The 113,475-nt window shown below is 49.5% G+C and overlaps 2 protein-coding genes across 3 annotated transcripts; one reads left to right on the forward strand and one right to left on the reverse strand.

Moving 5' to 3' along the window:
* The first annotated feature begins 9,716 nt into the window (after nucleotides 1-9,716).
* On the forward strand, nucleotides 9,717-69,649 carry CDCP1 (CUB domain containing protein 1). Of its 2 annotated transcripts, none has more exons than XM_021683232.1 (9): nucleotides 9,717-9,890; nucleotides 38,742-38,951; nucleotides 43,278-43,640; nucleotides 44,832-45,200; nucleotides 57,061-57,282; nucleotides 58,283-58,663; nucleotides 61,078-61,443; nucleotides 64,301-64,388; nucleotides 66,402-69,649. In XM_021683232.1, exons 1-9 carry the CDS (start codon nucleotides 9,809-9,811, stop codon nucleotides 66,817-66,819), a joined length of 2,499 nt encoding a protein of 832 aa, XP_021538907.1. In that variant the 5' UTR covers nucleotides 9,717-9,808; the 3' UTR covers nucleotides 66,820-69,649. The 2 variants fall into 2 exon arrangements, with proteins under 2 accessions (XP_021538907.1, XP_044777757.1); XM_044921822.1 differs by having other exon boundaries at nucleotides 66,405-69,649.
* A 26,396-nt stretch (nucleotides 69,650-96,045) lies between these two features.
* On the reverse strand, nucleotides 96,046-104,897 carry CLEC3B (C-type lectin domain family 3 member B). Its single transcript, XM_021683066.2, has 3 exons — nucleotides 104,670-104,897; nucleotides 99,180-99,278; nucleotides 96,046-96,528 (listed from the first exon to the last, which is right to left on the reverse strand). The coding sequence occupies exons 1-3, from the start codon at nucleotides 104,776-104,778 to the stop codon at nucleotides 96,128-96,130; spliced, it is 609 nt and encodes a 202-aa protein (XP_021538741.1). The 5' UTR covers nucleotides 104,779-104,897; the 3' UTR covers nucleotides 96,046-96,127.
* Between the last annotated feature and the right edge of the window lie 8,578 nt (nucleotides 104,898-113,475).

The raw sequence follows: 113,475 nt of genomic DNA on the forward strand, positions 1-113,475 counted from the left end.
TGAGGCTCTGAGGTTCCTGCTGCCCCATCCAGGACTAGTTCAGGAGCGGGGGGGGGGGGGGGGGGGGGGGGGGAGGGGATTGCAGGCAAGGACGTTGACTAATAGCTTCCGTGTTGTTTAGTTAACCCTGTCCTAGCCTGTTGTAGCCCAATTAGCCCAGTCTTAGCCCCTCGCAGCTCCTGAACTAGTCCTGGATGGGGCAGCAGGAACCTCAGAGCCTCAGCCACAACCCTTCCCCACCCCCTCCCCCTTCTGAAACCATCTTCCTATCCCCAGACCTGGCGGGACCAGGCGGAGGGGCTTGGGCCATTCTGGGGAGGAAAGTTTCCGAAGAGCAGTGGGGGGTGGAAGCCAAGCTGGGAGGGGCTGAGTGTCAGGGGCAGGGGGCACCAGGGTGAGCGCAGGCAGAGAGCAGAGGGACGCTGGCCAGCCCCAAGTGCCGGCAGAGCTGGACCAGGATTATTTAGGAAGAACTCATGGGCTCCTGGATGGACATCTGGCTTCTCTGCTGGGAAGGTCACTTGCCGGGTGACTTGTGGCATACCCCTCTCTGAGACTCCAGCCAGCAGGAGGTGAGAACCAGATGAGCTCCAAGGCCTCCAGCTCAGGGATTACATGACTCAGTCCCCTCTCCAAGGGGAAGAAAATCCCGGAAAGCATTTAGAAGGGCCCTTCCCCTCTGAAACTCCAAGCAGAAACGTAGAAAAGAAAGAAGCAAACCTGGCAAGCACAGGCTTGATGGGGGTATGGGTCATATCCGAGGGTGGGGCTCTCCAATGAAGGGCAGGGTGCCTTCTTGGCCCTGCAGGCAAGTGACTTACAAGGAACCACTTGTACAAGCTTGAAGACGGGAGTAGAGGGGAGCACAGGCTCCAGGTCCACACTCCTCTCTTTCTGCCCCCTGACATTCACCTTGACCTCCTAGGTGCTACAATGCGGGGAGGTAATAGAATTATGTATCCCCGGGCTTCAGGTACCTCCAGGGTGAGCGCAACAGTGCTCCTCGCTGCCTACTTGTGAGTCCCTGAGTCACAGCCCCCTGGTCCACAGCCCCGTGACTATCTGCTCCTGCCCCAGGATTTTTCCTTCTTTGTCTTACTCATCCCAGGACTGAAATTGTACCACGTGGTTACCCTCAGGCAAATTACTTGGCTGGCTAAGTCATCTCCCCACCCCCACCCACCCTGCCCACGAAACACCCATCTCGTCCCAAGACCACAGCAGACTCCTCTGTTTCAAGACTCACAAAGGGGCTTCTGCCCAAACTGTGCCTGGACGGTTTTCTCCCTGAAACAGTAGTCGGTGTTGCAATGATAGTTAAGGGTCGTTTGTGCCCCGGAAGAATCTCCACTTTGTTAACTGGCTTCGTCGCCTGGAAAGCAAAGTCTCAGAGAAACTGCCTGATTCAGACAGATGTTCCTCCCACCCTCTGTTCACACCAGATGAAGTCCTGGCACACCAGACCCAGTCCCACAAGGCCAGACACCTGGTGTGAGCCACAGTGGCCTCATTCTGGAAGCCAGGGGCCCTGCCCCTTTTCCGCATGAACGGTGCATTCATCCTTCCAGGGTCCCAGTTTCCAGGAGCTCCCCAGGCTCAGCTGGCTGGGTTCCTGGGGCAATCCACGCATTCATTGGCTTGACGAATCCATTCATTCCTCAGCTATTTGTTGAGCACTGATTAGGTACCAAGCGCTGTTTTGGGGGGGCACCGGGAACATCCAGATGAGTAAAGCAGAGACACCTTCCTGCCTTGGGGAGCTGACACTTTCATGCTTGAATAAGACCGTGAAGATGTTGGTCTCCAGACCTCTCTTTCCAGAACTCTCTCTTCCACCCCCATAGCTTCCACTACCACCAAGCAGAAACTCACTTTCCTGCCAAACCCCAAAGCAAAGGCAATCTCAGCCAGCTTCATTATGCATTTACCACGTGCCAAAGACTGTGCTGGACGCATATTACATGCACTGTCTCACGAATCCTTACAACACCCTAGGAAGGACGCCCCCTCACAGCCCCAGTGTACGGATAAGGAAACTGAGGCACACAGAGAGGGGCACATGCCGGTGAGGAGCAGAGCCTGTATTTGAACCCAGGACACCTGACTGCAGAATCCACACTGGTAGTCGCTGAGTCATTGAACTTCACCGGCTTAGGTCAGATTCTTTTTTGGAGTGAATCACTTGGGTCTGCTCTCCCTTAAACAATGCCACAGCACCAGAAAAATCTGCTATGCTTGCCTTAGGATGAAGTTCAGTTACAAGAGACTGGAAGCCCAAACTCATAGAAACTTTATTTATTTTTTTAAAGATTTTATTTATTTATTTGACAGAGAGAGACACAGCAAGAGAGGGAAGACAAGCGGGGGAGTGGGAGAGGGAGAAGCAGGCTCCCCGCAGAGCAGGGAGCCCGATGCGGGGCTCGAACCCAGGACCCTGGGATCATGACCTGAGCCGAAGGCAGACGCTCAACGACTGAGCCACCCAGGCGCCCCACTCATAGAAACTTTAAAAAGAAAAGTTGATTCCTCTCTTGTGTAAAAACCCTGCTCAGTGTCCAGGGCTGGTGGGTCACTCCGTGGGACTGACTCCTTGTCTCTTGTTGCTCAGTTGTCTGTGGATCGGATGCCCCTGGAAAGCACAGGTACGCCGAGGTGTGAGGTATACGCGTCTCGGCCAAACACCATTAGTATTTGAGGATCTCATCCATTAAAGTAATGCTCCATTTGACTCCATTCTGTCCATCTGTTCCCTTGGGAGGGACCCCCACTATCCTTGGCCATGCATTTTACAACCTGACTCAGTCTGGACTCAACTCTGGGCTCTCTAAGCCTGGGACACATCACCCTATGGATTTCTTGCCTCTCCTTCCCGCTGGATCTTGTGCTTCCTGTATCCACAGGCAAATAGACCACAAAGCGAAGACAGCTCAAAGGTCACTGTGCAGCCCCTTCCAAGGGCCTATGAACCTGGTCAGAGATTTCTTGTACAATTTGCAAAGGCACAGATCTCAACCGCAGAAAAGGTTCTCCCCCACCTCCCCTTCATCACACTTCCCCTGATGCAGTGCAGCACCGAGTAGCTGTGGACATTTGGGGATCTGGCTAAGGAGAAGTTGAATCAGAAATACATTTAACTGGGGCTTGGTGAGATATAATGTAACTGATTCAAAGTTACTTCCCTGTACAGTTAAATCATTACTTACCCTCATGTAGCAGTGACTTCCAGGAATACTCCCACCTACTTGGCTGACTCAACAGGCGAGGTGACCAAAAGGAGTAAGGTCAGAGGTGGTGTCCCATGATGAACCTGGCCTATAGTACCCAACAGGAAGTATGTGGATGGGGAGGAGGAGTCAAGTTTGACAAGTACAGAGCCGGAAGCCCATCTGTGGAAAATTCTTCCAATTATCAAAACCAAAATTTTAAGCAGAATATTCACTTCTCATTATGCCTTATCAAAAAATTAAAAAGGGGGGGCACCTGGGTGGCTCAGTTGGTTAAGCATCTGCCTTTGGCTCAGATCATGATCTCAGGGTCCTGGGATCGAGCCCCACATCGGGATCCCTGCTCCGTCCGCGGGGAATCTGCTTCTCCCTCTCTCTCTGCCCCTGCTCCTGTGCTCTCTCTCTCACTCTCTCAAATAAATAAATAAATAATCTTAAAAAAAATAATGTGGGGGGCACCTGGGTGGCTCAGTCGTTAAGCGCCTGCCTTCGGCTCAGGTCGTGATCCCAGGGTCCTGGGATCGAGCCCCGCATCAGGCTCCCTGCTCGGCGGGAAGCCTGCTTCTCCCTCCTCCCACTCCCCCTGCTTGTGTTCCCTCTCTCGCTGTGTCTCTCTCTGTCAAATAAATAAATAAGATCTTAAAAAAAAAATGAAAAGGTTTTTTTTTTTTCTGTCAAGAAAAAATGGTTTCTGCAGCAGGTAAACTTATAAATGCACGATACTACTTTGTTCTTTATATTTAATGGGAATCACACAAATAGAATTTGTAAGAATTCCTGTATTTGTAGGGCACCACAATGTAGAGTTTCTATGAACAGCAAGCGTTTCTGTGTGAATTCAACACAATACATCAAGATGGTATCTTAGCTTAGCTGATGCATCTTGTCGTGATGAAGTCTGGCAGTTCCAGAAGAAAGAGCACAAGTATGGCATCGAGGAAGCAAAAGGACTTGAAGAAACGAATGATATCAGGCTGTACCTGTGAGTTCATTGTAAAGACACCAGGTTATTTTGCTTGATTTTGTGATGTCGGTGGTATTTTTCCATTTTTTTTTCAAGTTTGTAATTTGTGGTGATTTCTTTCCTCGTTCTAAATAAACAGTCATTTGTCACCCCTGATTTGCTGGTAACTCTGTATTCTCTTTCTTAAGGTGATTAAGCTCAGCCCACAAACCTATATCTACTCATCTATTTTATGCATTTTTCTTTAAAAAAAAAAGATTTTATTTATTTACTTGAGAGAGAGTGAGCAAGAGAGAGCACAAGCGGGGGCAGAGGGAGAGAGAGGGAGAAGCAGACTCCTCTGCTGAGCAGGGCGACCAACAAAGGGCTCAACCCCAGGACCCTGGGATCATGACCTGAGCCAAAGGTAGACGCTTAACCAACTGAGCCACCCAGAGGCACCTGTGTTTCTTCTTTTAATGGAACACAGCCTCCAGTATTCTCCTGACAAAAGGTGTGTGGGAGGGGTACCTGGCTGGCTCAGTCAGGGGAGCGTGTGACTCTTGATCTTGGGGTTGTGAATTCGAGCCCCACATTGGTTGTAGAGATTACTTAAAAATAATAGAATCTTTTATTTTTTTTTTTAAAGGTACATGGGAGTTTGATGTTTGGGGTTGTTTGTTTATTTTGTTTGTCTTAGATCTTGGATATCTAAAAGTGCCCTTTTTCTACCTTATGCTTAATTGGGAGCATAGCTGGGTATAGAATTCTTGACTGGAATTTATTAAACCTTCAGCATTTGGAAGGTATTGCTTCATTATCTTCTAGCTTCCAGGGCTGCTGTTAAGAAATCCAAACCCATTTTGATTTCTGTTCCTTTGCATGAGACCCATATCTTGCCTCTGGAAGCTATAGAATCTTCTCTTTGTTCATAGGTTTCTGTCCCCTGATGTGAGCCTATTTTATCCATTGCACTGGACACTCCATAATCTTTAAATCTAGAAACTCAAGTCATGCAGGCTTGGGGGATTTATTGAATTATATCACTGATGATGTCTTCTCTGTTTCATTTGCTCTCTCTTCTTAGAGCATTATCATTATCGGAGAAATTACTCAGATGTTGGGTCTCCTAAACTGGATCTCTAATTTCTTAATCTTTCTCTTCTATTTTTTTCTTTTTGTCCTTTTGTTTTACTTTCTGGGAAATCTTCCAACCCTTCTATTTATTTGTTAATATCAAATATCATTTGGGGGGGTAATTTCCAAGAACTCTTTTGTGAATCCCTGAATCTTCATGTTTCATAACATCCTGTTACAGCTTCATAGATATAATGTTGTCTGCTATCTCTCTAAGGAAGTTAGTAATTGTTTTTGTTTTGCTTTGTTTTGTTTTCTTCTCCTTATATAGTTCTTTCCTCGAAGTTGCTTCTTTTGTGTTTGGCTAGTTGGTTGACTTTGACTCTATCATATTAGAAGCTTTCCTCAGATGTCTGGAAATCCTAATTGGTCATATTTGAAAGAGAGCTTAAAAAGCTGAGTTGGTGGGGGTTATCAACTGGGAGCCTCATACCTGTGCTCTGGTTATCCTGCTGATGGGGACAAATGTCCCCATATTTAGCTCTCTCCTCTTGGGCTGGTCAGTCTCCAGGAGAAGACTCCATCTCCAGTATGGATGATAAAGCCCTCTATGCTGCATTCTGGGAGGCAAGTTGGGGCCAGGCAGCTGGGGAGTTCAGCATTCAGAATGCATATGCTCCTTTTATCTACCTGTTTTTCAGAATGATTCCTAGGCCTTCAGCTATGCCTGGCACTCTTGACCCAGATCCCTTGGTTTTTAACCTCTCCAGAAAACAGCGCTTCAGACTTCTGCTGGTACAGAGGGGCAGTGGCCCAGCCAGGAGGAATGGAGGGAAGGTTCCAATGGTCAAACTATAGCACTTCTCGGATAGTTTTCCTTGCTTTGGCCCTTCCTTTATAGTCCCATTCCATACCTTGTGCTACCAGTTCCTAAGTTGTTTTTTTTCTAATGGGTTTTTGTGGGTTTTTTAGGTTTTTTGCTTTGTTTTATTTTTTAGTTTTGAGAATTCCATGGTATAAATCATGCTATTTCTCACTCCCCATCCCCCAGCCCCCTGGGTTAGTGTTCTCCTGCCTCCAGGCTCCTAAGGCAGTTAGTGCTTGTCTCGCCTTCCAGCTTCCGAGAGGATCTTGCTGTTGTCTTCTCTCTGTTCTCCCTATCTTTGTGCACTTATGTCTTTTTTTAAAAGCTCTATATCGTAGCTTTTGTAGGGTTTCTGGAGGGTCAAAATTAGATGGAATAGTTTGTTTTAAAATTCACCCTTCCATCTGTCATTTGTCTCCAGCAACAGAGGGTGACTGCCTGCATTTCTTTCCAGCTCAGAAATAACCTTTTAAAACTGACTCCTTCCATTCAGCCACGTTCATAAGACAAAACATATCCATACCTTGACACTGCTTTGCTCACATTCCACTCCAAGAACCAAGACATCACCTCAAGGCATCTTGACTTCAATTATGTAGTTGGGTTGTCACACAGAGGATGGAGGAATGCCTCCCTGCTTTGCTCACCTCTTTCCCTTTGCTGCCCCTGCTGCTGCTATCTGGGACCACTGCCAACTCTTCACATCTGAAAATTACGGACTTGTACATCATTTACAGAAAGTTGGTGTCACTATCCCAGGGAAGGCAGGTAAGCAAACTTCAGAGAAATAAGACCGTAATGAAATAACTTGTTCCTTAGGCTTAAACTTGTCAAGCAGTAATTCTGATATTTTGAATTCAACACACTGCCATTCTATTATTATTATTATCATTATCATTATTATTACTCTTATTATATGTGGGAAACAATGGTGCTATGGATGCTAGGAAAAGATGCTGGGGTATATATCTTCACTTAGAATTAGAAAAACAGACAAAATCTGCTTTTACTCTCTGGGTCAGCATAAACTTTTTTTTTAAGATTTTATTCATTTATTTGACAGAAAGAGAGACACAGCGAGAGAGGGAACACAAGCAGGGGGAGTGGGAGAGGGAGAAGCAGGCTTCCCGCCGAGCAGGGAGCCCGATGTGGAGCTGGATCCCAGGACCCTGGGATCATGACCCGAGCCAAAGGCAGACGCCCAACGACTGAGCCACCCAGGCACCCCCAACATAAACATTTTAAAAGGGTGTTGGGGCACCTGGGTGAATCAGTCGGTTGAGTGTCAGACTCTTGGTTACAGCTCAGGTTATGATCTCACGGTTGTGATATCAAGCCCTCTGTGGGGCTCCACACTCAATACAGAGTCCCCTTCAGATTCTCCCCCCTCGCCCCTCCCTGTTTGTGCCCACATGTGCATGCATGCACTCTCTCTCTCTCTCAAATAAATAAATAAAATCTTTAAAAAACAAACTAGGGCACCTGGGTGGCTCAGTTGGTTAAGTGGCTGCCTTCGGCTCAGGTCATGGTCCCAGGGTCCTGGGATCGAGCCCTGCATTGGGCTTTCTGCTCAGCGGGAAGCCTGCTTCTCCCTCTCCCACTCCCTCTGCTTGTGTTCCCTCTATCGCTGTCTCTCTCTGTCAAATAAATAAATAAAATCTTTTTTAATAAAATAAAATAAAAAACAAACTAAAGTTACGCCTGGGTGGCTCAGTCAGTTAAGCATCTGCCTTCGGCTCAGGTCATGATCCCAGGGTCCTGGGATCGAGCCCCGCATCAGGCTCCTTGCTCAGCAGGGAGCCTGCTTCTCCCTCTCCTTCTGCTGCTCCCCCTGCTTGTGCTCTCTCTCACACACACACACACAAATAAATAAAATCTTTAAAAAAATAAATAAACTAAAAGGGTGTTTAGATTTTTCTCAAGATTTCTTTCTCTTGATGAGCTTGGCCTCAGTTCAGTGGGGAGAACCAAGAGCCTCCCTAATTTTCGCATCTTCCTCCTTCTCTCTAGGCCTCAGTTTCCCCATCTATCTGCCTGATGAGGAAAGTGGAGCAGAAGATGAGCTCACAGTTCAGGTCTTTCTAAGGCCTTCTAGGGAAAGGGTGGGTCCTGCCCTCAGTCTGGACATCTCTGCCTTCCTCGTGGACCGTGGGCTCCCGAGGGCAGAGTTTGCTTTATTCTCATCAGGGAAGACCCAAAGAAGGAAGGGCAGGAAGCTCCTAAGAGATGACTTCTCACCCGGTGCACAAGGAGCGCAGGGGCTGCTGGGAGATGTTCTATGCCCCCCAAGAATTAGACAGAAGTTGGGGCTGGATAGTAGGCTGATGTTTGTGCATGTGCTCCGGTTCCTGTCCCAGCCCTCCTAGGCTGCTCTGGGTGACCCTGGCCCAGCCTCTGGCTGCCCACAGGCACAGGTAGCCCCAGGGGGCCCCATGGAGTCATTCTGGCAGACCCTAGTCTGCCAGCTGAGTCCCTGAGCCATCTACTGCCTTTCCCTGTGGCCCTGTGGCCCTAGGCTTGGTGTGTGGCCTATAGGGTGGAAGGAGAACCCACAGGAGCCCCTAAGCCAGACACACAAAGCACACAGGCAGCTGGGAGGAGGCAAAGAGCCCAGGCCGTGGATTTTTACAGCCCCAGACTGGCTTGGATGCTACATGCCCAGACCACACATACTACTCCACACATAAGGAAGGCGCCCTTGCGGACACGTTTGGATTTCCAAGCTCTTGGTTCATTCACTCATTCATGCAACATTCACTCTTCAAAGCAACTCTGCTGGAGGAAAACCCTTCCTGCGCTGTAAAACCCTGCCTCTGTAAATTCCTAACTGGCCTTGGGCAGTGTGTCTCCTCTGTAATGTGGAAGGGATGCCATGAGCATTAGAAATGTTGCAGGTAGGGGCGCCTGGGTGGCTCAGTCGTTAAGCGTCTGCCTTCGGTTCAGGTCATGATCCCAGGGTCCTGGGATCGAGCCCCGCATCGAGCCCCGCATCGAGCCCCGCATCGAGCCCCGCATCGAGCCCCATATCGAGCCCCATATCGAGCCCCGCATCCGGCTCTCCGCTCGGCAGAAAGCCTGCTTCTCCCTCTCCCACTCCCCCTGCTTGTGTTCCCTCTCTCACTGTCTCTCTCTCTCTCAAATAAATAAATATTTAAAAAAAAAAAAGAAAGAAAGAAAGAAATGCTGCAGGTAAAGTGCCTGAGGCTGCAGACACGCAGTTCCCGCGGCCAAATCAGGTAGGAGACGAGCGAGCCCACGAGAAATCAGGGCTTGGGTGATCCACAAATATGATTCCCTTGCAAAATAGGGCTCACAAGGGCTTTCTTGTCGCCCGGACAGTGAAGAGAAAGCTGATCGGCTTCCCCAAGGGCGACCGTCTTGCCTGTAGGCAAAAAGGTTTGATCACTGTCCGGCTGGAGAGGGAAGACTAGCCCGGGAGAGTGGCGACAAGTCCCAGCACCCTGGGAGGGAGGGACGGGCGCTGCGGCAGGAAAGGAGGTGGAGACAAAGGAGGGGTCAGGCCGGGCCAGCTCGGGCTCCCGGGCGCAGGGCGGAGTCCGGGCCGGTCCTCACGCACGCAGGTGAGCTGGCCGGGGCGGAGCGCAGCGCAGCCGGTGCCAGGCTCGGGCGCCCGCGGCCGCCGCTCGGAGCCACCGGCCACAGCCGATTTCCCCAGCGAGGCCGAGGCGCCCCGGAGCCATGGCCGGCCAGAACTGCGGGGTCACAATCGCGCTGCTCGGGGTCCTGCTGCTGGGTGCCGTGCGCCTGCTGCGCGGAGCGGGTGAGTGCGTTGCGGCGGTAGCGGGTGGCGCGGGGTGGTGTTGGTGGCCCGCGAGCAGGGTCCCGGCGAAGGGTGCGGAGGAGCCGAGGGACGCCGGTGCGGTGAATGCTGAGTCGGGGTGCATCAACGGCGCGGGGTCCCCGGGACCGCCCGGCTCCAGGGCGCGCGGCGTTGGGCGAGGTGGCCGTGCCCTCCTGGGTTCCGAGCGACCTCGTCCTGGGCGCAGGCCGCGGCACCTAGGAGTGTCCCCGGAGCGGGGTGCCCGGCAGTCGGGGGATGAGCCCCGCGCCGACGGCGCAGGAGGAAATAAGAGCGCGCCCCGACCGATTCCCGGGGACCTGCGGCGCCCTGGGGGCCTCCCGCGGGTGCTTGCGGGCGCCGGGGCTGGGTATGGGGAAGGAGCTATGCTATGCCCTCCTGGCCCACCCTCTACCTCGTCGCCTGGGCCAGGGAGAAGGCGCAAGAGTACAGTGGTTTGGCGCCCGACAGCTCACCGGGTCACCCTTGTCCCGGTCCGCACGCTGCATTCTAGCTCTCCCGAAGTTCGGGAACATTAATTTGAAAATGAAAGCGCCGGGCTGGAGAAGGCCGTCAGGTATCCGCGGCGCCGCCAAGCATCCGCGCCGCGGAGGCGCTGCAGTCCCGCTCCTCGCGCCTCTGGCTAGAGTGTGCACTGGGGCCGCCGAAGGGGGTCGGCGAGGGGGCGTTGCAGAGAGGTGTGTGAATTTCCAGTAGTTCCGGTTGTGGGGAGGGACCGCCACCTCCCCGCTGCCTCTGCGCTGCGGGTGCGTGCGGGGAGGTGCCCTGCGGGTCCTGCAACTAGCAAAACACAGAAATAAGCAGGTGTACGAACTTGACTGGAGGCCTTTCCCGAAACTAGCACAGGTTTTGTGATTTTTTAAAGAGCTGTCCCGGAAGCGATTTGGGTCTTTGATTATTCTTTGCTGCAGCTGGAGGGCGGGGGGTTGTATTTGGCAGGTAGGTAGAATGTGTGAATTAAGTTAAGGAATAAAGCCAAGCGGGTGCGTTGAACTTTGGCGTTGTAGCAAACGCCACCATTACAAACCCACAGGAAAGCTTCCTTGTTCCTTCCTCCAACAGTATCCGGTAACGTTGCTGCACGGTTCATAGAACATTTTAAGACTTCATTTAAAACCTTGTACACGTATGCATATTTACTGTAGAACACATTCACTGTCAGCCTGAATTTTCCAGATTTCCTTTGGGGAAGAAAAAAGTTTAAGAATAGAGTGATTTCGTGAGTGAAAATGTGTGTAAATGTGTGAGAAAAATGCGTGTCCAATCACACTTGGGAGCTGTATGGAAATTGGAATTGAGATGTTTTGCATTGTCTGTGATACCCAGAACTCCTCCAGTAAGAATACAGTGTAAATCAAGGCATTAGTCATGACAAGGATGACAGGCTGGCCCGAACTGGCCTCTGGTAATGCATCTGATTTCACCCGGTGGCTGCCATTTTGGTTCCCGGTAGCTCCAGCAGAGTCCCTTCCTTCCCGGAAGTGCCTGACTCTCGGAGCCGTGTCTCATGGTTCAGGTATAAGTATGGGGAAGCCTAGCAACTTCCCATCTCACTTTCTTAAATCCTTCCCCTGTGGTCCTCAGAACTGGCTCTGTCCGGCCACATCTCTGGCCTGAACTGAGGACTGTGTCTCGGAGGTTAGAGCTGTTGCAGAGTACAGCTGCTTTGCCTGAAGTCTTGGGGGTGGCCTAATGGGTATGGGCCATTGAAGAGTTACTGGAGTCTGTCCAGAAAAGATGGAGACACAGTGAACTTGTTTTTTAAATCTCTGAACTCTGGGGCTGGGATGCCCGGGTGGCTCAGTCGTTAAGCATCTGCTTTCGGCTCAGGTCATGATCCCAGGGTCCTGAGATCGAGCCCCACATCGGGCTCCCTGCTCAGCGGGGAGCCAGCTTCTCCCTCTCCCTCTGCCCCTCCCCCTGCTCATGCTCACCCTCTCTCTGTCAAATAAATAAATAAAATCTTTTAAAAAATAAATCTCTGAACTCTGTTAACAAAGACTCCGTAGAGTGAAGGTGAGGTTGGCATCTCTGCAGAACTGAACTGTAAAGGGAAGTTTGTGTCTTAGTGTGGTGTGTTGGGTGGGTTTGATGTAACCACCAGCCCTCCCACTTCCAAGAGTGAGGGACTAGTTAAGTTGGAATCATAACTTTGTTAAAACCTCAACTTGGTGACTTTTTAAGAACTGCTGAAATACCAGAGTCTGGGTCAGTGACCCCGTTCTTGCCGCCATTGTTTTTTGCCAGAACTGTGAGCAGTCATCAAACAATGTGTTCACTCACCCTCGATGAGTATGTGTGTTCATCATTCTTCAGATTCAAATGAGGAGCTGGCGGCTGTTGTCTGGAATGTGTAACTGGCAGGACTGAGGATTCTTCCTCACCCCCACAGATCTTCATGACTTAGGGTCAGAGAGGGGTGCTCTGCTGACTGTAGGGAGGTGCTCTGGTGCTGGCCCATCAGCCTCAGCATTCACCTCAGATGCTGCCATTTTGTCTGTGAAGTCTGTACCCTGCCTACACACATGCTCTTCTGGGGGTTCTCCCAGGCTCTCAAGGTAGGGGAAGGAAGTGGAAAACATCAATTAAAATGTTTCAAGTAATATATAGTTATTGTAGAAAAATTGGTAATAAATATAACCAACATGAAAAAAAATCTGTGAGCAAAGCACCTTGGTCATTTTGGTGCAGTCTATCTTTGTGTGTGTGTGTGTGTGTGTGTGTAAAACCAAATATGGGACCATCCATTGTATGGCTTTCACCAGTCCCATTGGACATTTAAGTTGCTTTCCACTTTCCTGCTAAAAAACAGAACATGTCTGACAATAGGGGACTGCTTATATCAATTCTGATAGGTCCGTTCAGTGAAAAGACATTAAAAATTACATAGCACAGGGACACCTGGGTGGCTTAGTTGGTTAAGCATCTGCCTTTGGCTTGGGTAGTGATCCCAGGGTCCTGGGATCAAGTCCCGAGTCGGGTTCTCTGCTCAGCGGCAAGTCGCTTCTCCCTCTCACTCTCCCTCTGTACTCTCCCTCCCTCTCTCTTTCTCCCTTTCTCTCTCTCAAATAAATAAATAAAATCTTTTAAAAAAATCTTTAAAAATATTACATAGCACAGATTCTATACTGACATACAATGATGTTATCTTTATGTTGTCGAGGTTATAAAATAGTATAAGCTGGATTAGCTTATTTGGATATATCTGAGAATGTGTTCTTGTTCACTGTATTGTTCTGCGCTTTCTTGACGATTCTGTCTGACTAAAACTCTGGAAATAGAATTGCTGGCATGAAGAATAGAGAAAATGTTCAGGCGGTGGATCCATCCTCCCCCGTGGCCCTGTGGAGGGCTCGTCCTGTGGTCCTGGTGTACATTCCAACCAGCATGTGCAAGCAGCTGGTTCCCACACTCGCAGGCTGTCCTCACTGTTTCAGGAACATCTAGGGAAGAAGTTTTTTCCTCCCTCTAGTTCAGCAAGTAGGGTCTGAACAGTGTTCTAAGAATCTTAGGAGCACCCCAGCTAGATAGTACTAATAGTCCAACAATGATTTTTTTTTTGGCCAAAAACCAACCAACCAAAAAAAAAACAACCACCACCACCCAGGGGGCGCCTGGGTGGCTCAGTCAGTTAAGCATCATCCTCAGGTCATGATCTCAGGGTCTGGAATCTAACCCCACAGTAGCGGGCTCCCTGCTCAGTGGGGGTCTGCTTCTCCCTCTCCCTCTGCCCCTCGCCCCAACTTGTGCATGCTCTCTCTCTCTAATAAATAAATAAAATCTTAAAAAAACAAAAACAAAAACCCAGAACTGAATCCCTTTGCTTATAACACAAGCCTCACCTGGGCTTCTGCAAAGCAGTGCTGCCTTGGGTTTGGATAGGGGAGGGGGTGGAGTTTGCTGGTTGGAGGGCTTCATGATTGAGCTCAAGGTGGATGACAAGACCCCTGCTATGGGAGACCCATGGCTAAGGCTCTCCACCTGACTGATTAAGAAAAGTTCATACCCTTTAATTATGATTCTAAATTATAAAAATTATCCCACAATCAAATTATTTCAAACCACTTCCGACAGCCTTGTAATTAGCCCTTCACCTTCTCCCAGGCAGCTGGCAACGTTCTTGATAACCAGGCCAGGAGAGCCAAGTTTCCTACCTCACCCCCTTGTAGCCTTGAATTTGTATTCAGTACATCATTTTTTAAAAACACTAACTACTTCTTGTCATAGCTAACACATACGGAGCATCTGCTCTGGACCAGCCACTCTTCTGAGTATTTTATATGTAAGCATGTCTCACCATCAGTGATTCATTCTTTAAATTTTTTTTAAGATTTTATTTATTTATTCATGAGAGACAGAAAGAGAGAAAGGGAGGCAGAGACAGAGGGAGAAGCAGGCTCCCTGTGGAGCAGGGAGCCTGACGCAGGGCTCGATCCCAGGACTCTGGGATCATGACCTGAGCCAAAGGCAGACGCCTAATGACTGAGCCACCCAGGTGCCCCTAATTCATTCTTTAAAAGCAGACATTCTGCATGAAACAAAAACTGATGCCGTAAGTCTCATTATTTCATATGGGAAAAACTGTAACAACCCAAACCCCCAACTGTTTCCAAAAGCATAAACACAGAAAGACACCCATCTGTAATTAACCGATTCTATTCAGTGTAAAATACGTAAGACGTCACTTCCGGATTGCCAAACCGTTTATGTGGTTCTTGGTGGACAGCTGCTTTGTGTGTAGTAACTTGCTGAACCCCCACTTGTTGACACTCGGGGCATCTCCATCAGATCCTGACACTCCACCTATTTGTATTTGCAATGTAAGTCGAGACCTTCTGAGTATTATTTTGTTTAAAATGTTGTGTTATGTTTGGAGCTGTAAATATTCCTGTTTCCTCTCTTTCCCCCGGAAAGAACTATGATAGATGAAACAAGGTTTGAGTCAAAAAAACTAAGCTAGGGGCGCCTGGGTGGCTCAGTAGTTTGGGCAGCTGCCTTCGGCTCAAGTCATGATCCCAGGGTCCTGGGATTGAGCCCCACATCGGGCTCCCTGCTCAGCGGAGAGCCTGCTTCTCCCTCTCCCTCTGCTGCACCTCCTGCTGTGCTCTCTCTCTCTTTAATCTTTTAAAAAATAAAATAAATAAAAACTAAGCTGCTTTCTCCTAAGAAAATGTAAATTGAGGAGGTGTCCTTGCGGAAACCTGCTAGCCTTTTACCTGTCCATCCTTAAGCAAGTACCCCCATGAAGACCCCTGTGTTGAGGGGCACAGAGAGGTGAAGTCACTTGCCCAGGGTTACCCAGCTGGTAGGGAGTGATGCTAAGATGGTGGCCCAGGTAGCCTGACCACACAGCCCGCTCCTGTCACCAGTGCCCGGTAATAACCCCTGTGCGCAGTGGGACTCCCGAAGACCGCGTTTGCTAGTCCTCTCAGAGACAATGTCTGTGCTCCAAACATGTCCTTTCATTTAAAACAAAACAAGCAACGCTTACTGAGTGCTGTGCTCATATTTGTTCTGGGGATGTGTATGTGCTTTTAATAGTCAAAGTATTTCAAGACTGTGCTTCGAAAACACCTGGACACGGTAACAAAAATTCAAAGAGTAGGAAAGGGTGTGTGGAAGGAAGCGTGCCCCCATCCACCTCTGACCCCAGGTTTTCTCCCAGAGGCAGCCATGGTTTCTTGTGCATTGTTCCTGAGCTGTTCTACACATCTACAAGTTTATAAATGTATGTACCTTCCTTCTTTACATAGCAGGAGCATAACCATAGTATACAGGATAGGATGTTTCTCACACGTGTCTTGATTTTGTTCACTTTTTGTGATTTTATCCATCTTGTGCTCACTCCAGATTGGAACATATGGGGGCTGTCATTCTTTTTGACAGCTGCATAATATTCCTTGCCGTGGGCACAACATGTTACATTTCACCAGCCCCTTACCAGACTGGATTGTTTCCAGTCTTTTGTCTTTATTTATTTTATTTTATTTTTATAAGATTTTACTGATTTATTTGAGAGTGAGAGAGAGAGCATGAGCAGGAGGAGGGGCAGAGGGAGAGGGAGAAGCAAGCTCCCCTCTGAGCAAGGAGCCTGATGCGGGGCTCGATTCCAGGACCCTGAGATCGTGACCTGAGCCAAAGTCAGACCCTTAACCCACTGAGCCAGCCAGGCACCCTGGTCTTTTATTTTTATAAACAGAGCCTCAGTGACCATATTTGCAGTTGACTTCATTAGGCATATGGGCAAGTTTACCTGTGGGTGAAAATTCCTGGAGGAGGGAATTACTGGGTCAAAGGATTTATACAGAAAGTAACAAAGAACAAATGGAGCAAAGTGAGTGACAGAAGTGAGACAACTTGCCCAAGGTCACAGCTAATGAGCGGTGGTGCTTATCTGTGAATCCGGGCAGACCTGTTTCAGAGTGCAGGCTCTGCACCTCTCCACACTGCGGTTTACTCCTTCCTTTCATCTTTCCAGTTGAAACTAACCATACATTTTAGGCGAGAGAAACGTTTCAAATTTCCTTTTAAATATTTACTTTTGGCTAAGTGCTCAGTGTGCCCAGAGTCCTGGGGGTCAGGAAGACTGAGGCCAGGCATGGTTCTGGTAGCACCTCATGTTGACATTGAGGAGTCATTTGTTCTTACTGACTTTTTACATAGGTTAGTCTCATGGTTAAGGTGTAACACACTCTAAGCTGCTATAACACACAGACTCAAATGTGGGTCATGGCTCAAACACAACAGATGCGTATTTCATGCTTATATAAGCTCCCAAACAGGGGATCCCCTCCAAGCAGTGATGAGGACCCAGGCTCCTTCTGCTTTCTTGCTCTGCCATCTTCAATGTATGGTCATCCACATCAAACTGACAGAAGACAGAAGAACACAAAGGGGCTCACATGGGAGGTTTTTATGGCCCGAGCATAGGAGTCATTTCAAATCGTTTGTGCTGCCATTCTCTTGGCTAAAACTCAGTGGCATGGCCCTATCCCACTGAAAGGGAGACTGAAATGTAGTCTAGATGTAACCCTGGAAGAAGTTAGCATTGTCCAGTTGGCAAGGCACTGGGCGTAGTGGGCAGAGCACCAGACTTAACAGTCAAGACACGTGGTGATAACCTCAAGTCTTGTCAACCATGAGCTTTAGGACGTGGGAAAGTTGCCTTGCCTCTCTGGGCCTCGGTTTTTCCAATCTTTAATGTAGGGGCTTGGACCATGCAGAGGAAGCACCAGCCCTCATGTTTTATGAGCTGATTTTAAACCAAAGCTGATCTGCGGGCCTCCTGGAGACCCCTGAGCTAGGGGAACAGCTCAGGCAGATTCATATCCAATGCCCATGAGCTTAGTGGCTGGTGTGCATGTTCAAGTGTGCAGCGTGACTCTTGTCATCTTGCTTTCTGTCTGTATCTCACATGAGCTCAGGAAAAGAGGCTAGAAGGAAGGAAGTCCCACTGCAAGCACCTGGCCTCTCAGGGTGGCTCAGCAGAGTCCCCCTGTGTGGAGGACGGTTTCTTGGTGGCAGGAATGATCATGACAAGGACTCTTTATTGTCCTGCGTGATCTCCCCCATTTGAGCCACATTGCCCCCACAGCATCCTGACCGGGTTGGCATGGTTTGGTTTGGTTTTCTCTAAATAGTGATGCTGAATCTGTGAGAGAACACAATAGAAAATCAGATTTTGCCTTACAGACATTTGCTTTACAACTTGTATGAAATGAAAAGTTCTTTCTTCAACTACTGGACTTAAAAAAATAATTGGCGCTTCTCAAGTCTCTCCTGAGCAGAGGAGCCCAAGACCAGGGCACCAGTGAGAGCCTGGCTGGTCTGACTTTGCTGGGGAGGGGCTGTCCTCTCAGACCAGCCGTCCATGCTGCCCGATGCCAACACAACTCAGCAATATGACTCCAACACCAGTAAACGCCTCACTTCAGAGTGGGAGCATCTTTAAGTAATGAGTTGGGAAATATCTCGAAAGAACGAATTAAAACTGTTCCATAAGCACAGACAATGTAGCTTTCTTTAAGTTTTAAGTGAAATGCCGATACTCCTGACCCTCCATGACAGAAGACCAGAAGATTCTGGGTAAAATGTGCCATTTCTGCAAAAACATATGAAGTACCTATCTGCTGCCTCTGTCTGGGATGATAAAAGTCTCCAGAAATGAGTTTCATCAAAGTCTAATGAGGCCCCAAATTACATGGAGTTTAAGTTAAGCTGTCATTTTGGGGGTGGGGTCCACCATGTGGCCACGCACGATGCCACACAATGCTTGGAGCCCTGAGGAGCCTTCTGTAGCCCTTGACAACGTGTGGTCCAGCTGGGAGCCGGGCAAGGATGGTGTCCGTCCCGGCACACGCCGATCCATCCAAACAGATGCCTTATCTTCCGCTACTGATCTGGGGGCAGGAACATCAGGCTGTTTCAAACAAAAATGTTTGGCTAAAGCAGCGTTGAGCCTAAAAACAACTCGCAGATGTTTGGTGAGAGGTCCGGGGACACCATAAGGGCTGCAGAGAAAAGCCCCTGAGTGTGAAGGGCTCGGGGCATCTCCTGGACCCAGACAGACATCTGGCTCTTACGCAGAGTGGCACGCCACGGTGGGGGAGAGGCCAAGAGCCAGCAGCATGGAGGGAGGCACAGCGGTATGCCTCTGCTCCCACTGGAGGCCTCGGGCAGCTGGGAATACTGTCTTCGGGAAGATTCAGCAGTGGTGATGGGCTATCCTCTCTGCTGAGTGCCAGGGAGGGGGAGCAGAGAAATGGAAGGAGTTGAGCCAGAGGTCTAACTGGGCTCACGGTTACCTGCTAGCTTTTCGGAAGCAATCTCATTCAGACAAGCATTGGGATAGGGCAGAGCTTGGTTCAAATCCTGACTCCCTCACCTCTTAACTAGGCGGCTTGGGCTAGTTACTTAGCCTCCCTAGGACTCAGTGTCCTCAGTTCCAAATGGGGACATGGCAGCACCTCATGGGTAGCTGGAGGTCTGTATGAAATCACGTCTGTAAACCACTCAGCACCCGGTCTGGCCGAGAACAGATTCCTCAGTTAATGAGAATTGCTATTTTTTTGATTATTTGAGTTGAGCCCACGAAGAACTTGGAGATTTTCAAGAGCAGACGGTCTGGATGGAGCTGCCAGGCCATGGTCTGCATAACCAGGTTGCTCGTGGGAGACAGAGGTTGTTCTCTGGCCTCTGCTACCACACACTGTGCTTCAGTTACTGTCCCCGTGCAGGTGACTTTGGGCAGGTGTGAGGACATCTCGTGGGAAGTTCCTAGAAGTGAAGCTGCTGGATTAAAAATGGCAAGAAGTCGGGGTGCCTGGGTGGCTCAGTCGGTTGAGCGTCTGCCTTCAGCTCAGGTCATGATCCCAGGGTCCCGGGATCGAGCCCCGTGTCAGGCTCCCTGCTCAGCGGGGAGTCTGCTTCTCCCTCTACATCCCCCCACCCCACTCGTGCTCTCTCTCTCGCTCTCTCTCAAGTAAATGAATAAAATCTTTTTTAAAAAAGGCAAGAAGTCATTCTCAATGACACTAGAACAAGTTTTTAAAAATTGTTTGCAAGTGAGTACCTACACACACACACACACACACACATACACACACACACACACGTTTTCTGTTAGCCAAGAAACTGACCAGACCAGTTTTATGTAACTTCAATGCCACACCCAATTTCTCTGCAAAATGAATGAGAACACCCCAGTAGGCTTCTGAGGGTTATAGTATTCTTGTGAGCAGGTATCATACACCGACCCTAAGCTGGAATGTGCCAAGCCGTGGAAACAGAGCTGGACCCCTGCCTTTAATCCTACCCCCCCACTCCCCGCCCTGAGAGACAAAGAAGGATTACCCAACCGGCCTAGAAGTTGCTGACAGTCTTATCAGGCACTTCAGCCTTGGGCTAAATCTGTGGCGAGCAAGGTCTCAACTTGTCAGAACACAGAAGACGTTTTTCAAATTATAAACAGTGCTTGGGTCATCTTGCAGAAGCCCATCACCACCCAGTGCAGCCGAACACTGCCATCCAAATCTTCCAGCCTCCCCGGTCTGTGCCTGTGTGGGGAATACAATACAAGTTCTAGCCAGGGACCTGGGGCCCAAGGAAGATGTGTCCCACTGGCACCTGGAAGCTCTAGATAAGCATCTTCTGCTCCTTGTCCTGGTAGTTGGAGACTGGAAACAACCCAAATGTCCTTCATTAGAAGCCTGGTTAAGTAGATGATGATACATCCCAACAGTAGAATGCTACATAGCCATTTAAGGCAATTGGGTGTCTTTCAGTGTACTGATGTGGAGTGACCCCCAAGATATATTACGGACGGGAAAGCGTAAAGTTCAGAACAGTGAGTATAGCGCGTTGCCTGTTGGCAAAAGGAACTGAAATAAAATCAGGGTGGCGTATAGATATATACTTACGTATTCAGAGAGTACCTGTGTGAGGACACACAAGAAGCAGACATCACTGGTTGTCCCTGACAAAAACCCCAGATGCAAGATAAAAGCAAGACTTTTTACTGATCAAACCCCCCCTTTTTTTTTACTTTGTGCTTCATTTATTTATCTAAGTGTAAAATATATTTTTCAGCTCCATTACGCTATAATATACAGAGCACAAGGTTCACCAATCTCAATGGCACTATTCAATGAGTCTTGTCAAATGCATGATTCAACAGTCCCACCACCCTGCAAAGTTCCTCCAGACCCCTTTGCAGTCAATCCCCAGGCAACCGTTGATTTGCCTTTTGCCTTCTAGCACCAAAGTTTTGCCTTAAAAATAGTCTTAAATTAAAAAAAAAAAAAAAATTCAAAGCCAGGTTTAAAGATAGCAATCAATACTTTTGTTAAAAAACAGATTTTGTGAATGTAAATACTGTCTTCAAAAAGTCTACAGTTGCTTCCTGGAAGAATTTGGTTGTGTAGAAGGAACGGAGTAGAAGGATCAAGTCACTAGGAATTGGGGAACTCATGACCAAAGCTGCCTTCTCCACGTGGAGTAACTTTTCTTGAAAAGCAAATTGTTGCATTTCTCCCCCTATCCACCCTTAGAGCCTAGCGCTGAGCAGACCTAGAGAATTTGATTTTTGGCTAGGAAGTCTTTGAAAGATCTAGTGCAGTCTTAAGCCATTAGGTCATAAATCCCATCCATTCCACAGATCTTGGAGGCCCTCTGTGCTAGACGGTCAACATACAGAGGTAGGAAACCCCAGTCCCTTGCTCTCCAGGGACTCACCATCCAGAAGGGATTCAAACATGTACACTGAGGGCTACAAATTAGAGGCACAGAGGCCTTGACCCAGTTCTGTTTGGTGTGTTTTGAAAAAAAAAAAGCTGAATTACAAAGTATTTAGTAAAGCATGCACTTCTGATTCAGCAGATACCCTATGTTGGCCTTTCTCGTTTACATTGCCTGCTTGGGCCCCAAAAGTATGAGTTTGAGACACTGTCCAATGTGATAAATACACTTAAAAGATACATGTATAAAAACTGCAGTAAAGGTTGGGGATGATGGAGACTAGCTTTCGTAGGCAGGAAAAGAGAAGGAGGAGGACAAGGTGTTCTCCTGGTGTCTGATGTCTGGGGGACATCGTAACAAACCATGAGGTTGACTCTGGGGTAGAAATGTGGCTCTGTCATTCATTACCAATAATCCCACAGTGTTGTTCTGATATTTCCAGAGCATTTTCCCACCATCTCTGAAAAGACAACTTGCTAAGTGATCCACTATCTGGAAAAATGTAATTAAGGATGATCCTTCAACTCCAGATGGCCAACACAAAAAGATGCTCAGCATCACTCATCATCAGGGAAATGCAAATCAAAACCACAATGAGATATCACCTCACACCTGTCAGAATGGCTAAAATCAACAACACAAGAAACAAAAGGTGTTGGCAAGGATGTGGAGAAAGGGGAGCCCTGTTGCACTGCTAGGAATGCAAACTGGTGCAGCTGCTTTGGAAAACAGTACGGAGGTTCCTCAAAATGTTAAAAATAGAACTACCCTAGGATCCAGCAATCATACTACTAGGTATTTACCCAAAGAATACAAAAGTACTAATTCAAAGGGATACATGCACCCTGATGTTTATAGCAGCATAATCTACAACAGCCAAATTATGGAAGCAGCTCAAGTATCCATCGATTGATGAATGGGTAAAGAAGATGTGGTTGGTATATACATATACACATATACATATTTATACTACATCTTATTTATCGATATATGATACATAGATATCATACACACACATGCACACGCACACAATGGAATATTACTCAGTCATAAAAATGAATGAAATCTTGCCATTTGCAACAACATTGATGGAGCTAGAGAATACTATGCTGAGTGAAATAAGTCAATCAGAGAAAGACAAATACCATATGATTTCACTCATATGTGGAATTTAAGAAACAAAACAAGCAAGCCAAAGGCGGGGGGAGAGAGAGTTAAACCGAGAGAGAGAATAAACTGCTGGTTACCAGAGGGGAGGTGGATGGGGGATGGGGGAAATAGGTGATGGGGATTAAGGAGCGCACTTGTCGTGATGAGCGCTGGGTGATGTATGGAAGTGTTGAATCACTATATTGTACACCTGAAACTAATATTACACTGTATGTTAACTAACCGGAATTTAAATAAAAATAATGATCCTTCGATATATGATGTATAACTGGAGACCCAGCTATAGGAGCAAAACAGAACATAGTTGAATGAGGATTAAATGCCTCATTGCTCTGGGATTTTCTAGCTGGTTTTGTTCCCATCCTCCTCTTCTTTCCTTGTTAATAGCACTTGGCAGTAGGACCAACTCCTGCAGTAAGGAAGGAAGATGGTTCATGAAAAGGAAAGTGCTCTGAACTACAGTCTCTTCTGTCCCTTTCAGGAATAACCATCTGCTGTTTTCTTCACCTGCCAACACGATGTGCTTTGGGGCGAGGCTCCTCAAAACCCTCATCTCAGCATTCTTGGTCCCTCAACCTTGTTTTTTATCTCCCTGAATTTTTAGCCTAATGACCTTGAGATCACTGGCTAGTCCCAATACTGGCGCCCTCCAGGTGCCAATATGACCATCCTTGTTGATGGAATTTGTTCCAGGATGGTTGAACCCCTATAATATCCATTCTTGTTGATTTAAGACCTTCCATGTCAATATCTTCTGCAACATCCATCCTCATGGACATAACACCTTCCGTAACAACCGTTCTTCTCTAGTGGCCCTCCTCAGTGATGAGACATCTTCCATAACGGTTGATCTTGTTGACATAACACCTCCCATAATCACCATGCTCTAATGTAACGTATTCTATAATGGCCCTCCTCATTGACATAACACCTCTTGGGAACCGTCCCAGCCCCTGTGGGTGAGGAAAGCATGTGTCTGTCTGGCCCCAAAGATATCCTGAAGTGTGCAGCCTTCCTTTGCTGACCTGTTTTACCCTGGGTTTGCCAGAGAAATCACTTTGTTGACCTGGCCTGTGGTCATTTGAGAGAGCTTCATTCGGAGACTTATTGTCCGAGCCAGGCTGTGTGGGTTGACACCCCCCTGCCCTTTAAGAATGCTGGAAACATCGATAACAGCAAGAGGTACTGATCCCTAATCCCTAAAACAAGAGATTCAGACAGTTGGCTGTCTTGGCTCCTGCGAAGGTGATACACCCACCCTCCCCGGTTATGTCCCCCCGAGTAACCAAGAGTTTGGGTCTTTGCAGTTAAGAAACTGGCAGCCCTAAGGCCCCCCAAAGACCCATTTCACCCCTCTCTCGGCTGCCACTTGGTGAAGGCTGATGCCCTGGCTGCAAATGCTGCCGTCTGTCCTTCTGGTTGCGGCAAATCTGGAGTGAGGGGTGAGTCAGCCGGTGGTCATCCTCCAGACAGAGTATCAGGAACGAAGGTAGGGAAGGAGGGCGGGGAGACGTCAGAGATGACAGCAGGAGCGGACATCATCCCTTGCCCAGGACTTGTCGTTCATGAGGAGAGTTGGGATCAGGGCTCTGAGGGGGGCAAGATGACAGGCCAAGAGAGGGGCTCAAACTAGGCAAACAGGCTTGTTTTGGATGGCTAGGCTCCTGCCTCCCTACCAAACATAGTGTACCGTCACAGGGGCCTCTGTCTGCACTAGGGCAAAGGGCAGCATTGATATTCAGAGTGGGTGTTGGAAAAGCAAACAGGATCCTTCTCTCTGCGTTGGTGTTGAGTGCTTACACAGTGAAGCAGGTCCCTCCCTAGCTGCGGTTGGGGCAAACGCTTGGGCCCCAGCTGCCCAGCAGCCTGTGACCTTGAGGGTGGACATCTTGGAGCAGCAACCATGTGTGGGCTTTGGAGTCAGGCAGTCCTGGGTTTGGATCTCAGCCGTGCATCCTCCCAGCTGTGAATGTGAACAGTTTACCTAAAGGATATGTATAGGAAGTACCTGGCAGGTGGCAGATGCCGAACACGTCGGGGTGGTAGGTTATGGCCATCATTCCCAGAGGCCACCTCCCACCAGCCCCCAGCTTTGGCCAGCCCCTACACAGCCTAACACTTCTGGACTCTTGGGGTGTTAAGGCCAGGCTTCCCACTGGCTCTCTCCCTGATGTCTGGTTTTCATCTGAGGACCCTCTTTTTGCTCTTGCTCTGCCCACAGGGCCAGGTGAGATGACCAGCCATGAGCTCTCTCGACCACGGCATGAGCTTCCCTCTGATGCACTCCTCCACCCCTCTCCCCGTCACCTTCCAGCATCTGGACACTCAAGTTTTACAGTAAATACAATGAGGTTAGACATCCTCGTGGATGTACACTTCCAGAAAAGCTGTCCACTTGACATAACACCATAATGGTAACTCAGCTCAGAAGGGAAGGCTCCAGAGCGCCTGGGTGGCTCAGTCAGTTAAGCATCTGGCTCTTGATTTCCACTTAAGTCATGATCTCAGGGTTGTGAGATCAAGCCCCACGTTGGGCTCCGCGCTTAGCAGAGTCTGCTTCTCTCCCTCTGCCCCTCCCCGCACACTGTCTCTCTCTCTCTCTCTCTGTTAAATAAATAAATCTCTAAAAAAGAAGAAGGGAAGGATCCATGTCCTAGACAATACCGTATACTCATCCAAACCCCTTTCCTTGAGCAGCTCAGCAGGTCCTGCCTGGAACCCCATCTGGTTACAAGTTCTATACTAGTTTTCTACTGCTGCATTACAAATCATCACAAATTTAGTGGCTTACAACAGCACCCATTAATTAGCTCATAGTTCTGTAGGTCAGGAGTCCAGATATGATGTGGATGGGTTTCTGCTCAGTCTCCCTAGGCTAAAATCAAGACGTTGGCCAGGCTGTGTTCTTATCTAGAGCTCCGGTCCTCCTCTAAGCTCACATGGTTGTGGCATAATTCAGTTCTTTGTGGCCATACGTCTGGGGTCCCCCTTTCCTCAATAGCTGAAAGCTGAGCCTGCTCACAGCAATTAGCTTCCCGCACCCACACTCCCTGCCACGTGACCCCCTCTATCTTCAAAACCAGCTACAGAGAATCCACCTCTACCAGTCGAATTCCTTTCACACTTCAATTCTCTTTCTCCAGGAAAAGCCCAGACTTTTTTAGATTGCTCAACTGATTAGGTCAGGCCCACCAGGATAGTGTTGACCTGGCCCTACAACACCATCTAATCACGTGAGTGATATCCCATAATATTCAGAGTCCCTCCCACACTCAAGGGGAAGAGAACATACACAGCGCACATCTTTGGGGCCATCTTGAAATTCTGCCCACCAGAGGGTTCAGAGGCTCGGGGGCTTTGTCCCCTCTGGGGGGGGATGGAGGTGATGGCGGCCATCTCTAGATGAGGGCCTACCAACAGCACGGACTTGTTCTTTCCACTTTACACATATGGTGTCACTGCAGTACTTGTAGAAGTCCCGCATAGTCAATGTTTGGGGCCAAATAGTACAGATGAGAACCCTACAGTTTAAAGAAGTGAGATGGCTTTTCCCAAGTAGCGCAGCCAAGCATGGCCCCAGGGATGACTGGAGAGACTTGGCTCATGAGGCAGGGAGTGTTACGCGCCTCAGGCTGAGTGATGGAGGCAAGACTCAAGTGGCCCCCAGCACAGGTCAGGCTTTAATAAAACCTTCTCTCCTGCTGCCCCTCCCTGCTCCCCCAGGAGCGGCTCTTCAAAGCTGCAGGCTGAACTAAATCAAAGGTAGATGTTTAATAATGAAGCATTTCCCCGTTGTCCTCCCAACCTCATCTCTTAACATTAGCTTTGAGGGACGGTGAATAATAAGGTGGAAATGGGCTCATATAACCTTCTGGAAAAGCCCATTTGAAACTACACTTATTTTTAGTTTAACCAATTCATGGTTTATGTTCAGACAAGTAAGAGGGTTTTCTTGTCTATTGCTCCTAATCGCCAAGGAATGCAGGCCTGTTAGAACGCTGGTCATGGTAGCCCATCGTTGGGTCTGCAGCACCGAGAAGGTCAAGGTCGCTGAGCGCTGATGGCTAGCAGGCTGAGTGACGTTCTGACCAGCTGCTCACTTTGCAGAGAAATGCCCCTGCTTCTTTTTCATACCCTTCTGCCATCGTTTGAGTTTTCTAGTTATTGACATCATTTTTCGCTTAAAGAAAAATTTCTCCCCCTTCTCAAAAGCGAATATTGTGTGTATGTATGAATTGGAGCCTATGTGTCATTTTGCTCAATTTTTGGTTGTTATTCAAATCAGTGGTTAGCAATTCTCGGGTTTAGAAGTGAAGCACACCGACGTGATGCTCCGTGAAATAAGCAAGACACAAAAGAACAAATACTGAATGCCTTATATGAGGTCCCCAGAGGAGCCAGATACATAGAGACAGAATGGTGGGCACCAGGGGCTGAGGGAGGGAAACGGGGAGCTGGTGTTTAATGGGGACAGAGTTTGGGAAGATGGGAAAGTTCTGGAGATGGATGATGGCAGTGGTCGCAGAATAACATAATTATACTTAATGTCACTGAACTGTACACTTAAAAATGGTTACTGTGGTAAAGTTTGTTATGTATACTTTACCACAATTTTTAAAATGGGAAAAAAATATTTGTGGGGTTTATTTGTGGGTAGTGGAAGGGTGAGTAGTCTCTTCTCTTTTTTCTTTTTTACCACAATTAAGAAAAAAAAAAATCAGGGGCGCCTGGGCGGCTCAGTCGTTAAGCGTCTGCCTTCGGCTCAGGTCATGATCCCAGGATCGGGCTCCCTGCTCCGCAGGAAGCCTGCTTCTCCCTCTCCCACTCCCCCTGCTTGTGTTCCCTCTCTGGCTGTGTCTCTCTCTGTCAAATAAATAAATAAATAAAATCTTTAAAAAAAAAAAAGAAAAGAAATCAGTGAAGCACCTTTCAAACCCGAGGCTTGCTTTGTAAATGTCCTTACCAGTGGATCTGCTTCTAACCCTATCCTCAGAGGAAGCCTTGCCACACCCCACAGGGTCCCTCTGGCGGGGTCCCACAAGCCTAACTCACCACATGCCTGGTTCAGACCCCTCAGGCTTCAATCCGAGGCCAACAGGCTTTTGTCTGGGCAAACAACAGTTGGTTGTAGCCAGAAGTGTGAGGCTCTGCAAGAGTCTAGGACCTGGAGGGCAGAGATTTTTGAATCGTTTGTGAATGAGACCCCGTGCCCAGCACTCTGCAGGCACAAAATGGGACTCAGGCTGAGTTCGGTACATACCCAGAAGGACAGAGAAGGGGGGTTGAGCCTCTCATCAGGGCAAGTTTCAAATAACCTTTTTTTTTTTTTTGAGTTTTAAAAATTGTTTTATTGAGGCATACAAGAAAATACATAAATGTTAAGTATACAGCTTGATAAATTTTCCATATGTATGTACGTACACATATATACGTGTGCATGTGTGTGTATCTTTCTAGTACCCGGGAGTTGTTCCTCTTACCCCTTCCTAGTTAATACCTGTCTCCCTATCACTGTTCTGACATGTAAGCACAGATTGGTTTTGTCTTCTGGAACCTGATACAAATGGAATCCTACAACATGTAGTCTTTTGTGTATGGATTCTTGTGCAACCATCTCCCTGCTAACTTTGTATCCAAAGGACCTGAACAGCTAATCTCTACTGGCAAGGCCTTGGAACAAAGCGCTCTAGGGCTGAAACAGTGAAGAAATTGGAGATCCAGCAGCTTCTAAACGTGAGCATGCATACAGATGGGTTTTTCGATCTGCTCCTCTGATTCTTCCCCCATCCATCCTTGTGATCTTTAGTGACTTTCACGGCCTGGTAACTCACACTTCAGAGTCTGACAAAATGAATCTTTTTAACATTTCATAAAATGTAAATGAGATTTAAGCCGGCCTTATAGCATGTTAGCATATCATGAATTATTCACAGCGGTCATCAGCTGAGTTATGTTTGTTGTTTAATTCTGCAGTTCCCACGTTCAGTCCGTTATGATGCAACTTTTTGTCCCTCTGTGGCCCTCTTTGAAATCATTCCTTCATCCGGTGCAGTTTGATTCAATCTGAAGTGAAATGTGAAAGTCCACATTTTGGGTTGGCCACAGTCCCAAAGTTTTATACAACAATGTATCCATTTGCTCCAGACTCTGGCCCCCACAGTCGGCAGCCTGGTTGTGGGTCTCTAAAGTGCATCTCTCATAGGGTGTGTTTTATTTGATCATAAAAGGGAAGGATACAGCAGAAAGGTTTGGATTTGCACATGCATCACCACTTTAGAGAAATAATTCAAAACACAAGCCCTGCAGACAGTTGCTTGCTAGTGTCCCCTTCAGAGGATCGTTCAGTTACTTTAGAAAATAAACAACTTGCATCAGTGAGCATCAATTTCTTTCCTAAAGAGTTTGGGGGTTAAGAGTAGGAAGTGAATGGGTGGACCTAACAGTCCCCTGTTTTGATAAACCGTTCCAGCAAATTGGATTGACTAGGAAGACCCACGGGGTTGCTTTGAACATTGCCCTTTGAACTTGAGGTTACCGTGTCCTCTAGGATTGCTCTCAGAGCCATGGAAATGGTAAACTATTTTAAAGAGAACTATGGGTCTCTTTCACCCGGGGGGTGGGAACGTGACATCCTTGGAACCCTGAAATCCCCGGATGTGACTCAGGAAGGCGGGCCCAGCCTTGTTCTTCTTCGTAGGCTGGCACCTGCTGGACAGCAGCTCATCATTACCTTGCGTCCTGTGGCTGGAATCCACTTTCTTCCCTGCCCTGACCTCCCCGGTGCGGTCCTGTGTCACAGTCCCACCCTTTCCCTGGTGGGAAGTGGCAGGTATTCATCCCCAGGCCTTTTATTTTTAACTGCGGTCAATGTCCAAGTAGGCTAGCGGATCACTGCAGTGTTTAGCGCATGAGGTTAAAGTGTGACCCTTACCTTTGGAGAACCCGTAAGCTCTAATGGGAGCATGGTGGGCGAGTTCTTGTGGCCACCCGTGGCCCAGCATCCTCAGCTAGGAGGTGCCCGTGCTATTTGGAGCTGGAGAATGGTCACCTGTCCCGTTACCTACCTCTTCCTCCAGACTTCCCACAGTAGCCTGAAGCATCCCCCCAGCCCGGCCCCGACCACCACCCTTGCCCCAGCGTCTTCGTGGGGCTGCCTGGTGGGCGGCCATCGTTCCACATCCCTTTGTCCTGCAGCAGGCTGCTTTGTCCCAGCCAGGCTGCGGGGGGGAGGCTGGTGGCGTGGAAAAGGAGACGAGGTGGTGGTGGGCGGTGGTGGTGTGCCTTATCAGGTCCTGCTTGATTTCCACACCACTGAAGAATGGGCGAGAGTCTCTACCCAGGAGCATTCATTCCCTGCCACACCAAACTGGAGGCCCGGGTTGAGATTCATCCACTCCAACTAAACGAGAAGGAAATTCAGTAGATGGGGATTTGGGAGCTTCTCCTCAACTGAGGTCTGATTTTTGCCTCTTGAGTCTTGCTGACAGTGGTCTCAGGAAGTGAGCCCACGGGTCGGGACTTCCACAGGTGCTTTCCCTAAAGACCTGGCACTAGCCCTTTACTCCCGGTGCTCTCTACCTGAATCCTGGCCGCTTTTCCTTTGCCACCAGCTTGGCCACATGCCTCCCATCCCACAAGCCCCAGGCAGACCCCCCCAAAGCTGCAGAAGAACCATTAGCACCTAACCATGCCAATTTCCCTTCCTCGCATCCTTGCTCTGGGACCTGTCCAAAAAGATGCACAAAAAAGGAACCACATCCCAAACATTTCAAGTTCCAGGGAACTTGAAATCTTAAGTTTAAATTCAGGCGACAGTTGCCAATTATTTTGACATGACGAATGATTTCAGTTACTGCAGGGTGCCTATTTAGCCATTTTAAATTTTTTTTTTTTTTTTAAGATTTTATTTATTTATTTGAGAGAGAGAGAGAATGAGAGACAGAGAGCATGAGAGGAGGAGGGTCAGAGGGAGAAGCAGACTCCCTGCCAAGCAGGGAGCCCGATGCGGGACTCAATCCCGGGACTCCAGGATCATGACCTGAGCCGAAGGCAGTTGCTTAACCAACTGAGCCACCCAGGCGCCCTATTTAGCCATTTTAAACAAACATCTTTGCCTCTTGATATCCCGGAGATCCCTGGAGAGCCAGCATCTGGGACATGCTTTATTCCGTCCTGACGGACTGGCGGTGAGAACAAACCAGTCTCATCACGAAGTTCCCGGCTGAGTGTGGAACTCCTCGGGCAGGGCCAGCTCTGCGGAGTGGTCACCGTCCGACTGCTCGGACACAGGACCTGGCCCCGCCTCTTACTAACCAATACGCCTGGACAGATGGCTTAAGCTCTCAGCCTCAGCTCCTTCGTTTGCAAAATGGGCATTGATATTAGAACCCACTCTGTGGCGTGGTGCTGGGATTTAGAAATACTTTTACTGAATACAAGCATGGAGGCTGCACATGAGGATCACTCGTTGGGTATTCATTTTAATTATGATGGAGGCATGCCCGGTGCCTAGACTCCAGAGGCTTCTCAGCCAAGGGAGATGGATTAATTCCTGAAACAGCAACTTGTGTCTTGTTCTGTTTTGTGTGAATGTGAGCAATTAATTCTTCCCAGGGAGGCAGATGGGCGACTCCCTGCCATTGTAAGACTTTCCCTTCAGTTCACCAGGATGTAAATAGACCTGGCCAAGTTGATGCCAGATGGACTTAGGGTGTCTAAACCAGGTGTCCCGCCTCTGCCCGCAGGCTTCACTGCCCCAGGCCCACGGGATGAGTAAGACTCTGAATTTGGTGGTGCGACAGTGTTGGTGGTGATGCCCGGGTGTCAGTGTCCTAAAAACATTGGCACTTCCTCCCCACCTGCTGGCTCACTTGACCTTGGCAGCTTCTTAGAGGGCAGCCCAGTGTGGGATTTAGGAGAGTGGGCAGCGCAGGGGTGCTGGGGTCAAACCAGAATGTCCCCTCTGCTTCCTGTGCTCAGCAAACATGGGGAAGTGAGGTCACATCTCTGAGCCACAAAGGGTTGCTGGAGTCCCATGAGTCAACACAAATAGAAAGGCTTTGATAAACAGTGAATAGGGCCGGGCCAGGACAGGGAAGCCGTGGAAGAGCTAAGGAGGCCTTCACGCTTGCACAACCGGAGACTAAATGCCTCCTTCAAGTTTGCCCCAGGGGGAGCCTTACCTGCCTCCCCCTCGTCCCTGCCCAGCCCTGGGCTTTACACGATCAACAATAATAACAGCTAACCTTGATCACTACCTGGCACCGTTCTAAGCAACTTCATAGGTGTTAACTCTTTAGTCCTTACAACAACAATGCCAGTATTATCCCCGTTTGCAGATGAGGAAAGTGAGGCACAGAGAAGCTAAGGAATTTGCCCAAGGAGACATAGCTGGTGAGTGATTCAGCCAGAATTAGTTCCCAAGCAGTCAAGATTCTAGAAACTAAGCTCTTAACCATTATGCAAAGCTGCTAAGTTATGCTGGTTCCCCGGGGAGGGGGGCCAACTCCAGGGCCGCGACCACACCCCTTCCCAGCCGGTCCCCTGCCTCTGTCTCCCCCCCTCTTCTACTGCATGTTCCTTGCCCTCCAGCCAAAACAACTCCATGGAGTGGCTCCGAGGGAGCCATGTTCTTCATACCTCTGTGTCTTTACACTTGCTGTTCCCTCCACCTAACCTTCCTGAAACCCATCTCACTAGCCCTGGCTGGCAAACTCCAATTTATTTTTCGAGACCCATCTTAAGTTAGGCCTCCTACGCGAAGCCTTCCTTGACCACCACCCCTAGACAGTGAATAGCGGACCCTCAGTGTCTTCAGAGTACCTTGACTCTCCTTGGTGCCTTCAAGTTGCTGACTCTCAGGTGGGGTCTGGTGGGGCAGACAGCCAAATGTATACTGAGCTTACATGAATTCAGCAACTGCTTTCTGCAAAGACTAAAAGCAGGGAAGATCATAGAAGCGGCATGAGTGTCCCCCCCAGGGTGGATGTGACTTGGACAGGTGAAGCGCCGTCCCTTCTCATGTCACTTCCTCAGGCTCTCATGGTCTGAGCGTGCCTTGCTCTGAGGGATCACCCCCAATTTAACAAAATGTATTTTGCAAACCTGGCACCTAAAATTGAATCACTGCTTTGTCTGGTGCTCACCCCGAGAAGCAGAGATCCGCTCCACGGATGAGCAAACAACAGCTATAGCCAGTAGACTTGAGAGAGGGATGTTGACGTGCAGTGAGACATCTTCCTAAGAGAGGAAGGGGAGTGTTTTGGCCAGAAGGACTCTTCCCCTTAAAGATGTGCTTTGGAATCTGACTCCCATGCAGGCAGTGACTGATCAGCTACGCTGATTCACGGTTATACCACTTGGCTTCTGCGTTCTGTCTCCCTCGACATCCTGGGCTCTCCTGCAGGGCATCATCCATCTTAATAGGTGTCTCCGGGTGCCCAGGCTGGACCCAGGCCCTGCTGGGAACTGTTTGGTCCATTTTTGGTGGATGGAGAGTGCCTGGAGGCCAAGCCCCCCAGGGAACCACACCCAGAATTGAGGCAGCTGGTTCTGACCCATCTAAAAATGTTTAAATCATGTGTGTCGGTCTTTTAAACTGTACTTGACAAATCTGAGAGCAAATAACTTCCCCAGTGTGTATCTGGTGGAATCCCCTTCTTTGAGTTTCTTTTCCTTGCATGTGCTTCCCTTGCAAAGAAATAGGATGGCAGGGAGAAGAAATAACAGGGCTATTTGTATAATATCCTGTGCTATGGTGATTAATGAATGGTGAATAATGAATGGTGATTAAAACAATTGGAAATTCCCACCTGAGAAGCCACTGGTGAGGCAGAAACTAGCAAATTTGTCCTAATAAGGAGAGGTCGGAAGGCACGAGAGTGAAGAAGAGAGGTGTGATTCATGAGCACCAGCTCGGTGCCTGGGAGCCTGCCCGAACGCTCAGAGCCTGGGAGCCCACACGCTGCTTCCGCAAGGCTTGGCTTGGATTTCTCTCCACTTGGAAGACCTCAAAATCACACCAGAATCTGGAGCTTTGTCTGAGATTCTGGGAACCCGGGTAATAGATCTTCCAAAATACGACACCAGAGAAATACCAAGTTCCTGGGGAGGCAAAAGCAAGAGATGCTAAAGGAGAAAACACCCAACCACTTTCTTTAAATTACAGTGCATTTGTCAAGCACTCACCTGCGCTGACCCGGTGGGGGGTGGCTGTGGTGGGCAACTGAGATTTATTCCAGCGTTGGGATTTCCAGTTTCAAGGTGTGATTAATGATGGTGAGTGTACAAGAGGGAGATGTGCAAGCAACATGTTCGTTCTCAACCTCGGAACATCTGCGATGAGTTACAAGTTATTTTACTCAAGCAGTGAGGGTCTCTCTGCTACTGAGTGGTAGAGCTGGGGGGAGGTGGGGAAGGGGAGTCCAGAATTCAAGCATGTCCATGGTTGGGTCATTAGCCTCTCACCCCCCATCCGCCCGCTCTGCTAGTATATACATCATTGAGGATGAGAGGGGCAGTCCTGTGGGTGATGTGTCCTTGGCTGTGACCCCAGGAAACAGCCCGTCATGTAAATCATCCCCTTCTGCTGCAAAGGTGGGTGGGCTTGGGCTTTACTGCGCATGTGTCTCCTCTGGACGATGAGCCTGGAAGCCGGGTGGGGATTCTCTGGTGCGGGGTACCGAAGGAGAGCTGTGAACCATGGCTGGGCAGTGGAATGTGCTGGGTTGGCTACCTGGGAGCAGAACAAAGGAACATGGTGAGATGATAAAAGTATGCTCACCTGAAGTGAGCCATCGCCCCCTTTCAAACATAAGTTTTCTTGGTTTGCAAAATGAGTTAGAATGAAAATCTGGGTTATTTTGACCCAAAATAAAAAATATAAATAACAGGTAGCATTAGCGATGTGTGGAGGAAGGATTGGTATGTTCAATCACCAGAGTTGGGACAGCTGGCTTTCCATATGGGAAAAAATAGTAAAAGTGAATCCCTACCTCCCACCACAGACGAAACAAAGTGTTTCCAATACAGATTCCCATGTCTCATGGTGGGCGTCCTGGACCTTGGGACCTCATCATTCCTGAAGCCCTCCAGAGACCATTTAGAAACCCCTTGCCTTGGGGCATGTGGGTTGCTCAGTCAGTTGAACATCTGACTCTTGGTTTTGGCTCAGGTCATGATCTCAGGGTCATGGGATCGAGCCCCTATTCGGGCTCCGCGCTCAGCGGAGAATCTGCTTGAGATTCTCTCTCTGTCCCTCTGCCCCTCCCCCTGCTCTCTCTCTCTCTGTCTCTCTCTCTTAAGTAAATAAATAAATCTTTAAAAAACAAAAAAACAAGAAGAAACCCCTCGTCTGGGCTATTAACTCCCTGGGGGCTGGGACTCCAGCGATTTTTGTCGTTAAATCATTTGCACCAGGTATGGTCCCCTAGAACATATGATGAACCCTGACAATGTTTATGAAATGAATACACGATTTCAAAAATTCTAAAAGAAAAAAAAATTCTAAAAAAGGTCATCCATTTTTTCTTTGACTGTCATCAAGAATAGAATAGATTGTCATACACCCAGAATTAGTTGGGGTTACCGACCTGCCTGCAAGCAGGAGGGAAAGCTGAGCAGAGGCATCGTGGTGAGATCAGCCTTGTTCCCGAAATGTAATTTAAAGATATCTGAAAATATTACACACACCATGAGAGAAACAAGGCCCACCCCAAAATATTATTAAACCATATTTTAACTATGGTCCTGACTACTCCTTGTTTCATTTATTAAGTGCCTGCTTTGTGTAGAAACACAATCTTCCTAACACGAGTTCTTCCCTCTTTTTTGTTTATTAAGGCATAACTTACATATAATCAACTTCACCAATTTTAAGTGTACAGTTTGATAAATTGCGGCATCTGTGTACAATGTGTAATCACCTCCACGGTCAAGATACAGAAGGTCCTCTGGTCCTACAAAGGCTCCTCCACACCCCCCGCCCACCCCCTGCCTCCATCCTGCCCCCACCTGCCCCCACAGGCAACTACTGATCTGCTTAGGGTCTAACAATTAAAATAACAATAATGGGGTGCCTGTGTGGCTCAGATGGTTAAGCGGCTGCCTTTGGCTCAGGTCCTGATCCCAGGGTCCTGGGATCGAGTGCCCGCATCTGGCTCCCTGCTCGGCAGGGAGCCTGCTTCTCCCTCTGCCTCTCTCTCTCTCTCTCTCTCTCTCATGAATAAATAAAATCTTTTAAAAAAATAAAATAACAATAATCATTGTAGAGTCAGGAATTTTTTAATTTATTTTTTTATTTTGAGAGAGAGTGAGCGTTTATGCGCACAGGGGAGGATGGGGGGAAGGGGCAGAGGGAGAGGGAGAGAGAGAATCCCAAGCAAAATCCCCGCTCACATGGAGCCCGATGCGGGCTCGACCTCAAGACTCTGAGATCATGACCCGAGCTGAAATCAAGAGTCCGATGCTTAATTGACTGAGCCCACCCAGGTGCCCCCTGAGTCAGGAATTTTGAAAAAATGCTGTGGCCAACGGGTGTAAACACAGAGGAGCAATAAGAATGGGGAAGAAGGGGCACCTGGGTGGCTCAGTTGGTTGAGCGACTGCCTTCGGCTCAGGTCATGATCCTGGAGTCCCTGGATCGAATCCCGCATTGGGCTCCCTGCTCGGCAGGGAGCCCGCTTCTCCCTCTGACCCTCCCCCCTCTCATGTGCTCTCTCTCTCTCTCATTCTCTCTGTCTCAAATAAATAAATAAAATCTTAAAAAAAAGGGGGGGGGAAGAAATTGATAATCTAGCTAGCCGGGCTGCAGCCCTGAGACTGGACGCAGCTTCCCTTGACCATGAATTAGCCCCGCTGGAGCCCCAGGGTTGGAGGCCACAAGGGAGCGTGCCACACTTTCCGAGACTGGGTGTTCCAAGAATTTTTTGCAAATAGCATGCTAAGACATTTTGACGATTGCAGAAAAAAGAACACAAGGTTGACATACACTGCTTGGCTAGCAGTCTGACAACTGGGTTTCTGAACACGGAGCTAGATTCTTTTTAATCTGATGTCTTCAAGAACCCCTGGGCCTCCAGCTCTCTCTCTCTCTCTCTCTCTCAAGATTTTAGATGGCTACACTGCTTGAAGATGAAGCACTGGAATATATAAGCTTCTGCCTCGGAGAGTGTTTTCTCTCTCTGAAGCTATTAATTAAGAAGCTCGGAGCCCCTGGTTCCCACCAAGATTGATTAGCCCAAACTGAAATCCGGGGGTGGTGGTATGTCTGTGAGATATATCCAAAGGCAGCCGAGGCAAGAATATGGAGAGGAGAGTTTTCCCTGGAGCCATTGAGAGGCTTGTAACTTCTGCCTCCACACAGGCACCAGGCACTGTCTAGATCCCGAGGCTACCCCTGAAAAAGGCAAGCAAATTCCTGCTGCCTTACGGTAGGAAGGAGCTCACATTCTGATCATGGGCACCAAGAACAAATGAACAAGGAAGACGGTGCTGTCAGGCAAGGACTAAAGCAGGGAGGGACACAAAGCAGGAAGATTGGGAGTGGGAGGTGAGGGGAGCACTTTAGGGGGCTGCTCAGGGAAGGCCGCTCTGAGGAGATGACCTTTGAGCTGAGACTGGAATGACAAAAAGGACTCAGCTCTTGCTAGAGAAAGAGCGTTTTTAGAATCAGGACCAGCATGTGCAAAGGCCCTGGGGATGGGAAGGAGGTTAGTGTGTTCAAGAAAGAAGGCAAAGGAGGCCTGAGCACAGTGACCAAAGCAGAGAGGGGTACAAGCCGAAGTTGGAGAGATTAGGACATTTTGCTCCGAAAATGCAAACTTAAACCAGCTTGAAAGCCGAATTGGGAAGGCAAGTGAGCAGGTATCCCGGTGGGTCACTGCCGGGCAGTAGTCGGGAATGTTGAGAGTGGCACAGTCACTTCTTCCTCAGTCCGGTACTGATCATAGACTGGGAGCTGGCAGGAAATGTAGAATTCTTCTAGCCCAACCCCCTCATTTTATAAACGATGGAACAGAGGCCCAAAGAGGGTAAAGGTCTCACTGATAAAATGGAGAAAATATTTGCAGTTCATTATCACAGACTGAGGGATCAATTTCCACTACTATATAAAGAGCTGCTGGCTGGTCAGCCTAGAGCAGAGCGAACAAGGGGGGGGAGGGGTTCAAGAAGAAGTTGACAAAAATCCCAACATAGGATCACACACAGCTGCTGGCCCGGGGAACGCAGGTGCGCTCATACCTTCCCATGGGGGCGGGTGGGGGAATGCACAGAACTTTCATGCCAGCTAGCAGTTTTGATAAAATTAAAGCCCATGGCTGGTCAAAAACTAGAAAGCACTCAGATGTCACTCAACAGGTGCATGGATAAATAAACCAGAGTTTATATGGACAATGGAATACTACTTAGCAGTAAAAAGAAACACATTACTAATCTCTGCAGGAACATGGATTAAACTCACAAACATGCTGAGCAAAGAAACCAGGTACAAAAGAGAATATGCCGTAGGATTCTGTTTCTGTGAAGTTCTGGATCAGGCAACGGATAGTTTTCTGGGACCAGAAGCCGAGGTTGACTGTAAAGGGACATTAAAGGAATATTTAGGGGTGATGAAAATTTCTTATATCTTGACTGTTGTGGTGGTCACGTGTATATCTTAAAAGGAGTGGGCCCTTTTTAATGTACATAAATTATCTCCATAAAGTTGATTTTAAAAAATAAATTGTTAGGGGTGCCTGGGTGGCCCAGTCAGTTAAGCGTCTGCCTTCGGCTCAGGTCGTGATCCCAGGGTCCTGGGATCCAGCCCCACATGGGGCTCCCTGCTCAGCGGGAAGCCTGCTTCTCCCTCTCCCTCTGCCCCTCCCCCCTGCTTGTGCACTCTCTCTCTCTCTCTCAAATAAAATCTTTAAAAAAAATTTTTTTTCCTAGCCTCCACTACTGTGTATATATATATATACTGGGCATGTGAAGCGCTCAGGGGAGGAGACAGCAGCTCTGCAAACAAATACGTCCCTGTAGAGAGAGACAGTTTCTGTACGTGGACTTTTGTCTACAGTCATATTGAAAAGGTGTGGCAGTTTCTCTGATTGCTATTTAATGCTGCACAGGTAGGGCATGAACATATACTGCTCAAAGCATCTAGGCTGTGGTCTAGTGGTTTTAAGTTTTAGAAAAATTAATAAAGCAAACGAGACACTTGTCAACACCCATCAGCAATAGGCTGCTTCTTTCCCATTGTAAGGACAACACTGTCATGTTACATCAGACCACCCCCCACCCCCCAGACCAGGAGGGAGGGAACAAAGGTGTCAAAGAGGGCATCCTTCCTAGACCAGCAGAGGGGACGGCAGCAAGTTTGGAGACCTAAATAAATCATCCTGCTCACTCTGTTTTTCCTCCTTCCTCCAGAAGCTTCTGAGATTGCCCTGCCACACGGAAGTGGCATTACGGTTTTCATAAAGCCTGGGACCCCACCTCTGCCAGTGAAGCCCTGTTACATCATCAGTTCTAAAAGACATAAAACCTCGTTGACCATCAAGCCTGGAGAAAAAGAGGTTTTTTCCTTCAGCTGCCACGACCCAGAGAATCACTTTGTCGTTGAGATCCAGAAGAATATTGGTAAGTACACACTCACGAATGTTTGGCCTTCCTGCTTCTCTTTCCAGTCCTAAACCAGCCTGTAATGCCGAAACTCCACACTCTGTTTAGCTGTGATGTGGCTGTTCGTGGTTCTCAACGCTTTACACAGGTTACATTGTTGAATCTCCAAAACAGCCCTATGAGAAACTCTCAAAGACAGTGACTTGCCTAAGATAGCATAGCTAATAAGCAGCAGCAGGACAAGAACCCAGGTGCTCTGCCTCCAGGCATTGCCTGCCAACCACTGTGCCACACTGTTTCTTGATGGAGCTACAGATCTTCCTTCAGGTCTGGGATGCTCCAGCTGATGTGCTAAGTTTTTAAACTAAAGTTTAAAGTTTTTAAATTAAAACTTTAAAGCTAATTTAATTCAAATTTAAACTAAATTTTAAGCTAAAATTTTGCTGACGAGGAGCAAAAAGGAAGGGAGTCGGAAGACAAAGAAATTGGAGGAGCGCCTAGGTGGCTCAGTCGGTGGAGTGCGTGACTCTTGACCTCGGGGTTGTAGGGTCGAGTCTCACACTGGGTATAGAGATTACTTTAAAAAATCTGGAAGGAAGGGAGGAAGGGAAGGAAGGAAGGAAGGGAAGGAAGGGGAGGAAGGAAGGGAAGGAAGGGAGGGAGGGAGGGAGGAAGGAAGGGAGGGAGGAAAGAAGGAAGGAAGGAAGGAAGGAAGGAAATTGGATGGTTGACGACATAATGGTAGGGAGGTGGGTCCAGGAGGCATAGTGGGGAAAACAGCAGCTTTGAGGCTGAGGGAGCTGGGTCTGGCTTCCAGCTTCAGGCTCCTGATTGTGTAAGCTCATCATGTGGCTTTAAATGAGTCACTTAACTGCTTTGTGACTTGGTTTTTTCTTCTGTAAAATAAGAGTCATTGTACCAACCAACAGGGCTCTCTTGAGGGTGATATAAACTAATGGACTAAAAATGTTTGACACACACGGTAACAAACTATGGTTATTTGGGATTAGTGTTATTCCTCATAATTTTGAATTTCGGATAGGAGATTGACATAAGATATAATCACCAGGCAGAAAGAATTAAATGTAGAATCTCCCAATTGCTTTTAGGTGGGCATGCCAACTAGTAGCCTGGATGTAGTAACAACAAGGAGAACACGATCTGGGATCCAATCAAAGCTGTACCCAGAAAATTTCTTTTGCCTTTCATTGAAAATAAATGAATCAGGCAATAGATAAGCAAGAAAAGGGAGTAAAATGAACCTTAGGAAGAAGTTCAGAAAAAACAAAAGGAGGGCGCCTGGGTGGCTCAGTCGGTTAAGTGTCTGCCCTTGGCTCAGGTCATGATCCCGGGGTCCTGGGATCAAGTCCTGCATCGGGCTCCCTGCTCAGCGGGAAGCCTGCTTCTCCCTCTCCCTCTGCCACTCCCCCTGCTTGTTCTCTCTCTCTCTTTCTCTTTTGCTCTCACTGTCTCTCAAATAAATACATAAATAAAATCTTCAAAAAAAGAGAGAAATTAAAGTACTTATCAGCAGCTTTAAAACTACATCTGATAGGGCGCCTGGGTGGCTCAGTTGGTTAAGCGACTGCCTTCAGCTCAGGTCATGATCCTGGAGTCCTGGGATCGAGTCCTGCATCGGGCTCCCTGCTCAGCAGGGAGCCTGCTTCTCCCTCTGACCCTCCCCCCTCTCATGTGCTCTCTCTCGCTCTCTTAAATAAAATCTTAAAAAAAAAAAAAAAGAATTAAAAAACTACATCTGATAACTAAAGCTAAGGCATGGTTCTCTATAAAGACTAATTAAATAGACAAATCTCTGACTAGTCCCCTGGAAAAAAAGAAAGAGAACATACAGATATACAGCATTGAAAGGATAAATGTTGATTGAATGACATTTACAGAGGCAATTTTTTTTTTTAAAGATTTTATTTATTTGACAGAGAGAGAGACAGCGAGAGCAGGAACACAAGCAGGGGGAGCGGGAGAGGGAGAAGCAGGCTTCCCGCAGAGCAGGGAGCCCGATGCGGGGCTCGATCCCAGGACCCTGGGATCATGACCTGAGCCAAAGGCAGACGCTTAACGACTGAGCCACCCAGGCGCCCCTTACAGAGGCAATTTCTAAAATAGACTATGTACAATATTATGATAATAAGTGTGAAAATCTGAATAAAAGGAATAATTTTCAGGGAAAATGTAATGAGCCAGATTGACTCCTAGAAAGTTAGGAGACCTGAATAAATAACCAAGGAGGAGATTGGAAACCATGTCCAAGGTGGAGGAAAACGGGGTTTGGGTTAGTTAGACATGGTTTCATAGAGTATCCTATAAAACTTCAAGGAGAAGATAAGTTCTTATATTTAAAGCATTCCAGAGGAGGGTTGGGAAACCTTTTCCGTAAAAGTCTGGGTAGTAAATATCTCAGATCGTCTCTTTCCCAACCACTGAGCTCTGCTGTTGCAGGATGAAATCAGCCACAGATAGTAGGGAGACATCTGGGCAGTGATGTCCCACATGTTTATGCTTGGTGGCAGGGATTGGGCTGGACTGGGCCCATTTGCTGTGATTTGCTGACCCCTGTTCTAGAGCACCAAAGGAGGTGGATTTTCATAGTTCATATAATAAGGCTCTTACAACCCTAAAATCAAAGTGTGCCAGAACATTTAAAAAAAAACAACAACAACACAAAAAACCCACTGTCTAAAGAGGGTTAAGAGATCCCACGAGAGCCCAGCAAGAGCTAATCCATATGGCCCTGGGCACATTGGAGGTGTGGCTAGAAAGCCCTGGCAGGGGTGGCTTTTTTTTTTTTTTAAGATTTTATTCATTTGAGAGAGAGAGAGCACGGGCAGGGAGAGGAACATTGGGAGAGGGAGAAGCAGGCTCCCCGCTGAGCCGGGAGCCCGATGCGGGGCTCAATCCCAGGACCCCGGGTTCATGACCTGAGCCGAAGGCAGACGCTTAACCGACGGAGCCACCCAGGCGCCCCAGAGGTGGCTTGATATAATGAAGTTTCCGTGAGCTCCTAAAAATAGGTCCTATCTTTACCCACCCGCAAAATCTAACTTTAACCACCTTCGTCACCTTATCGTCTGACCCCATTTCATGGATCAGTCAGCACGACGTGTTGGCAAGAACTCTGGTGGACCAAACACAGCCTGGGCTTTCGTCCTGGGATCATAGTCACCGCAAACACACTTGTCACCCAGACTCCAGGACCGCCTTGCAAAATTGAGAGCTCGGGTAGGAATGACCTCGGAGGTCCTAGCCAGCTCTGAAATTCTCCCGTGATCCCACTTTGCGTCGGTGGTCCTTTCAGACCCCCCACTGGAGCAGCACTAGGGGTGGGAAGATTTCCTGTTCCAGTGGCCAGAAGCCACTGCACATTCGGATTCCCTGCCTGGATACAACAAAGTGTCCCTGTTCTGTCTGCCTTCTGTCCCTTCTTCCGCGGGCTCATTTCCTCCTTGAGAGCAACGTTTTGTGCTTTGTTTTAAAAGGCTTAGGAAACAAGACACATCAAAGGATGTCATTAGCTGTTTGCCTTAAAAAAAAAAAAAAAAAATTTAACTGCACTGGTCATAAAACAGCAGCATTACAGCCCCAAGGCCGAACGATAACTGTGCCTCCGGGTTCCAGCCATGAAGGGGGTTGTAAGTTCAGAGTACTAGGTATGTTGATGGGTACGTTGATGGAAAAACCAGTCTTGAAAGGCAAAGCTGAGCACCGTGCCTTCGCAGTTGTGAAACCATGACTGTCTCAGACCCGGTGTGGGGGGACGTGGGGTATCCCACATCCCGGGTTCCATTGCAAAGGGCCTCCATCTGGCTTACTCCAGTCTGGAAAACATAGTAGTTAGGAGGTGACTTGTGACTTGTGTTCCCTGGAAGCAGAGCCTGACACGGAGATTTTTCAGTCATTTGTCCAGAGGGTGCCCTCGGAACGAGGAAGCCGTGAAAAAATAAAGCCAAGGGAGGAAGTAAGCGAAGGTGTGGTTTTAGCTGAAGTGTAGCCACTGGCCGATGCGGGCATATGAGCGGCCTCACCAGGTTGTGTCCCTTGAAACAAGGAGGTCAGGCTTGTTCACCCCTGCCTTGGGGAGCAGTGATTGGCTGTGGGCTGCTACCCACCCTGGGAGGGGAAGAGGTGCAGTTGGACCCTTCAGGCTCTCTGGGCCAAGGGGGCTCCCCCCTAGCCCCCCAGTTCCCCCCCAAACACCCACACTGCCAGGAGATCGTGCCTCTGCCTGGGGGGCGGGGGGGCGGGCAGCATCTCCTCCAGGGGTCAAGAGAGGCCCTGAGTGGCCTGGTGGCATCCGTGACCAAGCTTGCTTTTGTGACTGTGTTTCAGACTGCATGTCAGGCCCCTGTCCATTTGGGGAGGTCCAGCTTCAGCCCTCCACATCGGCGCTGCCCACCCTCAACAGAACCTTCATCTGGGAAGTCAAAGCTCACAAGAGCATTGGTCTAGAGCTGCAGTTCGCCATCCCTCGCCTGAGGCAGATCGGGCCAGGGGAGAGCTGTCCGGACGGAGTCACCCACTCCATCAGCGGCCGCATTGATGCCACCGCGGTCAAGATCGGGACCTTCTGCAGCAACGGCACTGTGTCCCGCATCAAAATGCAAGAAGGGGTGAAAATGGCATTACACTTGCCCTGGTTCCACAACCGAAACGTCTCCGGCTTCGGCATCGCAAACCGATCTTCTATAAAACGTGAGCACGCGGGCGCCTGGGTGGCTCAGTTGGTTAAGCGACTGCCTTCGGCTCAGGTCGTGATCCTGGAGTCCCGGGATCGAGTCCCGCATCGGGCTCCCTGCTCGGCAGGGAGTCTGCTTCTCCCTCTGACCCTACCCTCTCTCATGTGCCTGCTCTCTCTCATTCTCTCTCTCTCAAATAAATAAAAATAAAATCTTTAAAAAAAAAAAAAGTGAGCACGCCCCTCCATCCCCACCATTGGCCGAGGCTGAAACCTACAAACCCCACCCCCTGCTCCCGCCCTTCCATCCCCACCATTGGCCGAGGCTGAAACCTACAAACCCCACCCCCTGCTCTAGGTCAGAAATGGGCAGATGTCCGCACTATTGTGTGACTCGACCTGAATACCTCGAAGGAAGATCCCACTCTTCCGGGGGTGGTGCGCATCTCCTGGTGTGAACCCACCCTTCTCTATTAAACAAACTGTGTGGCCACTCTCTTTCCTCGGTCCTCTGTGCCCGTGAGGTTTGTTTTCAGAACACGAAGTGGGATTGGCTCTACAGACCTCCCTTGATTACCCCGTTGCTGACTTCTTTGTCCCATCTTCTAGCCCTTTCACGTTTCTAGTAATTGTATCCTTGGTGTGCTGAAGCCGGCTCCCACCCGTTCGTAACAGCTGATGGTTGATGTTCCGGAATTTTGTGGGCTGACGCTGAGCATTCATAGAAATAAAATGATGTAAACTTACAGTTAAATTCATTTAGAAACAAAGGTAATAGACACTCAAAACTCATCACTTCCTAATTATTTCGCTACGTTTTACTGTTATCTGTGCTCTTGAGGTTATTGATGTCGGTCGTAACTCTGTGGTGGGAAATGCCATACAACGGGGGGCTACTGCCCATCTGCTCCAAACTCCACATTCATATCATGTTGGTGGCCTGAAATCAGCCATGGTGCGAGTATTTACAGCAAGGAAATGGGCAGACACTACAAACTGGGGCTTTGTTCCCCCGCTGGGTCGGTCATTCAACATTTAGTCACCCACCACTGATGTATCCTTATCAGGGATAAGACCACACCCAGAGCTCGAGACCTGAGCATTGCTCTCATGGTTCTTCCCTAAAGCTGCTGCCTCTCAGCCATGGACAGCGGGGGCAGGGTCTAATCACCTCCTCTTCTTTCTCTTTCGGGTCCTACTACTGACAGGACTGTGCATCATCGAATCTGTGTTTGAGGGTGAAGGTTCGGCAACTCTAATGTCTGCCAACTACCCAGATGGCTTCCCGGAGGACGAGCTCATGACGTGGCAGTTTGTCATTCCCGCGCACCTGCGGGCGAGCGTCTCCTTCCTTCACTTCAATGTGTCCAACTGCGAGAAGAAGGAGGAGCGGGTTGAGTACTACATCCCGGGCTCCACCACCAACCCCGAGGTGTTCAGGCTGGAGGACAAGCAGCCCGGGAACATGGCTGGGAACTTCAACCTCTCTCTGCAAGGCTGTGACCAAGATGCCCAAAATCCAGGGATCCTCCGGCTGCAATTTCAAGTTTTGGTCCAACATCCACAAAATGAAAGCAGTAAGTGAACCCCACTTTCCTTTCCCCTCCTCCTCCAGCTCCTTCTTTCCTTCCTGGATAGTCGGCTTGGCATGAGGTTCCCGTCCTATTTCTCATCTGTGGCTTCGGGAACACTTGGACTCTGGACTCTCTAAGAGTTTCAGGAAGTGCGTTGAGAGTATGACAGGCTCATTGGTGAACACATGGCATGCCGCTCCATTTTAACACAGTAAGAAGCAAATGGGAACTTGCATTCAGGCTGTTGTTTTTAACAAAGGTGTTGGAAGTTTACTTTTTTTTTTGAGAGAGAGAGAGAGAGCATGAGCAGAGGGGGCGGGTGGTGCACAGAGGGAAAGAGAGAGAATCTTAAGCAGGTTCCACGCCCAGCACAGAGCCATCTCACCACCCTGAGATCATGCCCTGAGCGAAAATCAAGAGCTGGACGCTTAACTGACTGAGCCACCCAGGCATCCCCAGAAGGTTACTTTCTAGGTCACGTGTCTTGACCCTCAGTGTGAATTAATGGCGCCAGCACCATCAGCAATGATAATGACAATGAACCCTGTTTAATTGGCCGAGTGCCCCGCACCATGCACACACACTCCGTGCCAAGTCCTGACCTAAGCACGCCACTTAGCTTCAGCTAATCCTTATTACAACCCTACAGGGGAGGCAGGAATTATCCTCAATTACTGGTGAAAAACCAGGAGGTCCAGAGAGCGTTTAGAACTAGCCCAACATCACATAGCTTGTCAGGAGCAGAGCAAGCTCAGAACCCAGAGCCTATGCTCTGGACCATTCTGAACCCCAGGTGGGTTGATGAGAATGAGGTTGCACCTCACTCTACACACATTTACCGAGATGCCATGAACCCAGAAAAGGTGAGTCAGGGCCAGGACTAGGGCAAAGTGCCCAGCATGCAACATTGAAGGAGGCAACCCTCTGAGGCGCTTGCTCTTCTGGAGGTGCTCACCCTCAGGGTCATGTGAGTACAAGGTCAGCCCCTGAGAGCGAGTGCCTCCTTGAACTTTGCTCTGTGGGGAGCGGTGTGGATCTTGAAATCAAAGGTATGAGATGAGTTCAGAGTGGCTGTTCCCAGGGCCCATCTGTAAACTGGAGTGTGTGAAGGAGCAAGTGTGTGACTAGTGGTCTTCAACCTGTGACGTGGGCTCAGGATGAGTTCTGTCCCGAGGACTGATTCTCAGCCTTGGTTTGGTTAGTATTGACTTCCAGGAAGTAGGTGGAGCCAGGCAGAAATGGTTAAGTGGAAACAAGATGTTTATTTAAGTAGAGCTGATAAACATCTAGACAGCAACAGTGTGGGACCCGCCCCAGGGGTTGCTGGGCTGGTGCTGCCTCGGGAATACTTTCTGGGTTTTTCCAGAAGCTGCAGCCCCAGCATAACCAGACTAAGACGCCTTTTTTTTTTTTTTTTTAAAGATTTTATTTATTTATTTGAGAGAGAGAGTGAGAGAGAGAGAGAGCACAAGAGGGGGGTGCGGGAAAGGGAGAAGCAGACTCCCTGCTGAGCAGGGAGTCCGATGCGGGACTCGATCCCGGGACTCCAGGATCATGACCTGAGCCGAAGGCAGTCGCTTAACCAACTGAGCCACCCAGGCGCCCCTAAGACGCCTTTTGATTTACAATAACCCTGTAGAAGGCATCAGTGTGTGTGTGTGTGTGTGTGTGTGTGTGTGTGTGTGTGTGTGTCCGCTGACACATTTTTGTGATTCTGCTGTCACAATTGCATCATCACAATGTTGAAAACAGCCACGCAAGCATCTGGAGATGGTGTGGGTTTGAGTTTAGGAGACCGAGGGATTTGTTTCTCATCTCCCCTATGGTGAGTGCTGCCGATGTATTGCATTTCCTGGAATAAGAGCTGAGTTCATTTCCGCAACTCATCAAATTGTTAAACAGGCTTTAACCAGCGTCAAGAAGGGTCTGGCCTTAGGTGCCAGGTAAGTAAAGAGCAGTTAACTGCGTTTAACGCTGTTGAGTGGTATCACGGCTTCACACAAAGTATAGGGTCTGCCCACGGGGATTTGAATCCCGGTTCCCCTACTTACCAAGTGACTGTGGGCAAGGCACTTAACCTTTGTGTGACTCGGTTCCTCATCTTAGAATAGAGAGGATAGGCCCACCCTCATAGGGGTGTTTTAAGGAAGAAATGAGGTACACGGTGCCTGACAGGTAGTAAGCGCTCTTTGAGTGTTATCCAGCAGGGTTCTAGATCAAGGAAGGGATGTGGGGTTGAAAATGACACAGCGCTTGTCCTTCGAGATGGACTACAACCCAGAGAGAGATGCAGGAGGTCACTCCCCAGGAGTTGCACTGGTGTGGCGTGGGACTTCAGGGCAGGGAATGCACAGCAGGCTGACAGGAATTCCAGGGGCAGACTCGTGGCAGAGTCTGGCACTTTCCAACCTACCGGGGGGCCCAGATGGTTGATGCCCCTCATTGCCACAGTCAGGGGCTATGTGTCCTGTTTCTGCTCTTTCTTGCCTTGGAAATGAGAAAGAAGAAGCTTTGGAGCAGGAGGGAGGTGCTTCAAGAGACTGAGTCTCTCGGGTAGGAGCCTCTGCCCTTCCTTCCCCCAAGAGTGTGGAGGCAAACTCCTGCAGCTGGTCCCCCATGGAGGCCTCCCTCTGCTGTGCCTCCCTGAGCCCGGGCCAGGGCCTCTTGCCCCTCGCTTATCCCCCTTTGCCCCAAGTAGAGGAACAACTGCCCAAACCAAAGCCACTACTCCGAGAGCACTCGTGGGGACGGGGTTTGCATTCATCACACACCATTTTGTATTTATCCGTCTGCAGGTCTGTGTCCCACCAAATTCCTCCCAGTCAGGAATCTGTCTTATTCCTCTCTCTTCCCACACCAACCACAGTTTCTGGCACATTTCAGCCTTTTGTAAATCCTTATCCTAATCTCAGGAGGCAGCCTCTTGCCCAAAGTGGCTCAAGAACCAGATGCACCATCCAATGGCACAGCCCATCGGAAGGGGCAGGTGGATACGCCTCGGTGGGGGCACCCAGGAGAGGGGCTGTTCCAAGAAGTCAGATGAGGGGAAGAGCATGAGAAAGAAGAGCAGGAGACCTTTTCAAGCCTAGAGATTGGCTGTCAACAGCAACCATGCAAAGCCAAAGCCTCGGCAAGGGCGGAGGCAGCCATCAGAGCCCCAGCAAGCGCCCAACACCCTCATCATCCACAGCAGGACCTGACCACAGTGGGCCCACACTGCAAAAAAAACAAAATAAAAACAATCTCTGAAGGTGGGAAACAGTCAGGTGTTACCTTGAACCTAATTCCTGCTCCCAAAAACCCTACTATCAACCTTCTCTCTACTTTGCTCAAGAATATCAGATAGGCTCAAACTAGACCCGGAGTAGACCCAGAGGAGTCCTCCAGGGGTGTCTTTCCATGACTTGACCACAGACACCTATGTCGTGGGATGAGGAATGAGGGCTGCCCTGGGCCTGAGGAGTAACCCATCCGGCCTGCTGTAACCGTGTTTGTGAGCACTGACAACTTAGGCTGTCCAAAGCACAGCAGCTCAGCCGGGTTCGAGAGCTCGATTCACGTTCATCTCTACCAAACAGATCTTGTTTTTCAGTGTTCCATTCTGCACGCTCTTTCTTATTCTTTATTTTTTGATAGTACAATACAGTTGACCCTTGAACAACACGGTTTGAACTGCCCGGGTCCACTTATACACAGACTTTTTTCCCCAATAAATATAATATAATACCTTAAAAGTATTTTCTTTTCCTTACCATTTTCTTTTCTCTTTTTTTCCTAAGATTTTATTTATTTATTTGACAGAGAGAGACACAGTGAGAGAGGGAACACAAGCAGGGGGAGCGGGAGAGGGAGAAGCAGGCTTCCCACCGAGCAGGGAGCCTGATGTGGGGCTCGATCCCAGGACCCCGGGATCATGACCTGAGCCGAAGGCAGACGCTTAACGACTGAGCCACCCAGGCACCCCCCCCTTATGATTTTCTTAATAACAATTTCTTTTCTCTAGCTGACTTTATTGCAAGAAACAGTACGTCATACACATGACATACAAAATATATGTTAATCGACTATGTTATTGATAAGGCTTCTGGTCAACAGTGGGCTATCAGTAGCTAAGTTTTGGGGGGAGTCAAAAGTTATATGAATATTTTCAACTGTGGGAGGGGGTCAGCACCCCTACCCCCTCATTGTTCAAGGGTCAATGGTACTACCCTGTCATACCTGTTATTAGTGTCCCATCATTTCCTGGAACTATACAAAATAATTTTGTTCCCCTTGGAGTTTCATCCTGATAGTCACGGTAGAGAAACAATGTCTCTGTTGTCTCCTGCACCCTGTTCCTCTTTTTATATCATTCCTGCAAGTGGCCCTGTGGTTACTGATCACACAAATTAATAGTAGCCTGCCCAAATATATGGTTCCCTTTAGCCAGAGCAGACCGCTAGCCTGCTGCTTTCTGCATCCTCCTCCAGCTTTTCGAAGATATATTCACTTGCTCTGAAAATACCAGACAGATGAGTATCTTCTGGGTTATCAACCAAGGTAGATGAACCGGAGTTTCCCCCTTGTTACACCGTGTGCTTCCGTTAACCAGTCTGAGTAAATGCTGGTTGGGGAAGCAGTCGTATTGCTTCTTTTTCAGCTTCTGTAGACCCCCAGAAGCCACCTGGAGCCCTTAACGAAATGTTGACTTGGTTTTGGTTTTTGTTTTTTGTTGGGTAACTCAAGCTCGGTGAGTCTTATGTTTGTCCTGGCAGAGTTGACACGTATTGTGGCCTCTGACTTATTCCCATGGAGCCTGTTTTTATGTTAAAGTAAGAAATCTGGGGCTCCTGGGTGGCTCAGTCGTTAAGCATCTGCCTTTAGCTCAGGTCATGATCCCAGGGTCCTGGGATCGAGCCCCACTTCGGGCTCCCTGCTCAGCGGGAAGCTTGCTTCTCCCTTTCCCACTCCCCCTGCTTGTGTTCCCTCTCTCGCTGTGTCTCTCTCTGTCAAATAAAAAATAAAATTTTTAAAAAAATAAGTAAGAAATCTCGGGGATGCCTGGGTGGCATAGTCGGTTAAGCATCCAACTCTTGATTTCGACTCACGTCATGATGTCAGCGTAGTTAGATCAAGCCCCGTATCCAGCTCTGCGCTTAAGGGTCTCTCTCTCAGGGCGCCTGGGTGGCTCAGTCAGTTGGGCATCTGCCTTCAGCTCAGGTTGTGATCCTGGAGTCCTGGGATTGAGTCCCACATCGGGTTCCCTGCTGGGCAGGGAGTCTGCTTCTCCCCCTGCTCCTTCTCTCTCTCTCTCTCTCTCAAATAAATAAATAAATGAAATCTTTTAAAAAAAAAGATTCTCTCTCTCCCTCTGCCCCTCCCCACCCTGCTCGAACACACACACTCTCTCTCTCTCAAAAATATAAATAAATAGGGGCGCCTGGGTGGCTCAGTTGTTAAGCGTCTGCCTTCAGCTCAGGTCATGATCCCAGATCCTGGGATCGAGCCCCGCATCGGGCTCCCTGCTCAGCGGGAAGCCTGCTTCTCCCTCTCCCGCTCCCCCTGCTTGTGTTCCCGCTCTCGCTATCTCTCTCTCTGTCAAATAAATAAATAAAATCTTTAAAAATAAATAAATAAATAAGAAATCTCTACAGATTCCACAAAAATCATTAGGGGCCTTTTGGAAACTTCAATCAATAAGCTAATCCCATCAAGGGTTTCCAGTGTCAGTAAGTAGCAAATAGTGAAAGGTTGTCTTTTGGGGGCGGGGGTGGATGTCTTTTCAAATCTCTGGCTCAAGTGTTTATTACAGGAAGGAAACATGTGCAGTGTTGTAGAAAGAATATGGGATTCTCTTGCGGTAGGAAACTATCAATTAGGTTCCTAGCCTTGAGCAAATACTTGGAGCCTAAGGTCTCTTTCAGCTGTAAATTGGTAACCGTCACACCTACCCCTCCTCCTCCTCCTGGTGAGGGTAGGATAAAGCCACTTGTCAGAGCACATAGGAGACACTGAGTAAAATCTGCCTTATCTTTCCATAGATTTACGAATGTAGATAGTGACATTTCCCTTTAAAGCACCCCACGTGTGACAGGTGAGGGCTGCATACTTCCCTCTTACCTGGACAGCTAAAGCCTTAGGCATCGTGGGAATTTACCGTGTCTACCCTGAGAGCCAACCGAAACTGTGGAAAGAAGCCACATCAAACGACTAACGGATGGGATGTGTCTGCAGAACTGGAAAGCCGGACACATGGGGTGTGTGAACACGGAGTCCAGGGTCCTCCTGACGCTCCCCGCGGAGCAAGGTCCGTCTTGCCTCAGAATCAGGATCATTTTCCTCAACAAACTCCACTCTGTTTTGGCTCAAGTGCGGGGTGTCTCATCACTGTCCCTTGATCGTTCTACAGTGACCTTCAAAGGAAATGTGAACTGTAAAACCACAGTACCATTCGACACCCACCAGAATGGCTAAAATGAGAAAGGCTGGCAATACCAAATGTTGGTGAGAACGTGGGGCACTGGAACCCGGACACACGGCTGGCAGGAGGGTACAAAGGCTCAATCACTTGAGAGCATCATCTGGCAGAAATTTTCCTCCTCGGTAATTGCCCTAGAGAAATGAAACCGTAAGTCTACTCAAAGATTGATAAAAGAATATGTATATAGCAGTTTTATTCATCATAGGAAACAACCTAAATCTCCATCAATCTAGGAACAAACAAATGTGGGATATTCATCCTGTGGAACACCACTCTGTGATGATAAGGAAAAAGCGACTGATATCCACAACAACATGGATGAGCCTTAAATACATTTTCCTGAGGGGAAAAAGCCAGACAGGAGAGTACATACCATATGATTCCATTTATAGGAAGTTCTAGAACAGGTGAAACCTGCAGTGATAAAAATCAGAAAGTCATGGCCTTCGCGGGGCATGACTGGAAGTCAAGGGGAATTGATGAAAGGGGCACAAAGGACCTTTCTGGGATAATAGGAATATTCTCAGTCTTGCTCTGGGTGATAGATACGATGGATATATAAAGTTGACAAAACTCATCACACTGAACACTTAAGATCTCTGCATTTTATTATATATAAATCTCACGACCAAAACGTCAAGGGAAGCTATAGCCAGTGGTTAGCGGGTTTGGGAGCCGGACTCTGCTACTAGCAAGCTGTGTGACTTGGGACAAGTTACTACCTTTCTAAGCTTCAAATTTGTAGTTTATAAAAATCGACATGATGAAAGCAGTATTACCTTAAACACATCTAAACTTTGAACTTTCCAAAGCAAAGTTCCATTTATGGTTGCAGACCATCCCTGGAGTACAGTGTGGGTGGTAAAAGCAGGTCCCCCATCAATATTTGAAGAACTGTCCTTGAACTAAAGCAAGTCTGACAAATTCAGTGCATTTCTAATGCACATCGAGGGACAACTTTGCTCTCATCTTGGGATCAGATGGCTGTTGGTGGTTTTTTTCAGAGGGAGCATCATCCCTATACGAGCTTCGGGAAGCCAGGCCCAGGGTTCCCACGGTTTCTTATCTCCTCTGCACCGACACCAGCTAGAGAAGAGGAAGCTGGGGTCCACAGAGGCCACGAGCATTACAGAAACAGCATAGACTTTGTAATCCATAAGATGTGGACTTGAATCCTAGTCCCACCGCCATCTCCTGGCCTTAGGTTCCCTGTCTGTCAAATGGGGGTGAGGAAGCCTACTATGCTGGACTGTATATTCCAAAATCTTCACCACCCCTTTTGGGGGAGGATTAGATTCGTTACCGCATTGGCTACAGGCTTGGCCACGTGAATTTGCTTCTCCAGTGAAATATGAGCAGAAGTGAGTGTGTGCCCCTTCTAAGCAGAACTTCAGCACCCATCCTGTGGTTCTCCTTTCAAACTCTGTCACAGAGCCTTCTCCTTCAGCCCGGATCTCAATTAAAAAGACATGGGGCCCCCGAGTGGCTCAGTCGGTTAAGTGTCTTCGGCTCAGGTCCTGATCCTGGGGTCCTGGAAAGGAGCCCCTTGTCAGGCTCCTTGCTCAGCGGGGAGCCTGCCTCTCCCTCTGCCCCTCCCCCCACACCCCATCCCCCACTCGTGCTCTCTCTCAAATAAATAAAATCTTAAAAAAAAAAAAAAGAGTTAAAAAGACATGCCCCAGTGCTACAGCCAACTCACAATGGATGTGTAAGGTGAATGAAGAATGAATCTTGGTGGGCGCCTGGGTGGCTCAGTCGGTTGAGCGACTGCCTTCGGCTCAGGTCATGATCCCAGGGTCCTGGGATCGAGTCCCACATCGGGCTCCCTGCTCTGCAGGGAGCCTGCTTCTCCCTCTCCCGCTCCCCCTGCTTGTGTTCCCTCTCTCGCTGTGTCCGTCTCTGTCAAATAAATAAATAAAATCTTTAAAAAAAAAAAAAAGAATGAATCTTGGTTATTCTCAACCTTCAGATTTGGGGGACCATTTGTTACTGTAGCATAATTTAGCCTGAGCTGGCTGACACACTCCCTCTCAAGGATGTATGAGGATTAACAACCCAGCACATCATGGACTCTTGACCATGTGCCAGATAAGCAGGTTATGGAGATCCCTGAAGTTCACTTTCTGATGAGAAAAACACAACTAATTGGAAAATGAGGGCTTCCCATTAAAGAGACATTTGCTTCCTTCTTAAACCACACTGTAATGGCATTTAAAATATTTCTAAAAGCATAAATTCCAAGGGAAGTGATAAATGGAAAGGAGACAATATTCTAACATTTCCCAGCATGGACGTACAGGGGTAACTGATTCAGCAGACCCAAAAGTGCAGAATCTAATCCCACAGTGGGAAACACCAAGAAGAAACTTTCAAAGGCAGGAATTGGCAACACGTCACTTTCAGAACGAGGGCTAAAAGTGGGAGAAGCCACTCCAGCCCCAGATCCACCAAGCAGCCCGGGGGCGCTCCTCCCGCGGGCAACAGAAGATAGGAGTTCCTTCCCTGGAAAGGGAAGTTTTTGAACCAAAGATCCCAGTTGCCCTGAAGGTGAAGGCGCTAAGCTGAACACAGGCAGTTTGAGTAAGTTTGATGTGCTGACTCTCGAGGCCCCATCCTGCTTCCTTCATGGGAAGCCCCAAGTGTGTTTCCTCCATTTGGTGAATGGCGGGCTCTTCTCTGAGGGAATCCAACCAACCCAAGAGAAAAGGTTGAACATGAAGATGTTACGGGTTCCGCAGGAAGCAGTCTGGTCAGAGCACCCTCCAGAGAAGCTCGGTCAACAAGCAGAGGTATTCTAAATAGTGTGTGGCGCCCCACTCTTGGCTCCTCTCCTGGGGTAACCACAGTTACGGATTTGTTGTATTTCTCTCCAGATCTTGTTTCTCTTCATTTACATACATAAGTATATACACATAGAAATAGCGATTACATTTGATGCAGAGATCGTATAATCGCACGGTGTCAGAGTCTACATTTGTTCTACACTTGCTGTTTTAGTCAACACCGTATCTTGGAAGTTCTTAGATCAGTATATTTAGATCTCCCTCTTTTTTTTTAAGATTTTATTTATTTGAGGGCGCCTGGGTGGCTCAGTCGTTAAGCGTCTGCCTTCGGCTCAGGTCATGGTCCCAGGGTCCTGGGATCGAGCCCCGCATCGGGCTCCCTGCTCAGCGGGAGGCCTGCTTCTCCCTCTCCCACTCCTCCTGCTTGTGTTCCCTCTCTCGCTGTGTCTCTCTCTGTCAAATAAATAAATAAAATATTTTAAAAAATAAAAAAATAAAAGATTTTATTTATTTGAGAAAGAGAGACCTTGCGCGTGTGCATGCACACAAGCAGGAGGGAGGGGCAGAGGGAGAGGGAGAAGGAGGCTCCCCGCTGAGCAGGGAGCCCCAGGACCCTGAGCTCATGACCTGAGCTGAAGGCAGACACTTAACCAACTGAGCCACCCAGGCCCCACCCCTAGATCTCCCTCTTTCTTTTTAACTGCTAAATAATATTCCACAGAGGCCACGAGCATTACAGAGACCACATAGGCTTTGAATGTTCATGAATGTTCATGAATGTTCCACAGAGCATTTAACCCTTCCCGTATTACGTGGTGTCTGGTTTTCCACAGTTCCAGAGCTGCGGTACAGACATGGGCGTATATTCCCCGGTTACACCTCTGGGGTCCCAAGGGGGCAGGCTTTCATCTTCACCCTCTACACTTTGTTTTAATTTGCTTTTCTGTGATGACAAGTGATACTGCAAGTGATACTAAGAACTCCTTATAGGGCGCCTGGGTGGCTCAGTTGGTTAAGCGACTGCCTTCGGCTCAGGTCATGATCCTGGAGTCCTGGGATCAAGTCCCGCGTCGGGCTCCCTGCTCGGCGGGGAGTCTGCTTCTCCCTCTCCCGCTCCTCCCTCTTATGCTCTCTCTCTCTCTCACTCTCCCTCTCAAATAAATAAATAAAATCTTTAAAAAAAAAAAAAGAACTCCTTATATTTTGAATATGTGAACATTTCCATTTCCCTTTCTGTGAACCGCTCAATCCATCTTTCTTACAGATATTTTCTCCCAATGTGTCCCTTGTCCTTCAGCATTTCAGTACCTATTAGCAGACAGATACCTAAATTTTTTTTCTTTTATAATTTGCACTCCACATTTATAAGGATATTCTCTTTGCTTTGAAATACCAGTCTAATTTTATTCTTGTACTAATGGGAGAGAGAGTTCTAGCCAAGCCAGGAGTGGTTTGTCTTTTCCTCACTTATTTGAAATATAGCATTTATTAGAGACTAAATTATAATATCGATGGATATATCTGTGAATAATAATAATATTTATGAAGAAATGTAATATCTATGAATCTTCTGTCCCCACGCTAATACCACACTGTTGCTAATTCATAGCAGGAGAATACTTAAATAAACAATGGTAAATCTCACTTGTTAACTATCACACAGCCACTAAATTACTGAATATTTTCAAAGACTCGTGAATATGAAAACTATGGAAAAATAAGTAAACCTGTGTAAAGTAATAAAGTAAAAGCTGAGTATAAAATTTTGTATATACTATACTTTTAGGCAGTTGAAAATATGCATGCAGGGGCGCCTGGGTGGCTCAGTTGGTTAAGCGACTGCCTTCAGCTCAGGTCATGATCCTGGAGTCCTGGGATCGAGTCCTGCATCGGGCTCACTGCTCGGCGGGGAGTCTGCTTCTCCCTCTGACCCTCCTCCCTCTCATGCTCTCTGTCTCTCATTCTCTCTGTCTCAAATAAATAAATAAAAATCTTAAAAAAAAATATGCATGCATACGAACAAGGGCTAAAATGAATTTGAAGAAGTAAAAGCGGTTAAATATGGGTGGTAGAAATTCAGTCCATTATTTTTCCTTTTAAATTTCTCCTAGAGTTCTTGTATGTTCTTATTTTATTATTTGAGGGGCACCTAGGTGGCTCAGTTGGTTAAGCGTCTGCCTTCAGCTCAGGTCATGATTTCAGGGTCCTGGGATGGAGCCCCAGGCTCCCCGCTCAGCGGGGAGCTTGCTTCTCCCTCTCCCTCCCCCTGCTTGTTCTCTCTCTCTCTCAAATAAATAAATAAAATCTTTAAAAAAAAAAAAAGGTTTTATTATTTGAGACAGAGAGAGAGCAAGCACAAATGGGGGAAGGGGCAAAGGGAGAAGCGGACTTCCTGAGCTTCCCGATGTGGGGCTCGATCCCAGGACCCTGAGATCATGACCTGAGCCGAAGGCAGATGCCTAACTGACTGAGCCACCCAGGCACCCGCTTGCATATTCTCGTAATAATAAAACATATTTCCAATGCTCCCCAGCCATGAGACTTTTTATGCTAATTTTTGCCCCTTCACAGGGTGGCTGCTGATCCATGCTTCAGACCTGTTTTCTCTTCGTGGTTTCAGATAAAATCTACCTGGTCGACTTGAGTAACGAGCAAGCCATGTCGCTCACCATCGAGCCGCGGCCCATCAAGCTTAGCCGCAAGTTTGTCCCTGGCTGCTTCGTGTGTCTGGATTCTCGGACCTGCAGCACCAACCTCACCCTGACGTCCGGCTCCAAACACAAGATCTCCTTCCTTTGTGATAATCTGACTCGCCTGTGGATGAACGCCGAGAAAACCATAAGTACGCCCCCTTGGTTAGCACAATCCTCCGGGGCTGTGGGCAGGTCTCGCTGCCCCGCCCTATCTTCTTAGTGGGGTCCACTGGGTAGGCTGTAAATCATATGATCAGAGCTGTCCCCTGCCGTGCAGGGTGAGCAAGGGCAGGCAGTGGACAGTGAGGTGGAGACGTGCCCCTCTAGGACCAGAGCCTCGGTGAGAACGGGCATCCTTCAGAAGTGCATTGCACTCCCAAGCTCATTCCTGCGTCCTCTGCCCAGCCTTCCAGCATCTCTCCTGAGATCCTCTCCTCTGTGTAGCCTCCCCACCCCCGAACCCCCCTCACCCCGCCTCCAGGCTCACTGCACACTTGTCTCCTCTTGCATGAGACTGAGAGTCTTGAGGTCAAGAACTGCAGCTTGTTCCATTTTTTTGGTCCCTTTAGCCCCTGGGGCTGCTGGACATGTATTAGTCACATACTAAATGTTTGATGAATGGAGGGCAGCAAAACCCCTAGTCCCCTCCCCGCTGGGCCGCCATGACCTCTGACATGGATGCTCTTAGAGCTTCCACAGATGCAACAGCTCAAGCCACAAGACTTGAGGCAGCCTGCCCACTAGGAGGTGGCAGATACCTCCCCAGCTCCATCCCTGCTCTGACCGCTGCACCAAGCTACTTCCCCACAGTCGGGGACGCTGGCAAGCAGGGCGAAGGAAAAACCTATGCCCTGCCCATACTTAGCATTTGAGACTCAGAGCCACAGAAGAGAGGCTGACACACAGGAAGAGGACATTTCAACCCTAAGTACTCCCCCAGAAGTTGGTCTGCCAATTTAGGGTGGAGTAAGAACGTGAGAGAGCAAGCGGGGTGGCTAGAAAAGAAGCATCAGGGAGCCCGGAGTGGGGGACGGAGTGGGAGAGGAGAGACCAAAGGGAAAAGCAAGAAAGCCTGGGTGGTCTCTCCAGCTGGGGAGGACACACGGCCGGTCCCCTCCCTGCCCGGTACCATGAGCCCCTCTTTTCCAGGCTGCATGGACCACCGGTACTGCCACAGGAGATCCCACTCCCTCCAGGTGCCTGGGGACATCCTCCAGCTGCCCGTGCAGCTGCATGACTTCTCCTGGAAGCTGCTGGTGCCCAAGGACAGGCTGAGCCTGGCACTGGTGCCTGCCCAGAAGCTGCAACAGCACACGCAAGAGAAGGTCTGCAACACGAGCTTCAGCTACCTGGTGGCCAGTGCCGTCCCCGGCCAGGAACTTTACTTCGGCTTCTTCTGCCCTGGAGGCTCCATCGAGCAGATCCAGGTGAAGCAGAACATCTCAGTGACCCTCCGCACCTTTGCCCCCAGCTTCCGACAAGAGGCCACCAGGCAGGGCCTGACCGTGTCCTTTATACCGTTCTTCAAAGGTAAGGAGGTCTCCCTCTCTCTCCCCAACTCCCTGCCCCTTTCTTGGTTAGACATCCCTCTTATTTTGCTTCTGGGATCGTCTTCATTAAGTTGTCAACTTGAAGAGTAGGGAGAGCTGAGTGGGCTGGTCTTCTCACAAGAAATCTGAAAGATGGTGTGTCCTCATCCGGATTCCACCATTCACCTAGTGTGGAAAATCCCGGGAGTTAGAAATAAGACTCTGGGGGCGCCTGGGTGACTCAGTCAGTTAAGTGGCTGCTTTCGGCTCAGGTCATGATCCCAGGGTACTGGGATCGAGTCCCGCATCGGGCTCCCTGCTCGGCGGAGAGCCTGCTTCTCCCTCTCCCTCTGTCTGCCGCTCTGCCTACTTGTGCTCTCTCTCTCTGTTAAATAAATAAAAATCTTAAAAAAAAAAAAAAAAAAGGAAAGAAATAAGACTCTGGGGGCCCCTGGGTGGCTCAGACAGTTAAGCGTCTGCCTTCGGCTCAGGTCATGATCCCGGGGTCCTGGGATCGAGCCCCATATCGGGCTCCCTGCTCAGCAGGGAGCCTGCTTCTTCTCCCTCTCCCTCTACCTGCCGCTCCCCCTGATTGTACTCTCTCTCTCTAATAAAAAATTTAAAAATCTTAAAAAAAAAAAAAAGAAAGAAATAAGACTCTGACAGTGGGAGGTGACAGTTGGCAGGCAGCAGGACAAAGAATCAGGTTCAAGCCTTTTTTGGAAGCAGGCAGGGGCTTCAATGAGAGCTAACCAAATATTCCCGAGTCCCAGATATTTAAGGTGGTAGCATGAAAATCCTTACGCAGGCATTTGTGAGTCGGCCTTGACAATTTAGAACGTGGCGTGGAGTGCACAGGGGAAGGTGGACCGGGGAGGGTCTCCAGAGCACTAGGGTCCTGTTCTCAGCACAGGGGCTCAGCCCCTCTTGCAAGTCTAGTGTTTGATCTTCAGGGTGCCAGGCAGTGAGCGGGGTCTGAATCCCTCCCAACGGTGAGCTCTCCGTGGTTGGTTTTCAAAGTCACAGTCACCATTACAAGTGGCTAAAGTCAGAGGCCATTTAAAAATTGACCCAAGACTTTTATCTGAGGTTTACTTCGTACTTTGTTCCCAGAGACCTGAGTGGGGAGGGAGAAGAATCTTTGGCCATAAGATTAAGGTCAGTCCAAGCTGCCTGATATCCCCACAGCTCCCCAAGAAACTCCTGTGGGAAGTCTTGGAAAACAAGACATACCCTCCTCAGTGTGGAACGCTGGAGTTTCATCTCACCTGAAGGTCAGGTGACGTGTCTATCGGAGGTCTTCAGCTTTGCATTTCTACCATTCTTCCCAGAAACGGAAGCGGTTTAACCTTGGAAACAGAAATTGCTCTGTACCAGTCCTACCGTGGAGCAGAGCGTCAGGTGATTCTTAGCTATGTCGAGGGTGTTTCTGAAAGCAAGCTTTCAGAGATAACCAGCGGTTTGGTGAACTAGCCTGGGGTTTTTTGTTGTTGTTTGGTTGATTGGTTTTGTTCAAAAGACCTGAGCACCTAACCTGAGACTCTAATCTTTGTGCTGACCAACAGTCACTGGCCATGTGCGGCAATTTATGCTTAAATTAATAACAAAATTTAAAATTCAGCTCCTCAGTCACATTCGAGCACATTTTGGGTCTTCCACAGACACGCGTGGTGATGGCTACATGCTTGGGGAGTGCAGATATGGGCACCCAGGAGATATTGCAGGTTCGGTTCCCGACCACTGCAATAAAACAAGTGAAATGAGTTTTTTTGTTTCCCGGTGCATATAAAAGTTCTCTTTACACCATACTGTAGTCTAGTAAGTGTGCAATAGCATTGTGTCTAAAAAAAAACAATGTACATGCCTTAATTTTAAATTCTTTATTGCCAGGGTGCATGGCTCACTTAGTTGGTAGAGCATGCGACTCTTGATCTCGGGCTTGTAAGGTCAAGCCCCACATTGGATGTAGAGATTACTTAAAAATAAAAGCTTCGTAAGCAAAAAAAAAAAAAAAAAAAAAAAAACCCAAAGAACAAAACAAAAAACTTCCTTGCTAAAAAATGCTAACCATCATCTGAGCTTTCAGCAAGTTGCAATCACTGATCACAGATCACCATAGCAAATACAATAATGAAAAATTTGAAATGTTGGGAGAATCACCAAAATGTGACACAGAGACACACAAAAAAATGGCAAATGCTATTGGAAAAATGGTGCCACAGACTTGCTCAATGCAGGGTTGCCACAAACCTTCAATTCTTAAAAATTCACAGGATCTGCAAAGTGTAATAAAATGGGGTGAGCCTGTGGAGAACTTTTCTGTCATCGCAGAAAACTCTAGAAAAGTCTAGACAGGTTAACATCCATTTTGATTCAGTGAAACATCTTGTGTGGATTCTCTCCCCTTTCCTGCAGAGGAAGGTGTTTTCACGGTGACCCCAGACACAAAAAACAAGGTCTACCTGAGGAGCCCTAACTGGGACCGGGGCCTGCCATCCCTCACCTCAGTGTCCTGGAACATCAGTGTGCCCAGCAACCAGGTGGCCTACCTGACCTTCCTCAAGGAGCGGACCGGCGTTGTCTGCCAGACGGGGCGTGCATTCATGATCATCCAGGAGCAGCGGAGCAAGGCAGAGGAGATCTTCAGCCTGGAGGATGAGGTGCTCCCCAAGCCAAGCTTCCACCACCACAGCTTCTGGGTCAACATCTCCAACTGCAGCCCTGTGAGTGGCAAGCAGCTGGACCTGTTCTTCTGGGTGTTGCTTACCCCAAGGACTACGGGTAAGGGCCTGCAAGGTCTTGTGGGGGCGGGGGGGTGGACAGCAAATTGTCAGCTGAAGGGTAGGGGGCAAACATGGGAGGCGAAAAAAATCCAGAAAACATGGATTTGAGTCCTGGCTGTCCATGTATCAGTCAGCGTTTGCATCAGTAATGTTGCATAACAAACCACCCCAGAACTCTGGCTTAAAGACAGCCATTTATTATTGCTTACATGTTGACTAGGCGATTCTGGTGTGAGCTGGACTTATCGGGGTTCACTCACTCATGCACGTGTGGGTAACTGCAGGCAGCTAGAAGACTCTGGTGGTCTGAGCCGTGCACTCTCACACGTCTGGGCCCAGCCACAATCAGCTGGGATAACTAGGTTCCTTGGCTCTCCTCCCCACGCTCCCTGACACTCCAGCCTGGGCCTTGTTCTCATGGCAGAGGCAGAGAGATCCAAGAGAGTCTGGAAGAAGCATACAAGGTCTCTTGATGCTTGGGTTAGGAACTCACACCATCCCTTCTACAGAATTCTTTGGGCCTGCCCAAATTCAAGGGGTGGACAAATAGACTCCACCTCTTGGTGGGAGGAGCTCCAGAGTCACATAGTCTAAGACATGGTTCGGGGAGGGGGGTAGAAGTAGGGCAATTTTATCGTCCATCTATCACTGTCATTTACTATTAATCTCTCTCTGGCATAGGGGTAGGTTCTTCACTCCCTTAACCTTCCTCATCTTAGAGGGTAGATGGTAATAACTACCTCACAGAAGTATCATTGGGAATTCAAGTGTTGGGGGTTCAAATGTGGGGACGTGGAAAGTGTGACACAGAACTTGGCACTGGCATTTTTTAAGATTTTATTTATTTTAGAGAGAGAGAGAGCGTGCGCGGGCGTGCACAAGCAGGGGGAGGGCAGAGGGAGAGGGAGAGGGAGAGAGGATCTCAAGCGGACTCTGTGCTAAAAGTGCAGAGCCCAATACAGGGCTTGATCTCATGACCTTCCAAGATCATGACCTGAGCCAAAATCAAGAGTCAGATGCTCAAGCAACTGAGCCACCCAGGCACCCCTTGGTGCTGGCATTTTTTTACTGAGTCCAGTGAAACATGGGAATCCATGAAATGCCCTCAGCGGCAGGCCTTGTGCTCAAAGTTGCAGGATCCGCCCAAGAGTCTCCAGTGAGGAAATGCGTTTGTGGCACCGCAATCGTGGTGGGGCCACGTTTGCCTTTATTCCAAGATAATCACAGAACACCACAGAGTGTTAGAACCAGAAGGGACAGTGGAGATCGTTTCTCCAGGCCCCTTCCCTTTCTGGCGGTCAGAGAGACTGCACGTCCACCCCAAGGCCACACAACTGGTTAGCAGCAAGAGAAGTGATGCAAACCAAAAGCCGTAAGTGAGAAGCTCTCCCATACTCTCAGGTTAGCTCCTGGGTTTTCTGACTCTCTTACGTTCATTTTCTGGCATTTATTTCTACTTTTTTTTTTAAGTTTTATTTCTTTATTTAAGCAATCTCTATACCCAACATGGGGCTCGAACTCATGACCCCAAGATCAAGAGCCACACACTCCTCCAACTGAGCCAACTAAGTATCCCATTTATTTCTATTTTGACTTCTCTCTTAACTTCTCCTTTTGTTTTCTCGTTGAACAAGCAAGAACTTTTTTTTTTAAGGTTTTATTTATTTGGGGCACCTGGGTGGCTCAGATGGTTAAGCGTCTGCCTTCGGCTCAGGTCATGATCACAGGGTCTTGGGATCGAGCCCCTCATCGGGCTCCCTGCTTGGCTGGGAGCCTGCTTCTCCCTCTGCCTCTACTGTTCCCCTTGCTTGTGCTCTCGCTCTATCAAATAAATAAAAAAAAAATTTTTTTAAGATTTTATTTATTTATTTGACAGATAGAGACACAGCGAGAGAGGGAACACATGCAGGGAGAGCAGGAGAGGAAGAAGCAGGCTTCCCGCCGAGCAGGGAGCCTGATGTGGGGCTCGATCCCAGGAGCCTGGGATCATGACCTGAGCCGTTAACAACTGAACCACCCAGGTGCCCCAAACAAGCAAGAACTTCTAAATCCCTGTTTGGTGCAGGGCTCCCTGTCTGGTTTATTTCCTTTGTCCTTTGTACAACTGTAGGAAAAGGACAGCACAGATGAAAGAACCCTGTCCTTAGTGCCCTCACTTCTGACTTTGCCGCCCTGCTTTCCCCTACAGCCCTCTGCCCCTTTCTCCCATGTAGGCCATGGTGCCTGGGTGGACACATCCCATGGTGGGCCCAGAGTAGCCTTTGGAGGGGATCTGGTAGGGCCTGCAGTTGGTTTCACTTCTCTGTCACCACCTAACAAATAGCCCCAAGATTCAGTAGTTTAGACAACAACCATTTTGCTTGCTCACAATTCTGTCGGTCAGGTATTTGGATAGGACACAGCCACATGGTTCTTCTCTGCTCTCAGATATCTGGGGCTGCCGCCAGATGCCTCAAACAGCTCGGGGGTGGCAGGGATGGGTCATCTGCAGCCTTGGTACTTTCAGCCAGGTTCCTGGGTCCGTTTTCCTCACGGAGTCTCCACGTGGTTGGCTTGGGCTTCCTCACAGCATGGCGGCCTCAGGATGGGCAACCTTCTTACATGCTGACTGACTCGCTGCCCCTCAGACAGAAAGTACAAGAAGTTACCAGGCCTCTAAAAGGCCCCAGTACTGGCAAGTCAAGAAGAGTGAAGAAGAAGGGAAATAGGCTCCTCTTGATGTGAGGAGCAGCATGTGTGTCTGGGGAGGGAAGGGAGGGATGGCGGCCATCTCTGGAGACTGTCTGCCCCAGTTCATTGTCCACCTGACCACCCCCGTGTCTCCTCATCCCTCTCCCTCGTGTCTCTGCTCACAGACCTGACTGTCATCATCATCGTGGTCGTGGGAGGTGGCGCCTTACTGCTGTTTGCCCTTGGACTCATCATTTGCTTTGTGAAAAAGAAGTAGGTGGAATTTCTCAAACTGTCTTCCGCCAATCTGACGCCTCCTTAGGTCACACAGACCAGAGCTGTCGTTAATTACTCACTTCTTTTCTTGCTTCCCATTCCTCTCCCAGGGATGGGTATTAAATAATATTGCCAGATGTGAGTTATGCTGGGGGGGAGGGGGGACAGAAGACACAGCTGGTGACATGTTAGCCTGCGGTTTTTACGCAGCTGTCTCGGCACGAGTCCCCTGGCAATCATTTACTGTCTGCCCATCAGATGGTGGTCATCCCAGAGATGATCTTAGCAGGAAAATGCTCACGTCAGAACCCCCCCACCCCCACCCCAGGCCAGGGCTCTGAGCCTGCGTCCTCTGTCACTTGGAGAGCGAACGCATGCCACCCCAGCTGGTTCTCCGGTTTCTTAAATTTTTGCACTTGTTTATTGGACTCCAGACAGGCACCAAAAAGCGAGCCCTGTGGGCGAAAGGAAGGAAGACCCAGTTACCTGACTCATCTCATCTTCCATCCCCTCAGGATGAGAGCTGCTGTTTTATGAAGGCAGAGCATTGACCTTTTGAGACAGAATAGGGGCGCCACCAGATTTTATCAATTCTGCGCGTATTTCTGATTAAAGCCATGAGGGAGAAGGAAATTGCTTTCCTTAGCGCCATTCAACCTTGCAACAAGCTAAAGAGAATTTTTTCTTTTTTATTATTAACTGGGGCCGTGAGCAAACAACCAAAATTCCCGACCCACAGTGAGACTGTCTAGAAATGTCTCCACTGATGAGGAAGGGGCTGCCCGAGGCAGGTCCAGGGAAAAGCCTCTTCTCTGTGAAATGGAATTGTATACATACCACACAGGGGAAAAGGACTTCTTTCAACAAATTATCATTTTATGGTTTCTCTAGGAAACTTTCTTATCTGGGGTGCAGTCTCTGCCACCCAGATCAGAAAGCACAGTGTTAACACCGGGTCCCTTCTTCCTCATCGGCAGGGAACCGAGCAAGGGGAGGGTCCACTTCTTGCCTCTATCTCTAAACTGCCCTGGTTCTGGCCTGAGAAGAACACTGGTGGAGACAATCAAGGCTCCATGGAGCACAAAGGAGGGGCATCCATCTCAGGGCTTCAGGCAGGAGCCTTTGGAACCCATCACCCCAGCCAGAGACTCAGTGTTACAAGCTAAATGGACTACATTATTTTTATCGCAGAAAAGGACAAGAAGCCTGTCCACAATTAGTGAGCTGTCAGCCTGTGCAATATAGGGTCCATTATGTTAATTGAACTAATGTCCTCCATTTGAATCACTGGTCAGCTAAAAAGCCAGCATCCCCTGCTTTTGGCTCATGGAGATGGAGGGCGAAGCTTTGTTTTCCTCGGCGGAGAGTGCTAATGCCCGTCCACACCCAAGTACCAAAGAACATTACACAGCAAAGGTTCATGATGTTATTGAGGAGCTCTGGCGTGCCCCAGCCTGAATGCTGTCTTCTTTTGAGTTCTGTCCCTTTATGCAGGCTGTTCCCCTTATGCAGGCTACTGCTTGAAGGGACCGGATACCTCTGCTAATACTGAGTCCCACTGTCCCCAACTCCAAACTAAGATATAGCCTCTCATCCCGAGTCTCCTCTGTTACATCACTTAGAATCCAGATGGCCAGAGCTTCTACCCATGCAAAAGAGGGATGAAGCATTAGCTAGGGGAAAGACTGCGTCCTAGAGCATTAGTGGGGGATGACCACACTGGATGTGGTCGGGCTGGGGCAGCACCCTTTCTTGTAGGAAAGAGGGGCTGGTTGTCAGCTGTTCCCACCCCTGGATACCCTGCATCCACTGTGAAGACTGGAGACAGAAGCTGGTCCCTTCTAAATGCTCCCAGAGGAGAGTAGTTTCAGTTCCAAGGGCTAAGGGATTTGAGGGACTTGGGGGAGACATGCGAGAACCCCAAAGTGCCCCAGTTCCTGTAGGGCTATGCCAATGGAGCGCAGCTAAGATCCTGCTCTTCCTGACTCTGTCTTGTTCCCCTTCTCTCAGTAGGAAAAAGAAGAAAAACAAAGGCCCACCTGTAGGCATCTACAATGGCAACATCAACACCCAGATGCCGATGCAGCCAAAAAAGTGTCAGAAAGGACGAAAGGACAGTGATTCCCACGTGTACGATGTCATCGATGACACCATGGTGTATGGGCATCTGCTACAGGATTCCAACGGCTCCTTCCTGAAGCCAGAGGTGGACACCTACCGGCCCTTCCAGGGCCCCACAGGAGACTGCCCCCCCTCCCCACCCCCCATATGCTCCAGGGCCCCGACTGCAAAGCTGACCACAGATGAGCTATCCCCTGGCTTCCCCACTGAGTCTGAGACCGAACCATATACCTTCTCCCACCCCAACAACGGGAGCACAGACGTTCCCTTGCTGGACACCCATGAGCCAGAGGAGCCTGGGGAGTAACTTGGACCCATTCCAAAGACTTTGCCTAAAACAGGGCATTAAGACACCCTTTAGGAGTCTCAAGCAGAAATCCTAAAGAGGAATTATATGGAAGGAATGGCAGGAGGTTTTTCAGGACACCACCGACCTCTGATTTCCAAGTGGACTCATTCCAATGATGGGATGTTGAAAGTGATGAATTCTGACCTGGATACAATCGTCACAGTTCATGTCCTTCTAAACTCGGGTTGGGTTGTAAACCAGCCCATAATGAGAGAGGAGGGCTGTGAGTCACCATGTACAAGGTTGCAACAAGCCCTGGATTTGGATTTGGATTTGGATTTGGATTTGGACCTCTTCAGGGCAACAATTCCAATCCCTCGGAGCCCATCCAAGGTCCCTGCTCCCACTGGAGCCCCCTGGATGAAAATGATAATGTGCCTTATTATTATTATTATTTATTTGGTGGTCCTGTATATTTAAGGAGTCAAATGCATAACCATGTAGCTCTTTTTACCTGACATGGTGACAACTCATGCAAACTGGTTGGATGGCTGGGTTTTGACTTCTACCGACCACTAGATAAACATGTGCCTGTCCCCTGGAAGGTGGGAATAATTTGCAGTCTGTCCAGCCAAAACAGGGTGTGTCTGTTTGAGGGCATTGATAAGCGACTTCCTGGTTCTCTTGCTCTGCGTGTGGTTATCCCACCGCACAGATTTATCTTGAGTCCTAGAAGTAAGAAAAATTTCCTTGAATTGCTGTGTGGCTGTCCCCACTCCAACAATACTTTGGCATTTAACGAGAAATCTAGAGAGTATTCTCAGCCTCTAGCAATGTCTAAAAATACGCCAGAGAATGGCCACCGTGTTAGCTCCTTGTTGCTACTGTAACCAATTACCTCAAACATGGAGGCTCAACACAACATAGATTTCTTATGGTTCTGGAGAGCAGAAGGGCAAAGTGGGTCTCCCTGGGCTAAAATCGGGGAGTCAGCAGAGCTACCCTCCTTCTGGAGGCTCTAGGGCAGAATTGGTTTCCTTGCCTTTTCAAGCTTTTAGGGGCTGCTCACACTCCATGCCTCGGTTGGCTGGTCACACGGAGTTGCCCACGCTGCCACGTGACATTGATGCACCTCCTTCCTTCTTTGCCTTATATGGACCTTTCACTTATAAAGCCCACCCACTCAAATAATCCAGGAAAATCTCCCCATCTCCGGATCTGTAATTTAATCACACTGAAAAGTCCCTTTTGCCACGTAAGGTAACACAGCCTCAGGTTCTGGGGGATCAGGACATGGACATCTTTGGGGACCCATGATTCTGCCTATCACACCTCCCTGCCACTGCAAGAGAGACTGGGAAACGACCCAGCCCGCAGGTGTGTTTTGTTTGGCCTGCAGAATCTTTTTGAAGAATTTGTTACTAACATTTAAAATTATACAATTTTTGCATAAAAATCCAAATCAGGAGATCTGGCCGTTTCTGGGGCTCACTGTCAACCTGGCGGCAGCTGGTGGGGTGCCTGGTTCCCCAGTTCACCCCAGTCCCCACCACTCCCTCTCGCCTCCCTCACTGACGCTGAGCGTCTGTGGCTGCTGATCAGTGCCCCCGCCCCACCCCCGGGGGGTTGCTTTGTTCATAATGAAATGGAAAGTTTAGGACCCATATGTGTCTCTTATCAAAGGAGAAGATGGGCCTCAAGGCTGGTGTGTGTTTCATGAAAGTTTTTTCTCATACACGGCCCACATCCCTCATTTATATTAATGATCAGCCCAGCTCCCGCTCGCGGGAGCGTTTGCCTCTGTGGGCCCTGATCTCTTCTGGGAGGAGAGGGATCCTGTTCCAGCTTGTTGGCATGGTCCAAACGTCAATGTTTCTGTGGCCAAACCTCCTTTAAAAAATAAATGTGCTTCACTGTGTTCAGTGAATTCACCTTGGAAACGCACTGCCTAGACTTGCTTGCATGTGCTACTTTGCCTCCATGAAAAGGAGTTTTGCAATCTCCTAAATGGTGTGTATTCCAAGGCCTCTTGAACTCTTTCCAGAAGGAAGGGTTTGTTGTTTGGCTGACACCCTGGGTGCGGCCCCTGGCACCTTTCCCTTGTAAAAGGCGGGCTCCTGCCCAGTTACCTTCGGACTCTTGACCCCCTCCCCATGAAGGGCCAGAGGGCTGGGGCTTCCTCCCCCCAACTGCCATTGTATCATGACTTAAAATCAACCCTAGAGCCCTGGCCTCGGTGCTCTGCCTCCCACGGCCATAGAGCGTGGCAGGCCACCCTTGGCCTGGTTGTTGTCACACGCTCCGCCCTTACTTACAAGGGCCCCATGGGGCCATTTGCTTTTAACTGAGAGCTCCAAACTCCAGGCCCAGTTGCTATCTTCCTGAGACCTCAGGCGAATTTAATGTTTTTTGAAGCTATGCCTCCTGGAGGTGCCAGCCCAACATACCTCTGACTCTTTTCTTTAAAACCCAGACCCCACTTAGGTAAAATACGTCAGGGCCGCTGGAAACCACTTGGACACATTTGCTGACGCCTACTGTGTGCCCTGCCGCTGGGTCTGCGGACGCCTGGGCTGCCTCCATGCCCGTCCGCGATGCTTGTGAGGAAGCCCAGCTCATACAGGATGGGGCTTAATGCTGTAGTCACTTCACACAGGAGGGAAAAGCCTCAGGAAGAGTCGGAGGGGGGAAGCATGTAAGTCCTTGGGGAATGTAACCTTGGTCAAGGTTAGAGGACTGGTTTGTGTGGATCTGCAATGCATAACTGGGAATAATTTATTTCGTTGTAGATAATTTTTAGGTACCATTTTATTCATTTCCTACACTTTTTTAAATAAACGAATGTACAGGAAAGAAAAATGGACATCGAGTTGTTTAAATGATTTGGCTATTTGTCCCCTGGTTCGGCTGAGGCCCAGATCCCCCAGTTTATCGTGACAGGCTCAGCAGGGGCTCAGTAGACGTTTGTCTTTTCTGTGTGTTTATGGTACCAGATGCCAGGCTTTGGGCTGCCTCTCTCTGACCACTCCCGATACCCCCTAGAGGTCTTGGGCCACCATTGCCATTGACTGACATGGAGCCCTAAGCCCCATGAGGGTCACCGACCACCAGAACAGAAGCAAAGGGAGGCTGGGGGGAGAGGGACGCTCCAAAGGGCCCCCCACTGTTCACCTTGCCCTTGGAGAAGAGACCCAAGTGCACCGAGGAGATAGGATATTGTTGCATAACAAACCGCCCCACACTTTGGTAACTTAGGAACAGTCTTTATTTTGCTCACAAATCTGAGTAGAACTCATCAGGGATGGCTTACCTCTCTGGGGACCTCAACTGGACTCTCCTTTCAAGATGGTGGCATCACCCAGCTGGTGAGTCAATACTAGCCGCCAGCCAGGAGCTCTGATTCTTCCTCCCTTGGACCATTCTACAGGACTGGGGCCTTTTTCACAACACGGTGGCTGTGTTCCAAGAGCGAGTGTTCTCAGAACAGAAAGTCGGACCTGCCAGTGTCTGGAGACTTGGGCCCGGAAGCCTCATGGTGTCACTTCCATTCTAGTCTCTGGGCACATTCATCACAGAGCCTGCCCACATTTAAGGGGAGGAAGCAAAGACTCCGCATCTCAGTGGGAGAAGGGTTAAAGAGTTCACAGCCATCTGCTTCAGTGGGGCTGGGGAGATTGGAGCCAAGTGTCTAAGCCCCTAGACAGCGCTAACCAACACCTTTTCTCTTGATCACTGCATTCACATCTGGGCCACATCCCACCTCTCTGGCTGCCCTTTCTCCTGGATCCTGTTCTTGGACGTCAAGCTTCAGTCTTGGGGCTTCTGGCCTTTTGTCTCAGCACACTGCCCCTTGGGGTTCTAACTGTGTCCTTTGTTCTATGATGAGAATGCCCACCCCCCCCAAATCCTAGCTGATACCTCCCTGGGCCCCAGACCCACATTTTCAGCAGTCTGCTGGATTCATCAGCTCATATGTCCCCGTGTTCCCCAAACCTGATCACTCCAGAGGCAAATTCCTTCCCCATCCCCTTGCACTAAACCTTTAACATGAGTTCATTTCCTGACTCGGCCCCTAACAAGTTGGGTGGCCTTGAGTTGGGTTCTGTTTCTCAAATGTCTACATAGAGTAAATCGCCCAAGGTCACGTCCATCTCCAAAATGCTTTGACTCTTCCGGTCACCCAGGCCCGGATGCAGGACCAGACTTTGGTTCATCCCTGTCACTCACCCCGATTGCTTTAGATGCTTCTCCTCTACCTTCCCACTCCCTCCCACCATACATCATCGTGTAACTCCCTTGCTCTGACACCTGTACCTCCAGATTTGTCCCTCAGAATAAAATCCTTGATCTCCTGCTGAGGTATGGCACCTCCAGTTTCCCACCCGGCCCTCCTCAGCTCTCCAGATCTCTCCCGCCATTGAACCCATGACCTCAGAGCTCCATCCCAATGGCACTCAAAACCCTCAGGGGGCATCATGGGCACTCCTGCCCGATCGTTGGCTCATGCCACTGTTCCCAGACAACCCTCCACAAGAAGCTGTGTGACCTACCTCCCCTCTCTGTGAAAATCCTACCAGCACTTCAGTCTATCACAGAGCCCACTTCCTCCAAGAAGCCCTCCAGCCCCACCAAGCTCTCCCTCTAAATGGCAATCGTCCTTAGGATGCCTGAGACTCATACATCAATCTCATTAGTTGGGAGTTTGTACTTGCCAATGTCTTGCTCAGCATGGCTGAACTTTTCTCAGAGGTAGGAGTCCATGTTTTTGTACTTTGTTCATCCTCCTCACGTTGCCCAGCACAGCGGGTGCTCAGCAAGAACATCTGTTACGTTCATGGTCAGAACAGAGACATATTGTACTTCGGCGGTGACATCGGGCAGGTATCATACTGGAGACGGCCAGACGGAGGGAAGGAATTCGATGCCAGCCAAAGACCTTATGCTAGAAGCTTTCAAGCCTTCGCTCACGGTAGCCTCTGATGATTGCAGCGGCAATGTTCCATCTCGTTTACTGGTGAGAAAAGGAGGCCCAGTGAGATGGAGTCACTTGCCCAGGGACGCAAACACGCAAGAGGCAGGGCAGCAAATGCACAGCCTTTGCACCTGCTCTGTGGCTCAGTTCAGCCCCGGGGCGGGTGGGGGGGGACAGCTCCTGGGATCCGGGGATGAGGTAAGGGGCCGCCAAAGTGGCTCAGGGCTCCCATGGGATCCTTTCGTCTCCCCCATCTTTTCTCCTTCCTCCAGGAGGCCAGGAACTTTGGGGGAAGAAGGCTCAGGGATGCTGCCCCCACCCATAGGCCCTCTCTGGGCTTGGTGTCGGCAGCTCCTGCCTGGGTCAGGGATGCCTGAGAATCTGGTGTTAGAGCCACAGAGCAAAGCACCTGCCAGGCCCTGCCAAATCTAGCTCCCCGACACTCAGCGCTGCCCTCAGCCACAGCCTTGATGGATTCCTGCTCCCCAGGGAAGAGGGGAGTCACACTTTACACTTTACACCTGCATGGCTTCCAAGATCGCCGCCAGAAAGCACCACATCCAGGTACTCTCGGCCTTAGCTCTACTCCAGAGGTAAGTGAGCAATTCCCTGCCCCAGGGCTCACTGTTCTCTGGGGGTTCATGGGGCTGTTTTTTGGCTTTAAAGGTCCTTATGAGAGGACGCCTGGGCGGCTTAGTCGGTTAAGCGTCTGCCTTCAGCTCAGGTCATGATCCCGGGGTCCTGGGATGGAGCCCGGCATCAGGCTCCCCGCTCAGTGGGGAGTCTGCTTCTCCCACTGCCCCTCCCCACTGCTTGCGCTCTCTCCCCCTCTCCTCAAATAAACAAAATCTTTAAAAATAATAAAATAAACTAAAATCTTTTTTAAAAAGGTGCTTATGAGAAAACAGGACGACATGGAACTCAATATAACCCCCAGTCCCCTCCTTTCCTCTGGCCTCTTAAGACCCTGCTGCCGATCCATGAGCTACAGGGCTGAGCCCATACGGTCTCTTGGCCAACCTTTGATGGAGGTAATTACCAGGAGCTAGACTGTGGTCATTTCAGACCCACATAACAAACAGGCCTAGAAAAAAATTGGCTGCAAAGTAGCTTAAGGACACGGGAAGAGAGAAGACCCAGAACGGATGCTGGGAAAGATCTCCCGCCCCAGCCTTCAGCCCAGCCCAGCCCAGCAGCAGCGAACCCTCTGGTCTTGGCTCAGGCCCGGCGCCCACTATTATTTTCAACACTTGGACCAGCCAACAGCCCTTCTCAGACTCTAGAGACAGCTTCACGTGTGTGCCCCCTTGCCCCTGCACAGGTCCCGCGCTCAGGAGGGCCCACCCATAGCTCAGTGTTCCCCTGGTGCCAGTTTGAAATCCTTAATAATTGTCGAACATTTATGTGCACGTTTTTATTTTGCACCGGACCCTGCAAATGAGTTAACCACCTCTGCTGGAGGTCAGGGCGGCTACCCACCCCCCACCTCAGAGGATGCAGCTGGCTTGGAGAGATTCAGGAACTCGTTCGGAGCCCGCAGCTAAGTGACGGAACCAAGATTTGAGTCCTGGGGTGTCTGAAGGTCAGTCCCACTTTCTTCAGGGTTCTGGCCTTTGCTTGCTCACTCATTGTCCTCTCTCGCGCACCTGACTTCTGAAACTCTACCGAAGGGCCTTTCTGTACCACTCACTTATTAACTGATTAAAACACATAATGATTCGGCTGATCATCTGAAAAGAGAACATTTATTTTTTTTTTAAAGATTTTATTTATTTATTCATGAGAGACAGAGAGAGAGACAGAGGCAGAGGGAGAAGCAGGCTCCCCGCAGAGCAGAGAGCCCGATGCGGGACTCGATCCCAGGACCCTGGGATCATGACCTGAGCCGAAGGCAGACGCTTAACCGACTGAGCCACCCAGGCGTCCCAAAAGAGAACATTTATAATAGGTCACAGGATGAACTATAGATCCATTCTGTCCCATACAGTAGCCACTAACCACATGTAGCTGTTTACATTTTAATATTAAATTAATTTTAATTAAGTTGGGTACTAATTAATACATCAAAATATATTAGGGCTTCCTTTTTCAAATTAAGGGTACAGGGTTGTGTGTGGAGGGGACACTAAGTTCGGGGGGTGGGAAGACTAGGGAAAGGGGTATGGAGTTCCACACCTGATTTAAATGTGCACCTGAGGGTGTTTGCATGAATAAAGTACACTTCGGCATCTTAATTTGTTTGAATTGAGTTTCACTCCGCTACAGTGTTTCAGTCCCTCCCATAGGGTAGTTTCTACACTAGGCACTTGTTCAAGTGCTCGGTAGCCGCCTGTGGGTAAGTGCTAAGTATGGGACTGACAGGTGGACAACATTTTCGTCATCAAGGAAAATTCTGCTGCACGGCGCTAATGGGGTGTGTGTGTGTGTGTGTGTGTGTGTGTGTGTGTGTGTGCGTGTGATCTACAGTATCACCTTCCATGAACCAGATGCTTACTAGGTACTGAGAACTCTTCAGAAGTGTTTCTATGGCCAGTTTGACGAGCAATGAACACCATCTCTCACTCTCTCCTCATTTTTTTTTCTCATGGCCATGACAGCCTCAGGCTTGCTGGTTTTCCTCCTTCCGCTCTGGTCTTCTCCTCAACCTTCTTCACTGGCTCCACCTTGCCTCCTTCTCTAAACGTCAGAGGGGCCCGTGGTTCAGGGTTCAGATCCCTTTTTTTCTCCACATTCACTCACTTGGTGACCTTCTCCAGTCACACGATATCTACCTCTACATCCTGATGGCTCCCAGGATGGACCTCTCCCCTGAATTCCGACTTATGTGTCCAACTCTACTCAACATCTTCTTTTGGCATCTAATGGGCATCTCAAATTCAAAACATCCAAAACTGGGGTGCCTGGCTGGCTCAGTGTATAGAGCGTACAACTCTTGATCTCAGGATCGTGAGTTTGAGCCCCACATGGGGAGTAGAAATTATTTTTTAAAAATCTTTTTTTTTTAAGATTTTATTTATTGGGGCGCCTGGGTGGCTCAGTCGTTAAGTGTCTGCCTTCGGCCCAGGTCATGATCCCAGGGTCCTGGGATCGAGCCCCGCATCAGGCTCCCTGCTAGGCGGGAAGCCTGCTTCTCCCTCTCCCACGACCCCTGCTTGTGTTCCCTCTCTCGCTGTCTCTCTCTCTCTCTCTCTCTCTCGCTGTCTCTCTCTCAAATAAATAAATTTGACAGAGAGAGAGAGAGAGAGAGAGCAAGCACAAGCAGGGGGAGTGGCAGGCAGAGGGAGAAGCAGGCTGAGCAGGGAGCCCGATGCGGGACTCGATCCTGGGACTCGATCATGACCCCAGCCAAAGGCAGATGCTCAACCGACTGAGCCACCAGGCATCCTGCCCCCGCAAAAAAAAACCTTAAAAAAAAAAAAACCCAAATACCCAAAACTGACCTGCTGCTATTCTCCCTCCAAATCCACTCCTCCTATTGAGGGTAAGGGTGGAGGAACCAGTTTGCTCCAACTCTCTTGACGGCAGATCCATCTCTCCGGTTGCTCAGAGTCCCCCTCGACTCTCTTACATGTATGTTTGGTCTACCAGTAATCCTTTTTCTTTTTTAAGTAAACTCTACCCCTAACGTGGGGCTTGAATTCATGACCCTGAGATCAAGAGTTGCATGCTCTGGGGCGCCTGGGTGGCTCAGTTTGTTAAATGTCTGCCTTCAGCTCAGGTCATGATCCCAGGGTCCTGGGATCAAGCCCCACATCGGGCTCCCTGCTCAGCGGGGAGTCTGCTTCTCCCTCTGTCCCTCACTCCTCTCTCTCAAATATTTATTTGAGAGAGAGAGAGAGAGGGAGAGCACAACAGGGGGAGCAGCCAAGGGAGAAGGAGAAGCAGGCTCTCCTTATAAATAAATAAAATAAATAATATAAATAAATAAATAAATAAATAAATAAATAAATAAAAATCTTTCAAAAAGAAAAAATGCTCTACTGACCAAGCCAGCCAGGTGACCTTGGGCCACCAGTAGTTTTAATGGCTCTCCCTAGTATCCAGGATCCCCCACCCTCCTACCTCCACTGCTTTCACTAGGGTCCAAGCCACCGTCGCCTCTCATCTCGATGATGCTGTCACCTTCTCATCAGTCTTTGTGCCTGCACCTTTGTCCTCTGCTGCCTTGTCTCAACACAGTGACCACAGCGGTTCTGTTCCTATATAAGGCAGATCTCACCCCTGCTCAGAACCCTCTGCATCGCCCCATCTCATTCAGAGTAGAAGCCAAAATCCCTCCTATTGCCCATGAGGTCCTGCTGGACCTGGCCTTATCACTTCTCGAACATTAGCTCTTAATACCTACACCACCCACACCAAGCCCTTGTTAATTCTTGAACATTCTGGCCTCACAGTGTTTGTGCTTGCCGTTCTTTCCAACTAGAATGCTCTTTCACCAGAAATCCCTCTGCTCTCTCCCTTACTTCCTTTAGGTCTTTATTTTTTTTTTAAAGATTTTATTTATTTATTTGGTAGAGACACAGTGAGAGAGGGAACACAAGCAGGGGGGTAGTGGGAGAGAGAGAAGCAGGCTTCCCGCCGAGCAGGGAGCCTGACGCGGGACTCGATCCCAGGACCCTGGGATCATGACCTGAGCCGTAGGCAGATGCTTAACGACTGAGTCACCCAGGCGCCCCATCCTTTAGGTCTTTATACAAAGGGTGCCTCAGTACCTCGGTAAAATCCTACGGGGTCCTTGGCTACACTCTAAAATGCCAAGCTTTCCCCCAACCTCCACACTTCATATCAGCTCCCTTGCTTTATTTGTACTCCTTAGGCACTGGTACTATTTAACAAACTATGTTTTTATTTCTTTATCTTGTTTATTGTTGCTCTTCCAACTAAATTATAAGCTTCATGGGGCGCCTGGGTGGTTCAGTCAGCTAAGCGTCTGATTCTTGATCTCAGTTTAGGTCTTGATCTCAAGGTTGTGAGTTCAAGCCCTACATTGGGCTTTAAAAAAAAAAACTACAAGTTTCATGAGGCAGGAACTGTCGGTATATTTTACTCATCTTCATTCCTAGTACCTGGAACAGTACCAGACACAGGGTAGGTTCAAGTTCATATAACAAAAAAGCAATAGCTTAAACAAGACAAAGGCTTATTTTCTCACATATAGGACATTCAGAGGTGGGACCTAGGTTCCCATTTTTCTCCTTCACCATCCTGGCTGTGGCTTCTAACCATCAAGTTTGCTTCATGGCCTTATTATGGCTGCTGGAACTCCAGAAGCCACATATACATTCCAGGCAGGAAGCAGAGAGATGGGGAGTAACGAACTTTCGTGGGAGGGCACCTGGGTGGCTCAGTCGGTTGAGCGTCTGCCTTCGGCTCAGGTCATGATCCCAGGGTCCTGGGATTGGGCCCTGCGTCGGGCTCCTTGCTCAGCGGAGAACCTGCTTCTCCTTCTCCCTCTGCTGCTCCCCCTGCTTGTGCTCTCCCTCTCTCTCTCTCTGTCAAATAAATAAAATCTTTATAAAAAAAGAAAAAAAGAAGAACTTTCCTGGGAGCTCCACTTAACTTTTTATTATATCTCACCTCTCTCTTCAAGGATGACTGAAAAATTAGCTAGGCACATTCGTGACTCTGGCAATGTAAAGGTCTATTACAGGGGAGAAATGAGAAAATGGATACTGTTTAGGCCATTTGGCAACTTTGCTTTGGTTCTGTTTTTTTATGTATTTGTTTGTTTATATTTGAATATGATTTTAAATCTCTCAAAAACATGCAGTGTTTGTTTCCAGCATAATATGGTGGTCACATCTGATTTGATGGCTAGATCTTCTTCACTCAGACATTTATGCATTCAGCTCATTTCTTTTCTGTTCCCTGCCTTAGCAATTTAAGAACCTCTAAAGAGATTTCCCCCATCCTATCCCTTTCCTTAGCTGATTAGAGACCTTGCTAAAAGTCACTGTGTGTTTTAGTTTTATCCTGTCCTTATGGACTAGAGAAATGTCTCCATTAAAAAATATTGCGTAGTTTGGCATTTAAATTTTTTTTCAAGAATAAAAATGAGCATTTTTTTGGCAGGCTTCAAATGAGCACTATCGTGTAATACAAATGTATCCCATTGTAACACTGTAGAAAGATCTTGAGTCTAGCTGTAACATGATGATATTTTGTTCTGTTTCGTTTTGTTTCCGTAAAGGGCATTAACTAACCTCAAAGTACAATTAGCCACTGAAAGTCTACCCATGTGACATAGAGCAATGGTCACCAAGGAGGCCCAAATGAGCTGAGCTGGACAATGAAAAAGCTAATTGGAGCTTTCCATTTAAAAGCTTTCACATGGGGCGCCTGGGTGGCTCAGTCAGTTAAACGTCTGCCTTCGGCTCAGGTCAGGATCCCAGGGTCCTGGGATCGAGCCCCACATCGGGCTCCTGGCTCAGCAGGGAGGCTGCTTCTCCCTCTCCCTCTGTCTCCTCCCCTGCTCATGCTCTCTCTCTCTCTGTATCTCTGTGTCTCAAATGAATAAATAAAATCTTTAAAAAAAAATAAAAAATAAGGGGTGCCTGGGTGGCTCAGTCGTTAAGCGTCTGCCTTCGGCTCAGGTCGTGGTCCCACGGTCCTGGGATCGAGCCCCGCATCGGGCTCCCTGCTCCGCAGGAAGCCTGCTTCTCCCTCTCCCACTCCCCCTGCTTGTGTTCCCTCTCTCACTGTGTCTCTGTCAAATAAATAAAATCTAAAAAATAAAATAAATAAAAAATAAAAAAAGCTTTCATATTATATATTATAATAAATTATAATATATTTCATATTATAATTCATATTATAGTTCATTTTTATTTCTCCAATTCCAAGCAGGGTCTGAGTCTGTTGAAACTCAAGGCCTCTAGAAGCCTTACTTGGGTACAATATTTGCCCTTATGGCCTCAGTGGGAAAGAAAACTTCTGGACGTTTTCTGCCCTGCTCCAGCTAATGTCCCATTCCAGGGCCCAGATTGTCTCAGTGTGATTTCTGGAACCTGTGTCCAAATTGCCGGGAGTCCTTAAATCAAATGCAAATTCCCAGGCTCCATACGCAACTACGTAGTCGGGATCTCTGGGACTGGAGTTCTGACGTTCTCAATGAGCTTCCCAGTCTTTGGCCAACTGACTGAGCCTTTTCTTCGGAAAGGAGACTCACAAATGAGGAGGCTGGGGCTCACATTCCAGTCCACCTGTGCCACTGTTTGCTGCTCCTTGAGAGACCTCAGAGGACCAGTTGGGGAGTGGGCTGGTCTTTGAGGGAGTCACTGAAGAGTGTTCCAGGAGCAAACCCACGGAAGAAGCCACAGACCACTCGTCCACCATGTGTCAAGGAGACGGTGCAGATCTATCAATTTGTGCACACAGGTATGTATGTTAAACCCAGCCTATCTTGTTTTTGGGAAACATTTGTCCTCAGACTGACAAAGACCTCAGAATTGCTGAGAGGCAGCTCTGAAGTCCAGCCATGTAACCCAAGCAAGCAACTTAACCCTTCTGAGCCAAAATACCCTCATTTGTAAAATATGAACCCTGAGACCTACTTAACAAGGTGATTATAAGGGTGGGAGAGGTGATGTATATGACAGTGTCTGAATTTAGTAGCCAGTCTTCCTTAAATCTGCACTGAAAAGGAAAACCATTGCCAATAGTCGGCTTATTTTGGCTTGGTCTCATCTTCAGCAAGCTGGTTGCCTTTTCCTGTGAGTTGACAGTTCTCTAGCTAACTGTGTCACATTTGACGATGCTGTTCTCCTCATCCTCTCCAAACTCATTTAGCTGTCAGCTCCAGCAAGCTGGCATGTGATCCTACAGCTTTTGTGCAGCCCTAGAAAGAGACATTCCTAGAAGAAGCATCACAGCATGAGCTGTGGGGGCTCAACAGCCAGGGAAAGGGAAACTGCAGGGTCTCATTTTCTGACACGAGAGCAGTGAGATGAGATATTTGGCTGCCCATGTCTGAGGCAGCCCTGGGCATTCAGGCCTGCCTGCCCAGGGCACCAGGATCAGAAACAGACCCCAAAGGAGACAGGGTGGGGGAGGGTGGGGAGGCAGGGAGCAGCACTCCCAGCTCTGTGGCTTGCAGCAACCATAGCAACCATCCAGTCTTTTCTCCTTGCTCCATCTCACTCCCCAAAGGACACCTATCCTTAATGACAAGCAACACCACTCCTTTAAAGATGATGCTGGGAAGGAAACACTTTTCTCTATCCTCCAAGATTCTTCTAGCTGGCCTAAGAATTAAATTGACACAAGACAGAGTCACAGGAGAAAATTTCATTTAAACTTGTATATATGGGGAATCCACATACACCTGAGATTCCAAAGACAGTCCAGCAAAATGAGGTTTATATGTCATCCTGAACTAAAGAGGTAAGGGGGTAGGAGTGTGGGACTTCAAGAGGAAGGAAATTCACAGGAAGATGAAAAAGTAAATGTTCGGTAAACAAATACTTGCTGGGGAAGCAATGGACATCAGGAGGAATTTTAGCAAACAGACTTGCTAAATCCCTCCCTGTCTACCACCCTTGTTCCTGTTAACATGCAGTGATTTAATGTATCCCTCTTCTAAGAATGGGTTCTTCACCGAAATTCTTTTGGGCAGTTAGGGGGAAGATCAAAGTTTCTTCCCCAGTCTTTGGGCCTTGATTACTTTGCAACTTGCTCTGAACCCGTACAACGGTTGGAAACCACATTGATTCTTCTCCAATGTGGAGTTCAGTCAGTGTCTCTAAATAGCCTCTAAGCATTTGAGAAGTTTTAAAAGCAGTTTCTTAAAAAATCTTGTTAAATAGGAGCTGTGAAGTGTTTGCCTTCATGGAAGGAAACTGTGGGACTGCGAATCTTGTCACTGCAATACCCTTGTGTAAGTTCTGAATTTGAACTCTGAGAATGTACTTCTTATTTTAAAACACAATAAAATGGGGGCACCTGGCTGGATCAGTCAGAAGAGCATGTTGCTCTTGATCTCGAGGTCATGAGTTTGAACCCCATATTGGGTATGGAGATTACCTAAATGAGTGAAAAAAAAACTTTTTTAAGGACACCTGGGTGGCTCAGTCTGTTGGGCATCTGCCTTTGGCTCAAGTCATGATCCCAGGGTTCTGGGATGGAGTCCCACATCAGGCTCCCTGCTCTGCAGGGAGACCGCTTCTCCCTCTGCCTGCCGCTCCCCCTGTTTGTGCTCTTTCTCTCTGACAAATAAATAAAATAAAATGAAGTTGCCAAAGAAGAATGAATCAATCATTTTATTCAGAGCCCCAATTTTTTTTTCAGGAAAGCCAAATATTCTTGAGCAATGGTGTTTGCCATTACAGGAAGACACCAAACAGGAAGCTGCAAGAAGTAACTCCTCCGCCAGATTGTGCTAAGACATCCCCAACTCCCCCGGGTGATAGAGGAGAGATCTGGGGAGAAAGACATCTGATATAAGGGTAGTAGTATCATCAGCTTCAACAGCTCAACAGGCCACGGAAGAGGCACTTGTCCCTTTGGTCTAATGAGGCTTGGTTATTATTTTGCAGGATTATGGTCAATCGTGTAAAGACAGATTATCCAAAACTTGAAAATTATGCAGAATGATGGACTGAATGTCCTTTCTGAGTCTTCCAGAGCATTGTCTAACAAGTTCACTTAAAGATCATCCAGTGCTATAAGGAAATGAAATTTTTGGTTGACTTACTATTGATTGGGACCTAGACTCTGTTAAGAGTATATCTTCATTTGTAGAAAATTGGTAAGTTGGGAATGATTTTTGTCAAGTAGAGATGCAAATGAAATCTGGCCAGTAGGAAAGATAACCTCAAAGGTTATGGTTTCATGGCCCTGTGGGATATTAACCAGTCTTGTATCTAACTTTGCCAACTTATTCTACATTGTTTGTCCCACTGAGTGTAGACACGTACTATTACAACATGATTCTTCAGAAAAACAAATAATTCTTGTGCGCTAAGTGTTTTTCTAAAACAAGCTACTACCTTCAAGAGAAGGAGAACAAAATGCATCTGAAGAACCCAGCAATTCTCCTCCCCACTGTTACCCACTCAGAGCTCTGGGTTGGCTTCCAGAGCTGCTGCAAAAAAAAAAGGAACAGAAGGAAAGACACCATTGGTATTCAGCTGTAGGAGACATAGTAAGAACTTCCTCATCCTATGGGAAAACGCAATTTGGGTTTTTCGGTTTTTTGGGTTTTTTAAGATCTTATTTATTTATCTGAGAGAGAGAGTGCACACAGAGGGAGAAGGAGAAGCAGACTCCCCACTGAGCAGGGGCCCAACGTGGGGCTTGATCCCAGGAAACGGGAATCATGACCTGAGCCAAAGACAGACACTTCACCCCCTGAGCCACCCAGGCGCCCTAAGGGAAAAAACGATTTGTTTCAAGTGTGAGGGGACCCCCCCACGTGGGGCATCCTCCAAAGGTCTAAACAGAGTCTTGTCTCCTTATCCAGTAAGAGAGGCTGAATTAGTTAAGCTGCGGCTTGGGCTTACTGAAGAATTGCTCACCCTACAGAGCTTGTAAGCCCCCTGAGTGCAGGGTCGTGGCCTTTGTTCACCTCTGTGTCCCTAGGAAAGTCAAAAAATGGGATGCAGGGGCGCCTGGGTGGCTCAGCCGTTAAGCGTCTGCCTTCGGCTCAGGTCATGATCCCAGGGTCCTGGGATCCAGCCCCGCATCGGGCTCCCTGCTCCGCGGGAAGCCTGCTTCTCCCTCTCCCACTCCCCTTGCTTGTGTTCCCTCTCTCACTGTGTCTCTCTCTGTCAAATAAATAAAATCTTTAAAAAAAAAAAATGGGATGCAAAGGGGTGATGTAGCTACACTGAAGATCCAGTCTGATCTTCAGTGTAGCTACAGGACTGGCTACAAAAGGACATGAGGGAAAGTGTGGGGGTAATGGGGGTGGCAGTTTCTCTGGGAGCAAATATTTGTCGAAACTGATCAGCAGTTCCCTTCAAATGTGTGCATTTTAGTGTAGGTCAATTGCATCTCAGTAAAACTGATTTAAGAAGAAAAAACACTAATTAAGATTTCCAGTATTTTTAAGATAGTCTGTGACTCATTCTAAGCAATGCCTGGTTTACAGAGGCCAGACTTCACCCTCCTGCTATTTTCAGGGTTTCTATTTGAAATGCAAACCCTTACCTGTGGATACAAATACTTTGGGAGGCCTAGTGACAGCAGAAGTCTTTCCTTACAAGAATCACTTTTTTTTTTAAAGATTTTATTTATTTATTTGACAGAGAGAAAGAGAGAGAGTGCACAAGCAGGGGGAGCGGCAGGCAGAGGAAGAGGGAGAAACAGGCTCCCCGCCCGAGCACTGAGCCTGATGCTGTGGGGCTCAACCTCAGGACCCTGGGATCATGACCTGAGCCGAAGGGAGAGGCTTAACAGACTGAGCCACCTAGGTGCCCACAGAATCACTTTGAAGAACAACGACAACAAACACCTAAGATCCATCATTTGGTATTAGCTGACCAATTGCCCTTCATTTCTGCTGGCAAAAACAAAACAAAACAAAACAAAAACAAAACCAAAGAATTGTGAAAGTTTTAATTAGAAGGAATGTTAAAGATTATCTGGCGACCAGCCCATTCATTTTACAGTTGCAGAAACTGAGGCCCGGCTGAAGGAAGGACAATGGGGAGATATGTTCTTCAGAGGCGATCCTTCCAGTCAGGGGTTACACCTTCCCAGAAATCTTCCTCACTTCCGCCTGAATGGCAACCTAGTGATATTTCAGCAGATAGTCTCTTTGAGAAGGACCAGTTACAGAGATGTTTCAATAATGAAGACAAAAGTGCCCTATACCTTTTAAAAAAAAGTCTAGTGTCAAATCAGTCCAGTATACCCAGGATGAAGTTGTATCTTCAGTTATGTTTTCCTTAAATAACATGGATAGCAAACCCCTTTCGAGATAATGAAGTCTCTGTCTTTGGTGTTTAAAAAAAAAAAAAAATCAATCTAATTTATTTTCTCCAGGCCAGAGACATCGATTTTTAAGATAAAAATTTATACTTGCTGCAGATGCTGCAATCACGGACTTCTTGCACAAATAGATCAAGATGTTTCTATCTGTCTTCAGATCCTTGCCAAGTGTTGAGCAATAATTGAACATGGCATCACATCTGCTTTGGTCTGCATGAAGAATTTTAGACCAGTGGCACTAAACTGTGTGGTATTTATTCTGCTGGGTGTCCAACTCAATTCAGTTATGTCAACTCACTCCTATGGAATACATCCGATGTGGAAGACATGGTGCTAAGGCTAAGTGTGGGTTGAGAAGCAGCTGCCCTGTGAAGAGCTAGAAGGAAAGGTTCAAACATGTGGCAGGTGGGGTAGGGGGCGGGGGAGATTACAAACCTTAGGTGATGATAGCATTCACCCATTCATTCAACAAGTGGGGCATGCTCTCTTGAGCTGCTTAAGACACTTCTAAACTAGAAGAGGAATGTTATGTGGGGCTGAGGCTGGAGGGGCAGTAAGAAAATGTGATGAGGACTCTTAGGCAATTTTCATTCAATTTTCCCAAATGGGAGCTTTTGTTTCTAGCATTGCTCCCAAGGCAACAGAATATATTGCAAGTTACTTACATTAGCAAACAAGCTACATTAATCTGTAAACCAATTAAAGCATATTGCAATGATTTCCTAGCAATATCCTTTAACTAATAACTTACATTTTGGATGCTTTAAAAAGAAATCATGCACTGGGGCGCCTGGGTGGCTCAGTTGTTAAGCGTCTGCTTTCAGCTTGGGTCATGATCCTGGGGTCCTGGGATCGAGCCCCACATCGGGCTCCCTGCTCAACGGGGAGTCTGCTTCTCCCTCTCTCTGCCTGTTGCTCCTCCTGCTTGTGCTCTCTCTGTCAAATAAATAAATAAAATCTTAAAAAAAAAAAAGGAAAAGAAATCATGCACTGTATCATGGTCCTCAACAATGCTGACGGCCAGAGCAGCTAGAAGGTTATAGATTCTGCACCTATAAGAGACAGGTTCACCTCAAGATTTAATCTTGATCCAAACCTTTGCAGAGAGAACTACTGTTTCTTTAGTAGCAACCTAATATTTTTCTCACCTGAAGGGGAGAGGAAACCCACAATCAAGCCACTGAGAAAAAATAAGTAAATAAACACATAACCAAACAGGCTCAGTTGGAGAGGGTGGCACTCTGGAGTATTCTTTTTTTTTTTTTAAAGATTTCATTTATTTATTTGACAGAGAGAGACACAGTGAGAGAGGGAACACAAGCAGAGGGAGTGGGGGAGGGAGAAGCAGGCTTCCCGCTGAGCCGGGAGCCCGATGCGGGGCTCGATCCCAGGACCCTGGGATCATGACCTGAGCCGAAGGCAGATGCTTAACGACTGAGCCACCCAGGCGCCCCTGGAGTATTCTTGATCCACCTCAGCATACCCAGGGTTTGGGGTGGAAAGAGTGGACACTTCTATGATGTTTTAATCCCTTCTCAAGTTTCTGAATTGACATATTTCAAGTCCTCTTTCCCCGGTTCTTTAAGGACCCAAACAGGAAGAAGGTTTTAAGATAATGGCTACACTAGGGATGAGCTTCTGCAGAACAGACACCATCCTTGGCCCTTCTCTGAACAGATGCTCCAAGATGCTGCATAAGCCATGACATGAGGAAGGGGGAAGGGAATCATGAGCTTTGTCTCTTTGGCTGGTCAAATTCTTCCAGCAAATCCCAATGAAAGAGCTCTTGCCACAAAAGGACCATTACATATAGGACTGCTGGTGCTCAGGGCACATCTTCGTCCCAGGCATCTCCAAGAGCTGCCCCCCAAATGCCAACAACAAAAAAAATCCCCATCCAAAGATCCTGGGTTACCTCAGCCCCTTATCTTTCCAGATCTTTCTACTTCATAAGGTAAAGCTCTCATCCTGGGGCTGTGAGGCAAGAGCCCTGAGGCCGGACATGCAGACCCTTCCTTCGTCCTCAGGGGAGAATGAGGCAGGTCTTGAGGCCTATGTCCAAACTGTCCCTGCTCTCCATCCTGCCTCCCACTTCCAAGCCACGATTTTAAACTATGAAATGGACCACGGTGAGGACAACTGGTGCAAAAGATGCCTGGGCCTCAGAGGCCCAAGGGGTGAGAAAGACCCTGAGGCCTGGAGTAGGATACCCTGCGGGCGACGCCTAAGGGAGGGTAGGGAGCTTGAGACCAAGGCGGAGCGAGGATGCGGCGGAGGCTAGGCTGTGAGGGTGGGGAAACGGATGCGGCAGGGGCGTGGCGTAGGCGGGGACTTGCTGGGGAGGGGAGGGGCAGGAGGGGGGAGGAGCCGGACGGCACGGGGCCAGGCGGAGCCGGGAGGGGCGGAGCCGGCAGTGGTAGGGCGTGGCGGGGGCGGATGGGGCGGAGCCAGGTTGGGGCGGGGCTGGGCGGGGTGGGGCGGGGGGAGGGGGGGCGGGGCGGTGTAAGACGGGGCGGGGCCATGCGGGGGGGCGGGATCGTGGGGGGCGGGGCCGGCGGCCGTTGGCTGGATCTCACCAGGCGGTTGGCGCCGTTGGTCTCGCGAAGTCGGGTCGGTCCTCGTCCCTCGGCACGCCCGCCCCCTCCGCACACAGCCGAGAACCGCCCTCTGGTCAGGGTGGGACAGCACCGAGGAGGCCGTGAGCCCCGCTCGGCCCTGCCCGCAAAGGAGCCTTGCACGTGGGCCTCCGGGTAGAGGGCACTGATGGGAGCGCAGAAGCGCGTTGAAGGCACGTTTGAGGCCGCGGCGGCGTGCGAGTGAGGAAGCTGCCAGGACCCCAGTCGAGGACGTGGGCGGATGGAGAACGAGCCCGTTTATCCATGAAACTGTGCCACGGGCTTGCCGAGTGAGTTTCTGGCGAACGTCTTCACCGCTGAGGACACAAGAGGTTTGCTCTAGCAGACCCCTCACCTCACGGTTTGGGCCCGCTTTTTTGCGAGGGGGGGTGAGCATGCATCGCCCTCCCACAGTTAAAGTCCGCAGCTCGGAAGGGTGGCGGGGTGCGAGGACGGCGGGGCTTCGGGGCCCTCCAGCCGGGCGCAGGTGGGAAGTGCGGAAACCCTTCCAGGCACCTCTCTGACGCTCGTCTTCGAGCTCAGGGCCCCTTTCGTCTCGTCCCTCCTTGAAAGTGTTTGTGTTCCTAACTGCTTCCTCTCACCCGTTCGAGGTTGGGCTGTTAATTTTGGCCTCTTGAGTCTCTGGAAGGCCACCCTCGTTATTGATCTGTTGTTTCTCTTGAAAGGCCTGTACATTTCTAAATTGGTGGCTGCTCGGAGAACCCAAGGTGGAGTCTTGGGTAAAGGCTGCGGTGAGCCTGGGCCCTGGCACCTGCTCTGGAGTCTAGCTTCCTTCTGACACATAAAGGTAAGGGGAACCCTTGTCCATCTGGGGCTCCCGCTTCAGCTCACACTCAGCGGGGGACTTTGAACTCCATTCCCCCGGGGGTGGATGTCCCTCTCCTCTTCTCCCTGACCCCTCTCTCGGTGCTTATCTGCCCAGTCTTGCCAGCCCGGCACCATTTCTCCCCAGATCTGTTTTCCCTTGGGTGAGGAATACTTCAAGGGCAGAGGATTCCCAGTCAGGATGAACTTGGCCTCCCCTTTTCTCTGTCTTCTAGGTTCCATGTACAGTTCTGTTTCCCTCTGATGTTCTTAGGTCTTCTCTCTCCCTGAGATGATCAGACTTTCACCATCATGTTCTCTGTACCTTCCATCTTTCCCTCACCCTGCCAGTTCCTCCCAGCCACTAGAAGTGCTTTTTGTATGCCGGCCATTGGGCCCACTTGTTCTCATCCTTGACTTGTTTAAAACTTACTTTGCAGACCTCTGAAGGATACATGTAGCTCCACTTTTGTATGAGTTGTTCAAGGCCGCAGAGCAACTAGTTAGAATTGGAACCAGAGTCAGGAGATTCATCTACACCTCAGCTGTATTTATGAAGCCTTTTCTTTTCTTTTCTTTCTTTCTTTTTTTTTTTTTTTTTTTTTTTGGTCATTGTCTTGCCTTCAGTTTCTTCTCTTTTTCGCTCATAGGATGGATGCAGCACCTTGGAAACAGGCCCAGGAGCTGAAGTCCCAGGACAGGCCAGGACTTGGCCACCTGTGGACCACCTGTCTCTGCCCACAGCCAAAGACCACCAGGAACAAAGTTGGATTTACTGATTTGTTGCAGTGAGGGAGACTGCATACGTGTCTAGATGAGGAGTCCAGGGGCATCTCAGTCTGAAGGTGTTACAAGGGAGTTAGAATAGAACTTGTGTTAAGGACTGTGGGGGCAGTTTCAAGAAAGCAGGATCCATTCTATGATTGGGTATCTCAATTTTTATATAGAAGCTGAGACAAAAACAGCGGAGCTGAGGCTGTGGTTGGTAAAGAGACAGCCATCACTTGCGTTAGCTGGGAGTGGGGGACGTTCGGTGGGTTTGGGGGTTTACACATTGGCCTTGATTTTGTCTGCCCTCAGACATGACTGTGGAAGACCTTGCCTGATGTGATCCGTGAGATTGGCTGTATTCAGCAGCAGAACTTCGCAGTCTAGCTGTGAGCCCCAGGCTGGTCGGAGCCTGCTGCCAGGGACTACTTTTCTCTTTCTCACTGCAAAGGCAAAGCCTTGACCTTCAAGTTGCAGCCTTCTCTCTATCCTAGTCTCATATCTTCATGGTGGGATAAGGATCATCCCATTGGAAGAGGAAGAAGGGATAGATGAGAATAAGGAGGGGGATTTGTGGGGGGGCGGGGGTGGGGATATCAGCTTAGCTTAGAGTATTCATATCTCTGTCACCTGAACAGATCCAGGATTCCCTTTCTCTATCTGGATAGAATGGAATTCCAAAGCCATGTTGGCAGGGGCGGCCAGCGGGGGGGGCGGCGCGGGGAGGAGGGGGAATTAGGATACCATTGCTGTGCAGGTGCCTTCTGAATTATTGGAGGAAGTCCCAGTAAAAGGGGTAGGGAAGGCAGTAAGAAATGGCCATTCTTAGTACAGATAATCCTGACTTAGAAATACAGTCCACTCTCAGGAAACCTAGGGGGCGTGATCATACATCCCAATTTTCTGGTACTAAGTATTATCACTATTCCATTACCTGGGGTGTAGTTTTGCTACAAACAATCTGGGTTTATACAAGTCCATTTTTGTAGTGAAGGGAATCCATTACTTGTCTGATCCTCTGAGGAGCAGACAGCAAAATGGGATTAGAAGTGCAAGAGGGTTATTTGGGGAAACACCTGTGAGGGATCAAGGGTTTGAGGGAGCAGGAACAGGCAGGGGGAGCCCTCTGCAATACAGGCCCAGCCCCCCTGCTTAAGCAGAGAGGGAGAGAAGGACTGAGGAGGAAGGGCCCCAGGCCACAGGCCGCAGTGCAATTCTGAGAAAATCTTGGCCAGGCCGCTGGGGACTTTGCAGGCTGAACTTCCCCATTAGAGTTGTCCCCAGGGCGGCATTGGGTGGGAAGGGTGTGGCACCGGGGGGCCCCTGCCGAGCCCCTCTGCCGTGCTCAGTCATTGCCCAGAGGCAGCCAGGGGCAGCCTGGCCTCCTGTCCCGGAGGGGTGGGGGTGCTGGCAGCTGAGGCCCACTCTCTTGTAGCCGCATCCCCTGGGGGGGGCCCATGGAGCCTCCTCGGCAGCAGCACTGAGTCACTGAACCAGTTTAAATCCTCCTAGAAGCAGGAGCCACGATGGGATTAGACATGCAAGAGCTTTATTGAGGGAGATGGTCGTGAGAATTAAAGGGGGGAAGAGGGGAGGGGGGGAACCCCTACACAAATGTGGTACAACTGTGTACTGCTGGTGAAGAAATAAACTCACAGAAGAGTGTTTTCTTTAAAAAGCCTCCCTGAAGTCACGTGCGCTCAATGTTGGCTTGGGAAATACGGTTTCTTTATAAGTCCCTGAATTTGGAGCATCAGACAAATAAGGTCTGCCTCAGCTATTTTTTGCACGGCTCTTTTCTGTGAGGGCTTCGCTGGGACCCTCTTCTCTCACTGCTTCTTAACCTCTCAGTGGTGGGGAGGGGCTGATTTTGCAGACTTGGGCTGTGGCCGCTGCAACCGGCCCTGCCGGCATCTAGTGGGTGGATGTCAGAGATGCTGATGAGCGTCCGGCATTGCACAGAACGGCACCCGCAGCAAAGGGTTATCCGGCCCCAGATGTCGGTAGTGCTGAGGCTGAGAAACTCTGCCCTACCGATCCTCTTCACCCTCTTGCAAGGAAGCCAGCAACATGGGCTTCGTGGGGAGACCCCCAGGGCCTGGGGCCTCCTGGATGGAGATGCTCCTCCGGAATCAGCCTCAGAGCAATAGAGCTGCAAAAAGCCTAGCATTCTGCTGAAGGCCAACCAGCGCTTCCTTTCTATTTAAATAGCGAGTTTTTGTTTAACAAAGGTCCCAGGCCCCCAAGAGATTTCCAGAGATGTAGCTTAAAGCACATGAAATGCCTTATATAAGTTACAGAAACTCATGACAGAAAGTAAAATGCTTGAACAGTTGATCCCAAGCAATATGCTTTATATGCAGTAACATCTGAGATGTACCCACGCCCACCCTGACATTCTGTCTGTTGCATTTAGAATGTAATTTGAAACTTTCCCAGCCCATCTTGCTGAAAATCTACCGAGTTTGGGGGACTCTCCCTAGAAATTTTCCCTATAAACACTGGCTGAAAAACATTGAGTTCGCTTTTTCTCCTTCCCGTTGACCCTGTTTGTGTTTTGTGTCCCAGCCAATATGACAAACAGCACCAAGGGAATTCCAGGGTGCAGATGTCAGGAGCCCTGTGTTGGAAGAATGGAACCCCATATTCCCATGTGTGTTCACTTAGTCTTTACCAAGGGAATGTGTTAGCACTGAGCACCAGAGATGCAGGTGACTTTGCCCTGGACTGCAGGGCATGGACATAAAAATGTCAACGCATGGTAAGTGTACTCCGCCCCTTTCCAGGCTCCGCCCACCGCTACCCTGTCATTTGCCCTGGGAGCCTGACCAGACAGACTGCATTGCCTGGACCTACTGCTGGCTGCCTTTCAGCTGGGTGCACCCAGTGGGAAGAAAGCACCCGCCAAGCTGGGGGGAAGGGGAAGGGGGAGGCCCGCAGAGGCAGGTGTTAAGATATTTCTCCCAGTCCCCCTCTGGGCGCTGGCCTGCATTTTCTGTCTGTGGTCGCGTCCCTCTGCGCAGAGCTCTCCCCATGTTCCTGCTCTGAGGTTCCAGTAGCACTGTTTGCACACCCACCCCTGCGACCAATCCTCCTGCCCTACAGCGTGCTCCCCGCCGTGGCTAGCTTCAGAATGCCCCGCTTTCCCTTGCTCACTTGCTGAGAACACCCATATCTCTCTCTTTTTAATTTTTATTTTTTAAAAAGATTTTATTTATTAGTGTGCAAGAGAGCACAAGCCGGGGGAGAGAAGCAGGCTCCCCGCTGAGCAGGGAGCCCGATGCGGGCCTCGATCCCAGGACCCTGGGATCATGACCTGAGCCGAAGGCAGACGCTAAACTGACTGAGCCACCCGGATGCCCCCATATCTCTCTAAATATAGGGGTCCTCACCATGGTTTCGGAGGCTGTAAAATGGACCAAGCAAGCTGCAACTGTGCAAAACAACCTTAATGATCCGTGGGGAAAATTACAACTGACCTTTCAAAAGGTTTGTGAAAACATTACTGTTGCTAAGAGAAAAAGTAGTACAAATATTAAATACACTAATTTGAAACATTACAGACATTGAGAATCAAAGTATTTCTTTGGAAAGTCTTGCCAGGAGGAGTTTGAACAAGTGCCTTGCCTGTTCCTAACTCCCATCTATATTCCAATTTCTGTCACGTTTCATTGCTTTGCTGCATTTTCATCTTTATTGGCCAGTTCCCTGTTTGTTATCCATCTTTGTAAAATGTCCCCTGAGTTCATCCGTGGGAGACGAGGCACCACAACTGCATGCTTTGCTGTCTGTGCTGCATGAACTGAGTGACCGATATGCAGTGGCCGGTCGCCTACTGTCTTGGAAAGAGGTGACATGACTGGTCACCGATCACACTGTGTGTCTGCTGTTCACGTAGTGATTTCTGGACTAAAGGGCTAGCACTCCAACTAGACCTTCACAATTGAAGCTTTCTGCACTTGCTCACAGTTACTATACCAGTGTAACTGAAATTTTAACCAGCTTGTTGGGGGCCTGGCGTCATTTAAAACAATTGAGATTAGTGATAATTGAAATTCACCTAGATCAGACTGTGCAAAACGAGGGCTGCCAGTCGAGGGCTGCCAGTCATCCTTCCTTATAGTCCTTTGAACCCAGTTGGATTCTGCTTCCTGCTGAGACCATAACTGATACAGTGTGCAACTAACTCTCCAGGGGAGTGAAAAAGAAAGCTTCACAGAATGCAGCCAGGGTCGGCCAAGATATGCCCTGTGCCTTCTGACTCCAGACCAGCAATGACTTGTTCTACCATCCACACAAGGGCAGGCAGGAAGCACCTTCTAGATCTGCCTTCTAGATCTGGGCTCTTGAAGAAGAGGGCTGCCCTGGGAGTCGACTGACCCAAAAGTAAGGCTGAGACAGCTGTGCTTAGGAACTAGGAATTTGTTGGAAAAGGAGCTAGGGCCTGACCCAGCTGCCCAACTGAAAACAAGCTTCTCCTGTTGAAAGACCCACAGCAGCAAGTTTTTGGGAACCAGATGAATGAATCATCATTCCTTCTTCAGAATCACTTAATTCTGCCTCTAGCTTCTAGTTCCCTCCCACGGTCAAGCTCTGGGTCTGCAGTGGCTCCATGCTTCAACTACAAACTGCTAGTTACCTACTATTTGCCCTTTCTTCCTTAAAGAGGTTTGATTTTATTTGAGGAGCAAAGGTACCTACCTAAAGGGTTGTACTTCTCAGCCTTCTGTGTAGATAGGCATTTCACAAAGTTCTGGCCTATGAAATATAAGGAAAAGAGAAGGCTCCTTAAAGGAGCCCATTCTCCCATTTTCTTTTACTTGATGCCTGGAATGTGGATAATAATGGCTGGTGCTCCAGCAGCCATCATGGACCATGAGGTGACCTCAAAGATAGAAAGTACACACTAGAATGGTAGAATGGGAAAATAAAAGGAAGCTTGAATCCCCTATGACCATAGAGATGCCATACCAGCATTGGACTATCTACCTCCAGATTTCTGTCTTAAGGCCCTGCTATTTGGGATTTTTCCATTATATGCAACCAAATCTAATCCTAACTAGATAAATATGCCTACTTCCTACTGAAAGTAACTTACACCAAGCCCTTCAAATTGAGCCTCTACTTCCTGTGAAAATCAATATAAAACAAGTAACCAGGGCGCCTGGGTGGCTCAGTTGGTTAAGCGACTGCCTTCGGCTCAGGTCATGATCCTGGAGTCCCGGGATCGAGTCCCGCATCGGGCTCCCTGCTCAGCAGGGGGTCTGCTTCTCCCTCTGCCCTCTTCCCTCTCATGCTCTCTGTCTCTCATTCTCTCTCTCTCAAATAAATAAATAAAATCTTTAAAAAAACAAGTAGCCAAACTTATTTTGGTCAATACTGATTAGTGTGCATGGTATCACGGCTCAAGGCTTAGAATGGTAGGAAATGCAGACTGAGGCAGGCCAACGAGGAAGATATTCTGGAGCTGAATGTGTTTCTTCCAAAATCCTAACCTAGTAGCCAGTGGTTCTCAACCACTATTGCTTGTTATCACCTGGAGAGCTTCAAATACCCCCAGTGCCCGGTCCCACTCCCCGGAGATTCGGATTTAATTAGTCTAGCGTGTAACCTGGGCATTGGATTTTTTAAGTACTTCAGGTGATTCTAATGTCCGGCCAAAGTTGAGAACGACTGACCTAACCTCAACACCTACACTGATATTTCAAATTGTCCCTTTGTTTGGCATCCCCAAAGCTTTTGACACACCAGGCAACACACCGTGGGAAAGAGAAGAAGGGGTTATGATTATGAAAGAGGTCAGTTCCAGGGGAATATTAGGAGATGTTCTTTTCAGGAGAAGTTGAAGATTTAAGATCCGGCTTCCTATCATTGCTTATATACGCCTTGGAAACTTCTCCAAAGTTTGTACCTTGGAGCCAGGGCCAGGACCAGTGAGTGAGGTGAGTGAAGCATTGTGTGAAGCACTTGCCTGGGGTACAAAATTTAAGGAAACACCAAAAAAATTTTAAAAATTTAGAAGTTAAAATTTAAAAAAATCTCAGTAATCATGAGAAATAATATTTGAACGTGAGATTTTTAAAAATCAAAATGAGTGCAAGAAAATCCATGAGAAACAAAGTGTCAAAAGTTAAAAACAAGATCCCCGGACAGGTGTACCCCCAAGTTTGCTGTCCACTGGTCTCCGTTCCAAACGGAAGAGCGTCTGCGGCCAATTAGCGATGCCTAACGATTCTCTGGCCCATACTGCCCCCTGCTGCTGGAAGCGGGAAGTGCTCGCTGCCTGCCCACGAGGCACCACCGTGGAGCCTCCCCACCGGGACCCTTGCTCTGGAGCAGAGAGGCATGGTGCCCTCTTGCGGGCAGGCACCCACTTCAGGAACTTTGATGAGGCCCTGGTCACCTGCATCTTGCTAAAGTATAGCTGCGTGGGGTTTAAAAAAAAAAAAAAAAAAGCCCCAAACTGAGGGTGGCAAGGCCTAGATTTGAGGCTCAGCTTTGCCTCTGGGCCTGTCTTAAAACAAATTGCATCAGCCTTCTGAGCCTGTTTCTGCACCTCACGTGGATTTTATTACCTCTTCCCATAATTATTGGATTACATGAGGGGCTTTCTGTGACAATGCCCAGTGGACTGCCTGACAAGTACACACATAGTTCACAGTAAGCTCCCTCCCCGAGCCCACCCCATAGCCATGGAACGAATCAAACTGTCATCAATGTATTACTGAAGGCAAAAGACTAGGGAGAAAAAGGTGCAGATGGTGGAGTGATGCCATGGCTGATGGGACAAGGAAAACTTCCCCTAGGAGGTGTCACTAGCCAGTTCATGCCATGAGCTGGCCAGGAGCCTCCTGGGGTCACCGAGCCACTTTTCCAATGTTTTATTTCAGGAAAGTTCCAGTATGTGCGGCAGGCATCACAGTGGTGGTGGAAAGCCCAAGGCCCTGGGAATCAGGCCTGGGGTAAATCCTGGCTCTGCCACTTACTAGCTGTGTGACCCTGAGGGACGTCACTTAATTTCCCTGGGTGGATAAGATTTCAATCAAGCAACAAACTGAAAGTTCCTGCACTCTGGTGGGCTCAACAAGTGGTAGGGGTCATTGCTAGCCCGGAGCTCTCCGTAAGGAGTGGGAAGGAGGAGACACAGCAGTCAGGCAGTGTTTGGTCCTATTGGGCTCCTAGACCAGCCCCCAGGGTGTGCTGGGGAAGGATGGGGATGCAAATTCTCCCGCAGGTGGCCTCTGCTCTTATCCCCCACCCCTCAGCCCCCAGCAGGACTCAGATGTCAGTGCATCCCTGAAATGGATCCACACAACAGGAGGGGCGGGGGGGTGGGGGTGTCACCCCTTCCCTGGAGTTGGCGAGGGGATGCTGGATTCCCGGCACGCGCAAGTGGAGTTTACAAAAGGAAGCCTGGACAGGGGAATCGGGGTTGTGACTTCCACAATTACTGTGTCATTGTCAATTTCCCAGCTTTGATAATAGCGCTGTGCTTAAGTAAGAAAATGCCCTTGCTCTCAGTAAGTGAATACACTGCAGCATTTCAGGGTAAAGGGGAACCACGTCTGCAATTTACTGTCAAATGGTTCAGGAAAAAATAAAAGGATAAAGCAAATATGGGGAAATGTGAATGTTTGGAAGATCTGGGTGAAGGGTATCCAGGAATTCTTGCAACTTTTCTATAAGTAGGAAATTGTACGATAATAAGTTTTGCAAAGAAAAAAGGCAGCAGCAGTCAGGGGTTCTCTGTCTCCCCTTATTCTTTTCTGTCCTCCTGCTGAGAATCCGTTGGTGGTGTGAAGTGTGTGTGTCCAGCTCGCCTTCCCTCTCCTCCTCTCTCCCCCTCCTCCTCCTCCTCCCCCTCCCTTCCCCTCTCCACCTCCTCCATCGCCCCCTCCCTCTCCTCGTCTTTCTACCTCCTCCCCTCCTCCGCCCCTCCCCTCTCCCCCTTTTCCTCCCCGCCTCCTCTCTCCCTCCCTCTCCTCCCCTTTCCACCTCCTCCCCTCCTCCTCTCTTCTCCACCTCCTCCATTTCCCCCTCCCTCCTCCCCCCCCTCTTCCCCTCCCCCCTTCTCCCCTCCTCCCCCAGAGCTCTCCGCCCTGCGGGCCCAGCACAGGCGCAGCCACTCGCGGCCCAGCGGCACCAGCTTTATTTGCGCGAGCGCGGGGCGCGGGCCGAGCGGGGGTCGGGGCTGGGCGCCCCCCGCAGCCTCCGGCTACACGATGGCGAACTGGCAGATGTAGGGCAGCTTTTCGCGGCATCTCTTGTCGAACCACTTGCCGTTGGCCGCGCCGGCCAGGGCGGCGCAGTTCTCGGCCTTGCCGCCGTCGGGCTGCGCCGTGATCTCCGTCTCCCAGTTCTTGTAGGCGATGTGGCCGCCGGTCATGTCCACCCAGACGCCCTCGGACGCCATGTCGTTGAGGCCCAGCCAGATCTCGGCCTCGGCGCCCACGCTCTGGCGCAGGTACTCGTACAGGGCGTCGTTCTCGGGGCCCGTCTGCGGGGTGCCCAGCGTGCCCCCGCGCGAGATGCAGTCCTCGCTCGCCTCGTGGAAGGTCTTGGTCTGGGTGAAGGCCAGAAAGCACTTCCTGTGCACCTTGGTGCCCTTCAGGCAGACTGCGGGGGGCGGGGGGGAAAAGGGGGGAGAGACGGCCATCACCCCAGGTCTCCAGGGTCCCCAGCCCCAGGCCACCCCTCCAGGGCGGGGCCCACCCTCCTGCAGGCCCAGCCCCCCCACCCCGTTGTCCCCGTGATTGCTGGCCCTGGACAGCGCCCCCCCCCCCCAACACCGCCCAGGCTAGTGCTGTGATGGACACCGATGCAGAGCCCAGGTCCCCATGCCAAAGGTCGTGAGGCTAGCCCCTCAGGTGCAGACAGCCCCTAGCTCAAGGTCACCGCCCTTCCCTGGGTGCCACATCCAGTGCCTGGGGGATGTGCAAGTGTAGAGACAAGGTCAGCTTTGCCCAAGGCGGGGGAATTCTGAGGAGTCCCATCAGCATGGGAGGCTGTGAACCTCCAGGGAATGGGCAGACATGGGGGCGGGGGACGATGGGACTGCCATATGTCGGGGCTTTGTGCCAGGAAGTCCCCACCTCATCACCTCACCTCAGGGGGCTAGTGGCATCTGGGTTATATGGACTTTGCCCAAGCACAAAGCTTAGACTTGAGAGAGACCTTAGAGCTCGCCTGGCAATCCGCCCCTACACCTTCCACTCTACAGATGAGGAGGCTGTCCCCCAGAATGGCACTGTGCTTCTCAATTTTCCCTCTGGGGCAGATACTGTTGGTCAAGCCAACCAACATCCATTCTCAACCCCCTTCTCCCTCGTCTGCCTCCACTACAGGGGCTGGAAAAGCTTCATTCTTGCATCGAAGCTACAGGTGGTCATATGATAGAGCTCTGATCAATAAGGTGGGAATGGAAGACTTCATTCTCCTGATAAATGGCTGGGCCACCTTTTCTCCTACATCTTGCCTTGAACGCAGTCATGATGCCTGGAGCCGGGGCAGCCCTCTAGGGACCATGAGGCAAAGCTTCTGAACAAAAACTTACAGCTACCCATGCTTAGACTCGCTTTTTGTTTAAGCTACTGCTAGGTGTTCTATTTACTTGAAGCCAAAACATGATAGACTCTTCCCTTCTAGAGCCCCTTCACCCTACCTGCTATGTTAAGCAGGTTGTACAAAATCATGTGTTTGTCTGCCCTCCAACAAAAATTTCCTGAGTGTTGATATGTGGCAGGCACTATGCTGGGCAAGGTGGTGGAAGAGACAAGACAATCAAACATGGCCCCTGTGGTCCTGGGGCTTATCATATAGCGGGGGAGGCAGACATAAACCAACAAATGAATAGATCATTACAAACTGCAATAAATACGATGAAGGAAAGAACATCATCTAGTGAGAGTTAAAGCTGAGGAGTCTGATTGAGACGAGGGATTAGGGAGTCCTGAGACGGCAAAGCTGGAGGTGCACAGTAGGTGGATCTTGGGGGAGCAATTCAGGCTGCCAGAAAAGCAGGTACAAAGGCCCTGTTGTGGGAAGGACAGAGTGTGGCCCTCTAGAGGGACAGAAGGCTGGCCAGTGTGCATGCTGAAAGGAGAGACCTGGGTGCAAAGAAGTGGGTGCAAACTGCCCAGTGAGAAGGATCTGGAGGTCTCTGAGGAGGCACGAGGGGAGCAGCGGGCCCAAGGCCCGGGACATGCTGTCAGAGAAGCATCAGGTGAGAGGGTGGCTGTGAGCACAGAGAGATTTGTGGATTGCCCGAGAAGGGGCCCAGGTGATAACTAGAGAGGCAGCGTAGCAAAGCTAAGAACAAGACTGTGCTCCCGCCGGCTGTTAGCAAGACACTCCGCGTCCTGGTGGGAAATGGAGGTGGGGTTATAGTAATAAGCTCACTGCATGGGTTTTCTGCGAAGGCTGAGTTACTGTTCGTAGAGCCTTGGAGCAGTGCCAGGCCCGCAGGACGCTCACACGTGTTATCTACTGCTGTTAGTCTGTATTCTCTGGGCTCCCCAGGGCAGAGTCACAAAGGAGTAGGCGAGTCTGAGACGCTATGAAAGGAACATGGTGGAGAGAGAGAGAGAGTAGGTGGTCCGGGAGGAGACCCGACCTTGTCCCCAGGCTCTGCAGCCGAGTGACAGCGTCCATCCTTGCTTGTCTGATGAGTGCGGGGCCAGGAAGACCCAAACCCACCTTTCCTCTCACCCAGCACAGACCCGGCAGGCGGCTCCCATTCAGGTCCTCATCTGTACTAACCAGCCAGATGAGCATGGGCAAGGAACAGGACCTCTCCGTGCCTCGGTTTCCCCCATTTAAAACAGGCAGGATAAACCCTGCCTCGGCATAATTAGGATGATGAAGAGTGGCAGCATCGGTAAATGTGCTGACGCACAGGGAAGTGAAGCTAACGGGGCCCCTTAGGGCTGTGGGGGCTGGCTGGGTGGAGGGTCCTCTGGGAGCTCCTTAGGAAGGCTCCTAACAGGTCCACACAGTGCTCCTGGGGCCGCGCTTCCGGTGGGCGGTAATGCATTCTTGTGGGAGAATTTTCGTCCTTTGAGAGCATTCCCATATGCACACATGTCAGGGGATCTGCCCGAGAGGAAGCGGGCGGAGGAGGGGGCTCCCTGGAGCCGGTGCCTTGGCCTACAGGGCTGGCCTGACAGCCAGGCCCCGGTACAGGCTGGAGACTACACGCGTGCTGTTGGCCTGAGCCCTTCTCTGGCCACCCCGGCCCGGGGCCCCGAGGGGCTGCCCACTGCGCTCACCCGTCTGCAGAGCCTGCTGCTCCTTCAGCAGCGCCACCTCCTGGGCCAGGTTGTCCAGCTGGCTTTTGAGCTCCTCAAACATCTTTGGGGTCACAGCATCTAGGATGGAGACAGTCACAAACACGTGAAGAAGGCAGTGAAGGATGGGGGCGGGGCAAGGACGGGGTGGGATATCACACCAGTCAGAATGGCTAAAATTAACAAGTCAGGAAACGACAGATGTTGGCGGGGATGCGGAGAAAGGGGAACCCTCCTACACTGTTGGTGGGAATGCAAGCTGGTGCAGCCACTCTGGAAAACAGTGTGGAGGTTCCTCAAAAAGTTGAAAATAGAGCTACCATACGATCCAGCAATTGCACTACTGGGTATTTACCCCAAAGATACAAATGTAGTGATCCGAAGGGGTATGTGCACCCCAATGTTTATAGCAGCAATGTCCACAAAAGCCAAACTATGGAAAGAGCCAAGATGTCCATTGACAGATGAATGGATAAAGAATATGTGGTGTATATATATATATATATATATATATATATATATATAATGGAATATTATGCAGCCATCAAAAGGAATGAGATCTTGCCATTTGCAACGACGTGGATGGAACTGGAGGATGTTATGCTGAGTGAAAGAAGTCAATCAGAGAAAGACATGTATCATATGACCTCACTGATATGAGGAATTCTTCTTCTTTTTTTTAAGATTTTTATTTATTTATTTGACAGAGAGAGAGACACAGCGAGAGAGGGAACACAAGCAGGGGGAGCAGGAGAGGGAGAAACAGGCTTCCCGCTGAGCAGGGAGCCCGATGCAGGGCTCCATCCCAGGACCCTGGGATCATGACCTGAGCCGAAGGCAGACGCTTAACGACTGAGCCACCCAGGTGCCCCGAGGAATTCTTTTTTTTTTTTTTAAGATTTTATTTATTTATTTATTTATTTGAGAGAGAGAGAGAAACAGCATGAGAGGGGATAGGGTCAGAGGGAGAAGCAGGCTCTCCGCCGAGCCGGGAGCCCGATGTGGGACTCGATCCCAGGACTCCGGGATCACGACCTGAGCCGAAGGCAGTCACTTAACCAACTGAGCCACCCAGGCGCCCGCCCTGAGGAATTCTTAATCTCAGGAAAACAAACTGAGGGTTGCTGCAGTGGTGGGGGTGGGAGGGATGGGGTGGCTGGATGTCAGACATTGGGGAGGGTATATACGTGCTATGGTGAGCACTGTGAATTGTGCAAGACTGTTGAATCACAGATCTGTACCCCTGAAACAAATAATGCAGTATATGTTAAGAAAAAAAAAAAAGAAGAAGATAGCAGGAGGGGAAGAATGAAGGGGGGGAATTGGAGGGGGAGACGAACCATGAGAGACTATGGACTCTGAGAAACAAACTGAGGGTTCTAGAGGGGAGGGGGGTGGGAGGATGGGTTAGCCTGGTGATGGGTATTGAGGAGGGCACATACTGCATGGAGCACTGGGTGTTATGCACAAACAATGAATCATGGAACACTACATCAAAAACTAATGATGTAATGTATGGTGATTAACATAACAATAAAAAATTTAAAAAAAAATAGGACGGGGTGGGATAAGCCTTTGCCTAAGTCTAGGCAAGTCCCTAGACCTCGCCATCCGGGACGACGTTCTCTCTGTCCCCGCTGACGGTAGTCTAAGTTGTTGCTTGTGATTCTCCATCTGCCGGGAAACCCATCCTTCACTTGCCCGGATCAAGTGAGACCTGTGCGTTTGTTGAGGGGTGTGGCTGGGGGTCCGATGGGGTTAGGATTGGCAGGGGCCGGGGGTGCACCCCCAACCACCCTCCCAGCTCCAGAGGAGAGCAAAGCAGAGCCAGATGCCCTTGAGACCTGCCAAGTTCACTCCCTCGGCCGGCGCAACAGGACACGGACCAGCAGCGCATGCGCTCCAGCCCGGGGTTGGGTGTGGCAGCACACGTCCGCGGGTGCCTGGGCCCTGAGGTCACGAGGACGTGAGTAACCTGGCGGAAGTTGCTCAGCCTCCCTGAAGTCGGTTTCCTCATCCGTGAAATGGGATGATAACGGCCCCACCTCAGAGGGCTCTGAGGGCTCTGAAGAAGATAGAGGCTAAGAGAGAGAAAGCATGTGAACGGCGCTTGGCGCACAGTCGACCCTGGGACCCGCGTAACGCATCTCTTCCATAGCCCCGCTTCACAAACAGGAAACCAGAGCCGGGATGAAGCAACTCGTTGGCCCAAGATCGCAGAGCCAGCAGGGGGCAGGGCTGGCCCGAACCCGGCGCACACGGCTCAGGGTTTGATCCTCCCCACCCTTGGGACAGCACAAGAGCAGAGCCCTAACGTGAGCCGTCCTGAGCCCAAAGGCCCGTTGGGAGCTGGTTCTGCGGGAGCCAGCAGGGGCAGGTGGGAAGGGTCTGTGTGTGTGTGTGTAGGTGGAGGGCTCTGTGGGTGGACCCCAGTCTTACTGAAACCCCAGGGGCTTCAGGGGGGAAGTGCTTCCATGGTCCATTTAGCTGTGCCTGCATGAAGTCCAAGGTCATGAGCCATGAGGTCAGAGCCTTTGTCCACCCATAAGATGCTTTTGCAGGGGAATCTCAGGAAACAAATGCGAGCAAGAAATATACTTGTATATGCAGAATTCGTGATGTAACTTATCAGATATGAGGAAAACAACACCCGGATGAGCAAGGCAAAAAAAAAAAAAGGGAGGGTTTAGGGCTGGCAAACTAGCCTGGTGGGGTTATGTGTGCCTCCTGCTGGGCCTCTGCCTCGGCAAGTTCATGGCAGCTCTGTACCAGTCACATGATATACAAGCACAGAGTGCCAGGTGAGGTTGTGCAAGTTGCATACTGCACAAAGGCACTCAGCTGAGGGGACTAGTGGGGGTTCATGTCTAGTCCCTAAGCCTTGCCCTGGCTATGCTGGGTCAGATCAGAGAAAGGGGTGCCTTTCTACAATTTGGCAGCTCAGAGGGGTACCTTTGTAATTTGCACCAAGGTGCCCATGTGTGCAAGGGGCCTTGTCAAGGAGGAAGGCACCAACAGTGCTCCACCCGAGGAAGGTGTAGGAGTAGGGAATGTCTACAGCTCTGGGCAAGGAGTCAGGAGGCCCTGTGCTACCCCTTTCTGTGTCTGAGCCTCAGATTCCTGATGCATGTGATTGAAATGGACGCCCTCCAGGTTCCCCAGTTCCTGTTCTGAGGGCCTGTGACCCCCTGTGCGGCCACCCTGCCCACCTGAGCTTCCCTGCCAGGTGCGGCCACATGACCACTAGAGCTCCAGCCACCTGAGCCTTCCCCACGTGCCTCACCTCCGGCTGAGCCCGATACAGCCGGCTAGGGATACACCTGCCACCAGGAGCAGGTGAGCTCCCATAAGCACCCAGAGCTCTCCCCGACCCTGGAGGCCAGGGTGGGGGCTTGGCACACAAGCTGTCCTCTATTCCCTTTGCCAGCCTCACCTATCTGTCCACCCCCCCACCCCCATGCCGGCCACTATGTAGCCCCTCCTCTGGACTCCCTCCCCCACTTTTGTGCACGGGGCCTACAACTAGATTATTCCTGGGATTCTCAATCCTGGTGGCGCCTTGGAATCACTGGAGATTTGTGGAAAAAGCAGATGCTTCCCCATCCCCTGACCCCTGGATCCGGCATTTCCAGTGGTGGGGCCCGGGCTCCTGGATCGTAACGGATTCCTGAGGTGGTGCTGGTGCCCAAGTGAGAACCACCGAGGTTCCTGGGCCGATCCGCACCTTACGAGCAGGGTGGTGACCCTTCGCTAGGATGCTCAGCACATATATTGGCCCCTCGGTGGAGAAGCGCTCTGGAAGCATTTGCTGTGGATACGGACAGCAGGTGGAAGGAAGAAAAACCATGTGAGTCAGAGCACACTGAAGCGGGTTCCCACGAGAGGCCAGGGCTGGACAGAACGTTCCACCGGTGTCGTCAGCTGTTCCACAGGCCTCCGGGGTCCGGGGCCTCCAGGGGCCACCTCCATGCAGACCCCCTGGGGCCAGGTTCAAGTGTGACAGCCGGAGAAGGCCAACTCATCATCTGGTCTGACCTTCTCCTTTTTCACATGATTACATGATTTGCATGATTAAATAAATACTAAATCTCTGGTAGTTGAGACATTAGCAACTATTTTCCATATTTAAAAATACTGTAATTTGCCTTTGGAACTGTGCCTCCTCTACCAAGAACATCACTAGGTGGCAATTTTAGCTAATGCTCGTGGACTCAATCGCGCGTGATATTGACTCTTCTCTTTCTCATGAAAATTTTGCAGAAGTAAGATCTGCATGTACCTTTTTAGAAACCCAAACAGTTCAAAACATTACAGTCTCCTTTCCGACTGAGATTGCCTTCAGCTCCCCGGTTTTTCTTCCCAGAGGTCATCACTGTCTCTAAACCTTGTGGATCCTTCCAGAAAAATCCGATGCATGTAAAAGGAAATGTCTATTTGTATATAAACCAGCTTTTCAAAATAAATGTCGACAGGGTATCCATTCTGTTTTGAACTTTCTGTTAACTTTATACACTAAAACTTGGAAGTCATTATCTGTCACCCACACATCTGCTCTGTTCTCTGTCACAGCGCTGGGGGTCTCCACTGTCCTGAGGTGCCGTCCACACTCCGCTAGTCCGTGGCCAACGGGCAGCTGTCTGTTTACAGAGGAGGCTCAGAGAGTGGCCTGAGGACGGCCCACTCCCCCTCGCCTTGCCTCTTCCAGGCTCTTGGCTCTGGCCTCCCCTTTCTCTGCCTAAACCACATTCTCATCCCCTGGAACTCTCTCGCGGAACCTCGAAGCCCCGTGGGGGTGACAGCCCAGTTCATTGCCATGGCATTTCGCTAATGTTGTCTAAACACAGCCTGGGGTGACCTCACCACCGGCAGGGCTCCAAGGGCAGGCCCTGCTGCGGCCAAGGCAACCCAAGGACACCCCAAACCCAGAGGCAACAGAGTGAGCGCAAACCCTTTGGCTTCTGACATCCAAGTGTGGGTTCCCAATTTTTGTTTTCTCAAGGCCGCTTACGCTATGTAACTGGGTCCTTTTCTCCCCCCTATGCATTAAGTATATTGTAGGTGCCAGGCGCTGGGCTATGTAGCATTAAATCCTAAGCAGACGCCTTTCAGCAAATGCCGCTATCCCCATTTTATAGTGGAGTAACCCCAGGTTTGGAGATTACGAAGCAGAGCCCATTGGCATTGCCAAACCCAAGGTTTGATTTCTTTAACATATTTGGGGGGTGGAAATGGGGGGAGTGGGTGTCAGTTTAGATGATCTGGAAAGTTCTTTCCCATTCTGAGAGTCGGTGATCCTTAAGATTCTGACAACTGCCCCTGATACTGGAGAACTCTCCCAGGCTCCAGGGGTATTTCACGAAAGTTCCCTGGACTTATCAAGAAGGAAAATGAAGGGAAGGAGCATCAGAAGCCATAAAGGACAGGGTGCCCAGCTCCCTGGAAGATGGGGAGGAGCCCTGCCCCCCTCCTTACCTTTCTTGACATTTGCAGCCTTCTTGACCTTGGGGGTTGGCTCCTCAGTGGTGACCTGGGTCAGGAGCGAGAAGAGGCAGAGGAGCAGGTAGGCCCCCCAAAGCTCCATGCTGCTGCCTGCTGTGGCCTGGGTTGGAGAGCCGTGGCAGCCACCGCCCGGCCTGCACGTCTTAAGGCAGCGGCCACGGGGACCTCTGTCCAGGAAACCCTCCCAGACGGGGCTGCCGGGCTTGCCAAAAAAAAAAAAAAAAAAAAAAGCCTGCAAAAGAGGAAGGCCTGGGAGAGCCTGGCTGCCCAGGGAACACCCACCCAGCATTCTGGCCCTGCCTTCTAAAGCAGAATCACTGTTTTCTAGAATTCTTTTTTTTTTTTTTAAGATTTTATTTATTTATTTGAGACAGAGAGAATGAGATACAGAGAGCATGAGAGGGAGGAGGGTCAGAGGGAGAAGCAGACTCCCTGCCGAGCAGGGAGCCTGATGTGGGACTCGATCCCAGGACTCCAGGATCATGACCTGAGCCGAAGGCAGTCGCTTAACCAACTGAGCCACCCAGGCGACCTGTTTTCTAGAATTCTGAAAAATATACGGTAGTTGTCCGAGCGCACATCCGTTGAGCAGGTACGTTGGGCAGGTGCAGAGGTGTGCCCTTCCCCGGCCTTAGCTCATGGAGGCCTCACACCAGCAACATGAGGGAAGCGCTGTCATCTCCCCATTTTACGTTTCAGGAAACTGAGGCTCAGGGACTGGCCCCAGCTACCCAGGGGCAGCACTGGTATTTGAACCCAAGTGGGGCGACTCCAAAACAGGTACATTCCGAGGCCTCTCCACAGCCTGACCTAGGGCTCGCTGCCTGATTGCCCAGAATGTTTGTTATGTTGATTTTGTGGTTCCGTTCTCTATACACTTGGTGCATCTTTGGGTAAAAATACCAAGCAATCCTCTCCTTGCTTCACGTTGCTTTCTCCACCATCCTATCCTGAAGCAGAGGGGACCACAGTGGGAGAGGGGCGAGCCACCGTACCCCAGAGTGGAATCAAAGGTGCAGCGGGGAGCAAAGACTGTCCTGGCCCAGCAGCATGGAGGGGAGCATCCCGGGGGGCGCAGAGGCCCCACATGGAGCTTTGGGGTCCAAGCAAGGAGAGGAGATCCTGCATGGGAAGTCGGGCGGGGGGTAGCCGGGATAAGAGGTAGGTAACATACAGGGCACCACCCATCAAATAAGCAAATCTGTTACAGACCACGGGAGCCATATTTCTCTTCATCAGAGAAGGGAGGGACAAATATGGAGAGAGAGAAAGCTAGAACGAATCCTATGGTGGAAAATAACAATTAGAGCCATCGCTGTGAGACTGTGGACTTCAACACATAAAGATGAACCTGTGCATTTAGATGGAAATGTGCACGTCCGTTCCCTAGCTGTCACTTCAAGGGCCATGGAGCAGCAACCCCTCCAAGGCCCCCAGCACCCCTAGCCTCCAGGGACTGGCTTCTCAACCCAGCTTCCCGTGAAACGGAACCAGAGCGCCTGGGTGAGAGGCCTGATTCCAGGGCCGGGACAGGGAAAGTCGAAAATGAACAGCTTGTTTTGCCAGAGAGCAGGCAAGTGCTCAAGGGGTGATGGGGACAAGCCAGGAGCACACGGGGCCAGCTTGAGGGAGCTCCCAGGGACCAACAATGAGCAGCAATGCAGGAGGGAACCTGGAGCATGCACAGATGTTAAGTAAGTGGACACGCTGATAATCTGACGAGGAATGAGGTATTTTCAGAGATGCAGATTACTTGTCCACAAAACACTTTTCCCTTACAAAGAGAAAAAAGAGTAACCTCGCAGGGAAGAAGACTGGCAGACACTACTTCATCAAGTGACCCAAGTAAGCACCCCGGATGGCGGGCAGGTGGAAAGCCTGCAGTGGCTGAGCTCCCGATGGGAACGCATCACCATGTCCATCCATCCATCCATCTGTCTGTCCGTCTGTCCGTGAGATTCCTGCCAAAGAAAGGTCACACAGACCTGACTGAGCAGCTGGTGCCTTGCTCACAAATGCTTCGGGGGACCAATGCTCTTGACACGGGAACCGCCAATTTTCCGTGAGCCTAAGATTGTTCACAAAGAAAATACAGTACTCTGTAACTCGGGCTTCTCTTCCAGGGAGCCCACCGTCGAGCCCACCGTGGGATTTAGGGGGGAATCTGTCTGCACCCGGGCTGGGCTGGCCTGGGGCACTGTGGTCGCCAAGGGTGGGAGCTGGGTCAGGAACAAGCACCCCCCCCCCCCGCCCAGCCCTTTAGTGCTTCCTGGGCTCCACCTCTCCCATTCTCAGAGTGGGAGAGGGTCTTACAGGGGCCGCTGGGCCCCCAGGGAGACAGCTTGGGGCTGAAGAGCTTCCTGGAGCCCTGGGTGGGGAGTACACGGCAAGAAAAAACATGCTGATCTTTTTTCTTTTACTAACTCCTTTGCTTTCCCCGTTTTCTCACCTTGGCCGTTGGGCGGCAGGGAAATGGAAGGAGTTTGTTTCAACTCTGGGGCGGCCAGAGGTACCATGTTCTCCATGGGCCTGATTGCAGAGGCCCTGGTCTACACGTACTGGGGAGGAGGTCCCAGGAAGGCTCTGCTGTGGCCATTCTGCTCTGGGTCTTGTCACGCGGGAGCCACACAGGAGCCATGCGGCGTCAGGACACGCCTGGACCTGTTAGGGTCCCCATTAATCTCTCATTCACTGCGCAGGGTGCCTGGGCCCCCAGGGGATCAACATGAGGGGCCCACTGTGCCATCGGGGCACCTAATGCAGTGGGGCAGGGGCAGGAAGGAAGGGGGCCCCAGCTGAGGAAGGGCCACAGAAGGGTGGCCACGAAGAGGAGGGGAGGGGAGGGGAGGGGAGGGGAGCGGAGGGGAGGAAGGAATGTGGTCAGTGCTCCTGGTGGAGGGAACACTGCACATTCTGGATCCTGAACACGAATGGGGGTGGAGGCGGGAAAGAAAGAAAGCTGGAGAGGTAGACAGGGCACATCTCAAAGGGCTGCTCGAGCCACCTTAAAACACTCTGGACACAGACCGGAGGGAAAGGAGGCCAGAAAAGAACCAAGCTGGAAGGGCTGTGATCAGACGTCCCTGTGGAGACAGCTGAGTGGGGCTGGACTGGGGGGCCCCAGGAGGTACCAGGGACACGTGAAGTATCTGTCCCGCATGAGCCCCCAAGCAAGGCGGGATCACACCTTCACTGGGGGAGTGTGACTCTTTCCTACTTAACCTGGCAAGTGAGCTCTCTGTTCTCCAGGAAGGAGGCTTTCGTAGAGAGCTTTCTAGAAAGCAGTGAGCAGTGTCTGGGTTTTCCACCCTGCAGCTTCTCACAGGTGTGTGTATGTGTGTGTGCGCGTGTACGTGTATGAGAGTGCATGTGTGCGTGTGTGCGTGCTCTACACAGAGATCCTCTCCAGGCAACTAGGGGTCACCCATGCTGTTAAAATGACTTACGGAGGGGCACCTGGGTGGCTCGGCTGGTTAAGCGTCGCCTTCGGCTCAGATCCTGATCCCAGGGTCCTGGGATCAATTCCCACATGGGGCTCTCTGCTCAGCAGGGAGCCTGCTTCTCCCTCTGCCTGCCACTCCCCCTGCTTGTGTGCTCTCTCATACTCTCTCTCTTCTCTGACAAATAAATAAATTCTTTAAAAAAAATGACATGTAAAATCACGGTGGGGAATTGTCTTTTGGCTTGGGGCCTCCTCAGGTTTAGACTTGGCACATCTCCCAAGGAGGGTCTACACAGCCCCGGGGGGTTACACCAACAGCCCTGAGAGAAGACAAGTTCATCACACACTTTAAACTTGCACCCACCACCAGCACCCTCAGGATGATGTTTTAAAAGGGAGTCCTAGTCTTGTGAATAGCATTTGCCCTGTATCGTATTTCTGTGTGTTAAAAGTGCAATTTCATTAAAGGTAAACATTTAAAATACGTCACTATTTTTGGGGCACCTGGGTGGCTCAGTCGGTTGGGTGTCCGACTCTTGGTTTGGGCTCAGGTCATGATCTCAGGGTTGTGGGATGAAGCCTCCTGTTGAGTTGGGCTCTGTGCTCATTGGGGAATCTGCTTGAGATTCTCTCTCTCTCTCTACCTCTGCCCCTTCTCCCCTGCTCATGTTCTCCCTCTTTCTCTCTCTCCCTCTCTAAAATAAATAAATAAATCTTAAAGTCTCTAAAATATATCATTATTTTTGTGACCCTATTTTGGCATTTCCTCATTTTTTAAAAAAGATTTTATTTATTTATTTGACAGAGAGAGAGACAGCGAGAGAGGGAACACAAGCAGGGGGAGTGGGAGAGGGAGAAGCAGGCTTCCTGCGTAGCAGGGAGCCCGATGCGGGGCTCGATCCCAGGACCCTGGGATCATGACCTGAGCCGAAGGCAGACGCTTAACGACTGAGCCACCCAGGCGCCCCCATTTCCTCATTTTTTAGTGGCTTTGGTAGGCCTCGAAGAATGCGTGTGGCCCACTGACTCTCGGCCTCTCGGTTAAAAAGCAGGTTGGAAGCTGCAGTCGGGTATAACCACCCCTCAACATGGGATGCTCCTTTTCTTTGACCCTCTCCGCCGTCCCCCTCGTGCTTGCTTAAACCCCTCCGGGGACGAGCAGCTCATCACTCCGCAAAGCAGCTGGCTCCATCGTTAGAGTCTCGGCCTGTTGCCAAGTTCCCCGGCAGCAGGGCAGGGGGCCATCCGGGAAGAGGCCGGCAGACATCTGAAATTGGCCATTGTGATCCCTTTCTGTGTTCCTTTCTCCTTTTTCTCCCACATTCCTCTACAATATGGCTCCTGGACCGTTTTTAACCTTCTGGAAAATCACCTTTAGATAGAAGTCTGCTTGTGACTGATGGTCCTCATTGTGGTGCAGCTCCCAGAACGAAACATGTTCTCGAGGGGCCTGCCTGTGGTCAGATGCTCACCATTCAAAAAGACGCACATTCATGGGCTCTTTGAGCCACCATGCCAATGCTGAGCTCACAGCCATTAAGCATCCGGCTCCCCTTTATCCACCACCCACTGTCCCTGGCCAGGAGGGGACCGCCATTGTGGTCACCGGCAATGCATTCGCTCACAGCCCTGGTGGCATCTACGGATTTTCTCCTCCCAGAATAGTCTTGTGAATAGCATTGCCCTGCATCGTATTTCTGTGTGTTAAAAGTGCAATTTCATTTAAGGTAAACATTTAAAATACGTCACTATTGAGGCCTCAGCCAGCTGGGAGAGCAGCAAGTCGGGGGTGGTTTCAGCGAGGAGTGGGGTACTAATATTCACTAGTGACCGCCCCCCCACCCCGGGACATGTCTGTGCACGAACACATCGCCCTCAAGGGCCAGTCTTTTTTGTGTCGGTTTCCCTGCACAAAGAATGATCTTGATAACAAAGCCCAGAGGCAGAAAAATCAAAAGAGAGCTCTAACAGGCACATTTCCGTTCCTAAGCAAGTTTTGTTTTTTTCTCTCCCCAAAGCTGTTGGAAGTCTGAGTTATATAAAACAATCTCTGGCCACCCCACCCATGTCAGCCCAAACAACATGCAAACTTCTGGCCCAACGTGGAGCCATCCCCCTCCCCGTCCCCTCACCCGGCACAGCTGTTTCCTTTTAGTTCTGCTGGCCCTGTGTCAGCAGGAATGTGGCCCGCCTATGGAGGCCAAGAACTTTCCCCACTCTTCTCAAAGGTAAGAGCGTCCAGGGTACACATCTCCAAAAATATGGCAAAGGCAGTCTCAGCCCTTGGTCAAAGCCGAAGACAAATGGCCTATAACCTTGGCCTTGGAGACCCTCATTAGGAAAGTCCTTTGTTTCTTTGCAAAGCTTGTTGGCCTGATGCTGTCATCATTCAACAAGCATTGCTTCTGTCCCTTGTGTGCCAGGCCCTGGGGCACACGATGCTGGGAGAGGCAAGAAACCACTGAGCCAAGTTCTCGGCTCTCACGGGGCCCCCATTCCTTGGTTGCTTTGTCCCTGAAGGTCAGCAGTGTTCCAGTGGAGAGAGAACTGGAGACACGGATTTTCAATCCAGCTTAGACACCTGGCACTTGCATCCTTTGGGGCAAGTTATTCAAGACCCAGATTCCCCATCCATGAAGTGGGGCGATAATCTCGACCCCGCCTACACAATGGGATCCTTGCAAGGACCACACGGAGACCCTATGTGTAAGGCAGCTGGGCAACCTGCAAAAGTGTGGGAGGAGGGGGAGGACTTCAGGAGGACTCATGGCCTCTGTCCACCTCTTTATTCCCTCCACTCCAGGGGCGAGACATTACCTGACCCATAAATTTGTGAAGGATAAACTAGGCACGCTCAGCTGATGTCTTCAGCTATAACAGCTCACACAAGAAGAAACAGAAAAGCCCATTAGCTCTATAGGGTACTACAGATTTCAATCTACCTTACTAGAAACTCCCTACCTCCCCAGACAGCCCCAAAACTCAACAACTGTAAACCCAGCTGTGCCATTAGGGATCCTGAACTTTCCAAATCATCACCCTAGCCCTACATAATCTTGCCAGACGTTTTGCCGGTTTCTCTTTTGCCCCCATAGGATCCTTCTAGGTGCACCAAATCTGATCCTCGGCCCATGGCCAGAATTGGCAAATGGCCCCAGGGAAGAAAATGGCTGGTGACAGCCTGCTGGCTTCTGAAGATCTCTCCCTTCTGTGGGATTTTTCAAAGAACCAGCTTTTGGTTTCATCGATTTTCTCTATTGATTTCTTGTTTTCAATTTCATTGCTTTCTGCTCTCGTTCTTGTTACTCCTCTTCTGCTTATCTTGGGTTTAATTTGCTTTTCTTTTTCTAGTTTCCTAAGGTGGAAGCTTTGCAGACTGATTTTAGATCTTTCTTTTAGATCTTTCTTTTCTAATATACGCATTCAATTGCTAAAACCTTCCCTCTAGGCACTGCTTTAGCTGCATCCCACAAATTTTGATGTTGTTTTTTCATCTTCATTTAGTTCAAAATATTTTTTAATTTCACTTGAGACATCTGCTTTGGCCCAGGTGTTACTTAGAAGTGTGTTGTTTAATCTCTAAGTATTTGGGGATTTCCCAGCTATCTTTCTGTAATTGATTTTAGTTTAATTCTGCTGTGGTCTGAGAGCAGACCATTGTGTGATTTCTACTCTTTTGAATTTGTTAAGGTGTGTTCTATGGCCCAGAATGTGGTCTATGCTGGTGAATGTTCCATGTGAGCTTGAGAAAAATGTGTATCCAGCTGTTGATGAAGTAGTCTATAGATGTCCATTGTACCCAGTCGACTGATGGATTTGTGGTTCGGTGTCTGACATTAATTTGGGAAAAATTTTCAGTCATTATTGTCTTAAATATTTCTACTGTTCCTTTCTCACTTTTTCTGGAATTTCCACCATGCATACGTTACACCTTTTATCATTGTCCCACAGTCATTGCATATTCTGTTCTGTTTCTCAGTCTTTGTGTTCTCTTTGCTTTTCACTTTGGGAGGTTTCTATTGATAGATCCTCAAGCTCAGAGATTCTTTCCTCTGCCATGTGCAGTCCACTGATAAACCCGTAGGCGTTCTTCATTTCTGTTACAGTGCTTTTCTCCCTAGCAATTCTTCTTGGTTCTTTTGTAGGATTTCCATCTCTATGCTTACTTTTCCCATCTGTTCTTGCATGCTGTCTGCTTTATCCATTAGAGCCCTTACATATTAATCATAGTTGTTTTAAATTCCCAGTCCGTTAATTCCAGTATCCCTGCCAGGTCTGGTTTCTGGTGCTTGCTCTGTTTCTCCAAAGTGTGGTTTTTCGCTTTTTAGTATGCCTCATACTTGTTACTTCGTGGCCAAACGGGTAAAAGGAACTGCTGTAAATAGGCCTTTAGTAATGTGCTGATGAGGTGTGGGGGAGGGGAAGTGATCTGTAGTAGGGCCATGGCTGGTTTTCTGTTTTTTGTGTTTTTTTAGAGATTTTATTTATTTATTTATTTATTTATTTATTTATTTATTTATTTATTTATTTGATAGAGAGAGAGAGACAGCGAGAGAGGGAACACAAGCAGGGGGAGTGGGAGAGGGAGAAGCAGGCTTCCCGCCGAGCAGGGAGCCCGATGCGGGGCTCGATCCCAGGACCCCGGGACCATGACCTGAGCCGAAGGCAGACGCTTAACGACTAAGCCACCCGGGTGCCCCCAGGGCTGTCTTTTAGTGCACCTGTGCCCCTGGACTGTGAACCTCACACTGCTTCTCAGTTCCCCAACTCTAACTTCCCCCACCACACACACACACACCCCTAGGTGGGACGGGATGGCTAGCCTGGGATTGAGTTGGGTATTTCCCTTCCTCCAGGTCAGGTAGGCTCTGGTTAAGTAGTTTCTCCTGAGGGCAGGCCTCCTGAAGAACAGAGTGCTCTGGTGTATTTCAAAATGGTCCCTCCCCTCCTCCTCCCACCACCTGCTAGAAGCATGAGAGGATTTACTCACAGAAGTGTGGGGGCCGTTGATGACTGGGTCCCCCTGGAGTTGTTAACTCTCAGAGTCGTCCACACTGAGCCTCCAGCAATTTGCCAGTTAGAGTTCAGGTTTCCCTCCCTGGGTTGGGTTCCCAGTAAGTGTGGCTCTCCGTATTTCTCTGTTGGTCTCTCCAATTTGGGGAGCAGTGGTTGGCTCTGTGACCTCACTTCTCTTATGGATCTCTAAGAAGAGTTGTTGCTCTTTTTTTTGTTTTTTGTGGTTTTTTTTAAGATTATTTATTTATTTATTTGACAGAGAGATACAGAGAGAGAGGGACCACAAGCAGGGGGAGTGGGAGAGGGAGAAGCAGGCCTCCC

The sequence above is a fragment of the Neomonachus schauinslandi genome, chromosome 1, assembly GCF_002201575.2.
Source record: "Neomonachus schauinslandi chromosome 1, ASM220157v2, whole genome shotgun sequence".
NCBI lineage: Eukaryota > Metazoa > Chordata > Mammalia > Carnivora > Phocidae > Neomonachus > Neomonachus schauinslandi.

Bases quoted from the DNA above. Each gene is read 5' to 3' on its own strand.
- CDCP1 (XM_021683232.1), top strand. From the start codon at position 9,809: ATGGCCGGCCAGAACTGCGGGGTCACAATCGCGCTGCTCGGGGTCCTG. The intron at 9,891-38,741 runs GTGAGTGCGTTG...TCCTTCCTCCAG, and splicing joins GCGCCTGCTGCGCGGAGCGG to AAGCTTCTGAGATTGCCCTG. The intron at 58,664-61,077 runs GTAAGGAGGTCT...CCTTTCCTGCAG, and splicing joins CTTTATACCGTTCTTCAAAG to AGGAAGGTGTTTTCACGGTG.
- CLEC3B (XM_021683066.2), bottom strand. From the start codon at position 104,778: ATGGAGCTTTGGGGGGCCTACCTGCTCCTCTGCCTCTTCTCGCTCCTG. The intron at 99,279-104,669 runs GTAAGGAGGGGG...TCTCCATCCTAG, and splicing joins GGCTGCAAATGTCAAGAAAG to ATGCTGTGACCCCAAAGATG. The intron at 96,529-99,179 runs GTGAGCGCAGTG...CGCCCCCCGCAG, and splicing joins GCAGCAGGCTCTGCAGACGG to TCTGCCTGAAGGGCACCAAG.